Genomic DNA, 139,002 nt, shown 5'->3' with positions numbered 1-139,002 from the left:
GTCCAGAGGGGCTGGGTACCACAGCTCAGGCGGGAGCGGGAGGGGAGTACGGTGGGGGGTTACGGTGGGGGGGGGGGTAGAGAGGGGCACTGAGGGGAGGGGGTAACGGGAGGAGGGGAACGGAAGTCTTCAGTGGAAGCAAGTCTATAGAAACTTCAGAGATAAAAAGGGGGCAAGAAACCAGGGAAGGGAAAGGAGACGAAGACACCCCACTCCCCACCCCACCCCCCCGCACCCCTGCGCCCCCCCTCCCCCATCACCAAACCTGCTCCAAACTCCTGGACGCTGGGCAGCTTCAGTGCCGACTGAGTGGATAGTCCCGCAGGGTCAGGGAGGTGGGGTGCGTGGTGGGGTCGGTCTTGGCTATTGGCTGGCCCAGGACACTGCCCAGTTACAAATTAAGGATGATTGATCGCCGCTGTGAGTTCCCGTAAATGGGGATGGGACGGACCACTCGGTCGGGCTTCGTGGGGCCGGGCCAGATTTCAGCCCCAAGCCCCTTGGGAGCCCGGGGTGGAGAAGCTTGGGTGCAAGTTCTCAGCCCTACACACCCAAAGTTCCTCTTCCGTCTTCATGGGTCCTGATGAAACTGCATAGACCCAGAATATACTCCATAGTTTACAAGCAACCGGCTTTTGGGGAATTGCTCAGCTCTGCTAATCCTCAAAGTAACCCTTTGGAAATCGGTCTCATTGTGCCCGTTTGGTAGTTTAAAAACCTGAGCCTTGGAGCAGTTAAATGTCTGGCCTGTGATCACCCGCACTTGGAAAATAGCCTGGACTCTGACCTAAATCCCCTCAAGTCCTGAGCTCGGCCCTGTTCTCCCGTGTGCTGTGCGGGTGTCGTGCTTCGCCGCTGGAGACCTGGAATGAGTGGTTCTTCGCTTGTAGAACAGGCGAGGGATTCTCGAGGCCGCCAGCCCAGCAAGCATTCATTCCCCTTATGCCTGGGCAGATGGTTGGGTGTGAGGCCAGTGGCCTGGGAACCAGCAGACCTGGCGGTGAGGCCTGGCTTGCTGTGTGACCCCCCAAGTTGTTTCCCCCTAGCACCAAGCCCTCCTCTCTGGGTTGCCAGATAAAATACAGGAAGCCCTGTTACATTTGAATTTCAGATAAACAACCAAAAAAAAAAAAAAATTCTTAGGAAGTATGTTCCAGGCAATATTGGGAAATACTTAAATTTTTTTTTTCCTCCTGGGGCGCCTGCATGGCTCATTTAAGTGTCCAACTGCGGCACAGGGCATGATCTCACAGTTCGTGAGTTCGAGCCCCACATTGGGCTCTCTCCTGTCAATGCAGAGCCTGCTTTCCATCCTCTGTCTCCCTCTCTCTGTGCCCCTCCCCTGCTCACTCTCTCTCTCTCTCTCTCTCTCAAAAAATAAATAAATAAATAAATAAACATTAAAGAGTAATAATAATATTTTTTGGTCCCTTATCTGAAATTCAAAATTAACTGGGCATTCTGTATTTTATTTGCTAATTCTGGCAACCCTTCCCTCTTTGCCCAACAAGGTCTCTGATATGGCTGTAAAGTTCTATGATCATCTCACTGCTGGGCCAGTCCTGTTTAGAACAGTCAGGAAAGTTAGCTGCTAGCTTCAGAACTGCTATCCTAAGGGACTGCCCAAGGACGGGACGAGAGAATATGTGTGCGTCTCCTTGGAGGTCATTGGAAAAGACCCATAAAGACTGTGCTTTGCTGGTGGTCCACTTCCTATGGCCACTTGGGAACCCCCTCAGCCATGGGGGAGTTCCTTCACCACAAGGGCACAGAGGATGCCACTTCCCCATCCCCAGGCCCAAGCTGGGGGCCTGGGACACACACTGAGCTTGTGGATTCTGGGAAATTGGGTCAGCCAAACAAAAAGAAGGTGGTGGAAAGCAACCTCATTCATCCTTGTTAATTTTCATGACACCTATGAAGTGGGTGCTCTTATTAATCTCATCTTAAATTTAAAAAAAGAGAGGGGCGAGGAGCCTGGGTGGCTCAGTCAGTTAAGCCGGCAACTCTTGATTTTGGTTTAGCTCATGATCTCACCAACGGTGAGATCTTAAGACCCGCCTCTCTGTGTTAACAGCACTCAGCCTGCTTGGAATTCTCTCTCCTTCTCTTTCTTCCCCTCCCTCGAAATAAATAAACATTAAAAAAAAAAAAAAAGAGGACATGTCCTGGAGTGCCTGGGTGGCTCGGTCGGTTAAACGGTTAAGCGTCTGACTTTGGCTCAGGTCATGATCTTGCTGTTCATGAGTTCAAGCCCTGCCTTGGGCTCTGTGCTGACAGGTCAGAGTCTGGAGCCTGCTTCACATTCTGTGTCTCCCTCTCTCTCTGCCCTTCCCCTGCTCATGCTCTGCCTCTCTCTCTCTTTCTCAAAAATGAATAAACATTAAAAAAAATAAATAAAATTACAAAGAGAGAGAGAGTGGCCCTTGGAGGGCTCAGTCAGTTGAGCATCTGACTTTTGATTCTGGCTCAGGTCGTAACCCCAGGGTCTTGGGATAGAGTCCGCATCATGCTCCGTGCTGAGTGTGGAGCCTGCTTAAGATTCTCTCTCCTTCTGCCCGTCTCCCCTGCTCATGCTCTCTCTTCTAAAATTAAAACAAAAAAAACAATTTTTTTTTTTAAGAAGAGAGAGACTCATAGAAATTAATCGATCCATTCAACATCACATAGCAAGTAAGTGACGAGCCAGGATATGGAACAAGTCTGTCTGAACCACAAATCCTGATGAATCCTTGTAAAGAAGAGGTAGACACCAGGGGTTAACCTGAAGCAGGCACCAGAGTGAATATCTCCCGTCCGGCAGCCAGAGGGTGGTGGTCTGTGGACCAGTCTCTGGGAGGAGAAGGCCCGGTGGAGACGTTTGCCCAGTCTGTGGGTCTACCTCCTCAGCCATCTCAGCTCTCTGGCCACTCTGGACATTCAGAGGGTGTCTTTGCTTTGTGGAGATTCTCCTGTCCCATGAGGTTGATATTAAAGCTGAAGATCTTCCCTGGCTGAGGACATTAGCATTTTTCCCCAAGACGAATGGCCTGCGGTTGACTTAATTAGGACATTTGCAGAATTTCTCACTAGTATGGGTGTTCAGATAGCCAATCAGCTCAGGGTTGTGAACTCAGACCAACCCTGGGGGGCAGGTCTAGGGTTTCTCTGCCTCGAGAACCTTCCCTTCTGGTGGGGACCTCTTCCCCCATATTGATATGCACATGGCTTCTCCCCACTTGGGTATCCTGGGTGAGGTTCAAGTTCTCATTAAAGCCCTTTCTCTAGAGAGAATTTTATCACGTTGGGCATTTTATCAGGTTTTGAATATTTTTCTTCCAGTTGGTCCTCAGATAGTAGAAGTACAAGTTACGTGGATGAACTCTTGCTCAAAATCTATGCACCTAGTTTCTCCTCTGGAGAAAAAAGAACCAAAATTTGGACCCGGGGCAGAGGAATCAGGGTCATCTTATTCTCAGAACACAGAGACTTGTTCAAGTGACTGTTTTCTCCCATGGACAGTACACAACTGATACCACCTTAGATGCAGAGAGAAGTGTGTTGATTACATATGAAGAAGGCCTTGGGGGGCTCCTGGGTGGCTCAGTTGGTCGAGTGTCCGACTTCGGCTCAGGTCATGATCTCACCACTCCTGAGTTCAAGCCCCACGTCTGGCTCTGCGCTGACAGCTCAGAGCCTGGAGCCTGTTTCAGATTCTGTGTCTCCCTCTCTGTCTCTGCCCTTCCCCCTCTGTTTCTGCCCCTCCCCCACTCGTACACTGTCTCTCTGAAAAATAAATAAACATTAAAATAACTAAGGGGAAAAAAAAAAAGGAATGCCTTGGGCATTAGGGCACCAACCTCTCTTCAGAACCTGGCTGAGGAATACCATTCTAGGGGAAGAAAAATTTGCTTTGACTTCTTATTTACTATGGATCAGGGTCCAGAATCTTTCATGTGGGATATTGACCTGCCAAAATGGGTAAGATGCAAATGCTTTTCTCTGGTATTTTTTTTCAGTTAAAAAAAAATGTTTATTTATTTTTGAGACAGAGTGCAAGTGGGGGAGGGGCAGAGAGAGAGGGCGACACAGAATCTGAAACAGGCTCTGAGCTGTCAGCACAGAGCCCGATGCGGGGCTCGAACCCACGAGCCGTGAGATCATGACCTGAGCCCAAGTCGGACGTTCAACCGACTGAGCCACCCAGGCGCCCCGCTTTTCTCTGGTATCGAAGAAGGTAAAATAGAAACATTTGGAAGAGACAGTAATGATAACCCCAAAGATTGTGGTCTTCTCGCATGGTAAGGCAGTAGCCACTTCCATCGTCGACTTAGACAGGTTCTTCGTCCAGAATTCTCTTTTTCATTGAGAGTGTGCGTGTGAGCTCGTGCATGTGCACACGCGCACGGACACGTAGTTTTTTGCATCCTTCTTTGAACCCGCTTTGTCATCCTGATGTTTGTCTCCTTAATATTCTCACTGTGTATCTGTGTGAGAACGATGGTGATGTTGCTACCATCTTGAAATGTGGGTGGTGGCTTCCCCTTTTGTGAAGCTATTGTTGCTCTGTAATTGAAGGTGGACCACTGATGGGCCCTTGTCTCGTATTTCCTGCAAACACAGTCCTCTCTGGGGGAAGGCACAGGTGTGGCAGCCATGAGTGAGGAGAGGTTCCTGCTGCCGGTGCTCCCCTGACATCTTCCCTCATTCCCTTTCTCAGTCAGCCCCACGCGGGCTCTTTCCTGCTCACCCTTCCAGAGACTGAGCCACCCTGGGAACCCCTCATTCACAGGACCTTTCTCCAAAAGACCCTCTTCTCAGATATTAGCACTCCTGTGATCACGGCAGCACTATTCGCAATAGCTAAGATGTGGGAACAACCTAAAATGTCCATCAACAGATGGCTGGATAAAGAAAATGGGATATGTACATGCAACCGATTACTATTCAGCCTTAAAAAAGAAGGGAATCTTGGGGCGCCTGGGTGGCTCAGTCAGTTAAGCGTCCGACTTGGGCTCAGGTCACGATCTCAAGGTTTGTGACTTTGAGCCCCGCATCGGGCTCTGTGCTGAGAGCTCGGAGCCTGGAGCCTGCTTTGGATTCTGTGCCTCCCTCTCTCTCTGCCCCTCCCCTGCTCATGCTCTGTCTCTCTCTGTCTCTCAAAAATAAATAAATGTTTTTTGTTTTTGTTTTTAAAAGAAGGGAATTCTGCTATTTGCCACAACACGGATGGGCCTTGGGGACATTATGCTGAGTGATAGAAGTCAAACAGAGAGGGACAAGTACCACATGATTCCACTTCTTTTTTTATTTTTTTTAAATTTTATTTAAATTCGTTAGTTAGCATACAGTGTAGTATTGGTTTCAGGAGTAGAATTTAGTGAATCATCATTTACATACAACACCCAGTGCTCTTAGTCACAAGTGCCCTCCTTAATGCCCATCACCCATTTAGCCCACCCCCCCTCCCCTCCAGCAACCCTGTTTGTTCTCTGTATTTGAGAGTCTCTTATGGTTTGCTTCCCTCTCTGTCTTTTATTATTTTTTTTATGTTTATTTATTTTTGAGAGAGAGAGAGAGAGCGCGCAGGGGAGGGGCAGAGAGAGTGGGAGACACAGAATTCAAAGCAGGTTCCAGGTTCTGAGCTGTCAGCACAGAGCCTGACGCGGGGCTCAAACCCACGAACCGCGAGATCGTGAACTGTGTGAAAGTCAGACACCCAACTGACTGAGCCACGCAGGTGCCCCTGTTTTTATCTTATTTTAGTTTTCCTTCCCCTCCCCTATGTTCATGTGCTGTGTTTCTTGGTTTCCACATGTGAGTGAAATCATATGATATTTGTCTTTCTCTGATATATATATATCAGAGATATATGTATATATATACATACATATATACACATACATATATATGTGTGTGTGTGTGTGTGTGTGTGTGTGTGTGTGTGTGTGTATATATCCCACATCTTCTTTATCCATTCATCAGTTGATTGACATTTGGGCTCTTCCTAAAATTTGGCTATTGTTGATAGCGTTGCTATAAACATTGGGGTGCATGTGCCCCTTTGAATGAACATTTTTGCATCCTTTGGATAAATACCTAATACTACTTGCGGCACCTAGGTACTTCGGCTCAGGTCATGATCTTGTGGCCCATGGGTTTCAGCCCCGCATCAGGCTCTGTGCTGACAGCTGGGAGACTGAAGCCTGCCTCGGAATCTGTGACTCCTCTCTCTCTGCCCCTCCTTTGCTCATGCTCTGTCTCTCTCTGTCTCTCAAAAAATGAATAAACATTAAAATACATACATACATACATACATACATAGATAGTACAATTGCTGTGTTATAGGGTAGTACTGTTTTTAATTTTTTGACGAACCTCCATACTGTTTTCCAGAGTGATCTTTCTTTAAAAGAATGGAATTTATTTATTTGTTTATTAAGTGTTTATTTATTTTTGAGAGAGAGAGAGAGAGAGCACGCGAGTGCACCCAAGTGGGGGAGGGGCAGAGAGAGAGGGGGACCAAGGATCCCAAGGCAGCTCGGTGCTGACAGCAGGAAGCCTGATGCAGGGCTCAAACCCCTGAACCCTGAGATCATGACCTGAGCTGAAGTCCAGTGCTCAACCACTGAACCCCGCAGGTGCCCCTAAGATTTTATTTTGAACGGGTCAGCCTGGGTGGCTCAGTAGGTTGAGAGTCTGGCTCTTGATTTAGACTCCGGTCATGATCTTGCAGTGCATGGGGTCAAGCCCCACATCAGGCTCTGTGCTGACACTGCGGAGCCTGCTTGGGATTCTGTCTTTCCCTCTGTCTCTGCCTCTCCCCTACTTGTGCTATAAACAAACAAACTAACAAACATTTTTTTTAATTAAAAAGAAAGACTTTATTTTTAAGTAATCTCTACACCCAGTGTGGGGCTTGAACATACAATCCAGAGATCAAGAGTCACATGCTCTACCCACTGAGAGAGCCAGGCTCCCTTGGATGATTCCACTTTATGAGATATCTAAAAAAGATGAATTCAAAAAATCAGAATTTAAAATGGTAGTTACCAGGGTTTGGGGGTTGGGGAATTGTTAGGAGGCATACAGGTTCAGTTAAGTAAGATAAGTTAGCTCTAGAGACCTACTGTACAATATTGTACTTATAGTCCAAAATAATGTGCACTTAACATTTATTAAGAGGATAGGTCTCATGTTAAGTGTTCTTACCACACACAAAAAATAATAATAAGTGAATAAAGAGCCTCTTTTCTTCACCTTCCCTTCAGACTTGTATAGGAGGCAGGTGGAAATGAGAAACAAACACAGGAATTAGATCCAAACTGTTCAGACACAAATATCCCCAACCCCAGACCCCAGACCCACAACCTATTTGAAGCTCCTGGAAGGCCAAGGAATACAAAGCTTTTCCAGGTGGAACGGAAACATTTGAGGACTCCATGTGGGTGTTCTATATGGGCTAATTTCTTTCTTTCTAAGGACCTTTTATATTATTCTTTCAGTTATTACTGAATGTCATATATGTGCTTTGTAAAAATTTTCAAACAATCCAGACATGTATAAATGAAAAGTTGTTCCAGAAACCACTGCTGGTAATAGTTCCAAATGTGTAATTCCAGACTCTCCTCTCTAAAAAATACTATATATATTGGGGTGCCTGGGTGGCTCAGTCAGTTAAGTGTCTGACTTCACCTCAGGTCATAATCTCACAATTCACGAGTTTGAGCCCTGCACCAGGTTCTGTGTAGACCGCTCAGAGCCTGGAGGCTGCTTTGGATTCTGTGTCTCCCTCTCTCTCTGTCCCTCCTCTGCTTGTGCTCTGTCTCTCTCTCTCTCTCTCTCTAAAAGAAATACAACATAAAAAATTTTTAAAAAATACTACATCTAGTATATATATATATATATATATATATATATATAATTTTATATAATATATAGTATATGTCTGATGCACATAATGATTACTTCTCCATGATTTCTTACTCAGTTAAATGTCATGGGCTTTGTTCCATACTTTATAGGCACCTCTAACGGCTGCGTGGTATTTCATTGTATGGATATATCACACGCTATTTTTTGGATCTCACACTGAGACACAAATGGGTTGATTCCCATGTTGGTTCCAGAAAGCTCTCTCTTGCCTGCCCACATTTACACTTGTTACTCAGCAGCTTAACTAGTCTCTCTGCCAAATTTCTGTCTCTAACCTTTGACTCTAGCTCAAGGTTTGGACGATCTGCTCAGCTATGATTCTGGTCCCCTTCCAATTGGGATTTCTCGTTTTGACCTGCTGCTTCTACTTTCACGCACTGCTCCCAAGTGCGCCCCCAGTCCCAGGGAAGCCAACCAGCCTTACCCAGCCCTCATGTGTTTATGTGTGGCAGAGGCTAGGAGCCGACACTCTAGCCCTGTCTAAGTTGAACACGGAGCCCATCACTTACCTAGGTAAAAACTGTTCTGGGGGGCGCGCCTGGGTGGCTCAGTCGGTTAAGCATCTGACTCTTGATTTCGGCTCAGGTCATGATCTCTCAATCTGTGAGATTGAGCCCCGTGTTGGGCTCAGCACAGAGTGCAGAGCCTGCTTGGGATTCTCTCTCTCTGCCTCTGACCCACTCACATTCTCTCTCTTTTTCAAAATAAATAAACATTAAAAAAAAAACTGTTCTGGATGGGGTGCCTGGGTGGCTCAGTCAGTTGAGCATCTGACCCTTGATTTCCACTCAGGTCATGATCCCAGGGCCGTGGGATCGAGCCTTGCATCAGGCTCCACACTGAGCATGGATCCTGTTTAAGATTCTCTCTCTCTCTCTCTCTCTCTCTCTCTCCCTCCCTCCCTCCCTCTGCACCTCCCTGTTTATGCTCTCTCTCTCTTAAAATAATAAAATAAAATAAAATAAAATAAAATAAAATAAAATAAAATAAACAAAAAAATGTTCTGGGGCGTCTGGCTGACTCAGTAGAGCATGCCAATCTTGATCTCAGGGTTGTGAGTGCAAGCCCCACATTGGGTGTAAAGCTTACTTAAAAATAAACATACAAAGAAACAAACAAATAAAAACTGTCCTTTGCTTCAGCCTCTACAATGCAATTACCATTGCCCTACCAGCCACGTAAATATCTCATCGTCCAAATTTGTATCTGCCACGAATGGTAACTTTTTTCAGATAGAAGAGTGTCATGTGTGATGAGATGCAGTGCAGAGAGGGGGAAGGGCCATGTGCTACTGAGTCACAAAGACTTGGATTTAAGTCCTGCTGCTCTAGTCACTAACTATCCAAGGGAACTTAATAGTTCCAAACCTTACATGGGAGTGGTACTATCTCTTCCACAGGGTCTTTTTTTTTTTTTAATGTTTATTCATTTTTGAGAGAGAGACCGTAGGAGAGAGGCAGAGAGAGAGGGGGACAGAGGATCTGAGGCAGGTTCCTCACTGACAGCAGAGAGCCTGATGTCGGGCCTGAACTCATGAATTTCGGAGCTGAAGTCGGATGCTTAACTGACTGAGCCACCCAGGTGCCCCCAGAGGGTCATTTGAGGATGAAGTAAGACAGGTTTGAAAAGCATCTCAAAGGTGTTTGAAATAGCCGTTGTGATTAGATCCTTACTAACAGCTTTTGAGTGGGGATGATTGATTTTCCATAATTCTCCAGACAAAGCACTGTTTTTCTTTCCCATTAGAATGGTCATAAACTGGTTGGTCATGGATGGAATTTTACATGAAGGGTGGGTTTGTTTCTTGAACAGACGATGCCTGTGGATATCAAATTGTGAGTTTATAAGTTTTGTTATTTGGTAGACCACATCCCTCGACTTTTCTCTTTTTCAAAAATGTCTTTGTTCTTGATTCATGCCTTTTTTTAAAGAGTGTGTAAGTGGAGGAGAGAGGCAGGGAGAGAGAGAGAGTCCCAAGCAGGCTCCAGGCTCAGTGTGGAGCTCAACTCAGGGCTTGATCTCATGACCCTGGGATCATGACCTGAGCCAAAATCAAGAGTTGGACGCTCAAACGTCAAGCTGTATTACACAGCTGTAATCATCAAGACAGTATGGTACTGGCACAAGAACAGACACTCAGATCAATGGAACAGAATAGAGAACCCAGAAATGGACCTACAAACATATGGCCAACTAATCTTTGATAAAGCAGGAAGCCCATGATACTTAACTGAGTAAGAAATCATGGAGAAGTAATCATCATGTGTGTGGGATATATACTATATAATACATAAAATAATACATATATTATTATCCCTCTGGTTTTGTATATACATATATATGTATATATAATTATAATATGTATATATATAATATAATATGTATAAAATGTGTGTGTATGTATGTGTGTGTATATATATATATATATATATATATATATATATATCCTTGAGGAGAAAGCAGGCAAAAACCTCTTTGATCTTGGCCGCAGCAACTTCTTACTAAACACGTCTCTGGAGGCAAGGGAAACAAAAGCAAAAATGAACTACTGGGACCTCATCAAAATATAAACCTTCTGCACAGCGAAGGAAACAATCAGCAAAACTAAAAGGCAACCGACAGAATGGGAGAAGATATTTGCAAATGACATATCAGATAAAGGGTTAGTATCCAAAATCTATAAAGAACATATCAAACTCAACACCCAAAAAACAAAGAATCCAGTGAAGAAATGGCCAAAAGACATGAATAGACACTTCTCCAAAGAAGACATCCAGATGGCCAACTGACACATGAAAAAGTGCTCCACATCACTCATCATCAGGGAAATACAAATCAAAACCACCATGAGATACCACCTTACAGCTGTCAGAATGGCTAACATGAACAACTCAGGCAACAACAGATGTTGGTGAGGATTCAGAGAAAGAGGATCTCTTTTGCATTGTTGGAGGGAATGCAAGCTGGTGCAGCTACTCTGGAAAACAGGATGGAGGTTCCTCAAAAAACTAAAAATAGAACTACCCTACAACCCAGCCATTGCACTACTAGGTATTTATCCACGGGATACAGGTGTGCTGTTTCGAAGGGACACATGCACCCTAATGTTTATAGCAGCACTAACAACAATAGCCAAAGTATGGAAAGAGCCCAAGTGTCCATCGATGGATGAATGGATAAAGAAGATGTGGTATACACACACACACACACACACACACACACACACACACACACAATGGAGTATTACTCGGCAATCAAAAAGAATGAAATCTTGCCATTTGCAACTACATGGATGCAACTAGAGGGTGTTATGCTAAGTGAAATCAGTCAGAGAAAGACAAATATATGACTTCACTCATATGAGGACCTTAAGACACAGAACAGATGAACACAAGGGAGGGGAAGCAAAAATAATATAAAAACAGGGAGGGGGACAAAACATAAGAGACTCCTAAATATGGAGAACAAACAGAGGATTACTGGAGGGGTTGTGGGAGGGGGGATGGGCTAAATGGGTAAAGGGGCATTAAGGAATCTACTCCCGAAATCACTGTTGCACTATATGCTAACTTGGATGTAAAGTAAAAAAATAAAATTTAAAAAAAAGAGTTGGACAGTCAACTGACTGAGCCACCCAGGTGCCCCTGATTCCTGCATTTCAATATATATTTTGGAATCAACTTGTCCGTTTCCACAAAATAAAACAAACAAAAAAACCTGTAGGGATTTTGACCAGTCAATACTTCTGTAGATTATTTGTGGGGCAGAATTGACAACTCTTCCAATTACTCAATATATTTCCAGTCATTTGTGTCTTTGTTTACATCTCTCAGTACAGTTTATAGTTTTGTCTGTAGATGTATCCCACCTGTCTTTGCTCGTTTTCTTCCTAACTACAGGATAAAATTTTTTAATGTTTTTATTTATTTCTGAGACAGAGAGAGACAGAGCATGAGCAGGGGAGGGGCCGAGAGGGGGGAGACACCGAATCCGAAGTGGGCTCCAGGCTCTGTTGGCACAGAGCCCACCACAGGGCTCGAACTCACGGACGCGAGATCATGACCTGAGCTTAACCGACTGAGCCACCCAGGCGCCCCAACTACTGGATACATTTTATGCTGTTAAAACACAGTTTATATTTTAGTTCAATCTGTTCCATTAAAAATAATTTTTGTGCCAGGGTGCCTGGTAGCTCAGTTGGTTAAGCACCTGACTTTGGCTCGGGTCATGATCTCACGAGTTGAGTTTGAGCCCCACGTGAGGTGTAGAGTTTAATTAAAAATAAAATTAAAAAAAAAAAGGCTTTCTTTCCACACTTTCAATAAAATCTAAACTCTTTAGTCTGCCTGACTTATGAGACTGGTCCAAGCAGACCCTGCCTTCTTTAACATTTTTTTAATGTTTATTTATTTTTGAGAGAGAGAGAGAGAGAGACAGAGAGAGAGGGAGACACAGGATCATAAGCAGGCCCCAGGCTCTGAGCTGTCAGCACAGAGCCCGATGCGGGGCTCGAACCCACAGACCGCAAGTTCATGACCTGAGCCCAAGTCGGACGCTCAACCAACTGAGCCACCCAGGCGCCCCGAGAGAGGCCTTTCTGACCACACTATGGTCCCTCTGGTTTCTGTCTCTACCGCTGTGCCCCTCTCTCTGGTTTTCGTCATCACATTTACCACAACAGGGACAATCATTCTGTTTGCTCATTGCTCACTTGATGATTGGTCTTCCCCACCAGACTGTGAACCACGTGAGGGCAGGAACCCTGCACATCTTGTTCACCGTGTGTTCCCGGCCCATCATTCTGCGCTCACCATGGGGAGACACGTAATAAATGGTTGTTGAATAAATGGATCCATCTTGCCTAAGCTAAAGGTCAGTAGTTCCGAAGGCAGAGACTCCCCACAGGGGCTGGATGAACCACGGAGAGTCTCAAGTGATTGCATGTGACATCTAGTGACAAAATTGTGTGTGCCTGGGAGAGAAGATGGGTGAATCACATGGAAATGAACTCAACGCAAGCTCTTCACCCAGTCAGAGGTAGTATGGGATTCCCATCTGTTGGTCCCTAACAATTGCTTCTTTCTGACCCCTCTCCATCCTTCGTCTGGGTAAGTGAAAAGAAAAGACGACCCACAGACAGGAAGAGCGGGTGTGGAGAGAAGCATACCAATTACACACCAGTGTCTCCTGCGGAGGCCGGGGGCTCATGCGGGGGGCGCTCATGGAGGTGTCCTTGTGGTTTGAAATCCTCGCCTGCCTTGTGAAAGGCTCAGATTCCATTTCTGGCCCACGCAGCTTTCTCTCAGCCCACCAGTTGCCACACAGCAGACACTCGATAGATAACCGTGGAATGATTGAATGACCAAGGTCCTTTGATATTGGCCATCAAGGACACAGATTAAATTGTCCCCCCTTGCCTTCTAGCAGCTATTTTCTCCTGCACACCCATCCCAACCATCACTTCTGGCAGCTGCGACCAGGAGACTGGTGGTGCCTGTTACCTCCTCTAAAGAACTGATAAGACTAAGAGAGGAGAGACACAGAGACAGCACATGGGGATGGGGAGGAGGGGAGAGCAAACCCTCCCCCAAATTCTAGAGAAACAGCTGCAGCCAGGAGTCCATTAACAATTCAAGGTCAAGGCATTTTCTTTATCTCCCCCCCCACCCCAATATATTCCAGTCCTGTTTTCCTTATGAATGCTAGCCCTGGGTTACTCTCATTTCTGTACTAAAAACACCACTTGATTAAATAGATGGACATTTAAACATTAAAGTTAGTCGCGGACATTTACCTGTGGGATACACAAAAATGGTCTTTTGGTTAAAATTGCAAAATATCACAAATAGAGGGGGCACCTGGCTGGCTCAGTCAATAGCACATGTGACTCTTGGTCTCAGGGTTAAAAGTTCGAGCCCTATGTTAGGTGTAGAGATTACTTAAAAAAATCTTGGGGCACCTGGGTGGCTCAGTCGGTTGAACGTCCGACTTTGGCTCGGGTCATGATCTCAAGGTTTAAGAGTTCGAGCCCCGCATTGGGCTGTGTGCTGACAGGTCAGAGCCCTTCTGATTCTGAGTCTCCCTCTCTCTCTCCCCCTCCCCGACTCACTCTCTCTCTCTCTCTCTCTCTCTCTCTCTTTCAAAAATAACTAAAAATGTAAAACAAATTTTTTAAATAAAAATAAAAATAAAATCTTAAGGGGCGCCTGGGTGGCTCAGTCAGTTGAGCATCCAACTTCAGTTCAGGTCATGATCTCACGGTTCATGGGTTCAAGCCCCTGTCAGGCTCTGTGCTGACAGTGCAGAGTCTGCTTGGGATTTTCTCTCTCTCTCTCTCTGCCCCTCCCCTTCTCTCTTTCTCTCTCAAAATAAATAACTTAAAAATAAAAATAAAATAAAATCTTAAAAAAGAAAATTTCTTTAAAAATATAAAATGTTACAAATAGGGCCGTACGGTCGCTTTCTATCCAAACCAACCATATTCTACCATTGCTTAATTTCATCCCTGGGTCTACCTGCTCGATTTAGGATTCATTTGGTATTCAAACCCAGCCCAGGCTTTTCATTTACTCAGAAGCTCCCTAGGGGCCTTTCCGGGCCGAGCTTCCCGCTCACACAAGTAGCAAAAGCTCCCAGCTCCCAGATCTCTATCCCTGTCCGCATTTTCAAAAACTACACTTTCATCTCCCACGGCCGTCCAGAGAGCTGACCCAGAAAGCAGACCCATTGGTAGAGTTGGCTCTCCTGCTAGGCCTCCGGCCTTTCCCCTCAGCCTCTAGTCCAGGAGGCTAAAATGGACGTAAGAGGACAAGACCCTGGGGGAGGGGCGGCCAGGGTCCCTCCTCTCTGTCTCCGAGGCGTCCTCTGATGGGGATGTGGTTACCTGGGTGACAGGAGTCCGGTCCTCAGGCCTTGGCAGGAGCCTCCTAGTCAGAATGCTAATTTACTCTTCTTCAAAGCTCCTGCAATTCTTTATTATTATTATTTTTAACAAGGCGCTGCTGCCTGGATTTCAAGGGACTCTGTCCTTTGTTGGCCTTTCTGAATGGTTTTTAAACAGTGTTCTGATGGAGACGGAACCCTGATCTGAAGATCTGGAGTAGTTTCCTCACAGTCCTCTGGGAAGCCGACTCCCCAGGCCGTGGGCTTGGCCAGAGCAGGCTGTGGGGTTAGTCCTGCTGGAGAAGGCCTGCGGCCCGAAGGGTCTTCCCAATCTCGGGAGTGATCTGGAGGAACCCAGCTGCCTCATCATGAAGTGTCCTGAAGGACCCAGAAGGCTTAGGAATTCCAGTCCTGGCTCTGTGAGGCTTTGTTTTTCTAGACCCCCGTCTTCTTATCTCTAAAATGAAGACCTTCCGGGGTGCCTTGGTGGCTCAGTCACTTAAGCGTCAGACTTCGGCTCAGATCATTATCTCACGGTTTGTGAGTTCGAGCCCCGCGTCGGGCTCTGTGCTGACAGCTCAGAGCCTGGAACCTGCTTCCAGATTCTGTGTCTCCCTCTCTCTCTGCCCCTCACCTGCTTGTGCTGTCTCTCTTTCTCTCTCTCTCCCTCAAAAAATAAACATTAAAAAATTTTTGAAAATTAAAATGAAGAGCTTTTATTTTTGCCACATTCTTACACATCTGTGTACTTTCACATCAGCTCTGAACTGAACTGGGTCCCCCTGCCCCCCACAAGGTTCCTGTGTCGAAGTCCTTACCTCTAATGTGACCGTATCCATAGATGGAGTCTTTAGACTGGTAAAGTTAACGAGGTCACAAGGGTGGGACGTGAATCTAACATGACGGGAGCCTTCTAAGAAGGGGAAGAAAGACACACGTGCACCCCCTCGTCGTGAGGACAAGAAGTCTGTCCGCAGGCCAGGGGGAGGGCTCTCTCCAGAGGTCTACTCTGCCAGCATGAACTCAGACCTGCAGCCTCTAGAACTGACAGAAAATACATCCCAATTGTTTAAGCCACCCGGTCTGCGGTATTTTGTTACGGCCGCCAGAACCGACTAACACGATATTGTTTAAGACTCATTTGTTTACTTGAATACACTTAAATAAAAAGGAAACTTGACATCTCCTTTGTAATTAGAAAATTGGTAGCACTCACCATAAATAAAATCAATCAGGGCCAACCAGGCACAGAGCCTTGAGCCCAGGATACTTTTAGGGGTCTAGAAAATGCTTTAATGTAAATTTCTTTTAACATCAGAAGGAAAAGGGGCTCCTGGGTGGCTCAGCCAGTTGAGGTCAGGTCATGATCTCACAGTTGGTGGGATTGAACCCTGAGTCATTCTCCAGGCAGATAGCACTGAGCCTGCTTGGGATTCTCTCTCTCCCTCTGTCTCTGCCCCTCTCCCCACTCTCTCCAAACAAACAAACAAACAAACAAACAAACAAACAAACTTTAAAATCAGAAAAGGCAATAATGAATCCAGCCTGGATTATATTCTTGTTTATACCAATGCAGTCATAAAATATAATTTTTAAACTCTACCTTCCCTCACTCCCTCCTTTCTTTTCTCTTCCTTCCTTCCTCCCTCCCTCCCCCTTCTTTCCTTTCTTCCTTCCTTCCTTTCTTTCTTTCTTTCTTTCTTTCTTTCTTTCTTTCTTTCTTTTCTTTCTCTCTCTCTCTCTCTCTCTTTTTCATTTAACGTTAGAAGGTCCCACCAGGGCAAAAGTGCCTAGGGCCCATGAAAGAGTACAACCCTGGAATGAATGTACCTATAAAAGAAACACAATGAAAACAGAATCAAGTTACTAACTTCCAGCTGATTCTGCCTGCTGAAATTTTCTATACCTCCTTTATGTGCTTCCTTAGACCTTGTTTTGTTTTGTTTTGTTTTTAAGTTTATTTATTTTTCAGAGAGAGAGAGTGCATAAGCGGGGGAGGGCCAGAGAGAAAGAGAGGGAGACACAGAATCTGAAGCAGGCTCCAGGCTCTGAGCTGTCAGCACAGAGACTGACACAGGGCTTGAATCCATGAACCGTGAGATCATGACCTGAGCTGAAATTGGATGCTTAGCCAACTGAGCCACTTAGGTGCCCTGCTTTTCCACTTTTTTTAAAATTTCTTTATTTATTTTGTGAGAGAGAGAGAGAGAGAGAGAGAGAGAGAGAGAGAGAGAGAGAACGAGTGGGGGAGGGGCAGAAAGAGAGGGAAAGACAGAAAATCCCAAGCAGTCTCTGCACTGCCGGTACAGAGCCTGAAGTGGGGCTCGAACTCAGGACCCGCGCGATCATGACCTGAGCCCAAACCAAGAATCAGACCCTTAACCGACTCAGCCACCCAAGTGCCCCCCACCCAAGTCCTTCTCTAAAAAGGAGATTAACATGTGTTAGGTCTTTAAAGACCTACTGGCACCAAATTGATACTTTGTCCTGGAGAAATCAGGAAGGATCAGAAGAAATTGAAAAGGAAAAGCTTCCTCGGTCTGTGATTTTTTGTTAGCTTGTACACCTAAAATTGCTTGACACCCCTCCCGTGGGTTCATCCCGTACTGCGGAGACACTGGATTTGATGATGACAATGATGAAGATGGTGATATTGGTTGTTAGATTCCTGTGGTCCAGGTTTGGTTTGAGTGCTTACTGGATTTCTGGCCCTGGGCTAGAAATTTTCATATTCAAATCTCACATAATCCTCACCAGGACATTGGGAACACGGTATTAATATTTCCATCTATAGATAACTAAAGCTTAGGGAGGGTGAGTGACTTGCCCAGAATCACTTAGGAAATATCAGAGCTTTAAATCCAGGTCTGATTGGCTCTGAATTCCATGCTCTTAATCCCCAGGTTACACTTCCTATTTTTGTCTCCCCCTTTTCCACTGATTTTCTTTACAAACCACATTGTATGGGGTACCTGGGTGGCTCAGTAGGTTAAGCCTTTGACTCTTGATTTCAGCTCAGGTCGTGATCTCACGGTTTGAGTTTGAGCCCCGAGTCTGTCTCCATCTGTCAATGGCTGCTTGAGATTCTCTCTCCTCTCTGCTTCTCCCCCACTTGTGCTCTCCCCAAAATACATAAATAAAAATAATAAATTAATTAAAAATAAAATAAAAACCATATTATATTTATTTATTGTTTTGAATGGATAGTTATTCACATATGAAAAATTTTAAATACCGAACAGTGAAAAATAAGTCTCCTTCCCACTCCAAGATACCCAATTTCCCTCGTGAAACTGATAACCCACTCATCAGTTTCTTTCTTTTCTATTTTTTTTTTTTTATTTGAGAGAAAGCATGAGCAGGGGAGGGGCAGAGGGAGAGAGAGAATCCCAAGTAGGTTCTGTGCTGTCAGTGTGGAGCCCAACATGGGGCTCAATCCCATGACCCTGGGATCATGACCTGAGCAAAATCAAGAGTTGATGCTCAACCCATTAAGCCACCCATGCTCCCATCATCAGTTTCTTAAGCATCCTTCCAGCTTAATCTAGAACTATTTATATATTTTTTAATTTTTTAAATGTTTTTATTTATTTTTGAGAGAGAGAGAGAGACAGAGCATGAGTGGGGGAGGGGCAGGGAGCGAGAGGGAGACACAGAATCCAAAGCAGGCTCCAGGCCCTGAGCTGTCAGCACAGAACTCAACACGGGGTTTGAACTCATGAGCTGTGAGATCATGACCTGAGCCGAAGTCAGATGCTTAACCGACTGAGCCACCTAGGCGCCCCTGTTTACATTTTTTTTAATGTTTATTTATTTTTGAGAGAGAGCAAGAGAGAGCAGGGGAGGGGCAGAGAGAGAGGGAGACACTGAATCCAAAGCAGACTCCAGGCTCTGAGCTGTCAGCACAGAGCCCAACGTCAGGCTCAAACTCAGGAACTGTGAGATCATGACCTGAGCTGAAGTCGGATGCTTAACCAAGTGAGCCACCCAGGCGCCCCTATCTATAACTGTTTAAAGGTAGTTTCTAGAAAAAGGCAAAATCATGACTCATAGAGATATAAAATGGACACATGTTAAAGATTTCATTCTTCTCATTAATAAACGAGGGAACCAGGCAGATATTAGAATCACAGAATCTGAAAACAGACATGTTTATAGATCAAGAGTATTAAATGAATATATAAATAAAGACAAAACTGGTTTTTCCATGGGGTGGGGGAAAGGAAGACAATTAAACCTCTATTGGACAGAAAGAATTTGCAGGCCTCTAAAAATATTTTGCATGCTATCAGCTACTACAACTTATAGAGTTGTATAATAACTCAAAGACTATGAAAGGCGGATAGCTTGGAAAGGGTTTGCTGACTGTAGACACATTTTTCCCCCTCCCAAACTGGTAACTACTCTATTAGGTTCTTAAGTATCCTTTCTGGTTACTCTCTAACAAGCAACCATAAATGTATACTCCGTAGTCTTTAAATTACACAGGTTCGACCCCACACTGCCCACGGTGTCTGAAAAGTAATTTTTCCCAACTCCTTTTCAGGTGATCTCCTACACCCCCATCAATGACGGAGCTGTCACAAAGGAAGATTCTGCTTATCGAAGGGTGGAAGGCGACAGTTCTCCACCCTGAAGACCCTGGAAGCATCCTGAGCCGGGCTGGGTACCATGCCATCTATGTACACATCTGGCTTTGCAAAGACCACAGCTATCAGGAAGCAAGAAAAACCCTGATGCTGGGGGAGAAAGAAGAGCTTGCAGATAGGAATATAGTACTGGGGAGGAGAAAATTTTATTTCACCTTTCAGGATTCTTCTAGTTGGTCATGAGACAGGGGCGCCCGGGTGGCTTAGTCTGCTAAGCATCTGACTCTTGATTTTGGCTCAGGTCATGATCTTTCAGTGTGTGGGATCGAGTCTCGTGTCGGGCAATGCACTGACAGCACGGAGCCTGCTTGGGATTCTCTGTCTCTGCCCCTCCCCTGCTCACTCTCTTTCTCTCTCAAAACAAATAAATATATTTAAAAAAAATCAATATGCCACATTTGGGTATCAAATGTGCTCCCGGCAGTAATAAGTACAAAGGGACTCCACAGTAGGGGTTCCAAGAAAGAATATTTTAAAGATTTTATTTTTAACTAATCTCTACACACAAGGAGAGGCTCAAACTCACAACCCCTGAGATCAAGAGTCACATGCTCCACTGACTGAGCCAGCCAGGTGCCCCTAAGGACAGAATATTTTAAAATCTAAATGTTATTCATTTTTGAAGAGGTTGGTGGGAGAAAAACTCTCTAAAGGCCTGATATACAAGGGAAACCATTTTAGATTTCTAAGTCCACGTGACTGTATTTAAACTTTGTTCAAGCCAAAAGACTTATGGCCCATCACACATGCATTGTACATCTGCTTTGTGAATAAGCACCCTAAAGGAAAACCACCTTGTCCTTGAGATATCGCTCAGTGCTCCTGTCTCCTGCCTTCCTTTAGGACAAAACTCGTGATTCCTGCCTCTACGCTAATTCTATCATCTTTTGAGCCTTTACAAGATGTAAAACATTTGTAACCCTGTAAAATCTATTCGTTCTCCAGAATGTTTTCTTCCCTGTGAAGAGCATGTTTCCCCAGGCAGCTGTCCTAACTTTGGCTCCACTAAAACTTTCTTTTCTGCTTTTAGAGATTCTAAAAGGTTGGTTCATTTGCATCGACAAGTAGTTCATTCGCGTTGTTCAAACATTTTAAAGGAAATGAGGTTTATGGCGAAAAGGTTTCCGCCTCCTCCACACCCAGTTACTTCGTGACCTTCGCTGGAGATAAGCACAGTATTGTGCACGTATGGAGGCAAATATTATTTTTCCTTTACCTACACAGATTATAACATACTTTTCACGTTGTACCATATTCCGCTTTCTTCCCTTAAAATTTATCTTTAAGAGCCTTCTCTATCAATACACAAACAACTGCCCCATTCTTTTTCTTTGAATTATTTTTCTTTTCTTTGGGGGGGGGTGCAAGTGGGGGAGAGGGGCAGAAGGAGGGAGAGAGTGGAAATCAAGAGTCAACAGACTGAGCCACCCAGGGGCCCTGCGATTTTATTTTTTAAAGTGATCTCCACATCCAATGTGGGGCTCAAACCCACATCCCTGAGACCCAGAGTTGCATGCTCACTGATTCAGCCAGCCAGCGCCCCTCACATGTTTAAGAACAATTTCTACATCCTTTTCATTGAATTATCTTTTCCCATCTCTTTCCATTTTCTACTAGAATCGTTGAATTTTTATTCATTCATAGGTACTCTTATTTTATTTATTTATTTATTTATTTATTTATTTTTTTGGGACAGAGAGAAACAGAGCATGAACGGGGGAGGGGCAGAGAGAGAGGGAGACACAGCATCGGAAACAGGCTCCAGCCTCCGAGCCATCAGCCCAGAGCCTGACGCGGGGCTCGAACTCACAGACCGCGAGATCGTGACCTGGCTGAAGTCGGACGCTTAACCGACTGCGCCACCCAGGCGTCCCTCATAGGTACTCTTTATACAGGAGGGGAACTAACTCTTTGTCTGGAATAAATTGCAAATGAGTTTCCTAGTGTGGCACTTAGATCTTTCATTTCAAAAATGTTGCCTCATTAGAGGCGCCTGGATGGCTCACTCGGTTAAACGTCCGACTTTGGCTCAGGTCATGATCTGACACTTGGTGAGTTTGAGCCCCGCATCAGGCTCTGTGCTGACAGCTCAGACCCTGGAGCCTGCTTCAGATTCTGTGCCTCCCTCTGTCTCTGCCCCTGCCCCACCCCCCCCCCCCCATCTCTCTCTCTCAAAAATAAACTAAAAAAATTTCTTAAAGAATAAAATAAAAAAAATAAAAATGTCGTATCATATTGAAAAAACAGGTACAAGCCACACAGAACACATCTGCCAAATTGATTGTTTCTGAGCCACCAGTCTGCCACTTCTATTTTTAGTCATAAGAAAATAGATGAGCAAACAAAGGGAGGGAGGCTGTAAATGGCACTGACCACAGTCCAGCAGCGATGAGCATGGAACCTGCCATACCCCAGTTCCGGACCAGGGGATGATTCCTGAATACCAGTTACCCCTGATGGCAAAACATCAGTGAAGGGTGATCCATTTGTTGCTATCAAATGGCCCAATTCAGAAAAAATCATGCATGAGGCTGAGGCAATCGGAGGAAGCCTGAAAGCCTAGACCAGGCATAGGAATATCTAGGTTCTAATCCATGACCTGAACAAGCCATTTCCCTTGTCTGGGCCTGTTTTCTTATCCACACGGCGGGATGTGGCACAGAGTGAGGTGGTTAGACAACCCTAGATGACTGCAAGGCTCCCTTCCAGCTCTGGTATCCGGGGGACCTGGGGCTAATTTGAATACCCTGGGACAGCTAAACTCTGGAGGCTGTTCCTTGTTAAGAATAAGAACTTATACATGCACATCACTTTGTAAGAATCAAGGCCCTTTGGGGCGCCTGGGTGGCTCAGTCAGTTGGGCGGCCGACTTCGGCTCAGGTCATGATCTCGCGGTCCGTGAGTTCGAGCCCCGCGTCGGGCTCTGTGCTGACAGCTCAGAGCCTGGAGCCTGTTTCAGATTCTGTGTCTCCCTCTCGCTGACCCTCCCCTGTTCATGCTCTGTCTCTCTCTGTCTCAAAAATAAATAAAACGTTAAAAAAAAAAATTTAAAAAAAAATAAAAAAAAAAGAATCAAGGCCCTTTAAGTTAAACCACATGAAGCAGACATGGCAAAATTTCTCTTCATCATCTTTAACAGGAGGAAATGGGGCCTAAGTAGATATGCAGATAAGAAGCAGGAAATCAGCAGTCTGGGGTTAAGTTCCAGCTTGGGGACCACCTGGCTAGCTCAACTGGTGGAGCAGGTGACTCTTAGTCTCAGGGTCATGAGTTCGAGCCCCATGTTGGGTGTAGAGATTACTTAAAAAAAAAAAAAAAGAAAAGAAAAGAAAAGTTGCAACATAGAGACTGAATAGACGTGTGGCCTTTGGACAGTGACCTAGCTTCAGTTTCCTTACCTATAAAATGGAACAGATCAGGGGCACCTGGCTGGCTGAGTGTGTAGAGTATCCACTCTTGATCTTAAGGTCATGTGTTCAAGTCCCACACTGGGCATAGAGTCTACTTAAAAATAAACAGGGGAGCCTGGTTGGCTCAGTTGGTTAAGCATCAGATTCTTGATTTTGGTTCAGGTCATGGTCTCATGGTTCTTGAGTTTGAGGCCCAGGTTGGGCACTGTGCTGATAGCACAGATTCTCTGTTTCCCCCCTGCCCCCCCACCCTCAAATAAATAAACATTTAAAAATAAATAAATAAATGGAACAGATCAATTATGATAGTGCATGTCAAGCACTTAGCACAATGGCCGTGTTATAAAATGAATGATTATGTCTCCTTTGAATTCCTATGTTGAAGCCTTAACCCTTCTACGTGGCTGTATTTGGAGATGGGGCCTTCAAGGAAGTATTAAGATTTAATGAGATCATAAATGTGGGGCCCTGGTTGGATTAGGGTCCTTATAAAAAGAGACACCAGAGACCTAGCGCCCTCTGCTCTCCCTGAGCACACACACCAAGAAAAGGCCATATGAGGACTGAGAAGGCAGTTGTCTTGCAAGCCAGGAAGAGAGCTCTCACCAGAAATCAAATCCACTGGAACCTTGACCTTGGCCTTCTAGTCTCCAGAATTGTGAGAAAATAGGTTTCTTTTCTTTTTTTTTAAATGTTTTATTTTTGAGAGAGAGAGAGAGATAGAGAGACAGAGAGACAGAGAGAGAGGGAGACACGGAATCTGAAGCAGGCTCCAGGCTCCGAGCTGTCAGCACAGAGCCTGATGCGGGGCTTGAACCCATGAACTATGAGGCCATGACCTGAGCTGAAGTCAGACGCTTAACCGACTGAGTCACCCAGGCACCCCAGAAAATAAAAGTTTCTGTTGTTTAAACCACCCAGCCTGTGGTATTTGTTGTGGCAGCCCGAGCTGGCCAAGACAGCCTGGTACATTCAATATACTTCAGTTATTATCGTTGTCATTGTCATCACTATTACCTCTCTTGCTCAGAGTCTCCCTACCAGTGAGTGAGTGGGTGGCTGAGCCAGGCTGAGGAAGCAGGTTCCTTGGCTTGCAGACTGTCTCCTTGCTCTTGGGCAGGACCCCTCCAGCTCCTCTCCTGGGGCTCTTGCCTTCATGGCTGCCTCTACCCCGTGCCCTCCACCTCACCCACAAAGGCAGGACTCACTGGGGTGCAGCCTGGGAGAGAGGGGTGTGTGTGTGTGTGTGTGTGTGTGTGTGTGCGCGCACGTGTGCATGATTCACCCAGGAGAAGGAGGTGTGTGAGGTGATGGGAAGCGGGAATCTCCTCCTCCATCAAAACCGGGGCACCTGGGTGGCTCATTCGATTGAGTGTCCGACTCTGGATTTCAGCTCACATGCTTCCAGGGTTGTGGGATCGAGTCCCCCGAGTTGGGCTCTGTGCTGACAGCATGGAGCCTGCTTATGATTCTCTATCTCTCTCTCTCTCTCTCTCTCTCTCCCTCCCTTCCCCCACTTCCTCTGTCCCTCCCCCAGCTTGTGTGTTCTAGCATGTGCACATGCATGCACTCTCTCCCTCTCACTCTCTCTCAAAAAAAAAAAAGCAGGAAATTCTCTTCTGACTTTGGTCCCCTGAGAACTCCTCTGGGCTGGAGGGAAGGCTAGGGGAGTTTCAGATTAACCCTCCCTGCCCCAGACCAGAACCAGCCCAGGCAGGGGGCCTAGAGGAAAACATCTGCTCCTTCCTAACCCACTCCTCCCCTCATAGATGCCCTGAAGGCTCAAAGAGGCTTCTGAACAACCTGAACCTTGCAATAGGAACAGATAAAGTGTGTTAGTACCTACAAGGTACCCGTCACCTAACAGTCTCACTTTGTTTCTCAACACACAGGCAAGTCTTACAGTTGGCAAAGTTGAGTCTTGAAAAGTCAGGCCTAGAGGCCCTTCTCCTGCAATCTTTTGCCATCCACACAGACGTGTGTCTCTTCTACTGATGGTAAGGACAGAGTCGGCCTCACCCTGCCCCCATCTCATAGTGCCCAACCCAGGGCCTTGCATGGTACATGCTCAATACATTTTGTAGAATGGAGGAATAAATGCCAATGATTAGATCAAAGAAAAGTAAAAAGGGTTCTCCTATTTGGGAAGATGGTGTGACCATTGCTCTAACAAACCCAAACATCTCTGTTCTTCCAACCCAGCACATTTGCTCCTGGGAAGGCACCCGACACCGTTTTAATATTTATTAGCATTATTTTTACTACTATTAACATTGGTTTATTTATTTATTTATTTATTTAATTTAGTTTAAGTAATCTCTACACCCCACGTGGGGCTCAAACTCATGACCCGAGATCAAGAGTTGCATGCTCTTCTAGCTGAGCCAGCCAGGCGCCCCATACTATCAGCATTGTTATTTAATTATTACTTATTGTCCAAATATCAACTCATTACTTTTTAAAAACATTTTTTAATGTTTACTTTTGAGAGAGAGAGAGAGAGAGAGACAAAGTGCGAGTGGGGGAAGGGCAGAGAGAGAGGGAGACATAGAATCCGAAACAGGCTCCAGGCTCTGAGTTGTCAGCACAGAGCCCAACGTGGGGCTCGAACTCATGAACTGCGAGATCATGACCTGAGCCGAAGGTGGTTGCTTAACTGACTAAGACACCCAGGTGCCCCTCATTACTCTCTTTTTAAGCTCATTTCTCTTCACATCCACTCTTATTAGCCCTATTTTATAGATGAGGAAATGGAGGCACAAACAGGGTCAGTAGTTAGCTGAAGCGGGGATTCAAACGTGATTGTTTATATCAGATTGTAATTGTCAAAGTTCTTCACTTCCGTGAACTCAGCCTCACAGTGATCCTGGGAAGCAGGTGCGGGTTTCTATGGCTCATCCAAAGCCATAGGGCACAACCCCAGGATCAAGATGTGGAACTAGAACCCAGGTCTCCTTGGGACTGGTTCTGACACACAAAGGCTTGCACTGTGTGAGGATGTGAAGCCCATGCACCATGTGGGTCTTTCTGCTGTTGGGGGTTTAGGCTCCATTCCTGAACAGGGAGCCTGGGCTAACTCATGACTGAATTCACCTGGAGGGTGCAGAAATGCTGTAACAGAGAGGAAGAACCAGTGGACAGAAACTTTCATTCCAGAATATGGGACTGTTTCCTATTGCCCAATGCACTGCCTCTGCCCCTTTGCTCATGCTGGTCCCTCTCCTTGGTACACCCTCATCCCACATTCTCGCTCTAGCTAATGCCTCATACTTTGCAATTTACCTGGATATTTATATCTTCCAGGAAACCCCTGCCCCTCTCTGAAGCTGGATCAAAGGACAGTCCTCCAGGCTCCCACAGCACCTGATGATTCCTTACATCTTTATGCTTTCCACTGTGTATTAAAAGGGGCTGCATTCTTCCATGCTCCTGGAGAGGAAGAAAAAATATTGTTAAAATGTTGATACTACCCAAAGCAATCTACATATTCAATGCAATCCTTATCAAAATGACACCAGCATTCTTCACAGAGCTAGAACAAATAATCCTAAAATTTGTATGGAACCAGAAAAGACCCCAAATAGCCAAAGCAAGCTTGAAAAAGAAAACCAAAGCAGGAGGCATCACAATCCCAGACTTCAAGCTATACTACAAAGCTGTAATCATCAAGACAGTATGGTACTGGCACAAGAACAGACACTCAGATCAATGGAACAGAATAGAGAACCCAGAAATGGATCCACAAATGTATGGCCAACTAATAATCTTTGACAAAGCAGAACAGAATATCCAATGGAATAAAGACAGTCTCTTCAGCAAGGGGTGCTGGGAAAACTGGACAGCGACATGCAGAAGAATGAACCTGGACCAGTTTCTTACACCATATACAAAAATAAACTCAAAATGGATAAAAGACCTAAATGTAAGGTAGGAAGCTATCAAAATCCTCGAGGAGAAAGCAGGCAAAAACCTCTTTGATTTTGGCCGCAGCAACTTCTTACTAAACACGTCTCTGGAGGCAAGGGAAACAAAAGCAAAAATGAACTACTGGGACCTCATCAAAATATAAACCTTCTGCACAGCGAAGGGAACAATCAGCAAAACTAAAAGGCAACCGACAGAATGGGAGAAGATATTTGCAAATGACATATCAGATAAAGGGTTAGTATCCAAAATCTATAAAGAACGTATCAAACTCAACACCCAAAAAACAAAGAATCCAGTGAAGAAATGGCCAAAAGACATGAATAGACACTTCTCCAAGGAAGACATCCAGGTGGCCAACTGACACATGAAAAAATGCTCAACTTCGCTCATCATCAGGGAAAGACAAGTCAAAACCACCATGAGATACCACCTCACACCTTTCAGAATGGCTAACATGAACAACTCAGGCAACAACAGATGTTGGTGAGGATGTGGAGAAAGAGGATCTCTTTTGCATTGTTGGTGGGAATGCAAGCTGGTGCAGCTACTCTGGAAAACAGGATGGAGGTTCCTCAAAAAACTAAAAATAGAACTACCCTATGACCCAGCAATTGCACTACTAGGTATTTATCCACGGGATACAGGTGTGCTGTTTCGAAGGGACACATGCACCCCCATGTTTATAGCAGAACTATCAACAACAGCCAAAGTATGGAAAGAGCCCAAGTGTCCATCAATGGATGAATGGATAAAGAAGATGTGGTACACACACACACACACACACACACACACACACACAATGGAGTATTCCTCGGCAATCAAAAAGAATGAAATCTTGCCATTTGCAACTACATGGATGGAACTGGAGGGTATTATGCTAAGTGAAATTAGTCAGAGAAAGACAAAAATCATATGACTTCACCCATATGAGGACTTTAAGAGACAAAACAGATGAACAGAAGGGAAGGGAAACAAAAATAATATAAAAATAGGGGCGCCTGGGTGGCTCAGTTGGTTGAGCGTCCGACTTCAGCTCAGGTCACGATCTCGCGGTCCGTGAGTTCAAGCCCCGCGTCAGGCTCTGGGCTGATGGCTCAGAGCCTGGAGCCTGCTTCCGATTCTGTGTCTCCCTCTCTCTCTGCCCCTCCCCCATTCATGCTCTATCTCTCTCTGTCTCAAAAACAAATGTTAAAAAAAAATTTAATTAAAAAATAATATAAAAACAGGGAGGGGGACAAAACAGAAGAGACTCTTAAATATGAAGAACAAACAGAAGGTTACTAGAGGGATTTTGGGAGGGGGGATGGACTAAATGGGTAAGGGGCACTAAGGAATCTACTCCTGAAATCATTGTTGCACTATATACTAATTTGGATGTACATTTTTTTTTAATTTTTTATTTGACGCTTATTTATTTTTGAGACATAGAGAGACAGAGCATGAATGGGGGAGGGTCAGAGAGAGAGGGAGACACAGAATCTGAAACAGGCTCCAAGCTGTCAGCACAGAGCCCGATGCGGGGCTCGAACTCACAGAGTGTGAGATCATGACCTGAGCCGAAGTCGGTCGCCCAACCGACTGAGCCACCCAGGTGCCCCGGATGTAAATTTTAAAAAATAAAAAACAAAATTAGAATAAATAAAAATAAATAAATAAATAAATAAATAAATAAATAAATAAAAGGGGCTGCATTCTTTCTCTCTAAATAGCCTGAGAGCTCCTCAAGGGCAGGAACCCCACTTTTTGAAGATTTTATTTATATTTATTTTATTTTAGAGGGAGAGCAGAGGAGAGGGGCAGAGGGAGAGAATCTTAAGCATGCTCCACGCTCAACATGGAGAACGATACGGGGCAGGATCCCATGACCCTGGGATCCTCACTTGAGCTAAAATCAAGAGTGGGAGCTCAACTGACTGAGCCACCCAGGCGCCCCTTAAGATTTTGTTTCTAAGTAATCTCTATACCCAACATGGGGCTTGAACTCACAACTCCAGGATCAAGAGTCACATGCTTCATGGGCAGAGCCAGCCAGGCGGCCCAAGGACCTCACTTTCTCATCAGGGTATCTCCTGAAGGCTGTGCCTGGCACTCAGTAGTAAATGCTTATTAACAAAGATGAATGACCAGGGGTGGGTTCAAATACTTTTGTATTTGGAGGAAACTGAAACATCTTCCAGTTTCCTATTCATTTCTGGCACATAGAAGATGCCCGGTTAGTTTCTTGAATTGAATTAAACAGAATTAATCATTCTGCAAATACATCCCGCGTCTGAGCGGAGAAGTTACTTGGTGCTAACAGATTTGGATAAAAACCATGTGGGATACAGACCTCAGAACTCGAAATATGTGCTCAAAATACGCCGATTTCCTTCCTCATTTGGACTTTTGAAAAAAGTCGGTGGGCGTGAGGAATAGGTCCTCCTCCCAAGCAGTCCAAATTTACTAGGTGATTCTTCCCCAGATGCTGCTCCGTGCTTGAGGGCTGCTATTTCACGGTGGCCTCAGCCTCCGGCTAAGGGAAGGGTGTCTGCCCTGGCACCGAGGGGTGGAGACCCCAGGAGGAAGTGGGGGGAGGGCCCGTTTGTCACGGACCGGTGGTAGTATAGGGAGGCCGAGCGGCCTCCTACTGGAGGCTCGCTCTTGAAGTCCATCTTAGGGCTCCCTCCACCGAACTGTTCCCCAAATCAGCACAGAGTAGGCCCTCACTAAACATTAAACCTAATCAAGGGCCAAACGAATTGTGAACGGAACCCCAACAGCGCGAGGACTGGGTCCGCCAGCGCCCCCTTGCGGTGCTCTGCACCAAGCCGCCACCTGGGAGAAGCGTCCCCGCGGTCCCATCGGCGAACGCTGGACACCACAAAGGACCCGAGCTGCCAGGGAAGGGGGCCCCTGGAGGGGATGTCGTCCGCGCCACCCCCCACCCATTTTTAGAGACGGACACTGGGCCCAGGGCGGGGAAGTAGCTCGTCCAGAAGGCCCCGGGAATGCACTCCAGCGGCTCAGGGCGGCGGTCTGACGGCGGAGGCCTCGGGCGACCTGCGACCGGGCTGCGCTGGCACCTCAAGCAGTCCGTGCTGACTCACGGAAAGGGTGTCCCGGCGGCGGCATGGAAACGCCGGTGAGGATGCCGGGCCACGCGCGACCTCCGGCGGCGGAGCTACATCTAGAACCCGGATGGACGCACCGGCGCCGCGCCCCCGGGGGCTCGCCGCCCGGTACACGGCGCCCCCCAGCGGGCGCGAGGGACAAGCAACGCCGCGCGCTCCCGGGCCCGCCGCGCCCCCGGTCGCGCGCGCGCGCGCGCGCGGGTCCCGGGAGCCCAGCCCTCCGCGCGGGCAGGCAGGAACCCGAGTCCTCTGCGCCGCGGGGGCGTGGCTGGGGGCGTGGCTGGGGGCGTGGCTGGGGGCGTGGCTGGGGGCGGTGCGCTCCGAGTCCGCTAGCCGGCCGAGGTCTTATTGCTGCGCTCGGAAGCCCCCGCGCCCGGAAGCCCCCACGCTCGGTCCCGAGATGTCTGCCAGCAAGCGGGTGGCGAAGGTAAGGAGGTCGGGCGACCCCTCTCTCACGGCTCCTCTCGCCTCCCGTGACCTGCTCCTTGCATCCCTCCCCCGGCTTTCCGAGCGCGGTTATTTGTCCCTATTACCGCCGCTTGGCCCGGAGGAGGAGCAGGTCTTCGAGAGGGGCAGGAGATGGAGTCTGAGGAAGCGGGGGCGTATGGAGCGGAGCTGTCCCTGGCGCCCTGGGCTGCGCTGGGGATGCGGATGGTTCCTTCCGAATTGGTTTCGGTTTCTTTTCTCCTACAAGAAACTTGTGATAATAATTGCTTGCTTGTCACTGAGGTGCTGGAAAGGTTCCAGGAGCCAGGCGCTCTGCTGGAGTGGAGGGGTTTAGGGACAGAGATAACCAGAACAAGGTCTTTGCCTTGGTGTAGCTCATGCCCCGCCCTTAATTGGGTACCTGTGTTTCTAGAGTCCTGACCAGTATGGGGTGTTGAGTAGGAATCGGGAACAAAGTTCCCTGGGTATTCTCGGGGGGAAAAGATGCCAAGGCGCAGCTGGCAGGTGTCCCGGAGTAGGTGGTGCGCACTCATTCCTTCTACAAATGTTGTCGAATGCCTGTTATGTGCTGGCTCCTGTTCTAGGAAGTAGGGAAGCAGAGATGAGCAAAAATCCCCCCTCCCTTTGAGCTTTCTTTCCAGTTAGGGACACAATTTGAAATGAGGTCTGGAAGGATGGGAAGGGTCAAATTCCCCAGGATATGGGAAAACCCAGGGTGTTTGAAGGGGTGTAGCCGGGAGGTGGGCACAGGTGGGGAAGGAAGAGAGGTCAGGTGTAATGGGTCTGACATGCCCCAGACTTTGACTCTCTTGGAAGTGCCCTTCCAGTATGCAGAGTGGGAGCAGGGTTAAGGGGGTGAAGAGGGCTGCCTTCTCCTCTCCGCCTTTGAGAGTTAGAGAGTCTCAGGTTGGAACACAGAGCAGGCTCAATCCAGAAGAACTGAAATCCGGAGGTTGGCAACAAAGTGGGGCAAAGGGTCTTTCTAGCCAAGTGGGAAAGAACTAGGAGCCGGTATTTATCACACTGGCACCACTAAGTGCCTGGCCATTTACATTAGCTCATCAGATTCTCACAGCAACCCTGTGAGAGAAGCCGTATACCCCCATTTACAGATGAGGAAGTGGAGGCTCAGAGAGAATAACTCGATTGTCCAGGGTCACCCAGTAAGGAGTGATGGGCCTGGGATAGGAGTCCAGGTTGGTAGGGCTCCAACCTGCACACCCTTCCAGTGGCCTCTTTACTTTTATTTTCTATTTCTCTGAGTCAGGTGATTTCCTAATAGGCCTCAAGAAAGAGCTGAGTGTCCTAGGTTGGGTTTCACATCCTCAGGCTTGCAGAATCTTTTGGCAGAACTCATTTATAACAGAAAAGTCCCAAGGGGCACCTGGGTGGCTCAATTGGTCGAGCATCCAACTTTGGCTCAGGTCATGATCTCGCGGTTCGTGAGTTTGAGCCTGATATCAAGCTCTGTGCTGACAGCTCAGAGCCTGGAGCCTGCTTCAGAGTCTGTATCTCCCTCTCTCTCTGCCCCTTCCCCTGCTTGCACTCTGTCTCACTCTCAAAAATAAGTAAACATTAAAAAAATTTTTTAATACAATAAATGAGGGGTCAGAGCCTGTGCAGAAGGCACAAGAAGCAGTTTTTTGTTATGAATAGAGAGTATGGGCTAGCTAAGAGATAGGAGATGGGGCCAGGGTTGTGTTTCTATGTTGGGGGTTCAGAGAAAGTTCACGTGGTCCACAGTATGAAAAGCCCCTCCCAAACTGTGAACTGGTTTTGAGCCACCTTTGTTTATACCACAGTTTCCCAGCCTCATTACTGTTGACATCTGGGGCTGGCTAATTCTTTGTAAGATGTTTGTCGGCCTCCCTGGCCTCAACCCACTAGATGCTGGCATCACTCCCCCAATGTGTGACAACCAGAAATGTTCTACGGGTGCCTGGTGGCTCAGTCGGTTAAGCATTCCGACTCTTGATCTCAGCTCAGGTCTTTTTTTTTTTTTTTTAATTTATTTTTAAGAGAGAGAGAGCACAAGTGCACATGTGCATGAGCGTGGGAGGGGCAGGAGAGGGGGAGAGAGAATCCCAAGCAGGCTCCGTGATGCCAACACAGAGCCTGACCAGGGGCTCCATCCCATGAACCATCAGATCATGGCCCCAACCAAAATCAAGAGTCAGGTGCTTAACTGACTGAGCCACCCAGGTGCCCCATCAGCTCAGGTCTTGAGCTCAGAGTCATGAGTTCAAGCCCTGCATTGGGCTCTGCACTGGCTGTGAAGCCTCCTTAAAAAAAAAAAAAAAGGCCTAGGCATTGCCTAGTGTCTGCTGGGGGTGTGGGGTCAAACTGCCCCCAGTTGACAACCAATGGTTTATACCCATTTGCTGTTCCAGAGGCATATGACCTTGCCCTTGAATGTCTTCTTATCTGTTATTGTTATTGTTATTGTTTTGTTTTCAAAGAAAAAAAAAAGTCTGTTGACCCCCGAAGAGGAGACAGGTTCCTTGGTCGATGTGTTTGAGAAGTTCTGCATGCTGTGGGTGCACAACTTGGAGATTTGTGATGCACAATAGCACATTGAAGGCTCTGGGAAGTCATGCAGTAAAGGAATCTGTTTAGCTTTGTGCTTTCCGATGTACTTGACCGTGGATCCCTTTTCCATCAATAACTATTGAGCTTGCATGGAACACACTGTATCTTTGCTCTGACCCGGCCTCTGCCTTGGTGCCTGTCCCCTTCCCTGCATGGCCTGGCACAGTGGCACCCTCTGCGAAACCTTCCCGCTCCCCTGTCCTCTTCCCTATTATGTGTCCGTACCCGTTATTCACATAGTCACATTCACCTTTCTGCCATCACTCCAGCAAAGTTCTTGAGGGCTGGGCCCTTCTTACTCAAGTGTCGCTAGAGGATGCTCCGTAAAGGGCTGTAGGGAGAATCCGCTGATGTCCGGGTATCTGGGCTACCTCTCTAGGGGACGGGGTGAGTCACTCCTTGTCCCCTTGTTTCTCTGCGTGATGTGTTTCTCTGCTGCAGTCTGTCTGAACCGTCTTCCTTCCCCAGGCCTGGTCTGGAGGACTTTGTCTTTGCTGTCCACTCTGAGCACTGTAAGGGCCTGTCGTCATGCCAGACACGCAGTGCATGCTGTGAGGAGGGAGGGAGGGAGGGAGAGAGTTAGGACCTTTCCGGAAGACAGCAAGATGACAGAGGTCAGGTGGTATCTTGGTTTCAGGAGGAAAGGCTCTGAAGAGAGTTTACTCCCAAGTGGTAACATCTGGAAGCAGCGATCTGCACCTTCCTCCCACCCAGTACCTCCAGAGCTTGGTGAGCCTGAAGTCGGATAAGTCACTTAAAGCACATAGTGCTGTGCCTGACACATTCTGAGAACTCAGTAGTTGAGGGCTCTGACTTCGCCGGCTTCTGCCCCTGAAGGTGTCCTTTTTGAAACTTGGGACAGCTCGCTGCTGGGACAGGGAGGTGGGGGGCTGAAGTAGGGGAGACCGGCAAGCTGCTCACTGATGCATCCCCTGCAGGAGCTGGAGAGTCTCCAGGCAAAGCTTCCCCGGTACCTACGGAACCTGTTCAGCCATGATGCCGATGTCCTGGTGTGGCACGCCCTCCTGCTACCTGTGAGTGTCGCCGGGGATCATGGCCTTTGATTAGGGTGACAGGCCAAAGCCGTGAGCAGGGAGGCTGAGGACTGGGTGAGAACTTCCCCTGTCATGGAGTCCTTTTTGTAACTGGAGGTTAGTCGTTGGTAGAGGAGGTCTCTGGACTGATTGCTTCTGAGGTCAGAGCAGACCGATGAAGAGGTTAACAGATTTTTGGATCTGGTAGGAGAGCCTGTCCTCAAACCCGTAGGACAAGCCCACCTGGTGACAACCCGTCACCGACCCCACCAAGAAGCTACAACAGACAAACAGCATCAAAAGAAGAAAGAAAAGATCTCTTGGACCTTTGTCGGAGGCTGGGGATAAAGTTCCTGTTCGTAGTTGGTAGAATTTGCTCCTTCAAACCCAAAATGTATTTTGTTTTCTTTTAAAGGTCATATTCCTGGGGTGCCGGGGTGGCTCAGTTGGTTGTGTCCGACTCTTGATTTCGGCTCAGGACATGATCTCACAGTTTGTGGGTTTGAGCCTCACACTCTCTGCTGACAGTGCGGAGCCTGCTTGGGCTTCTCTATCTCTCCCTCTCTCTCTGCCCTTCCTCTACGCACACTCTCTACCTCCAAATAAATAAGTAAATTAAAAAAAAATTAATGTTTTTTTTTAAATTGATAGTCTTTTTAAAAAATTTTGTTTAATGTGTATTTATTTTTGAGAGAGGGAGAGAGAGCATGAGTGGGGGAGGAGGAGAGAGAGACGGAGACACAGAATCCGAAGCAGCCTCCAGGCTCTGAGCTTCAGCGCGGAGCCCGACGCAGGGCTCGAACTCACAAACCACGAGATCATGACCTGAGCCAAAGTTGGATGCTTAACCAACTGAGCCATCCAGGCGTCCCCCAGAAATAAATTTAAAGATCATATTTCAGACAACTATTTCTTTTTTATTCTAGCATAGTTAACCTACAGTGGTATATTAGTTCCAGGTGTACAATAATATAATGATAGGACAACTGTTGTTACATATGGCGACGTAGATAACTTATCTTTACCATTCTGATTTGTCTCCATTTATTAGATCTCTCTCAGTAAAATCTCCCCCTGAAAATAATATTCTAGTGGACCAATCTGAGTGCAGGATTTCTCTTTTATTATTAATAGACTGAAGATCTTTTCTATGGGAGAGTCATCTATACACCTTAATTACATGGACATAAAAATTAAAACAGTGAAACTTGTCATTAGCTCTTTGGAAGATAAAAAGAACCATTCATTTGATTATTTAGGATTTGGTCTTTTTACTGACAATGCAATGGCCTGGATTGTGCCCTCTTCTCTTTCAACCGGCCTGGTAGTCCTGAAAAATAGGGAAAGGCTTGACTCGGGGCAACATACGAACCTCGGTCATGTCCAGTGGGCTGCTAGATTGAAGCAATCCGTTTACCTGGCTTGGAGTGAGGACAGCTGCTCTGGGCCTCAGGGGCCAGAGGAAGAAGGTGCTAGAAGGTGCTCCAGGGACTGATTAGATGCCCCAGGGAGGCTAGCTCTGAGGTGGATGAGAGTAAAGGTGGAGGAGCAGGTGAGAAGGCAGAAGGTGGGCGACAGGGACACCTGGGGGACGTCACATTTCAGAGAATACTGTGAAATCACAGTTGGCAAGACCAAGGTGGGGCGTCTTCTGGTCTGAGCACAATTCCAGCGTGTGGAGGGGTGTCTCTGCCCCACCTCCAAGCAATTCTTAGGACACCAGCTGGGTGTCCTACTATTAAAAACAATATTTTTAGAATTTTTAAAATGTTTTATTTATTTTTGAGAGAGAGAGAGACAGATTATGAGCAGGGGAGGGGCAGAGAGAGAGGGAGACAGAAGCACGGAGCCCGATACGGGGCTTGAACCTGTGAACCACGAGATCATGACCTGAGCCGAAGTTGGACGCTTCACCAACTGAGCCACCCAGGCGCCCTCCCAAAATCATGTTTTAATGCTTATTTATTTAGAGAGAGGCAGAGAGTGCGAACAGGGGAGGAGCAGAGAGAGAAGGAGAGAGAGAATCCCAAGCAAGTCCCGCACTGCAAGCACAGAGCCCAACTTGGAGCTTGAACCCACCAACCATGAGATCATAACCTGAGCTGAAATCAAGAGTCGGATGCTTAACCAGCTGAGCCACCCAGGCGCCCCTGGATGTCCTGTGTCCTACTATTTAACTCACTTCTGACTCCATCTACCCTGGAGATAGCATCGGATCCCACAGATTAAAGGCTGGGTTCCACATGACTGTCCCTTTTACACACCCTCCCCCTCCTCCCCTCAGATGTCAGTCCCAAGTCCCGGTTGCTTCTGACTGAATGGTTATAAATCAGAGGCTCCCATGACCCCTTCTTCAGGTTCACTTAATTTGCTAGGGCGGCTCACAGAACTCAGAAGCATTTTACTTGCTAGATTGCCAGTGCAAGATGGGGGAAGGGCGCGGGGCTTCCGTGCCCTCTCTGGACACGCCATCTCCCCAAGCCAACACGCGTTCACCAGCCCAGAAGCTCTCTGAACCCTGCCCTTCTGGGTTTTCACAGAGGCTTTATTACGTAAGCATGATTGATTAAATCTTTGGCCTTTGGTGACTGAACTCTAGCCCTTCTCCCCTTCAGCCCTCTAACCCCCTGGTTGGTTCCCCCTGACTATAGCCCCCCTCCTTAGGTGCTTCCAAAGCTGCCTCATTAACATAACAAAAGACATTTTCGTCACTCTCAACACTTGGGATTGGGGGACCAAAGGCTGATGCAGAACAGCCAGCTAAGGGGGCCCAGAAGTGCCTGATGAAGCCGTAAAGGAGGAATGGTTGGAGGGCAGGGGAAGGAGAACCCAGACAGGTCTGTGGGATGAGCTGACAGATTGTCCCTTAAAAGCTCAGTCTCCGTATACATGCTCACCAAGATGGCCCCACGTGTCACCTCTTATCACGGAAGCTGACAGCGGGATGAGCTTTTGAAAGCTAATAGTAAGAGTTGCCATTCATTACCCACTGTGGACCGAGCCCTGTTTCCAGGGCATTGCCTGAGCAGTCGTACTGAGCCCTCTCAACCGCTCCGTGAGGAAGACTGACATCTTTTTAGGGTTGGGGAAATGGAGGCTGAGGCGGTTGAGTAACTTGTCACACAGAAGGTCACACAGAATAAGGTGGCAGGATACTGACTTTCCTACGATTTACTAATGGCTAAAATAGGATCACTTTTGAGGTTGGAAAAAAAAATTCTAGGGCTCTTAGGATATTGACGCAGAACAAAATATGATTAGCTTCCAATTATCAGTGCTGCCAAAATGACATAATAATAGTAGTATAATATAATAGTATTAATATAATATAATATATAATATAATAATATAATTATAATATAATATATAATATAATAATATAATTATAATATAATATAATACAATATAATATAGTATAGTATAATATAATATAATAGTAGATGCTGATAGTGGTGAGCTTTCATAATACTTTTATCCAATGGCAGTTTTGTTGGGACTAAAGTTCAATTCTCCACAGCTTCAGCAAAGAAGCCCCCTTCCAGTGAGACAGTTGGCCAACACCTATAAAACACCAACTCTTCGGGGCGCCTGGGTGGCGCAGTCGGTTAAGCGTCCGACTTCAGCCAGGTCACGATCTCGTGGTCCGGGAGTTCGAGCCCCGTGTCGGGCTCTGGGCTGATGGCTCAGAGCCTGGAGCCGGTTTCCGATTCTGTGTCTCCCTCTCTCTCTGCCCCTCCCCCGTTTATGCTCTGTCTCTCTCTGTCCCAAAAATAAATAAACGTTGAAAAGAAAAAATTTAAAACACCAACTCTTCTCTAAGCACTTAGCAATGAATTTTTTTTGTAAAAAAAATAAAATAAAAAAAATAAGGTGGCAGAGCTGGAAGAATAGCCAAGTGCTTTTTTTAAGCCCCAAACTCAGGGGCACCTGGGTGGCTCAGTTGGCTAAGCACCTGACTCTTGATCTCGGCTTGGGTCATGATCCCACAGTTGGTGAGATCGAGCCTCACATGGGGGTCTGCGCTGACAGTGGGGAGCCTGCTTGGGATTCTCTCTCTCCTCTCTCTCTGACTTTCGCTCTCTCTCTCTCTCAAATAAAGTAAACTTAAAAAAAAAATAATGAAAAATAAACCGAAAGCTTAGAAGGAAATCAGACTTTCTCAGCTGACCCTAAGGTAGAGTATGAAAGCCCTCGGGGTGGCCCAGCTTCTTCATTTTACAGATGAGGATCCCGATTCCTGGAGGAGCTCAAAGCCACATGGTGGGCTTGAGGCAGAGCTGGGGTGGGCTCCCAGGGCCTTCAAGTCCAAGGCTCCTCTGTTAAGACCCAGGAAGCCCAGCATGCAACCCTGCAGACAGGACACATGGACATTCTCCCGTCCTTTTCTGAGGCCTCATGCTCGGCTCTGTCTCCACTGCACAGGCCTTGGTCTCTTATCATCAAGAATGAAAAGCTGAGCCATTTTCCTTACCTGCCCTATACAGTTGCCCCATCTCTTATCTCAGACACACCCAAGACCCCTATGGCTCCCCTTTGCCCTCCGCTAACTAAGAGGAGTTCTCTTAAGACTTTGACTGTGGGCTTACATCCATATGTCCTTGTCCTGTCTTCTCAGTAACGAAGGCTCTGAAAGGATCTGGAGCTTTGGAAGCAGCCAGAAGCCCCTGGACTCTGTGCTGGGGTCACCCGAGTTCTGGGGCTCCCCCCTTCTAGGGGTGTAGACTAGTGCTCACATGTGGAGACATAGAGTTGGCAATTCTGGGTTCCCCTCCAGCACTCCACTGGGGCCCTGGGCAAGTTACAAGAATTGAGCTTGAGCTTCCTCATCTGAAAATGTAGATGCTAATAGTGGTGAGTTTTCATAATACCTACTGTATTACCTACTGACACACAGATAGTGTTTTCCATGTGCTGTTCTAAGCCCTTAACATAAATTAACTCATTTAGTTCTCACATAAGCTGTATGAAGAAGCCTATTATTGTCATAGGGAAGCACAGAGGTTAAGTTACTTGCCTAAGGTCACACAGCTAGAGTGGCAGAGCCAATATTCATACCGTGGCTCCAAAGTCCATGGAACCCCTGCCCTCTGCTGCATGGACTAATGTTTGTCAAGCTCTTAACACAAGGTGGCACAGAATAGGCACCCAGGAAAGTTTTTCAGTTTGCTCGAAGTCTGGAGGGTCTTCTACTGGCCCCTGGCTACCCCTAACCCCCAGTCACTCCAGCCCCCGAGTTCTTTCTCTCTGTAAAATTTTTTTATTATGGTAAAGTACACAATAACAATATTTACCCTTTTTATGTTTACAGTTCAGGGGCACTAACCCCATTGCATTGTTGTGCAACTGTCCCCATCACCCACCTCCAGAACGTTTTCATCTTCCCCTTCCGAAACTCTGTACCCATGAAACACTGACTCCCCATTCCCTCTCCCCCTGCCCCGCCCCATCACCTGGCATCTCATTTTCTATTTTATGGCTGTGAATCTGACTATTCTGGGTACCTCACGTAAGTGGAGTCATACAGTATTTGTTCTTTTTTCTCTAGCTTGTTTCACTTAGCATAATGTCTTCAAAGTTCATCCATGTTGGGGCACACGTCAGAATTTCATTCCTTTTTAAGGGTGAATAATATTCCATTGTACATGTATGCCACATTTTGTTTCTGCATTCATCCATCAGTGAGTATTTGGGTTGTTAGCATGGATCCCGTGCTAATTCTGTGTTTGGATTTTTTTTTAAATTTTTTAATCCATTTGAGAGAGAAAGACAGAGCATGAGGAGGGGAGGGACAGAGAGAGAGGGAGACACAGGATCCGAAGCAGGCTGCAGGCTCTGAGCTGTCAACAGAGCCCGACTCGGGGCTCGAACCCACGAACCATGAGATCATGACCTGAGCCAAAGTCGGATGCTTAACCGACTGAGCCACCCAGGCGCCCCCTCTATGTTTAGATTTTTGAGGAATTGCCATACGTTTTTCCACAGTGGCTGCACCATTTTACATTCCCAAGCCCCTGACTTCTTATGATCCCCTCATTTTCTCCATTCCGCCCCCCCCAGTAATGATTTCTCCCATGCTTCATTCTTCTATTGCATTCTTCTTTTGCAACATGAAGACGTTGAAGCCGAGATGGCCATTTGTGGCGTCATGGACGGACCTTGAAGGCATTATGCTAAGTGAAATGAGTCAGGCAGAGAAAGACAAATTCTCTATGAACTCATCTATAGATGGAATTTTTAAAAGTTTATTTGTTTATTTTTTTTAACGTTTATTAATTTTTGAGACGGAGAGAGGCAGAGCATGAACAGGGGAGGGGCAGAGAGAGAGGGAGACACAGAATCCGAAACAGGCTCCAGGTTCCGAGCTGTCAGCACAGAGCCCGATGCGGGGCTCGAACTCACGGACCGTGAGATCATGACCTGAGCCGAAGTCGGACGCTTAACCGACTGAGCCACCCAGGCGTCCCTGTTTGTTTGTTTAGAGAGCAGGGGAAGGGCAGAGAGAGAGGGAGAGAGGGAGAGAGGGAGAGAGAGAGAGAGAGAGAGAGAGAGAGAGAGAATCCCAAGCAGGCTCTGCACTGTCAGCACAGAGCAGGATGCGGGGCTCAAACTCATGAACCATGCAGTCATGACCTGAGGCGAAACCAAGAGTTGGATGCTTAACCGACTGAGCCACCCGGGCGCCCCATCTTTTCTTTTTAATTGTATCTGTGTGAGAAGACGGACGTTCGCTGAGCCCATGGTGGTAGTCATTTTACCATCCACTTACACCATCGTGTTTGTCGATTCTTTTTCAATAGAAATGGACAGAAATTAATTATCCATTGAAAAAAAAAAGAGCTGAGATAGTCCTAGTCAAATGTGACCCCGTTTTCGAACGAGGAAGCTGAGGCCCAAAGGTGGGAGGTGGCTGGCCCACAGTTGTTGCACAGAAAGAGCCAGGGTGGGACTTTTGTGACTCCCAGGCCAGTGTTCTTTTGTGACTCCACTAATCCGCGGCTCAGTTGCCCAGTGAGTACAGGAGCCACCCGTGTCCGTTCATGGTCCCACCTGGGCGTGCCACAGAGGACTCCTCGGAGTCCAGGGGCGAGGCCAGGAGAGGGGCCGCCAGACCAAGGCCCCGGGAGGAAAACAGGCTTTTCAGAGCAGACGTGTGCTGGAACAGAGCTTCACCCCTTCTCTTGCGCAGGAGAAGCCACCCTACAACCTCAAGGCTTTCCACCTGCGCATCAACTTCCCTGAGGACTATCCGTTCAAGCCCCCTACGGTGACATTCACCACCAGGATCTACCACCCCAACGTGGGCCACAATGGAGAGGTTTGCCTGCCCATCACCAGCAAGGAGAACTGGAGTCCTTACACCAAGACCTGCCAAGGTGGGGCTGGGCCTCGCCTAACGGGAGGGTCTGATCCTGGAGGAGAGGTGATGGGACTGATTTTGAATCAGAAAACGCCCCAAAGAGGGGAGATAAAAATGGCGGGTCTCAGCTGAGCCTGTCTTCAGATAGAAGGGATGCGTCCTGAGATCCTGGGCCTGCTGACCTGGTCCTGCCTCGGCTTTCTACCTGGGCAGGTGGGACAGAGCAGCGTGGCCACGGGTCTGGGAGGGACCTGCTCTGTTGCTCTGTCTGCGGACCTTGCTGAGGTCTGCTCCTTCGCAGGCTCAGAGCCCTAAATGACAGCTGAGGGGATTGGCCCAGTAATGGCAGTACGTGTGGATTAAATGCTTTCTGCCCTGTGCTAGGAGCTTCACACACCACCTTCATCCAGTCCCCCAGCAGCCCCATACGGAGTGCTCGCATTGCCCGTTGCATAGATGAGCACAGTGAGGCCTGTGGTAAGTGAAGCACTGGCCTGTGGTCGTCCCACTGTCAGGTGGCAGAGCTGGGACTCACAGCCGGGCTTGGCTGACTCTAGACCAGCACTACCCTGCAGAACTTTCTATAGTGATGGAAATGATCCATAGCTGCCCTGTCCACTTCCCTAGCCTCTGTGACAGGTGGCGATGGAGCACCTGAAGTGTGGTCCTGCGACTGACCTGAATTCCTGATTGCAGTTCATTTTAATTCCTTTCAGTTTAGAGATCTGCATGTGGCTAGTGGCTACCATATTGGACAGTGCATTTCTATAGAGTCCGTGAACGTCATCGGTGTGTGAACCAACTCAGGATTTTGTTTTTTTTTAGTGTTTATTTAATTTTTTTTTTAACATTTATTCATTTTTGAGAGACAGAAACAGAACATGAGTGGGGGAGGGGCAGAGAGAGAGGGAGACACAGAATCTGAAGCAGGCTCCAGGCTCTGAGCTGTCAGCACAGAGCCCGACGTGGGGCTCGAACCCACGAACCGTGAGATCACAACCAGAGCCGAAGTTGGACGGTTAACCAACTGAGCCACTCAGGTGCTCCTGGACCAGCTCAGGAGTTCTTAGCCTTAGAAACAAGGTCCCGGGGTGCGGGGGGTGGGGGAAGGGGAGGAGGAGTGGTCCTTGGGTGAGCTTCAGGGGGTCTGTGCAGCACTCTTAACTTAGAACTTCATGTTGGCGTGTATTCACACGTGCATGTGCCTCGAGAGATGGCCCACCGCCTTCTCCTGGTTCCCAGAGCCATCCGTGAAAGGTTAGGAGCCACGGGGCAATAGCACTTTATAGTCTGGAGCCTCAGAACCCCTTTTCCCAAATAAAAGTTGATTTATTTGGAATCCTTTTAAAAAATTTTTTTTTAATTTCATTTATTTTGAGAGAGAAAGAGAGCAAGCAGAGGAGAGGCAGAGAGAGAGGGAGAGAGAGAATCCCAAGCGGGCGACATACTGTCAGCGTGGAGCCCGACTTAGGGCTATTTGGAATCTTAATATCAAACAGAAAAACAGGGCGGCTCTTGTTGGAAACAGAAACCCCATTTATCTCATTGACCCCCACGATGAGACGTTTCTGTGAAGCCATGGAACATGGTTTGAAAAGCACTGACATAGCCAGACAGACGGCTTTGGGCACCGTCAGTGAGGAATGAGGGGCTTTTAACTTGGTTGTAATGTCATCATCCTAAGAAATCGACCTCCTTGGGGTCCCCCACGGACTGAGCGTGCAGGTGCCGGGGGATCTGAGAGGGGGCTGCCATCGCCTCCTTCCCTGGATTTTTCTCTCCGTCCTGATGTCCTGACCTGGCTTCTCTCCCCAGTCTTGGAGGCCCTCAACGTGCTGGTGAACAGACCAGACCTGGGGCAGCCGGTCCGGTTGGAGCTCGCAGACCTACTGAAGCAAGATCCGGAGCTGTTCCACAGGGAGGCCAGGGAGTTCACCCTCAAGTATGGAGTCGACCGGCCCTCCTAACCGGTTCTGACCCCTGTCTTTGCCGGATCCTCTCTGTGTGACGGGCGGACATTTCGTGGAAGCTGTGGGGGGCCGGGAGGGGGGGGGTGCGGCTGGAGCCTCCTCTCATTTGTTCCATGTTTTCCTTCTTAAGTAGCTAGTCATTAGCCTGTGTGTGTGTGTGTGTGTGTGTGTGTGTGTGTGTGTGTGTGTGGCATGGACCCATTCCCACGTTCACCTGGCCACAGTGTGCTTTTCCTGCGCTTTCTCTGCCCCAGAGGCAGACGAGTTCACGTTTGTGCAATTACAGGCCAGCTCTCCAGGGCTCCGTGGTCTCACAGACACAGGTCGCCTTCAGGCCAGCTGGCAGGAAATGAGCCCAGGAGCCGCCTCGCATCCCCCTAGGGCCCAGGCAGAGGGGCAGAGGGGCAGAGGGGATGTGAGGAGTATGGAGGGGGGGCCGGGCACTTGGAGAGAATCGTATTTACACTTGAGTGATTTGTTTATTGAGTATTTGAAGTCAGCCAGACTGCTAATAGGTACTTCATGTCTAGATTTATGCGCGAAACCTTTCCTTTTCCCCTGATGAATCATGAAGTGAAGAATCTAATCTCTATCCAGAAATCTGACTATGTGGTTTTTTTTATAGTGTGATATTTTTTAATGTTTACTTTTGAGAGGCGGGGAGGGGCAGAGGGAGAAGGTGACAGAGATCTGAGGCTCTGTGCTGACAGCAGAGAGCCCGAAGTGGGGCTTTGAACTCACAAACTGTGACATCGTGAGCTGGCCCGAAGTCAGGCGCTTAACTGACTGAGCCGCCCAGGCGTCCCTCAGGCGTCCCTGACTATATGGTTTGTGTTTTTAAAATTTCTTTAATTTGAGACAGAGAGAGGGTGAGAGAGAGAATGGAGGAGGTGCAGAGAGAGAGAGAGAGGGACAGAGGATCTGAAGCGGGCTCTGCACGGACAGCAGAGAGCCCGATGCAGGGCTTGAACTCACGAACTGCAAGATCACGACCTGAACCAAAGTCGGATGCTCAGCCGACTGAGCCACTCAGGCGCCCCACATGCAATCCCATTAGGTTAGCAGTTTCTGGGGGCCAGGCTTGAGCCTGGGAGGAAGCCCTCCAGCTTCCAGTCCGGGATGACCACAGAGACCATCTGCTTGTCCAGCCATTAAAGTCACAGATGAATTTGGAGACCGGCTGAGTGTTTATTGAGAGGGTGGTGTGGTTTCCTCAGGAGAAGGTGAGGCGGAGGGTTAGCTCCATCTACACAAAGGTGTGGCCCTGTTCCCCAGAACTGGTGGCTCTCTGGGCTTCGAGCTTCACGTAACCCCAAACACTGTGGGCAAAGCTGGCCATGAGGGACTAGGCTGTCAACATGCCCCCACTTTACAGATGAGGCAACTGAGGCCCAGAGTGCTTCAGTGGGTCCCCGGGTCCGCTCTGCCAATCAGGGCAGAGTCCACACCTCCTGCCGCAGTGCCAAACCGGCTGGATTTCGTTTGTGTTTTTCACGAGCTGTTCTCATCCACACACAAAGCTCCAAAAGACTGACAGGGCCAGACAGGATTGTCAGCAGGAAATTATAAGCAGCTCAGGGGGTGCATCTCTAATGAGCAACAGAAAAAACAAAGCCAAGCCAAAACTTCAGCCCAAGCCCAAGGGATTAACTTAACCCGGAGGAAGGACTTTCAGGGGCCAGTGGTTCTAGGCTGCGGGAAAACCACCACTTTAGACACAAATGTAGGGTATCTTTGAGTTGAGGGAATCACCCCAGGCCCCACTAACCTAGTTTGAGATTTCTAGAGAATCTTCTAGCACCTGTTCTGGAATTCCCTAATTTGGGAGAAGTATGGAAAGAGGGAAGAGAATCGGGAAAAACACCACCGATGGCTCAAAACATAAGAATGCATTTACTTTCGGCCTCACTTATTGAACACTTGATGTGATAGGCACCGGGCAAAGCTTTCCGTTCATTTCATCGTCTCGTTTAACCCTCCCAACAGGTCCACGAGGTGTGACTGTTCAGATGGTAAACTGAGGCTCAGAAAGGTTAACTCACTGGTCCGAGGTCACACAGCTGCTTAGTGGTGGGACCCAGGCCCTCGTACTTTCCCGAACGGTGTCGTGGTTGTTGTGAAGATCGTGTCCGGTGAGGAAGCCCGGCGGCCGGGCTTCATTACCCCAGAGTGAGCGAGGTTCCTGGGCAGGGGGTGTAGGGTGCACCGAAGGGCCAGACAGGATTTTACAAAAGTACCTTTAATGCGTTTAAGACTGGTGCCACCTGCCCTCGCTCGAGCCCCAGCTCTGGCGGCCTCGGGGGGGCCGTGGCCGGTCAGCCGGGCGTCCCGCCCCCCTCCGCCTGCAGCGCCGGTCACCTCCTCATTTCTTCTTGGTCTTCACCAGTCCCTTCTGCACCAGGCTGCGGTACAGCTCCTGGATGTAGGTGTAGACGCACTTGGAGTCGGGCACCGCCAGCCGCACCATGTCGTCCACCTCCAGCAGCTGGGCACAGTCGGCCAGTTTCCTGAGGGGCAGGGGTGGGGGGTGGTGAGGAGCAGAGCCAAAGCTGAAGGATGTGGGGGGCAGGGGAAAAGGGGGGCAGCCCAGCAAGGATGAAACCCACAGAACTGTGTGTGTTGGAGCGGGGAGGTCATCTCGGCGAGCCGTCCTATTGTACAGACGAGCTCACCGAGGCCCTCGTGGTCCACACTCAAACGCAGCTTGGCCTGATTCCAAAGCCCCTGGTTTCAGTGCACCATGCATGCTCGTGTGGGAGGACCCCCGGTTTCCAGTTCTGCCTTAACCCGCCCCTTCCACGTGCTGGCACACCTGTCGTCTGGGAGGCCAGGCCCCTCGGTAAGAGTTTAGAGCATGGAACCCCAGCCCTAGCCAGAGCGCGGCTCGCATCATCTGCACCATCGCAGTCTCCATATTCATGCAGTCTCTACGTGTTTCCTGAGGACCTGCTATGTGCCGGGCACTCGCGTGGGGAATTCAGCACCGTGCAAAACCCAGACTCCCTCACTCGTGTCACTCACTGACAGTCTTGTGGCAGAAGACAGGCAGTAATCAAACATGCCACAGACAGCGCGTCAGGTGGTGAGAGGTGCTACGGAGAAATAAGGCAGGGAAGGGAGATAGGGTATATCCCTATGTTAGGGGGTGTTTTTTTTAATAGGGTGCTCAGGGAAGGCTTCTTAGAGTAAATCATGGGCGTGTCTGAGGGAAGAGGATTCCAGGCAGAGGAAACAGCATGTGCAAAGGCCCTGAGGCAGGAGTGCTTCGAGTGTTTGAGGGACTGCGTGGAGTTTAGCAGCAAGTCCTCTTTTTCTAACTTCCCGGCTGCTCTTCGGGGCCACGTGCTGCTGGCTTTGCTGAAGCCGATAATCGGAGCAAACCACTGTTGGGGCCTTGGTACCACATGCCACGTACTTTATCGGGGCTTCCCCGGGAGTGGTCTCATGTACTCCCCGCCTCCATCCCCAACCAGCAGAAGAGGAGCTGGAGGCTCAGAGCATTTGGGGGATTTCCTCAAGGTCACAGTGATGCGGCTGGAATTCAACCCTAAGCCTGTCCCTGGGACCCTTGCCCTGCAGCTGGGTGGGGGTCCCAGCCTGCCAACCTGCCATGGGTGCCGACCGTAGGCGAATCTGGGGGCCCGGCAGAAATCCTCTCTTGGGGCTCACGATGGCTGGTCTGAAACCCAAGCTGGACTGGCCTGAGAGTCAGGAGGGAGGCACAGACCGGAAGATTTCCTGGAATGGGCTGTGCTCCCTGCCGCCCAATGCGGTCGTGTCAGCTCTGGGGTGGGGGTCAGGGTGCTGGTCCCCTACACGGGAGAAGCTTCATTCCCGCAGGGCCTGGGGGGTGGGGCCGGGCTCCTCAGGCAGCACAGCTGATGGAGCCCTCTGGGGGCCGGGGCACTGCTGTTCCCCCTCATGCCAGGATTCCGTGGTGATCAGGTGAGTTCTCGAACGGGGCAGTGGGAGGCGATGGCTGTGGCAGGGGCCCCCTTTGCACGCCTCATCACACCAAACCCAAAGAAAATCGAAGTCAGCCGCCCAGAGTCACAGCGCTGAGAAGGAGGGGGCAGGATTCGAGCTCGGCAGGTCGCCTCTGCATCCTCCAGCCGTGCGCATCCCCACCAACATCCTTCCCTTTTTGCTCCTGCCCGATGCTTCTTGGCAGCTCGGCATCATCACCTGATGGTTCAGTTTGCCTGCCTGCAGCTCTGGCTTGGAACCGTGGCCAGGCAGCGGCAGGAGGAGGACAATGACCTGTGTCCTGCAGGCCGGGGACACGTGGTTCCTGATGTTCACTCAGAGCTCTCAGTCTCGACTGGGGGGGTTCACTCCCATGTCACGGCCCTGCCACTGCCCTCCTGTATGAACTAGGATGTCGAGGGACCCCACTACTGCTACCCACGCTGTAAGACTGCTGACAGGATAGAATGAGAGGGGACCCAAGGAAAGCGCTCAGCATGACACCCAGCACCTAGCCACCCTCAAGTCGTGGGGCTTCTCGTCATCATGACAGGTGCATCTGAGCCCAGAGCAGGACGGGGTGCTCCTGACCTCCTCGGCTTCCCACCCCGGGGCACTCACTCCATCCCTTGGCAGGAAAACGTGAACCTGAAAGGGATCTTCTGGAATATCGAGGCTGATGGTTTTCCAATTGCATCCTTGGTGCCCGAGGGCCCCATACATATGCCTCAGGGAGCATCCTGGGAAGGGTGTTGGGTGCTGAGCTGGTGTGCTCCAGGAGCCCCTCCCGACCTAGAAAGGTCCCCCCTTGAGTGACAACATTGATAGACCATGAAATTGAAGACATAAGCAAGCTGATAGAGAGTGGAAAATGGTGAGGTTAATGGATTAGAAGTCCCCACGGGGCAAAAAATGTCTTGCAGTGATGGTGTTAAACCAAGTGAGTTAGAAGGGCGAGGGGTGGGGGCAGGTAGAGAGCGGAATGTCTGAGAGCAAGATTTTGCACGTGGTATAGTTATTGGCAGAAACTCATAACCATGAGCAGGTGGCTGAGGAGAAGAGGGACGAGCTCAAATAACCAAGAAGCCAGAGGGTTCTAATGATTCATGTTAACGGGTCACGTGGTCCAATGTCATCCAGGCTGTGGACAACTATCGTTTGGGTTAGGACATGTCTTGGGCCTTCTGTGCCCATTTGATTACGTACGCGTTACAGCCGTGAGCGTCAAGCTCTATGAATGAGATTGTGTTTGAAGCAATATCTAAATTTCATAAGGAAAGTGTTATTTAGTTAAAGGAAAGTTTAAAAAAATAAAAAGTCCCCATTTAATCCGTTTTATATGTTGGGCATTCACTTAATATTTTGTGTGAGGAACCTGCTGGAAAAGAAAGACCCCATTTGAAAAGCACAGCTCAGGGGCGCCCGGATGGCTCAGTTGTTTAAGTGTCCAACTCTTGATCTCGGCTCTGGCCATGAACTCACGGCTCATGAGATAGAGCCCCACGTAGGGCTGTGTGCTGACAGCGCAGAGCCTGCTTGGGATTCTCTCTCTCCCCCTCTCTCTGTCCCTCCCCTGCTTGCGTTCTTTCTCTCTCTCTCAAAATAAATAGGGGCGCCTGGGTGGCTCAGTCGGTTAAGCGTCCGACTTCGGCTCAGGTCACGATCTCATGGTTCGTGGGGTTCGAGCCCCGTGTTGGGCTCTGTGCTGACAGCTCAGAGCCTGGAGCCTGCTTCAGATTCTGTGTCTCCCTCTCTCTGACCCTCCCCTGTTCACTCTCTGTCTCTGTCTCAAAAATAAATAAATGTTAAAAAAAATTAAAAATAAAAATAAACAAATAAATAAACTTTAAAAATATATTGAAAGAAAGAAAGAAAGAAAGAAAGAAAGAAAGAAAGAAAGAAAGAAAGAAAGAAAAAAGTATGGTTCAGCCTCACTCTTCCCGTTTTGCCCACAGGGGACACACAGGCCCAGAGTTGGGAACGTTGCTGCCTTAGGGCTTCCCGGCAGGTTGGTGGCCAGGTCTGGACTCGATGAGAGGGCTCAGCGTTCCAGACCAAGGTGTTTGCTAATGTCCCTTGTGACCTATTTCCTGTCCCAGGGCTTTGGGGGTGCCCTCGTGTCTACTCCGGGGCCTCAGAGTTGCCCTCACTGGCGACATCCTCTGCAGAGTCTATTGCCACCAGGTGGCTCCGAATCATAATCATCATAAAAAGTGTGATGTCATTCATCACAATAGAGGAACGACAGCTAAGATTTTTTTTTCGCAGCGTTTGCCGTGGGTGAGGCACGGTTATACTTTACTTATTTACCCAGTTCTCACCGTAATCCTGCAATGGAGGAAATGCCGTGCCCATTTTAAAGATCAGAATGTGAAGGCTCAGAGAGGTACAGGAGCCTGTCCAAGGTCACACAGCTAACAAATGGCAGAGTCAGACCGTGGCCCCAAATCTCAGCCACCAACCTGTCGAAAACAGCAGGCCGGCTTCTCCTCTCTTTCTTACCCTGCCTGCATTTTCTTTCAGGCACCTACCCCCGCCCCCCGGCATTACATTTCACACGGGGTGTGTGTTTATGATCCATCCCTCCCTTTAGGATGTAGGCCCTGGCAAACAGGGATTTTGCCGAGTTCATCTACTGCTACGCCCTGAAACAGTTCCTGGCCGTCACAAAGTGTCTGCTGGGTTCACGAGCGTGTGGCCATGGCCTCCCTCTGACCACCCCACTCCCCAACCCGGGTGAATGCAGCACGCGCCTCAGCGGCTCCTGGGCTCCCCCCCCCCGCACTGCCACGCGTGGCCGCGGCTTACTCAGCGGTAGAGAAGGCCAGGGTGAGGTTGTGTCGGCGCTGTGAGGGCTCCAGGGCAGCGTAGTCGAAGGCATCGGGGAAGAACTTGTGGATGAGGGCGCAGAAGGCCATGCCGCTGCTCCAGCTGGAGGAGAAGTTCTGGATGTCCACGTGCTGCAGGGGAGGGAGCCCAGAGCAGGCCTCTGTGAGCCTGGACGTTGCCTTGGGGCTTGGCCCCGCTCAGACCTGCCACCCCGGGGAAGGGTCCCCTGCCCCACATCACCCCTGCTCCGTGCCCACCTCGTAGTTTCTGGTCATGGCCCGGCACCACTCCAAGAGCATGTTCTTGACACTGCCAATGGCTGCCCCCGCTGCCTTCGTGTTTCGAAACAGGGCCGTGGGGCCCGAGGCTGCCCTGCAGGGAGGGGGTAGGATGGAGAAGGCCAGGCCAAAGACGTGAGACCTCACAGGAGGTCCCATCAGGGAGGAGCCCCGGACCCAGACATCAGTGCCCCCACCTCGGCCAGGCCTCCCCTCCGCGGTTCCCCGGGGAAAGCCCAGTGCAGCCCGCACCCTACCCTCCGAACTTGTCCACGATGGCTTTGCGGTTCTGTGCGCGGGGCCCCCGGGGCCGGGCAGGGGCTGACACCCTGCGCTCCGGTGCCTTCTCTTTCTTCTTCTCCTGTGAGGGAGGGGGCTCCGTGGGAGTCTGGGGCGCATCGCTGGGTGAAGACTCACTGTGGGGAAGGTTCAGAGAAGTGTGAGAGGGGCTGGGAGCCGCCACTATAGGGTACAGGGTGGGGGGGGGGCAGGGGGCTGGCCAGGGTGGGAGCTCCCTGCAGTCACAAGAGGCCTAGGAAGCTGAGGTCCCCACTCCCTGAACACATATTCTCTGTGCCCAGCACTGGGAGGCGGGTCAAGACGGGATGATGAAGTTCGGTGTAACTTTGGGAGCATGTGGTCTGGTGAGATGTGTGGGCAGAACTAAGATAAGTGTGACGTCTGACGGGAGTTTGAATCCTGGCTTTGCCTCTTATTTGATCTTGAGACTATCCTGTCATTTCTCTGAGTCTCAGCATCCTCGTCTGTAAACTGGGGACGAGAAGAACTACCTACCAAGGGGGCTCTACGGCTTGAGAGCGAGGGGGAGTGGAGAACACCCAGCTCTGCCCGTCGCGTAACCGTCCGAGTGCTCAGAGAACACTGACCCATTACCTTTCCCTACAAAAGCGACGCGGAGGTGAATTTCAGGTCAAAATAAAGGAAGCTTCTTCTAATGGGTTAAGTTACGCGATGGCAAGAAAGCTCTCACTTTATCCAGCACCTGCTGTGTGCCAGGCACTGTGCTAAGGGCTTTATACGTTTTATTTTTATTTTTTGAAGTTGATTTATTTATTTTGAGAGAGATGGAGACAGGGCCAGAGGGGGAGCGCAGAGCCTGACGCGGGGCTCGAATTCACGAAACTGCGAGACCATGACCTGAGCCGAAACCACAAGTCGGTGCCCCACCAACTGAGCCACCCAGGCGCCCCTATACATTTTTTTCAAGTAATCTCTCAGCCCAGCATGGGGCTCGAGCTCATGACCCCGAGATCAAGAGTTGTATGCTCTACCGACGGAGCCAGCTGGGTGCCCCAAGTGCTCTGTACATTTTATGTCACTTAAGCCCCACAGTAATCCTCCGAGGTGGGCACGGTCACGGTGCCCACTTGGCAGAGGAGGAGAAAAGTGACAAAACCAAGGTCACACAGTTGGTAAGTGGCAGAGTCATGGTCTGAACTCAGGCTTTCTGCTCGTGTTCTGTGGGTCATGCTGACGTTAGGGGATGTGCCGAGCCACACGACGACAAGGAGCCCCGTGAAGATCTGTCAAGGACGCCGAGAACGAGGAGGCTTTAGCAGGGGAGTGGGAGCGAGTGGACGAGGCACGCTCCCCTCTCCTTTGCTCCCATTCTCCGGCTCCTTTGGTTTCGTGGGCTCTGCCCTGGGACAGGGGACCGAAAGCCAGGAATCCTGGAGCATCTCAAGTTCAGGCACCAGAGAGACCCAGGCTCAGGGGTAGACTTTGAAAGGAGCGTGTGGTAGAGGGAGTTGGAGCTGGGGCCAGACCTTGACATTACCTGGCCGAAGGACTGGTCTCTCCTGAAGCTGCTGCGGTGTCTGGACCCAACCCACCTGGAGGGAGGGAAAGGTGGGGAGAGAAGCTGGAGGGAGGGAAAGGTGGGGAGAGAAGCTGGAGCTCCTCTGTCGTGTTGTCTGCGCCCCCCTCAGGGGAGCTCCCTGGACTCACTCACCTGGGCTGAGGCCACTGCCCTCCTCCGTGGGGCTCTCGAGCCACTCCTCGGGGGAGCTGGGAATCACTCCTGCTCCTTCCTCCGACTCTCTCTCCACACCCTGGTCCTGCTCTTCCTGGGGACCACCTGACTCCTGGAACGAACACGATCTGTGCGGGCTCATGGGCACACAAGCGCCTGCCCAAGGCTTCGTGAGGACTGCAGAAAGATCTAGAAGGCAGCCTGGGGCCACGGGCCCCACCCCAGGCTCTGGATGTCAGTGGGAAGACTGGACTTTCTCAAAGGAACAACGCAGGGCGGGGGCTTGCTTCCTGGGCTGCCGGGGACTCCAGAACACTGTGGGGGCCTCCTGCCTCCCCTCCTTTGCCTGACTCACCGCCTCCTTCACGTCAGCCTCCTGAGGCTCAGCCTCGGCCTCCTCCTCTGCCACGGCAGCCTTCGTCTCCGAGTCCGACCCGGCGTCTGGGACACCCGCTTTCCCTTGAGCTTCCGCTGCAGGTCCCTCCGGCTTGTCGCTCTCCTCCTGAGAGGCCGCTGTGTCCCCCTCCTTCCCATCAGCCTCCTCGGCCCCAGTCTCGGCCTCCCGCTCCCCAGTGGCCTGCCTGGGCTCAGCCTTGGCCTCCTCACTCACGTGGGCTTCCTCCCTAGATTCAGGCTCGGCCTGCTTCTCGTCAGCCTGCTGCTTCTCGGAGGCCGGCGTGGTCTGCTGCCCTTCCTTGGCCTCCTTGGGGTCAAGCTGGGTCTCTTCCTTCCCATCAGCGGTCTCCTGAGGAGTCGCCGTGATCTCTTCCTTCCCGCCACCCTCCTTGTGAAGTTCTGCCTCCCCTTTGGCTTCCACCTTGACCTCATCCCACCCGTTTGCTTCCCCTTGAAATTCAGCTGACGTGCTGGCCTCGGCCAGTGCTCTTTCCGGAGGCCCCTCTTTGAGGATCTTCTTCTCTGTGGCTTTGGCCTCCTTTTCTGCAGAGGCTCCACCTCCCTGCGTCACCGGGGCCTCTGTGGCTGGGGAGACAGTGGTCCCGTCCTTGGAGGGCTCCCCTTCCTTCTGCTCCATCTCTGGAAAGTGGAGACAAGCAGACCTGGTCGTGCCCCATAGCCGTGTGAGGTGAAGGCCCCACGCGCGGAAAGCGCTGGCCCCAGAGTCTGGAGGCCTGCCGGGTCCCCCAATGCCTGGGCTTGTGACTTGAGCAAGACATGAAGTTTTCTCACTGTGATAAAGTAAAGGGGTACAGGGCCACGGCGACTTGACATTGGATGGCGCCCCCCCTAACAGCCCTCTGCGGGCTGTGGCTTGGGCTCTAGAGAACATTAGATCCTATGATTCCTCTTCAATGAGTTTGCCTCTTTCTGAAGAAGCCAACGAGATGGTTACAATGTGTACAATGTGGTGCAGCGTTGGGGAACACCTGTGGGACAGAGGCTACTCTCCCGTTTTTATGGAGCCCAAAGCAGGCGGGAGTATATAGATAGAATGTGATAGGGCTGTTCTGTTTCCACTGTACTTATGTTTACAGTTCCTTTCTCTTCCTGGCCGGTGATATTGAGTGTCCATTTCCACTAGGGAGATAAGGTTTCTTTTGAAAATACATTTATTGAATTTAAAAGTAAGTTAATGCAAAGGAAGGCATTCAGGAAAGGATACAGGTGGTACAGATGTGGCTTAATTCTGGGGGTGGTGTAAAAATGCCCGAAATCTGGGAAAACCTGGGCCAGCTGGTGTCTGGGTCTCTCCCAGCTGCCCTAGCTTTGGCACAGTCCACCTGTGGTTCTCAGAAAAGCCGGGCCTGGACACGGAAGAGTTTGTTTCGGTGAAGAATAGAAACGTACTCTCCCTAACCTCTGCCAAAGACATCTGAGCCTCCGACTGCCAGGGACGAGTCGGGGGAGAGGGACATTATGATACCTCAACGTGAGGTTCCCTATCCAAGTACTGTACCTACTGTAGGATGTACAAAAACAGGTGGGGTGGGGGGGACAGGGCCACCTCCTTCATCCCCCTGCCCTTCTTGGGTGTCTGTTTACAAAGAAAACAATCCTCAAATAGTGTTCAGGGCATGACTCAGACAGTAAGAGAAGTAGGCACTCCTGTCACTGGCTAAAAATACCTCCTGCCCTCTGCGATGCCACCATTCTGGGCAACGGTACCCAGGGCACCCGGGCAGTTGGGACAGGGGCAGGAAGACAGGCGGACTGGTGACAAGGCTCTGTTCCTGCCACCCACTCTGGTCTTACTGCCTCCAGTCCGGATCCCTGGGGTCCCTGGATTTGGTGCCCCCACCGCTTCTGAGGAAGCCGGCTAGAATTTGCAAAGATGCTCGCACCCCTCCCGCTAGAGCCCCTTCATGGTTGAGCGGCTCCAGCAATGGATTAACTGGAAACTAACCAGCAGGATGGAATGCACATCAGCAGGGAGCCAGGAGGCCGAGAGCTGGCTTGGCCCCCCATCTCCTGGTCGCTCCCTCTGAGACCTGAACAGACCCTTTCCTTCTCAAGTGCTCAGTTTTCACTGACAAACATAGGATTCATCTAGATCAGGTTTTCCAAACTGTTCTGCGGAAAACGAGGGCCTCCTGAGACATTAATAGGGGCTGGGATTTGGGGGATGTAGTCTCTGGCTGAGGTTATTCCAGAAATGGCCTACTCTTTACCCTTTTAGAGAGACACAACTTCTTTAGCGCATAAGTGGATTCTAGATACCCCATAGTAAGGGAAATCTTAACTTTGGCGTGCCTGGGTGACTCAGTCCGTTAGTCATCCGATTTTCTTTTCTTTTTTTTTAAGTAGGCTCCACGCCCAAGGTGGGCCTTGAACTCACAACCCTGAGATCAAGGGTCACGTGCTCTACCGACTGAGCCAGCCGGGTAGGTGCCCAGAAGGGAGCGCTCGGCCCACATCAGCTCGTGATGTCCTGACCCAGCCATGAGGGCATTTAGTTGGTGAGACAAGGCAGAGAGAACGGAAGGCCAGTAAGATGTCCACAAGCCCCTTTTACACCTCGAAGCACGGTGGTGCTTGGCGGAGACATAGGGGAGGGCTGCAGCCATCTTTCCCTTTGTCTACATGCCTCACACTGTGGGGGAGGTGGCGGTGGGGAAGGACGGGCAGGTGCACGCGCACACACACACACACACACACACACACACCTCCGCCGTCCTGCGTGTTCATCACCTCAGCTTTCCGCCCCGCAGGCTCGTCATAAATAGATAAGGAGTGAAGAGACTCAGGAGGTGAGAAGCCAGGATAGCACCATCCCACCCCAACACTAACGATTCTACAGGAGGTTGACAGCTTACGGTGTGGTGCCCTGTTCCACCTCACTCATTCCTCGCTCTCGCCCTTTGGAAGTAGGCGTTACTGGCCCCATTTTACAGATCGGGCACTTGAGGCTCGCGGAGTTGGAGTCCCTTGAGTAAAGTCACAGGATAATTGAATGGTTCAGCCATATCTAGAATCCAGGTCTCCTGACAACCAGCCTGGCGCTTCCGCCCACAGGGATGCGGCTCCCACCAGCTCCCCAGCCAGGGGCCCAGAGTGAGGGCCACCCCGCTGGCAGGCGAGGACGGTTGGTTGTGGCTGACGACTGCAGCTCTCTCTCTACCATGCATGGCGGGCGCCGTCCTCCCTCCCTTCCTCCCTCTCCTCTTCCCTTCCTCCTTCCTCCCCAGGAAGCCTACATTTTGTATCCCTTTCCCTCTCTGGGTTTCTCTCGGCTGACTGGGAGAAAAAGAACCCAGGAGCTTGGCGTCCCAAGCTCCAAATGCTGTAGACGACGCTTTATGGTTCTGTTCATGAGACCCCGAACCCCTGCCTCCCACCCCGTCTTCTGGTGGTCCTGAGGCTGCCACCATCCCCCACGCCAGCCAGTGACCCTCCCTTGGAGAAACCAGTCTCAACTGCTTAGAGAGTCTGCCTCCCACCCCAGCTGGCCTGGACTCCCAAGACCCTCTCTGCCCCTGTCTGGTCTTCCCTGTGAATGGCCACCTGTGGGCTGATCTCTAGTTGCCCAACACCTTAGGGCTGGGTCCCTGACCTCTGGCATCTAAAGAGAGCTGACAAAGAGGTGGAGAGGGTTAGCGAAGAGCCTGGATTTCTCCGACTCTGGGGCTCTGCGTAGAGGCTCCAGGCCTTGGAAGGTGGGAGAGGGGTTGGGCAGCTGGAGGGGCCACTTAGAAACGGCTGGGGCTTCTCCTACCTGCGTGGCCTCTGCCTGGGGGCTTGGAGCTGTCTCCTTCCTCCAGCTGAGCGGCCTCACTCCCCGGCTGCCTTTAGCCCCAGCCAGTGGCCTCCAGCCCCCAGCTCCTGGGTCTGCCCGCCTCCCCCTCCTCCTCCCCCCTCGCACCCCACCCCCACCTCAAGAGCCTTGGGTCCAAGGAGAGCATTGTTTACTGCCCTGTTGGTACAACACTTTCCCTTGGCCTAGGAGGCTCAGATTTCCCGTGAAGATTTGACAGGTGGCACCTTTCAATCACAGCGCGTCTTTCCTGCCCTGACCCCGGGGGCATCCATCCTGTGGCCACCTTTCTTCCCACTGTACTTGCCTGGCCCTGGTCACCCCGCAGACCATCCGCGGGCCCATGTGGAATATGGTCACCAGCCCTCTGGCCTCGCTGGCCCGTCCACAACCCAGGCTGGGACTCCCCTGTTCCCTCTGCCCCCGCACCCCTACCCCATGTTCCTTTAAATAGTCTTTTACTCTTCTACAGATGGAAACAGCTGCTGAGGGGTGGGCTGCAAGGGGCCTAACGGGACAGCTGCCCACAGTGGGGGTGTCTCAGGGGCTCACACTGCACAGAAGGATGTGGGGGTGGGGGGGAGGGGCGAACAGGTGAGGAGGGATGGCCCAAGCTGATGGATCGCTGGGCTTAGAGTCTAGAAAATACAGGACTGAATTCTGTTTTAAGCTGAAGGGACGGGTACACAGGAGGCTCTGAACACATTTTTGTACTGAGTTGGGATTTTTGCTCAGAAGAACAGATCGTGCCTTCTCTAACGTGTCCTGTGATGTAAGAGAGGTATACTCTGGGAGAATGTGTGCAGGGCACGCCCCTGTCGCTGCTGAAGCCTGGGATCCCCGCCACCGCCTCCCCCAGCCCCTTCCACTCTGGCCTCTTTTCTGTCCCTCAAATAGGTTCATTCCTTTCCACACTCACGGCTGTCACCTTTTGGCTTCTGCCCTTTGCGAGACTGTTCATCCTTCTCAGGCTGCTCTCACCTCAAATTCTGTTCCCTCGGAGACCCTCCATGGCTTCAGTTCCTCTCCATCACTTCAGCCTGTTTTATTTTCTTCATAATATTTATTGATATCCAAAACTGGGTTATTTGTTTCCTTATTATCTGACTCTCACTGGACTGTAGGCTCCATGAAGGCAGGGACTTTATCTCCCATGCTCATGACTGTGTGCCCAGGGTCTAGCAAACTGCCTGGTTCGTATGAGGTGCTCAATAAACATATATTGAATAAATAAATAGGTTAATAGAAGGTCATGGGAGGGAGAGGGGGCAATCCCGTGGGGCTTAGAGGTCACTGTAAGGATGTTGGCTTCTGCTCTGTGGTTGGGAGCCAGTGGACCCTTTCAGGTGGCGAAGGACATGATCTAACTTTAGTTGTTGACAAGATGACTCTGGTTGCTGTTTTGAGAATAGACGGAGTTGGGGGGGGCGGCGGGGGGCATGAGCGGAGATGGGGAAAGCAGTCAGGACATTACTGCAGTAACCCAGGTGCAAGATGGTGGTGGCTTGGACAGGATGGTCAGCGCTGAAGTTGAGGGGAAGTGATGAGGAATGGTGACAGAGGATAACAGCGATCAAGACTGTGCCTGCTTTGTCTCCAAGCTCATAGAACGGCCATTCTGTTCAAGCCATGGACGGTCTAACTCTCTCGTCTCCTGCTCATCTCAAAGGAGTCCACCTGGGCTGTCTTTGTATTCTGTACACCTCTCATGAGTGGTCAGGGCCCATGTAAGATTCTGGGTGACAAGCCAGCATCCCTTCCTTTGGGGTTGAGGTCTCAACCAAGAGGACAATACTGTTCCACGGTGAGTCACAAATACACAAGTCCCTTCTGGGGGGCTGGGGGGCTCGGAAGGGGTGGAACACGGTAGAGCGAGAGGCCAGAGGTTCAGCGTGGTGCTGACAGAGGTCACCAACTGTAGATGATGTGTCTGGATTCCAAAGATGGTGTATCTGGATTCTGGAAGGTTAGGGCTGTGTAAACTATTTGTTTACATTTATTTATTTTGAGAGGGGAGCATGTGTTGGGGAGGGGGGTGACAGAGAGAGAGGGAGACACAAAATCTCAAGCAGGCTCCACAATGTCAGCATAGAGCCTGATGTGGGGCTTGAACTCACAAAACATGAGATCATGATTTGAGCTGAAATCGAGAGTCGGATGCTTAACCAACAGAGCTACCCAAGTGCCCCAATAATACGGAGGGAGTACTCAAGGTTAAGTCTTACATAACCATCTGCAATATCAAAGCCAGGAAATGGACACTGGAACAATGGTTTGTATAGTTTTATGACATCTTATATGCTTAGATTTGTATAAACACCTCCGCAGTCAGGATGCATAGCCACTCCATCAACACAAAGCTCTCCCTGTGCTACCCCTTTATAGGCACCCCCCACACACACACATACCAACTCTACCCTGTAACCATTTATCTCTTTGTCTCTACAATTTTGTCACTTTGAGAATATTATTTAAATGGAATCATACAGTATGTAACCTTTTGTAACACCTAATAAAAATCCCATCAAGGAAGCAGATAACTCTTGTAAGAACCCATTCCTTTTCCCATGCACTTTCTTTTTTTTTTAAAATTTTTTTTTCAACGTTTATTTATTTTTGGGACAGAGAGAGACAGAGCATGAACGGGGGAGGGGCAGAGAGAGAAGGAGACACAGAATCGGAAACAGGCTCCAGGCTCTGAGCCATCAGCCCAGAGCCTGACGCAGGGCTCGAACTCACAGACCGCGAGATCGTGACCTGGCTGAAGTCGGACGCTCAACCGACTGCGCCACCCAGGCGCCCCTCCCATGCACTTTCTTAATATTCCATAATATGTTGGCTATAATATCAAAAGCAAAAACCAGCACAACGTGTGTCCACTAAAATATGTGTGCAATATTCACGGAAGCATTGTCATAATAGCCCCAAACTGGAAACAACCCCAAGGTCTATCAACAGGTGAATGGATAGATGAATTGTAGCTTATTCATACAAGCACTAGACAGCATTAAAAAAAAGAATAAAAGATAGACACAACATCGAGCTAAAGAAGCCGGGCACAAAGCAGAAAATAATGTATAACTCCATTCACATGAAGTTCAAGAGTGGGCAACAGAAGTCAGAATAGGGCATCCGGGTGGCTCAGTTGGTTAAGTGTCCGACTCTTGGTTTCAGCTTGGGTCACACTGTCACGATTTGTGGGATCGTGCCCCATGTCTGTCTATGCTGACAGTGCGGAGCCTGCTTGGGATTCCCTCTCTCACTCTCTCTCTGCCCCTCCCTCCCTCTCTCTGTCTTTCAAGATAAATAAATAAAACATTAAAAAAAAGATAGTGAGAGAGAGAGAGAGAGAGAGAGAGAGAGAGAACACATTTGGGAGAGGGGCAGAAGGAGAGAGAGAAAGAATCCCAGGCAGGTTCCATGCCCAGCCCAGAGCCCCACATGGGGCTCTTTCATGACCATAAGATCATGACCTGAGCTGAAATTAGAAGTGGAATGCTTAATTGACTAAGCCACCCAGGTGCCCCCATAAGATAACTTTTGAAGGTGTTGGAAATATACTGTATTTTGATTTGAGTGGTGGTCTTAAGAATGACTATGTACGAGGTGCCTGAGTGGCTCAGTGGGTTGAGCAGCCGGCACTTGGTCTCGCCTCAGGTTATGATCTCACAGTTTGAGTTTGTGCCTGGCGCTGGGCTCTGTACTGACTCATAGAGCTTCCTTGGGATTCTCTCCCTTCTCTGCCCCTGCCCTGCTCACATGCTCTCTCTCTCTCTCTCTCTCAAAATAAATAAACAAAATAAATTTTTAAAAAGTTAAAAAATCAAGTTTGTTTCATGTATTTGTCATTTTACTGTATAAATGTTATACTTTAGTTTTATTAAAAAAAATTTTTTTTAAGTAAGAGCTACACCCAACATGGAGCTCTAATTCACCACGGGGTGGAGATGTAAGGAGCTGCATGCTCTACTAACTGAACCAGCCCAGAGCCCGTGTCATACCTTAATTTTAAAGTATGGGGGCACAGGGTTTGAGAAAGATGAGTCCTTACAGCAGAAAGGAGGGCCAGTGTTTAAAAATCTTGACTCTCCCGGGGAACCAGGGAAGCAAACAGTGACCAATCATATAGTGTCTAGCCCATCTTCTCCAACGGGCAGTGTATGCTTGCACCATTCATTTGCATCTCTAAATTTCGTTTACTGGGAAATCCCTTGAAAAATCAAAGGATTAGGGTGGGTTTTTGTTGTGCCGGGGTGCAGATCGAGGAACACATGGAACCTGGAAAGATGAGTTCACAAGTACCTTCCTCCTCCCTCGCTCAAATACACTAGGTTAGCTCTGGTGGCAGCCAAAATTGCTCCTATTCACCTCTTCATGGCCCAGGGCGTCTAACAGAAGTTGCATAAAACAGACCGTACACATGTCTCATCTTTCTGTGAGCAGGAACCGTGCCTCGCTTCTCTGTGCAATCCCAGAGAAATCTTAGCACCTACATGCAGCGGTATTCCCAGTGTCTTGGAGCGTTGGTTCTCAACTTTGGCTGAACAGAGAGCCCTGGAGGATTTGAAACATTTATCAATGCCTACAGCCTATTCCCGGGAGTTCTGATTTAACTGGTATGAAGTGAGGCATGGGCTTCGGGGTCTTTTAAAGCGTTCCAGGTGACCTTGATGTGCAGCACAAACAGAACTGCTTTTGGGGGGCGGCTTTCCTACCCCGCGCCTACTTTGCTGCCGTGGCGTCAACTCTCCGGGGGGTGCGGGCGAGGCTTACCGGGCTCGGCCCCGCGACCCTTCCTCCGGAACAGTTAAATTCAGACCTCCCCGCGATCACCCAAGGGACTTGACAGCCAGGCTGCAGGCGCTCTGCACTCCACCCAAGCCTCTATGGTGTTTTGGGGTCCTCTCTAGCATTTGCAAGGCGTCTTCGCCTCCAGCCGCGGCTGGCGGCTCCCTCTCTATGGTACCGGATTTCCCAGCGCACCTCGTTGGTACTTCATTCCGGAAGCGGGTCCGACCAAAGAGGCGGGACTTCCCTCCCGGAAGTGACCCACGTGCTTCCGCCTTAGCCTACCTGGTTTTACGGTGAGTTCCTGGTATCTGCCCTAAGTTTGGGTCACTGCGGGCGTTGAGACCGGCTCCAGGCCGTGGTAAGTGAACTCTCGACTCAAGGTGACCCTGATAATGTCGCCGCCATTTCAGAGGTGCAGCCTCTGGACCGGGACCTAGGCGCCCTCGCTCCGCGTGTGATCGAATTCCCAGCGCCCTAGAGGTTCAGGCCCGCGGTTTAGTGTTTCTTTCCGGGCTCCCCATCTTCTCCTGGATAGCAGTGGCCACGAGGGACTGAGCGTCAGGGCTCCCGGGCTCGATTTCTAGGCCCTCCATTGATGCGCTGTGTGACCTTGGGCTAGGCAGTGTTCCTTTTCTGGGCCTCAGTTTCCCCATCTGTGAGATGGGGTGGTTAAACTCACTGAGGTCAGTGGCTCCTGCCCGCCCGGTGTCCTATGATTCCTCCACATCCCCCATCCCCTGGGATGGGAAACTGAACGGGAGGGGTGGATGCTGACGGTGATGTCTGCTCCCAGGTCGAGGAGGCCACAAGGAGATCCCTTCCACGGTGCAGGGCTGAGATGGATCCGCTCAGGGCCCAGCAGCTGGCCGCAGAGCTGGAGGTGGAGATGATGGCTGATATGTACAACAGGTAAGAGCCAACCGCACGTTACCTTGTCTTCGAGAATGAGCCTAGGTCACCCTTTCTCAGAGTACCTTTCTGAGGGTACCCACCCCCACCTGCGACCCTCATGGTGGAGGGCTAATGCAAAGGCAGTATGGGGTCACTAGAATGAGATCGGGATGCTGATGGCGAGGAAGGAGGTGAGCAGGAAGGGCAGTTAAAGCTCTGATTAGGTTCCAGGAGCAGTTGAGCATCTGCCTTTTGACAAACAGTACGTAGCCCACTTAGCAGTGGACGTTTCTTAAACTCGTACTCCACCTCAGGCACGTGCTGAGCATTTTACACACCTTAATCTTTTAAAAAAATCTTCAAAGTGACCCACTGGGCTAACTTTAGTTGTCCCATTGTACGGTGAAGACATGGAGGCTTCTGGAGGTTCAAGAACTTTCTCGGGGTTCACAGTGGGTGAATAGCAATGTCAGGACCAGTACATCAGTCTGACTCCAGACTAGTGGCCACAGCCATATGGCAAATTTGGGAACAAATTGACTCCATCAATCACCGCTCTTACGGCCTTGGGCAAGTCACTTGGATTGTTGGACTGGTGGTTCTCCCGTAAAATGGAGATAATAACAGTACCTACCTCCTGGAGACATTGTTAATGTTAAACGAAGAAATGTATGAGAAGCTCTAAGTATCGAGCCCAAAACGTAGAAGGCAATCCACACGTGTTTGCTGTTTTTATCGGCTTAAGCTTCCTGGTATTTTCTCTTGGTGGTTTATCTGGGAAGCTGTATGTTCGAATACTTTTCAAATATTTTAAATAATTTTAAGATGTAGGCTGTGAGGTCAGGGTCCATGGGTTCATAGCTAAGCTTTAAGGGATCCTGAGGCTCTCCATGCTTTAATTTCCTTATCTGTAAAATGGGGATAGTGATAGCGCCTCTACCTCAGAGGATTATCGTGGGGACTGCATAACAGTCTGTGTCAAGCACTTAGCATGATGCCTGGAACCTAGCCAGTGCTCAACTAACGGTTCCTATATAATCAGTCATAAACGTGGGCTCAGATGACGTGAGCACTGTTAAGGACATTCCAAGATGGTTGAGATGCAAACTGAGGATTTAGACCGCCTTCTTGGGAGGTGAAATCAGTGTAACAGGGCAGGAATGATGGTGAGTTCCTGGTATGCCTCAGGATGCTGCCGACCTGACCTTGCCCTTGCTTCCCCCCAGAATGACCAGTGCCTGCCACCGGAAGTGCGTGCCTCCCCACTACAAGGAAGCAGAACTGTCCAAGGGCGAGTCTGTGTGCCTGGACCGCTGTGTCTCCAAGTACCTGGACATCCATGAGCGGATGGGCAAAAAGTTGACAGAGTTGTCTATGCAGGATGAAGAGGTGATAAAGAGGGTGCAGCAGAGCTCTGGGCCCGTGTGAGGCCCCAGCCGGTATACATCCCGAGGTGCGCCCTGTCTCTTCCCACTTGTCTAACAAAAGTGCCCCCATTGGGTGTCATCTGTGAAGACGGCCAGGCCTAGGCTCCTTGTGGAGAGGCTCCAGGAGCCCAGAGTATGATAGAGCTGTCTCCCGGTTGAAGAAGGGGTGTTTGTCCCCCTGGGATGTGACTGTGCATGTACGTGTATGTGTGTGTGTATATATACATATATATTAAAACGGATTTGTCGACACTTCCCACATGCAGAGCAGTGTGGCCGGCACTTGGGGTAGAGGCAGCAGACACAGGCTCTACCAGCAGAGGGGGGTCCAGCATGGTGTTTGAAAGCACAGACTGGTCCGAAGGTTTAGGTTCCTGCCACAGGTCGGCCACTTGTCCTGTGACCCTGAACTTGTCCCTTCCCTGTGCTGTAGCTTCCTCATCTGTCAAATGGGGACAGTCATAGGGCTGTTGGGAAGATTAAATGATGTACCATGTGCACAGCTTTTAGAATAATGACTAGGGCACAGGCAGTGCCCAGTAAGTATTAACCATATACATGTGTTGAAATAACAGCTTAAAATTTAAGTGGAGTCAGGCAGGCATTTTTCCAGATCTCAAGGAAATACTTAGAGGAGCGAGTGAACAGGAGATGGGATTTGAGAAGGAAGCAGCCAACCCCTTGGTTCCAAATGGCAATATCGAAACATGTGAAGGGCCCAGCCTCGGGTGTGACGTGAGTGATCAGGGAGGGGACTGAGTGAAACCCACTGCCATTAGCTGCTCACCTGACTCAGAAACTGCACTCCTCACTCTTCACATGATGTCCGAGGTAGCTCTTTCCACCATCTTTCTGTGCTGCCGTAATGGTGCACGTGAATGTCCTGGCCGACACCCTCAAGAGCATTAACAACGCTGAAAGAGGCAGGCGCCAGGTTCTTACTAGGTCATGCTCCAGGGTCATCGTCCGGTTCCTCATTGTGATGAAGCATAGTCACGTTGGCAAAGTTGAAATCGTTGATGATCCCAGAGCTGGGAAAATTGCTTGTGAGCCTCGCGGGCAGGTTAAACACGTGTGGAGTGATCGGCCCCAGATCTGAGATACAACTCAGAGATCTGGAAAAGTGGCAGAATAATCTGCTCCTGTCCCACCAGTTTGGTGCCGTTGCACTGACCGCCTCAGCCGGCGTCACGGGGACCATGAAGAAGCAAGACAAAAACACACAGAAGGGAAAATCCTGGGATTCTCTTTCTAGGGATGGAATACGTGCATGCAAATAAAATGTCTCGATGGTAACAAAACATCTGACCTAATCCACTCACCTGGGCTAAGGGGTCCTATAGGGGAGTGGGGACCCAGAGAGGTGGTTGCTGGCCGGAGGCCTCATGAGAGGAGCGGTCACATGGAGGCCAGGACTGACTGCTACACTTTGCCACCTCACTGAGGAGACCAGTGCCTCGACTTCCTGTCCTTCCTGTCCTGAGTGCCTCAGAGAACTGCAGCTTGCAGAACGTGTGGGTCACTCCAGGTGGGGTTTTGGTTGACACCAATGCCACTGGAAGGAGTGCCTTCACGGTAGAAGGTGCGTACCTGGGATGGAACCTCACCGGATCTCTAGGCATCGAGCAAAGGAAGCGATAGAAGCAGTGAGTTTGGGGCTTAAAAGTGCAGGCCGTCTGGGGTGAAATTTTCTAGCTGCGTGATCATGGGTGAGGCATTTACCTGCTGTGTGCCTCAATTATTCCCTCCATAAAATGCTAATGGTACCTACCTCACTGAGTGTTATGAAAATGAATCGTGTTAATAACTAAAACACTTAGGAAAGTGTCTGCCTCTGTCACATTAAGGACTTGATGTTAGCTTTTTTGTTTGTCTGTTGCGGATAGACCCCGGGAAAACCTCAAAACCATGTCCCTTGACCTTAGTGGCGAACGGAAGTTGAAGGCTTCTCCCTAGGTACTGAAGTGCAAGCTTGGGCCAACAGGTGGCGCTGTCTGCCCGCAGGATCAGCACGGCTGTGGACAATTCCACAAATGCCTATTCTTAGCCTCTTCTGTGCTCGCCTTGTGCTAGGGAGAGGGGAGCCCGGAGAAAGATCTTGTGCTTGCCCTCAGGTTTAGCAAGGAACATCGCAAATTCCGATAGTGCATAGCGGGAACATCACAGAGGTGGTAGGAGTGGAGAGAAGAGGTTCCAGCTGGAGGGAATGGTACTTACAAAGGCTTTGCAGTGGCAGAAAGTGTGGAGCGTTCCAGAGACTGCTTCAGCAGGCCTGGGACGCTGAGTGTGAAGGGAGGTAGTGGTGAGAGATGAGACGGGGGGGGGGGGGGGCGCAGCGCTGGACAGGCACAGCGCTGTAAGAGCCTGAGAAGCTGTGTTAAGGACTTTGGATTTTCTCCTACTAAGGGCATAAGCAAACTGTTGAAAGATGTAAACCCTGGCAGTGAAAGTGACAGATTGGCATTTCAGAGGCTCTCTCCAGCTGCCAGCTGGGTGGGAAATGCAAGATGATGGTAGATAATGGATTAAGGGGAGAGGTACCAGGGAGCCAGTAAGGATAGCTCGTGAGTGGCAGTGGTGTATTAATAAGTCTACTGTTTCAGTTAATCCTTATAACAACTCAGAAGCAGGTACAGTTCTCACTTTATTGCTTTTCTTTTTTAGAATGTTTGTTTTTGAGAGAGAGAGCATGAGCAGGAGAGGGGCAGATTGAGAGAGAAAATCAGAAGTAGGCTCCAGGCTCTGAGCTGTCAGCACAGAGCCTGAGACGGGGCTTGAACCCATGAGCTGTGAGCATGAGCTGAGCTGAAGTCCAACGCTCAGCTGACTGAGCCACCCAGGTGTCCCCGTTATTCTCACTTTCTAGATGAAGAAGTTGAAGTCTGAAGAGTTAGTAACTTGCTGAAGGTCATAAAACAAGCAAGTGACAGAGCCAGGATCCCAGCTTATTCAGATAACAGAGCCCACTTTTAACCACCCCTCTAGGATTGGGGTGGCGGGGGGGACACTCCTTAAAGAGATACAGGTCAGCAATTTCTAATTTCATTCAACAATATTGACTGTTGCTGCGACATGCAAAGAGCTATAGGAAGGGTCCAAAGTGAATTTGCTTGGACCCTGCCCTCGCAAATGGTGGGGGAGGCGGGATGGGGGCAGGAGGGTGGGGACAAGAGAGAGGTAACAAACATACAAAGGGTGGGGGGATGGGTTAGGCTCTTTCTGCCATAGAGAAAAGTCAGGAACTCCTAATCCTCATGTATTTTTGCTAGATTATCACAGTTTTACAATCAGGAAACGTCTCATCAAAGTCTGGGCTTTGCCTTCTTTTGAAAGTTCAGAAGCTCTCACAAGTCAGCCTACATCCATGCTTGGTGGCAATCTGCTGGAAGATGGTCAGCAAAATTCCCACTAATTTTCTTCCCTTCTCATCTGCTTGACCCATAGGCGTTGGTCTGTGCCTTCTTCTGGGTTTTCAGATGAGCCGGCTGCTAAAACACGGAAATGTCCTGGAATAGGCAGGCCGGCCGATGGTCTTGCCTGTTGCTACTCATTCCTGGTACAGTCTGCTTCCCTTGAGTGTGCACCAGACCTACATACTTGCTTCTAACAGAGCACAGCACAGGTGACAGGATGCCATTTCAGAGGTCAAGGTACAAAAGATTGTAGTGGCCTTCTTATTCTCTCTCTCTCTTGCTTACTGTGGTGAAGCAAGCTTCATCTTGTAACTGCCCCCGTGGAGACCCATGTGGTAAGGAACAGAGGGCACCCTCCGGCTGGAGAGGAACTGAATCCTGCTGACAACCACACAAGTGAGCTCAGAAGCAGACGTTCCTCCAGTCGAGCTTTCAGATGACCACAGCCCTGGCTGATCCTTCACAGCTTTGTGAGAGACTCTGAAGCAGAGGACCCCTCTAAGCTGCACCCTGACTCCTGACCTGGAGAAACCAAGATACTAAATGTTTTAAGCCATTAAGTTTTGGGGTAATTTGTTATGTAGCAATAGCTAACCAATACATGTACAGTTCTCACAACTATTACAATTTGTCTCAGACTATGGTCTTTCTACACCTATACCTGGCATGGGCCAGGCAACATTCCAGCATTTGGGACACATCAGTGAACCAAACAGATAAAGATCCTTGCCCTCTTGGAACCTGTATCCGAGTGGGGATGGCTTTGCATACTAGAAGTCTCCTTCAAACCAGTGCTGTTTTGAAGGAGAGAGTCTTCAGCTCCTGGGGACAGTTCTTTTTTTCTTTTTTTATGTTTATGTTTTGATAGAGCCAAGGAGGGACAGAGAGAGAGGGAGAGAGAATCCCAAGCAGGCTTCACACTGTCAATGCAGAGCCCAATGTAGGGCATGATCTCTCAAACCCTGAGCTCATGACCTGAGCTGAAATCAAGAATTGGACACTTAACCGGCTGAGCCACATAAGCACCCCTCCCACGGGAAGGTTCTTAACTTCTTTCAGGTTTTGGACCCCCATGAAACTCCAACACATTATTGGAGCCATTATTCTTTAGAAAAATGTACATGCACATAGAATTTTGCATACAATTGTAGGGATCATCATAAAAATTTTTGTGGGCTGACCTGAAGGGAGTGTTGTGACGAGTACTGTTTTAACTGCTGGGGCAAAGAGAAAGACAAAAAATTTAACGGGAAGGTGTGGTAAAACCAGTTGCTTTTGCAGCTGTGATAAGTGCGAGGCTGTGGGCCTATGTAAAGGAATGTGCCCCCAAGTCTGGGTGCTCAGAGAAGGCTGTCTCCCAGAACATGGTGGGTAAGTGAGATCTGAAGGATGAGTAGGAAATTGCCAGGCAGGGAGCGTGTACGCAGTGGGTTCCGTGCTAAGTGGCAGGAGGGTAGTGGTGAGGAAGGTGGGCACGGATCCCTGCCCTCTGGCACATACAGTCCATCAGACAAAACAGACACAACTTGATGAGTTTCATCAAAAGGAAGCTCAGTTATCACATAGATCACATAGCAAGGGAATTTATCGCTGGAATCACGCAAAGGGTGCCATCCCCAAGGAAGTGACCGTGACATCATAATCTGAAGAATTAGATAGCCAGAGCAGGGGAATGTTCCAGGCCCAGGAGGAACTGGAGGTGGGAGAACATGGGGGTACTCGTGGGCATGAAGAGGTCACCATGGTGAAAGCATAAGAAGAGAGAGGCCAGAGGGAGGTTGGGGCCCAGATGGACTTGAGGGTGTTGATGGGAGTTTGTGTATTTGTCCAGGGGTCATGGGAAACTTGGCAAGGGGAGAGGTCTGCTCAAATGTTTTTGTTTTTTTTTTTAATGTTTATTTACTTTTGATGGGGCGGGGGGGGGGGGTGCGGGGGGGACAAAGAGACAGAGACACAGAATCCAAAGGAGGTTCCAGGCTCCGGAGCTGTCAGCACAGAGCCCAACGCGGGACTTGAACTCAGGAGCCGTGAGTTCCTGACACAAAGTTGGACACTTAACTGACTGAGCCACCCAGTGCTCCCAAATCTGCGTTTCCAGTAGATCGTTCTGATTGGATGGTGGGGTCACGTGCACAGGTGGACTCAGAAAGGCCAGGTTGAGAGGGACGCCTGGCTGGCTCAGTCGGTGGGGCCTGCAACTCTCCATCTGGACGCTGTGAGTTTGAGCCCCACCTTGGGTGTAGAGATTACTTAAAATCTTAAAGAAGAGAGAGAAAGAAAGCCCAGGTTGAAAGGGCTGCTGGTGGCAGCTGCTGATGACCTGGGCTTTGGGATGGCAGTGGATGGAGACCAGAGGTCTTTAGAGGTAGGACCCACAGGCTCTCTAGACGGGTTGGATGCAGAAGGTGAGGCTGGGAGCAAAGTCGGGTAACTCCAGTTCTGTGGCTTAAGCAACCAGGTGGAGGGTAGCGCTTTTACCCACACAGGCAGCAATGGAGCAGGAGCAAGTTAGGGAAGAGGAAGGTCATTTATGGTCATTATCGAGCACTTATTATTTTATTCTTTAAGTAATCTCTACACCCAATGGGGCTCAAACTTAAAATCTCAAGATCAAGAGTCACATGCTCCACCAACTGAGCCAGCCAGGCGCCCTTTTTATTAAGATTAAAAAAATTTTGTTTCCATTTTTTTTTTTTTTAACGTTCATTCATTTTTGAGAGACAGAGAGCACGAGTGGGGGAGGAGCAGAGAGAGGGGGAGACACAGAATCCGAAGCAGGCTCCAGGCTCCGGGCTGTCAACACAGAGCCCGATGCGGGGCTCGAACTCACGAACCGCGAGCTCATGACTTGAACCGAAGTCGGACGCTTAACCAACTGAGCCACCCAGGCGCCTCCCAAAAGTTTTTAAAGTAATCTTAAAAATAAGTTATTTTAAAGCGTAACATTCAGTGGAGCCCAGTACACTGACAAAATTGTACAACCGTCTCTACTATCTAATTGCACATTTTCATTGCCCCAAGAAGACTCATACTCGTTAGCAATCACTTCCCACCTTTCTCTCCCCCAGCTCCTGGCAACCACACGGATCTACTTCTGTCTCAGTGGTTCTGCCTAATCTGGGCATTTCATATAAGTGCAGTCATACAGTATGTGGCCTTCTGTGTCTGGCTTCTCTCACCCAGCATGCTTACAAGGTTCTTCCCTGTGGTAGCAGCACCAACTGGTACTTCATTCCTTGTGACCGAATATGACCACATTGCATATTAGTATACACACATTTTGTTTTATCCTTCAATTGACGGACCACTGAGTTGTTTGCACTTTCTGGCGATCCTGAATGATGCTGTTATGAACATTTGTGTCCAGATTTCTGTGTCTGTGGATGTTCTCGGTTCTCTCGGGTATATTCCTAAAAGTGGAGTTGCTGGTCACGTGGTAACTCCATGTTAATGATGCCAGAAGCTGCCAAACTGTTTTTCCAAAGCAGCTGCACCATTTTATTTACATTCCTCGTGCAAAAGTTTATAATAACTACTTATTAGAAGAAATCATGTCTTACATACTGAACTGGATACTGTCATTTCCAGCACTTACCGGACTAGGAGAGGGGGGCTCAGGAGCATGCGTGCCTTGGGCAAAATTGCTCAGCTCGTCTGCTGCAAAGCCAGGATCAGGACCCCAGCCTGTGTGCCTCCGAAGCTGGTACTCTGGTCCGCTCAGCTGTGAAGCAGGCTGCGGCTGGCAGCCAGCAGGAGAGCCCATGTGACATGGGTAGTGTCAGGGAAACGGAGTCTAGGAAGGGATTCCTTTTGGGGGACAGGAAGGGGGCTGATAAATCCTATCAATTCTGATATGGAAGTGTGTCTTAGATCTGTTCCCTTCTATTTAAAAAAAAAAAAATCTAAACTATTAGAGTCGCTTTAAGACCTCTCAACTGTTCTAGGTTCTCTCTCCTTTCCAGTATATCCTCCATTCATTAGGCACACAAACTCGACCACATCTAATCGCCATCCTTAAAGAAAAGAAAAGAAAAGAAGACAAGAAAATGCAATCCCAGAGTTCCTGTCGCCCATCTCACGACACTGAAAGTCCTTGGCCTCACAGAGGTCATTCCAGACTGACCCCAGCTTACTTTTTCAGCTTCATTTCCCACCCACCCCCCTTTCGTTTATCCAGCACATTTAACCAGGGGCTCGTTTACCTGCCGGGTGCTGGGATAGGTGGCAGGCACATACCTACCACGTGGCACCTGCCCTCAAGAAATTTATAGCTTGTGGGGGGAGGAGGCAGACAGCTACACCAATGAGTCTAGGTCAGTGTGAGGGCTTCAGCAGAGGTTAGACTAGTGTTTTGGGGGAATACATGGGCAGGGCCCCCCGCGCCCCCCCCCCCCCCGCCCTGGCTGAGCAGACCAGACGGCTTCCAGAAAAGGGTAAAACGTGAGGTGAGTTGTGAAGGATGAGTACGTTGGAAATGAAGAAGGGAATCTGTCATGCCCGCAAGAAGGAGAAGCAGGTGCAAAGGCAAGGAGGTATGAAACCAGCTGGCCTCACACTTCCCTCCACAGGTGCTTGCTGAGTGCCTCTTAGGTGCAGGTGCTGTTCTAGGTGCTGGGGATACAGCAGTGAGCACAGCCGGCCAGGCCCTCCCCCTCTCGGAGCTGAGAGTCCATGAGGGGAAAACATGGACCGGTGTCAGGGATCAAGAAGGGCAAGCTTTAAAGTCGTGGGGGCCCATGGACCCCTAACGCCCACGGAAGGGGTCCATAAAGCCCTGAAGTTTGAATGTGTGTATGTGTCCCTGGTCACACATGCATTTTCACAGGGAGTGCGCTCAAAACATTGCATATTGCATTCTCAAAGGGATCTGTGACTGTCTCAGGTTAGAACCCTTATTCTAGGCTAAGCTAAGGTGTTTGACCTTGATCGGGAAGTTCTGCGAGTCACTAATGAATTTTAAAAGGTGAAACCATCAAGAGCCTGACACCCCGCTCCTGCCAGAGAGAACTCCTTGTGCCCTTTTCACTGCTAAGCCTTTGCTCTTGCTGTTGCTTCTGGCCTAGAGGGATGGAAAGGGCCACACTTAAAAGCCCGAAGATCTGACTTCACATCTTGCCTCCACCTACCTTGTTCCAGCCGCCAGCCTTCTCCCAACCCCTGTGGGGTTGAAATGAGACCATGATGTTTTGAGGGTTTAATGGTTTTTGTTTGGAAAGCGCCCAGAGTTTAGTAGCCACTCAGCAAATGTGAGTTCCCTCTCTTGGCTTGGTGGCTTGGCCATTAAGGGATCCCCTGGTCTTGAGGTCTTCGTGGCCAGTCGCTCACATGGCTCCGGAGCTTTGTGGATATCACCACTACCACTCTCAACACGCTGTACTAAGTTCACATCAGTATTGACTGGCCTTTGCTTCACCTCATTAACCCACACCTCCCCTCTATTTCACAGATGAGGAAACTGAGGCCCAGGGAGGTGGGGAGATTTTCCAGGAATCAGTAAGTGTCTGGAAGCATCCTATTCCCAGGTCTTCTGAAATAATAATAGCGATAGCAGTAACAACAATCAACACTTGTTGCACGTACCCCACGCTGAGCGCCGGGCTCAGCATTTGACTTGCATCATAACCCTTAACTCTGTCGTCCTTCACCGCCCCCCGCCCCCCTTATCCTAATTTACAAAGAAGGAAACCGAGGCTCAGGGAGTTTAAACAACTTGCCCAAGTTAAGCCAGGCCAGTCACTTTCAAAGTCCAGATGCAGACCTCCAGCTGACTAACTCTAAGGAAACCCATGTCATTCTGCTTCTCAGAAAACACTACTCCCAACTGCACAGTTCAAAACCCCACCCAAGCCGGCCCTGCATCGGGGCCAGTCGGCTCCAGCTGAGTCGTTCTCTGTTTTGACCAAGGATACAGAGGGCGCTGCCCAATTCGTCTGGGGGGCCCGAGGGAGAGGGCGGGGGTGGGGGTGGGAATTCTTTGTGCTGGGGCGTGTGCTGCGGGGGAGTATCTGGGGACCAGAGGGCGAGTCACGTGCGCGTGAAACTAGACCTAGGGGGAGGGGAAGGGAAGGGAGCCCCCGCCCCCACCTCGGGGCGCAGCCCGGGACGGGTGTAAATACAAGTAATAACTCCGTGGATCCGCTCCGCCTATGCCCCGTCTCGCGGATCGGGGGTGCCCGGCGGGTTCCCCGCTCCCCGACTTCTTCCGAGGGGGCAGAGGAGGCAAGAACACCAGACTGCGGCGCTGAGTCCCCGAGGCGGCCCGGCCCCGGCGCGCAGAGAAGTCCGATAGCCCGTGCGGTTCGCAGCTGGGCCCGCGCGACCACGGCCGCAGAGCGTGGACGCGCCGCGAAGGCGCTGCGCTCCCGGAGGCGTCCGCGGCCGCGGGAGGCGCGCTCCCCCCCACCAGAGGTGAGCGGCGGGTGTGGTTAGGGGGTCCCCGGCTGCGGGTCCGCCGAGAGCCCCACGGGCCGGCTCCCACCGACACTCCCAGGCTCCCCAAGAAAAAACCCGCTCCCTCCCCCGAGCCCGTGGGGTCTCCCGCGGCTCGCTGTCGCGTCTCTCCAAGCGCGTCCCTCCCTCCCTTTCCTCCGGCCCCTCGGGTACTCCTCTTCCTCTCGGCCCCCTCGGCTGCACTTCCTCAGTTTGGAGCAACACTCTTGTCGGAGTTTGAACCGACCTGCGGGCGCGCCGGAACCCAGAGCCCCATTTCACAGATGAGGGTACTGAGGCCCCGGGAGCCGCGGCTGGTGCCTTCCGCCCCTCCCTCGCGCCCTTCCCCCCTTTGCCCTTCCCCGTCCCTCTCCTCTCCGCGGCATCCGTCTCCCCCCTGCCGCTCCCCACCCCCGCGCCGCCCGTGTCCCGTCCCCTCCCACGGTGGTGGCGGCGGCCGCGGCCGCGGCGGGGGGAGCTCGGGCTCCTTCCCTCCCTCTGGTAAACACACCCGCCCGCCGCCCGCCCGCGGGGAGCTCGGCCCTTATAAAGTCTGCGGCCGCGGGACTTCCTGCCGGAGCGCGAGCCCCCTTCCCCGACCCGAGAGCGCGGGCTGGCTCGGATGCGCGCCGCGTGGTGGCCCGCGCCCTGCCGAGTGAGTGAGGGGCGCCGGGGCCGCCGGAGGGCCCGCCCCGGGTCTCCTTCCACGTGGCAGCTGTCTGCCTGGATCTAGGGACGCTGGGGACACCGGGCGCCTGGTGCGGAGGGCGGAGGGCCAGCGGGGGCCGGGCCCCAGAGGAGAGGAGTGGTCTTACTGGGGCAGCAGGAATGGGGGGGGGTGTCTCAGGCTAGTCCCAGACTTCCCCTTCCTCCTCCTGCTTGCTTCTGGGGGTCCTTCCTGGCGCGGGCGGCCGGATGCTGGCCAGCAGTGGCTTCAGAGCGCGCCCTGCCCCTTGCTGACCTTTGGGGACTTGGGGAAGTGCGGGTTTGGGCCCGGGGAGCCGCGCTCTGAGCGTTCTGGCCTGGCTGGAAGAGCCCGGCAGCGCGCCAGGAATCTGTTGCGCTCAGACAGGACCTTCCTTGTTTCCGATAGTGGCCCGGCGGGGAGCGCAGCGCCGCGTGAGCCCCTGGCACTGCCAGTGCGCCCAGAGCCAGGTCGGAGGCACCCGCCGGGAAGCCCAGGGCCCTGGGACCTTCGCGGGCAGGCTCGAGGGGGTCTCAGGAGCCACCGGGATGCGAGACCCTTCCCCGGGGCCGCCGGGGGTCCGTTTGCTCAGCGCGGTGTTCCTGTGCAGGCTCGCGGCCAGCATGGCCCCCACGCTGCAGCAGGCGTACCGGAGGCGCTGGTGGATGGCGTGCACCGCGATGCTGGAGAACCTCTTCTTCTCTGCCGTGCTCCTCGGTTGGGGCTCCCTGCTGATCATGCTCCAGAAGGAGGGCTTCTACTCCATCCTGTGCTCAGGTACGCCCGAGGAAGGGCACGTCGGGCTGGGGCAGGGCAGCAGAAGGGGAAGGTGGAAGCTGGAAAAGAACGCGAGGCTGAGCGGTCGGGACGCGGGGCTGCCTAAGACAAGCACTGCGCAGGCGTTGGGACAGCCCCACTTCTTGACCAATTCAAACTTCTTCTAGAGAGTGGGTGGGTTTGCCCCCTCCACCTCGTGTATCTAATCTAGGCTTCGCTGAATGCCAGGCATCGTGCTGGGTAGTCAGACCCTTTGGCAGCTTCAGGTCTAGATCAAGATGGAGACCCCTAGAAGGAGAACAGGCACCCAGCTGGGTGAGGCATGTTTTACCAGGACTCCTATAAGGCTAAGTAAGACAAAGGAGAGCCTACAAAGTGCACTTGAATGTTAACAGGCCGGTGCCCCTCCTTTTCCAAGACTTTGAGCCCGGGGTCTTCAAATCACCATCTGCACAAAGTCTAGAAGCCTCATTTCCTCCAGGCCAGGCACTGTGGAGGGACCCTGCTTTCCATTTCAATTCCTTTGGCTTCCCTTGTGGTGTCTAATGAGGAAGTAGGAATTCTAATGCTCCTGAGGGGAGGGGAGGAGTCCAGGTCCCCTCTGAATTGTTTTCCCTGGCAACTGGAGAGGACCTGCCCTTTGTCATGTAATGGTCTTGATTCCTGCACTGCTCCTTCCGGCCTTCTCCACCCGTTTGTTTTTTAAATCAACTTTATTGAAAATTAATTTACAACACATTAAAACAATTTTTTTCTAAAAAAATTTTTTTTCTAACGTTTTATTTTATCTTTTGAGAGAGAGAGACAGAGCAAGAGCAGGGGAGGGGCAGAGAGAGAGGGAGACACAGAATCTGAAGCAGGCTCCAGGCTGTGAGCTGTCAGCACAGAGCCCGATGTGGAACTTGAACCCATGAACTCGAGATCATGACCTGAGCCGAAGTCGGCCGCTCAACCGACTGAACCGCCCAGGCGCCCCTACGTCACACATTTTGATCAGGCTTGACAAATGTGTACCCCGGGAACCATCACCACCATAATCGGTATTTAGAATATTTCCATCACCCCCAGACTCCTGCTTCCCTTTTGTTTCCTACCCCTGTACCCGTGCTTTTTAAAAATACATGTGAGAGCTTTATTAAGATATAAGTCACATACCTTATGATTCACCCATTTAAAGTATACAATTCAATAAGTTGTGCAACTGTCAACATAATCAATTTTAGAACATTTCCTTTACCCCAAAAAGTAACCCTGTACCCATTAGCAGAATCCTAGGTTTATGTGGGACAAAAATAGATTTTTTTTTTTTTTTTTTGGAAAAGCACTTGTTACCTTTTAGTAGACCTCCCTCCATGGGGCTTCAAGCTGCCAGGACACAGCCATTCCTACCCCTTGATCTTCTCTTCAGCTCTTCTGTTGAAGAATTTGGCCTTCACAATGACAGGCTGCTTGGGGGAGTCCTCTCCTGTCCAATACTTTGTAATAGCCTGATGGTACCACATCACTGATAGGAGCTGTTCTGTATATTTTAAATAAATGGTGTCTTCTAATATGTGGGCTTTCGTTATAGGCTTTTTTCACTTAGCATGATGTTTTCAGGGTTGTAGTGTAATAGGTCGACTTATAAGATATCAGAAAGCTTACTGTATATAAGTCTGGCTTAAACTCACCTTTCATGAATAATTGAGATAAAAGCTTATGCAGTTCTCTATTAGGGTTATCGGAAATTACTAACCACCCTATCTCGCTTCCGTAACTTCGCCTGCTTGCTAAATAGATAACTTAGGTTGCAAAACGCTCCCCACCCCTTCTACCAAGATCTGGCCTAGGCAAGACCGACATGTAGAAAGTCATGAACTCACTGTCCCACGGTATCTTAGGTGTCTAACTATGATTGGTGATTTTAAACCCTCTTAGAACAAAGAACTTTAAATTGATAGGTTCCCGCCAAAACTAATGGTCTGTGTGTCACAATGTAATTGGCTACCGTGAAATGCTGTAAATTGTAATTGGTTAACTAAATAATGACGTACTCTGACTTGCTAAAATCCATGTAAGCTCACTGCTACCTTTGTGTGGGGCCATTCTCTGCACTTTTCTCCTTAAGATCAGGAGATCAGGTTTGGCCCAGCCGTGAATAAAATCTTGCCTCGCTTCTATTCGGCGTCTGGTGTTTCATTTGGAGGTCCCACCGAGATTCTATGACCGCCCGAAATTCGGAGGCTGAAGCGGAACAGCTAGGGGAGAGCTCCCGAGAGACGTTCCTCGGCCCCGGCCTTCCGTTCTCAGACCTGGCTTAAGCAAGGTACGCGAGGCGGCACCTATTTTCTATTTTCTGTTCTCTGTTTTCTGTTACTGGACAGATCTGATTCTAGGAGGGAAGGCTGGACGCAGCTTAACTTTCCCCTAGCTGGTATCTGGTGGAGACGTCCCCAGCACCATCTGGGTCTCCGGACCGTCTGGGTCTCCAGACCCTCTGGGTCTTCGGACCCTCTGGGTCGGGCTTGATCACCCCAACCATTTGTTCTACGTTCAGTGCTCTGTGTGCCCTGTTAAACGTTTCCTGTTAACCTATCATTATCTCTGGTGTGACCCACTGTTTAACCTCCGCCATGGGTCAGTCTTCGTCCAAGCCTTGCCCGCCCCCCCCCCCCCCCTTAAATGGATCCTAAATAACTTCTCTGGTTTCAGAAAAAGAGGAAAGAACTATGGCTTTAACCTAAAGCCATCGTGGCTGCGGACATATTGCCAACTGGACTGGCCAACATTCTCTGGGGTTGACTGGCCCCCTGCAGAGGGCTCCTATAATCTTAACCTTGCTTATGCTGTCCGCAGGATTTGTCATGATGTTCATCCCAACCAGGAGCCATATGTTGTGACTTGGGTCGACCTAGAAGACCCACCTTCCTGGCTGAGAGAGTGCCAGAAACAGGGCCAAAAGCTGTCATCTGGCATCTCCCTTTCCCACTCCCCTTCTTCTTCTCCTCCAAACTCCAAACCCTTGCTTCCCATCACTCAGCCTTCAAAGAGGCTTTACCCAGTGCTTCAGGAGATAACCTGAAGGAAGGGACTTGTTATCCGATCCTCAGAGACCACCTCCTTCTCCCCAGACTCCACTAGCTCCCCAGGAACCCAAAGCCGCAGGAGACCCTTTGACTAGTCCCCCACATACCAGATCAGGAGCCCTCTACAGAGGAGAACACCAGTCCTCTGATGCCCCAGTTCCCATCCTTCCTCTTAGGCAAATGGCTCTGGCTCCCGGTACAGACAGGTGGCCAACACGCCTGATGGTTGTCTACACTCCTTTCTCCACCACGGACCTCTACAACTGGAAAACTCAGAACCCGCCTTTCTCTGAAAACCCCCAGGGCCTAATTGACTTATTGAGCTCTATTTTCACCACCCACTTACCTACTTGGGAAGATTGTCACCAACTCTTGCAGGTCTTAACTGACTTCAAGGAAAGGGCCGGAGTGCCTCGGGAAGCCACGAGAGCAGTCCTCGGCCCAGATGGAATGCCTACCACAGACCTTCACAGAATTGAGCACGTTTTCCATTCCGCGCCGCCCCAGTGGGACCCTAACGCGGATAACGGTAGGGAGCGTCTACTCCAGTATCGCCAGATTCTGTTACAGGGGCTTCGTGCAGCGGCACGAAAGCCCACCGATCTGACAAAAATTCATGACACGGTCCAGGGACCGAATGAATGTCCTAGAAAGGCTTTACCAGGCTTACCGCTTATACTCTCCTATTGACCCCGAGGCAATAGAGAACCAAAAAAACCATTAATATGGCTTTCGTTTCTCAGTCGGCCCCAGACCTCCATAAAAAGCTCCAAAAATTAGAAGGATTCGAAGGAAAGCTAATTTCAGAGTTGGTAGAAATAGCCCAGCAAGTTTTTCAGAGCAGGGACAGCTCTGCCGTTATGCAAGGGAAGGAAATAGGGAAAGTCCTCGTAGAGCCTGGGAAAAACCCCCGGGCAACAGCAAAGGACAGGGAAGGCCTCAACCCCGAGGCCAGAAAAGACCCTGAGCAACATTGGAAAAAAAATCAATGTGCTTATTGTAAGAAAGAAGGACATTGGAAAGATAAATGCCCCAACAAAAAGCCTCCCATCCTGGTCGCTCAGCAACAATGACACCACCACAGCTCCCCTCTTTCCCTGAATCCCCAGGAGCCTGTGGTTACCCTCAACATAGAAGGGAAAGAAACCAGATTCCTGGTTGACACTGGGTCTTAAAGAACCCTTAGGACCTGTGATTAAAGAAAAGGTATACATTCCGGGAGCCACAGGACAAACGCAAGGCTACCTGCAGACTCGTGCCCGAATCACTGACCTAGCTGAAGGGACTGTTACTCATTCCTTTGTGCTCATACCTGATTGCCCATATTCCCTTCTGGGGAGAGATCTGTTGCACAAGCTTAAAGCCCAAATTTCCTTTACCGGAAATTCTATAGACTTGAACCTACCACCACCTGCCATTCTAGTTACCTGCCCTATATCAGAGTTATATCTACTCTTAGAAAAACCAGAGCGGAAAGCGTCTCCATTAATAGAAAAGTGGAAAGAGACAATTCCTACAGTTTGGGCTGAAACCAACCCCCCTGGACTAGCCATTCAACAAGCGCCGCTAGTGATCCAGCTAAGCTAGCTGCCACAGCCACCCCAGTCCGGGTGAGGCAATATCCCATCAGCCAGCAAGCGAGGGAGGGAATTGCCAAACACATCAACCGCTTGCGAGAAGCTGGGATCTTAATGCCATGCCATTCCGCCATGCCATACTCCCTTGCTTCCTGTCCCAAAACCTGGGACTTCAGAATATAGGCCGGTACAAGACCTCAGAGAAGTCAACAAAAGGGTGGAGACAATTCATCCTACAGTCCCCAACCCCTGCACTCTCCTGAGTGAACTCTCACCAAATTACTGCCTTTACTCCGTCCTGGACTGAAAGGATGCATTCTTTGCTTTGCCGATTGCAAAGGTCAGTCAGCCTATTTTTGCCTTTGAATGGACAGACCCAGATGGAACTTACAATGGACAGTTAACCTGGACTCGACTGCCCCAAGGGTTTAAAAACTCCCCCCACTCTTTGATGAGGCTCTCCGAAGGGATTTGGTCCCCTACCGGGAGAGCCACCCAGATGTTGCACTGTTGCAATATGTAGATGACTTGCTCCTAGCTGCTGACTCCTTAGAGAACTGCACAAAGGCTACAGAGGACCTGCTAAGGGAATTAGATGTCCTGGGATATAAAGTTTCCGCAAAGAAGGCGCAAATTTGCTTGCACTCTGTCATATACTTGGGCTACCAACTGCATGCAGGCAAGCGATCACTGGGGCCAGAAAGATTCCAAGCTATCCTCAACGTTCCTAAACCCACAACTAAAAGGCAGATCAGGGAGTTCCTAGGAGCTGCTGGGTATTGCCGCCTCTGGATACTGGGTTTCGCTGAAATGGCAAAACCCCTGTACTCCGCCACTGGGGGTGAAGGAACTGAGATGGTCTGGGGAGAACAAGAAGACAGCGCTTTTGAGCAGATCAAGAGCGCCCTCACCCAAGCCCCAGCGCTAGCTTTACGTGGTATTACCAAACCCTTCCAACTATTTGTGCATGAGATCCGGGGAATTGCTAAAGGGGTCCTTACTCAAACTTTGGGCCCCTGGAAACGACCTGTAGCCTTCTTGTCCAAGCGGCTGGACTCTGTTGCCACCGGGTGGCCCAGTTGCCTCAGAGCTGTCGCCGCCACTGGTTAAAGAAGCTTCCAAACTAACGCTTGGGCAAGACCTTCAGATCATAGGACCTCACGCAGTAGCATCCCTGCTGCACTCCCCACGAGACCAATGGATCAACGCACGAATCATCCAGGATCAGATATTGCTACTAGACCCTCCATGCATCACTTTCCTGAAGGCAGAGGCTTTAAATCCAGCCACGTTGCTGCCTGATGACGACTCAGAGGCCCCACACCACGATTGCTTGGAAACTGTGAGTACTCTTACGGGACTGAGGGGGGGACTTAAGAGATCAACCTCTGTCAAAGGTGGATTTCGAGCTGTTCTCTGATGGCAGCAGTTTTGTCAAAGATGGGATCAGATACGCAGGTGCAGCTGTAGTGACTCAGGACCAGGTTATCTGGGCCCAAGCCCTTGAGCACGACACTTCTGCCCAAAGAGCAGAGCTGATGGCTCTAGCCCAGGCCCTCAGATGGGCAAAGGGAAAAACGGTGAACATTTTCACGGATAGCAGGTATGCATTCGCCACCGCCCATGTTCATGGAGCTCTATATAAGGAAAGAGGACCGTTAACATTAGGAGGGAAGGAAATTAAAAAAGAAATCCTGGCCCTACTGGAAGGAAGCCTTATGGCTTCCTAAAAAGGTGGCCATTATACACTGCAAGAGCCACCAAAAGGCAGACTCGCCCCGAGCGAAAGGAAACGCCTTTGCTGACGCAACGGCAAAGGCCACAGCAGAAAGAGATGTTCTCCCGATTAAAATTTTGCCTCTGCTGCCTCCACGCTTTCTCCCCACGGAACCGTTTTAGACCAAAGAGGAGCTACGCCTGATAAAAACCTTGAGGGCAGAAAGAGATGACCAGCATTGGTATCACCTCGAGGATGGACGCATCTTCATACCTGAAGCTATAGGACGGACCTGGCTCCACGCATCTAGGGGCAACCAAGTTGTCTGAACTGGCCCAAAGAGACTATTTTATTCCAAACCTTAATAAAATTGTACAAAGCCTAGGAGACTGATGCAAAGCCTGTGCTGAGACTAACCCATCTCCCAAGTTTAATTTTTCAGGACAGCGACTACGCATACAGATACCCAGAGAAATATGGGAACTTGACTTCACTGAGATGAAACATGGACCCTGTGGCTATCATTATCTCCTCGTACTAGTGGACACCTCTGGATGGTTAGAGGCTTTCTCCACTAGAACAGAGTCAGCTCAGATAGCGGCTAAGAAATTACTTCAATGAATTGGTTCCCCGATTTGGCATTATTGTTGGTTTGGGGTCAGATAATGGCCCGGCTTTCATAGCCCAGATATCTAAAATGTTGGCCAAAAGCTGACAAATAAATTGGAAATTACATTGTGCCTACCGCCCCCAAAGTCCAGGGCAGGTAGAAAGAATGAATAGAACTCTAAAAGAAACCTTGACTAAATTAATTCCAGAAACTGGCGAAAACTGGGTAGGCCTCCTTCCTCTTGCCCTCCTCAGAGTACGCTGTATACCTTACGTAAGAGGCATTCCCCCCTTTGAAATCCTATTTGGAAGACCACCTCCCTTGCTTCCAAAACTGGGAGATGAACAATGGGCGGAAATCTCAAACCAACATCTCCTTAAGTCCTTGCAGGCTCTACAAAGTACATTTCCAGCCATCCGTAACCTAGTAAAAGAAAGCCGGAAGGAACCGCCCTCTGCAGTCGAACCATCAGACCAAGGACTCGGACCTGGAGGTTGGATCTGGATGCAACATCACACCTCCCCAAATTGAGAGGCACGCTGGGTTGGGCCCTATCCGATCATCCTGTCCACCCCGTCCGCTGTGAAAGTTGCCGGCCGGGGCCACTGGATCCATCGCTCTCAAATTAAAGCGGCACACCCCGACCACATTCCTCTACAGTGGACTGTCAAACGGACCGAAAATCCTTTGAAGGTCCGGCTGGTAAAAGAATCCGCTGGGTAATTTTGTTCTTAATAATTTCCTTGGTCGGAGAAACATGTTCTGACCACGCCCCTGTCCAGTACCGTGGGATAGTTAGCAAAACCACTACGGGACAGGTTTTAGCAAATTCTACCTCTTACGCTTCCCCTGCCTTGACCTTTAATCTGTGTCTTCTGTTCCCCATTGAGTGGAAACAACAACCATGATATCAAGGTGCTACCGGAGTTTTGCCTTACCAGAGAACCCCAGACTGCCCAAGTTTCAAAGGAGTACAGCTTTATGCTTGTCCCTCTGATGGGCCCCCTGGCTGTCAAGGACGAGGCCAGTTTCACTGTGCCTCATGGGGTTGTGGAACCATAGCTGACTGGGTTACTGAAAAGGATCAGTTTATACGGTCTATAAGAGCAATGTCTATGACCGAGAGTCAACACCTAGTCACTATCATCATCAAAAATGGTTTAGATCCCTGGGGCGCCTGGGTGGCACAGTCGGTTAAGCGTCCGACTTCAGCCAGGTCACGATCTCGCGGTCCGTGAGTTCGAGCCCCGCGTCAGGCTCTGGGCTGATGGCTCGGAGCCTGGAGCCTGTTTCCGATTCTGTGTCTCCCTCTCTCTCTGCCCCTCCCCCATTCATGCTCTGTCTCTCTCTGTCCCCAAAATAAATAAAAAACGTCGAAAAAAAAATTAAAAAAAAAAAATGGTTTAGATCCCTGATGGAATACAGGGAAAACATGGGGATTGAGATGATACGTTTCTGGTCTTGATCCCGGCACTGAGTTCACCATTCAGAAATTTGAAGTTAGAATCACCCCTAGAGCGCCCATTGGGCCCAATCCTGTAATTAACCCTCTCCCTGACCCTGAAAAACTGCCCCCCAGGCCTCTAGCCCAGTCATCAGCTAAGTTTACGGCCCATTCGCCCACCACTGCTGCCCTTGTGTTGACTCCTTCCCCCGCTAGGAACAAACCTGAAGTAAGGGAGACCGATACCTTTAAAGTCTTGTACTATACCTTTAAGTTTTTAAATGCCACCAACCCTAACATCACTTGGGATTGTTGGCTGTGTTTGGATCCTAGGTCCCCTACTACATAGGAATAGGTGCTCCGGTCCCTTTGGGAGCAAGAGAAGACCAAGTCAGGAATTTGAGCCATGGCCAGATAGAGGGTCATTGTACCCGGGGGCAGAACCCAAGTCTCACCTTAGGAGATCTAGAAGGAACGGGGACTTGTTTCTATGCTGGAAATTAACAGATGAAACAGTCCGGGTATTTGACTTATTGTAACAGCACCATCTACTTGCCAAATAATACTCATGTGGGGGGTACCCTTTACTTCCTTGTACCGCCCTCTGGGACGTGGTTCGCTTGCTCCTTGGGTTTAACCCCTTGTTTAAACCTCCATGTTATAATCAAGAGGTCTGATTTCTGCATTCTAGTCCACCTCCTACCCCAGGTCTTCTACTTTTCAGGTGAAGGAGGAAGAGAACACCTAGGTTTCATTCCCCAGTCTCGATTTCCGAGGGAACCCATCTCTACTATTCTAGTGCCCCTCTTTGTAGGACTGGGGGTTGCAGGATCCTTTGGCGTAAGTACTGCCGCTTTCATCACAGGGAATCAGAACTTCAAATTACTAAGCAAACAAATTGATCAGGATATATCAGAATTAGAAAGGAATATCGGTAAACCATCTGAATCTGTAAACTCTTTAGCTGGGGTGGTACTTCAGAGTCGGAGGGGCTTAGACCTGTTATTTTTATAACAAGGAGGGCTTTTATGGCCCTTGGGGAACAGTGCTGTTTTTATGTCAATAATTCAATAATTCAATAATTTTTATGTCAATAATTCTGACCCAGCAGAGCTTGAGTCAGGTCAGACAACGACTAGAGGAAAGAGAAAGTCAAAGACAAATTAATCAAAATTGGTATGAGTCTATATTTTCCTGGTCCCCTTGGCTAACAACTCTCCTAAGTGCCCTTGCGGGACCCCCTATCTTTCTCTTTCTAGCTATAACTATAGGACCCTGTTTGATAAAACTACTACTCCAGTTCATAAATCAAAAAATAGGATCTATAAAGCTTATGGTATTACGTAGCCCATATGTCCCACTAGCCCAAATGCCAGAATAAGGTTATTCAAAGGTTTGAATAACTGACGAACAGGAGTGGGGAATGTAATAGGTCGACTTATAAGATATCAGAAAGCTTACTGTATATAAGTTCGGCTTAAACTCACCTTCCATGAATAATTGAGATAAAAGCTTATGCAGTTCCCTATTAGGGTTATCGGAAATTACTAACCACCCTATCTCGCTTCTGTAACTTCGCCTGCTTGCTAAGTAGGGAATTTAGGTTGCAAAACGCTCCCCCACCCCTTCTGCCAAGATCTGGCCTAGGCAAGACCAACATGTAAAAAGTCACGAACTCACTGCCCCACAGTATCTTAGGTATCTATGATTGGTCATTTTAAACCCTCTTAGAACAAAGAACTTTAAATTGATAGGTTCCCACCAAAACTAACGGTCTGTGTGTCACAATATAATTGGCTACCGTGAAATGCTGTAAATTGTAATTGGTTAACTAAATAATGACATACTCTGACTTGCTAAAATCCATGTAAGCTCACTGCAACCTTTGTGCGGGGCCATTCTCTGCACTTTTCTCCTTAAGATCAGGAGATCAGGTTTGGCCCGGCCGTGAATAAAATCTTGCCTCTCTTCTATTCCGCGTCTGGTGTTTCAGTAGCAGGTGTCAGGACTTGGTGTCTTCCCATTGCTGAGTAAGACTCCACGGTATGGATCTACCACATTGTATTTATGCGTACATCAGTTGATAGGCATTTGTTTCCACTCTTTGGCTATTATGAATACTCCTGTGAATACTTAGGTATAAGTGTTTGTGTGGACATATCCTTTTCTTTCTCTTAGGTATTTATCGAGGAATGGAATTGCTAGGTCATATAGTAACTATGGTTAACACTTTGAGAAAATGCCAGACTGTTTTCCACGGTGGCTGCACCTTTTTTTTTTTTAATATCTATTTATTTTTGAGAGAGAGAGAGATGGAGAGCAAGTGGGGAAGGGGCAGAGAGAGAGGGAGACACAGAAGCTGAAGCAGACTCTAGGCTCCGAGCTGTCAGCACAGAGCCCGACGCGGGGCTTGAACTCATGAACTGTGAGATCATGACCTGAGCGGAATTCAGATGCTTAGTGGACTGAGCCACCCAGGTGCACTGTGGTTGCCCCATTTTACATTCCCACCAGCGGTGTATGGAGTTCCAGTTTCTCCATATCCTCACCAACACTAATGATTGCTATAGCCATTCTAGTGGATACAATATTCTCTTTTTATGGTTTTGATTTGCAATTCCCTAATGGCTGATGATGATTAGCATCTTTCCATGTGCTTCTTGGCTCTTGGTATATCTTGTTTGGAAAAATGTCTTTTCAGATGCTTTGGCCATTTTTAAGGTGGGTTATTTGCTTTTTTATTATTGAGTTGTAAGAGTTCTTTATATTCTGGGGCGCCTGGATGGCTCAGTCGGTTAAGCGGCCGACATCGGCTCAGGTCATGATCTCGCGGTCGTTGAGTTTGAGCCCCGAATCAGGCTCTGTGCCGACAGCTCAGAGCCTGGAGCCTGCTTCAGATTCTGTGTCTCCCTCTCTCTCTCACCCTCCCCCGTTCATGCTCTGTCTCTGTCTCAGAAAGAAACGTTAAAAAACAATTAAAAAAAAAAGAGTTCTTTATATTCTAAGTGCAAGTCCCTTATGAGAGACATGATTTGCAAGATTTTTCTCCTCCCTGTGGGTTGTCTTTTCACTTTCTTCATGGTGTCCTTTGGAGCATGAAAGGTTTTTTAATATTGAGGAAGTCCAGTCTATCTTTTCCTTTGCCATTTGTGTCTTGCTTCATGTTCAAGAAATCATTGCTTAATCTAGGATCACAAAGATTTATGCCTAGGTTTTCTTCTAAGAGTTTTTATACTTACAGCTCTTACATTTAGATCTAGGGTCCCTTTGGGGCGCCTTGGTGGCTCAGTCGGTTAGGCATCCGACTTTGGCTCAGGTCATGATCTCGCGGTTTGTGAGTTCGAGCCCCACGTGGGGCTCTGCGCTGACGGCTCAGAGCCTGGAGCCTGCTTCGGATTCTGTGTCTTTGTCTCCCTCTGCCCCTCCCCTTCTCACACTCTGTCTTTTTCTCAAAAATAAATCAACATGAGATCTTGGGGCCCTTTGTGGGTAATTTCTGTCTGTGGTATGAAGTTTCCATTTGGTGTTTTGAGTTGACCAGAGGCTGAATATGTGTCTGACCCCAGTTGTCTGGGATACCTAGAGGTGACCAAAGCGAACCTCCTACTTTCTCTGAACTTATTTGTCTGTTGTTGGAAAGCAAGACACAAGGTGTCCCTCCTCCCCCTCAGGTGACTCCAGCCTAAATCTAAATCGTCAGCCATTGGGCTGATGGGGGGAGGGTGCTGTATCCTCTTTGCCTCAGTTACGCTGCCCTATCGAAAGTGCTTACTTTCCGCTTCTTGAAGCCTCATTGTGGACCCAGCCTCCCTCCTCAGGGTTGCAAGAACAATCAAACCAGGAATGTGTGTCCTCACGGTGTGTGGAAAGAACCAGGCAGCATGGCTTCCAGTTCTGTGTGTTGCTAGACCTATTTCAGATATTTACTTCACTTTCTTAATGTCTCAGTTATCCCATCTGTAAAATGGGACCAATACTCCTTACCCCCTGGGACCGCTGTGAAAATGAAATGAGAGCAAACACGTGGACTACAGGTGGAGGTCATAATTATGTGCCGGACCCAGCTTTGCTGTCATTTGCTGTGTGACCTTAAGCCAGTCACCCATCCTCTCTGGATCTCCACTTCTAAGTCTGTAAAACGGAGCGGATCCCCCTCATCCTCCTTGCCACAGAGCAACGATGTGAGCACCAAATGCTGTCATTTAACAAATGTGGAGTTCATGGTCAAGGTGTTCACTAGGGTCGGCTTTGGGCTCCCTGGCTACACCCTCTGTCTTCTCAGTGTTTTTTGTTCTCTCTGGAGGGACACCCTGGGGTGAGTGGTTGAACCACCTGTAGGGGTGTCACGGTTGAAGAGGGCTCTGTTGTTCAGAATTTAGACAGGGGCAAATAAACTTGACACATAACTTCTCTTTATCCAGCAAAAGTGCCCAAACAATAAAACAATGGCTAAAGCTCATCAAGCCTTTGCTGTTTGCTAGATAGATCTTCAGTCCTCCTAGCAGGTCTGTGATATAGGTATGACTATTAACCATGTTTTGTAGAAGAGACAGCTGACGCTCAGAGAAATTAAGCCACTTGCCTGAGGTCACACAGCTAATGAGCAGAGCAAGGATTCAACCCCAGATCTGACTCCAGGACCTGTCTCCTAGTCCTCGTAGGAACAGTGTAGCCACTTCCAACCTCCTTCAGCTTAGAGTTCTCCTGGAGCAGTCCTGCCATAGGCAGGACAACCAGTTAGAGACCAATCCCACAGATGTTTTGGTGAACCTGACTGTCAGCTGCAGGAAAGTGAAACCTCAGGCCTTGAGGAGGGGCTCCCCATCCCTAGAGACTCAGAGAATGAGATCATTTTGTGAGTGTGTGTGTGTGCACACGCGCGGCAATCCTCGGAGCCAGCCAGCCTCTCGGGGTTGCAGCTGACCACCATCCCATTTCACAGATGGGATAACAGAGTCTCGGAGTTTCAGCAGCATGGCTAGTGAAGCCGGAGTTTGAATGTGCTCTGTGTGGCTCCAGGGGTGAATGTTTGCCCGTGGTCCTGCTTTCCAGGGCTTCACAGATCTTGTCACTTGTAGTTCAGCCTCATGATTTTACCTTTCCTCTGTCCTAGGAACTATTGACTTAATGCTTCCTTTTACATCAACCCACTTAAAAAAATTGGCCTGAGGGGTGCCTGGGTGGCTCAGTCGGTTGAGCATCCGACTTCAGCTCAGGTCACGATCTTGCGGTCCGTGAGTTTGAGCCCCGCGTCGGGCTCTGGGCTGATGGCCCAGAGGCTGGAGCCTGCTTCCTATTCTGTGTCTCCCTCTCTCTCTGCCCCTCCCCCGTTCATGCTCTGTCTCTCTCTGTCTCAAAAATAAATAAATGTTAAAAAAAAAAAATTAAAAAAAAAATTGGCCTGAGTTTAAAGCGTAATATCCTCGGAATGTTGGGTTTGATTGTACTTACACATACATCATACATATGTGTCTAATACACACACACACACACACACACACACACACACACACATGTCTCCAACATACATACATATATATGCGTGTTTTTCCAATACATTCGCATATGTATTTATATGTGTATGTGTTTCAGATACACATTGAAATGACTAATAACTGTGAAACATCAAACTCCATTCCCTGCATCTCCTAACTCATCCGGAGTGCCCCAGTTATGCATACCACAATTAGGGAAACATGGTTTTTTTCTAAGGCTTCAGCTCTATCAGTAACCCAGCACATTTTCCCTGTCCCACCCTGTCACGTTACTTGCCTATAAAAGCGGGGCAGTTGGATTTCAAAGACCTCTTCTGTTGTAATTGGCGTGGATAGAGTTCTAAGTGCATGTTGGGCTGGCTTTATCCGAGGAGTCCGGCTTTATCCAACCACGCAGAGTGGTGGGGCCTCAGGAGCCAGCTCGTGTTGGTCAAACTCACAAGAGGCTGATGGATAAACCAGACCAACGGATGCGTTGACTGACTTTGAGCTGCTAGCAGGCCCCTGGGCTGTCCCGCTCCATGAGTGGAGGAACACGTCTCCTCGCCAGCACCAGCACAGGCACGGGAAGCGTCCTGAGCCGCCATGTTCAGGACAGAGGGGCCCTGGGGTGGACGGAATCGGGCTGGCCCTTGGAGACGGTCTTGAGTTTGAGTGTAAGCCCTTCTGTAAGAATCTGTGTGGCTATGAATTGCTGTGCTTCTCAGAGCCTCGCCATCTATACGATGGGGGTCATTGGACTCACTTGGTAGGGAGGCTGTGAGGATGGAAACAGATACCGTATGAAAAAGCCTGGCACAAAGTAGGTGTTAATTAATCGAGAGCTAGTAGGACTTGTGTGAGGGAAGGTGCCATTTGATGATGAAAGACTGAGGGGTAGAATCAGTGTCTAATTCAGGGGCTGCAAACCCAGATGCCAACTGGGCCAGGCAGTTCATAATAATCAATTAATAATAATAATAATAATAAAGTACGGCAGGTGTAAGGTGGCAAATGTCTGGGGGGTAAAAGAGAGGTGACGACTTGGGTGGCTTAAAGGGGGCAAGACCTGGCAGAAAGGGGTGACCTCCACTCAGCTCCAGCAATGGCCAGATTTTCCGACTTCTTAAAGAGAAGCCAGATTTTTACGGGATAACTCCTTTTTTTAATGTTTATTTCTTTTGAGAGAGAGAGAAAGCATGAGAGCACATGAGTGGGGAGGGGCAGAGAGAGGGGGAGAGAGAATCCCCAAGCAGGCTCTGCACTGTCAGCACAGAGCCCAACGTGGGGCTTGAACTCACGAACCACGAGATCATGACCTGAGCTGAAATCAAGAGTCTGATTGATCAGTTGGTTAACTGAGCCACCCAGGTGCCGCGTTTATGGGATAACTTCCGATTTTGAACCGCACCCAATTAAAATTCGCACGCCAAGCAAAACACAGGTGCGGGCCACTGCCAGTCGCCTGTTTGCAGCCTGTGGCCTAAATGATCTTTGCATTCCTTCCCGCTTTGCCCACTGTCCCAACACAGTGCCTGGCACACAGCAGATATCCGGTGCAGGCAGACCTGGTGGAGAACTGAACCGTGCTGGTGACAATCACTGAATGATGGGGCTAGCCTGAACCCTACAGGCTTCTTCCACGGGCCTGGACACTCTCCCCAGCTTCCCTGGCAGCTCCCCATCGCCCAAGGTGTTTCCTGCCCTGGTTGGCCAGCACTCAGGATCTGAGACTTCTTCCTCGTGTTCTTCCGTATGTTAACACACAGGTCACGTCACGCCTCTGCTGCCTGTGTGTGCTCCTGATATCTGAAGTCAGGAGTCATTGTCACCATGGAGGGTGGGTGCTTCCTCTCCTAGCACTCAGGCACCGTCACAATCTCCTGTTTTGTTCTCTTCATTGCACCTGTCACTTTTCACTTTTTTTTTTTAACGGAAGCACTGCCCAATGTGGGGTTTGAACTCATGAGCCTGAGATCAAGAGTCTTGACTCTTTTTTTTTTTTTAACATTTATTTATTTTTGAGAGAGAACGAGAGTGCAGGGGAGTTGCAGAAAGAGAGAGAGAGAGAGAGAGAGAGAGAGAGAGAGAGAGAGAGAGAGGCAGACACAGACTCTTCATGGACATCAGAGAGCCCGATGTGGGGCTTGAACTCATGAACCATGAGATCATGACGTGAGCTGAAGTTGGAAGCTTAACCGGCTGAGCCATCTCAGCGCCTCCCCCCCCCCCCCCCCCGAGGAATCTTCTAAGGAACTTATGGCTTAGGCATCTTCTGCTCCCTTTTACAGACTAAGGGCCTGTGGCTCAGAGAGAGGGAGTTACTTGTCCAAGGTTGCCCAGTTGGTACGGGTGGTGGCAATTTCGACCCTGGTCTGTCTGCCTCTGGTGCGCCCTGAGTGTGCCCTTGGCAGTGATGCTTAGGTAACAGAGAGGGGGCAGGGGAGCAACCACCTCGTGATTCAGTGAGCACTAAGTGAATCACCCTCCTTCCCTCACCGTTAACCATTTTTATTAACTTGTCACGACTCCAAGTGGGCAGTTTACCTTGAGGACGAGTCCTCACCGGAGTAGATGTGACTCTAGGCCATCCTCAAAGTCGCCTGGTTGGCAGTGAGCCCTAAGCGTGGGACTTGAGCTCAGGCCCCCGGACCCCGGGCCCTTGTCTCCTGTGCCCGGCTGCTCCCGACTGTCACGTGCTGAGCCCTCCCTTGCCTCCCCAGCTGAGAACGCCACCAACACCACCCAGGATGAGCAGCGGGAGTGGCTGAGCTGTGACCGCCAGGAAGAGATGCTCAACCTGGGCTTCACCATCGGCTCCTTCGTGCTCAGCGCCACGACCCTGCCGCTGGGGATCCTCATGGACCGCTTTGGCCCCCGGCCCACGCGGCTGGTTGGCAGGTGAGGGGGGGGCAGGAAGGCAAGGCTGGTGCTGCAGGGGGGAGGGGAGGCTCAGGGTGTTCGCGGGCAACCCCTTCTCCTTCCCTGGGTCTCCACAGTGCCAGCTTCGCCGCGTCCTGCGCCCTCATGGCCCTGGCCTCTCGGGACACCAGAGGTGAGTCGTTTGACCTCTCGCCGCCCACAGGAAAAGAATGGGTGGGATGAAGGCAGATCGCCTGCCATCCCGGCTCCTGCCCTTGGCCTCCCACAGCCCCCCAAATGCCCTGACCCATCGCTCTCCCCTTCCCAGTTCTGTCTCCGTTGATATTCCTGGCGCTGTCCCTGAATGGCTTTGGTGGCATCTGCTTAACGTTCTCTTCACTCACGGTGAGTGTGACAGGCCCCGCTTGGCAGGAGGGCACCCTGGCGTGGGGGTGGGAGTAGAGGAGAATGAGGGGGACCGCGGGCGAGGGAGGAGCCAGTGGACCCAGAGCAGAGGCGTGTGCAGGCTGCCGCTGAGGGTGGATGTGAGGCTGTGTCCGTGGGGATGTGACGCCGTGTGGGAGTGTGGGTGTTGGGGCGTGCGTGTGTCCCCAGCACACCATGTCTGCTGGCCTCGGTTCTAGGCGCTGGGGGGACAGCACACACAGAACTGCCGACTTCCTCACCTTTCTGGAACTTCCGTTCCGGGGTTGGGCGAAGAGGCAGCCTTCTCCAAACAAGTAAACTAATAAATTCTGTTAGTAGTCGGAAGTGCTGGAAAGAAAAGAAAGCTGGGCAGTGTGGCAGATAGTGACACGGTAGGAGCCCCGTGTGCGTGTGTGTGTGATGCTCTAGATGGGCAAGGGCGTGCGCAGGTGAATGTGTTCGTGGGGGTATTAGGTTAAGCCACGTCAAATTGCCGACACTTGACCGTGCTGGACCTACAGAAACAGCTTTTTCCACATGACTCAGCCTCCTGCAAATGTGTGTGGCTTTGTGTGTGTGTTGCTCTAAGTGTGTGTGTCTCTGTATGTGAGTGTAAGGGTTAAAGGCCGATGAGTGTGTGGTGGGGGAGGGGTTCCTGGCTGGGCCAGCCTCGGGGCTGTTTATCTCGGATGAGGGCCGCCCTGACCCGTCCTGACCGCCAAACTGGGTGTTTTTGGCTGAATTTCACCTCACCCAGCAGCCGCCTTTAATTCCAGCCCGGGACGTTTCACAACTGTCCAAGGAAGCGGATCCCTTCCTCCCCGCCCCCGCCACCCGCGAAGCCCCTTCTCCACGCTGTGCAGCTTGGCTGGGGCCCTATATCCCTTCTCTCCTCTGTGCCCTGCCCCGCACTGCGCGGTGCGCAACCTCGGACCCTGCCCCTGCCCCTGCCGGCCTAGGCTCTGCGCCCGCCCGCCGCTCCTCCCCCTGCCCCGCAGCCAATAATCTCCAGCCAATGGCAGGGCCCGGCGCCTGCCCCGCCCCCGCCCCGGGCCTCTGCCCTCGCCCGCCAAGACAGACCCGAGCCAGGACCTCCAGTGCTGCCCAGCCCCTCGCCCCCCGTTAGCCCGGCCGGCCTCGCGCCCTCCCCCCCACCCCGGCGCCGCCCTGCTGGGCCGAGACAAGCGCCCCGAGACCCTGGGGCGGGGGCGCCAGGGGTCCGGGCAGCTCTCCCTGGCACTTTCCCTGGTGTCCTTGGCAGCGTGCCTTGCAGATACCAGGTGCCTGGGAAACCTCTACCCCAGCGGGGGTCAGCCTGGTCCCACCCCCTTTTCACAACCGCTTGGAAGTTGGTGGAGGACTCAGCTCTCTGCGGGTTTTCTCCTCTGTGGAGAGGGTTGAAGTGTTGCCTGGCATCTAAGGCCTTTCCCAGCTATGGGCTCTGTTGACCTGGGGGGGGGGGGAGGGGATGGTGGGGCCAGAGGGGGATGTACACAAAGGGCAGCATGACTTTGCTTTCTCCTCCCCGGAGGGCCTGGCTCAGGCCAGAGAGCAGAACATATGATCAGTTCTCTACTGGTGACGATTCTTGGCCTGCTGTGCGCGTCAGAGCCACTTCTCCTGGTCACCTGGCCTGCCCCTGCCCCCTCCTTTACATCCACCCTTCCCTCCCTGGCACCTCCCGTGACTTGTGCCTTTGGGGCCTTTGGGGCCACCCAGGAGGGCTCATTACAGAGCCAGCCATGGTCACAGCCTTGGGGTCTGGGATAGAGCCGGGGTTGCCAGAACAGGGGAGAAAGTCATTAAGGAGCTCTGTGAACTTGAGTACATTTCTTTCCCTCATTGGGCCTCAGTTTTCTTATCTGTCAAATGAGTTGCACTAGATCAGTTTTTCTTAAACACCCATTCCGTGGGTTATTAAGAGGCGTCACAAAATAGAAGGGCTCCACGAACAACTAACTTGGGGAACCCTGGGCTCGAGCGGAATTGACAAAAGTGTTCTTTGAGGGCACTTCTGGGGACCGTTGAGATGCTCAAGTGCATTGGGAGTCTGTGGGAGGGAGGGTGTTAGCCAGTTTCCCGTGATTTTGCCTTTGAGCTTTTCTGTTGCCTCTCCTGAGGCTGGTGTTCCTGGAGCTCACTTTGAGGGCTGCGGGGTGGGGTGCATTGAGGCTTAGTCCCATTGACTGGGCCAGGGCTACCCTGGGCAGTGTCAGTGTCCTTCAGCTTACCGGTACTGCTTCCCGCCCTCAGCTGCCCAACATGTTTGGGAACCTGCGATCTACGTTCATGGCCCTCATGATCGGCTCCTACGCCTCTTCTGCCATCACGTTCCCGGGAATCAAGGTATTGGACCTGTTTGGGGCGGGGGACCAGTGAGGTCACCTGGGCTTTCTTTTTGCCTAGAGAAACTAGGTGGGGCTGGGTGAGTGGCTGGCATGCCTGGGAACCGTTGTTCCTGCCAGGCAGAGGTCAGTCCCCACCACCGTGGGGCAAGCACTGAAGTGTCATGGGAGGGGCCCAGGCATTGCCGCTGGCCGATGGGTCTCCCTGCTTGCCTCCTTTCCTTTCCTGCCATCCTAGGCCAGGCCTTCGTCCTCTCTTCTGGGCTAGCTCAAGCCTTCCCAGCTGGTCTCCCTGCCTCGGACCTTTCCCCTCTCTGGTCTGTCCTTCACGTGACTTCCAGAATGATTTTAGTTGGAGGCCTGGCTCACACACCTGCCCTGCTTCACTGACAGAATCAAGTCCCTCCATCCTCTTTACAGACATTCGGTGCCCTTGATCTCTCTGGGCTCAACCACTTTTCCAGTCACATTTCCTTCACCTGCCCTGGAGAGGCTTGTTGCCTTCGTCCAAGGTCATGAAGTTAGTCCATATCAGGCTACAGCCTGAACAAATCAGCCTGGCAGAATTAGAACCGGAAGGCCTGAGTTCTAGCTTGGGGGCAAGCTTGGGGCCTCATGCCTTCCTCTGATATCAAATGATAACAAAGCGTGCTTTCAACTGGGCCATAGGATGCCCTTCAGATTCCACAATGAGCAGTGAAGTTTGTTTAGGAGGCACTTGCTGGGTGCCCCCAAAGGAGTTTGAGAGTGCATGGGTGGGAGTGGCCATCGGTTGTTCAGGTAGCAGCAGGCATGGAGGGTGGGAGGGGTTTGAGGAGGCAGATCTTAACACCCACTCACTTGGAGATGTGGTTCTTTGAAGCTCTGTCCTGTCCCTCAGAGAAGAAGAGAGCCTCAAGGCCCAAGGCTGAGGAGGAGCAGAAATTTTCCCAGGCAGCACTGGAGCTCTGGGCAGGAGCCTGAGGAGGGGGCAGATGTCAGTCGTCCCAGGCAGGGAGGACAAGAGCAGGGACACCATCTCTAGGTACCTGGCTTCCCCAGTAGAGGGCTGACGCACTGGCACAGAATCCCAGTCAGTTCCCAGCCCACTTGGGTTGGAAGGCCTTGGGCAGCGCTCTTTGCACACATGCGCACACGCCCACGCTCCCAGTTATCCTCCCTGGGAACACCTGTGAAAGGTGAGATAAGGCTTCTGGGTCGGGTTTGTCTTTCCCTCAGGGAACGTGCCAGGAAGAGGCAAGATACACACAGGCCTGGTAAACCTAGAGCATTACTTTTTCTCTTTTGTACATAAAATGCAATGGCATTTTTGTGTGGAAGCCAACATGTGCGTGGAGTCACAGGCAGGCTTGTGTGTCCTTTTCCGATAATAATTGACATTCCAAAGACCTTCAGCACCCGGGGGTGGGTGGGTGGGATTACTTCACATCTCGTTAGGGGGCTGGGGTGAAAAGGGGAGAGGATGGTGGTCTCCTGGGTCTCTTAACTTCCGGCCTCCACTTCCCATCTGCAAATCAGGTGCAAGGAATGGGGTAGAAGAGACCTTGTCTAGGGTCTCTGAGGCCTGGGCTCTGCCTTGGGCTGGGAGAGGTGAGGCCAGGTGGCCCATGGGCCTGCCCCTCCTTCCACAGCTGATCTATGACGCTGGCGTGTCCTTCATGGTCATCATGTTCACGTGGTCGGGCCTGGCCTGCCTCATCTTTCTGAACTGTGCCCTCAACTGGCCCAGCGAAGCCTTTCCTGCTCCCGAGGAAGTCAACTATACGTGAGTGGCTGTGGAGGGCTGTGTGACGAGGGGGACTCCCCTCCCTGTGGAGGGAGGGGTGGGTGGGGAGTGGGGGGCGGTAATACAATGGACAGAATCAGCTTTAGCCTCTGCTTTCTCATCTGTACAATGGGCGTGATCCTCCCCACCGACAAGCGTTTGAGTAGAAGTGGCACATAACGGGCGGTCAAAACACCGCCACTGTTATTCTTTCTGAGTTTGGAGGATGGGAACAGAGTAGGAGGGACCCCAGCAACAGTGCCATGTGTCATATGGTCCCAGGAGGGGGATACAAAGACTCAAATACCCCACCCTTTGTAGGACAGCCTGAATGCTGACTTTTCTCCACCCCCTATCAGTTCAGAGGGGTCAGGGGAGATGTTCCACAAGGAAGCCTGTCAAAAAGCTGATATTTGAGTGTCTGCTGCGGGCCAGGCCTTGTGCTTAGCATTCCTACCACCCTCCACAGTCCTGTTAGTGGGTTCTTTTATTAACTCCATTCATAACAAAAGTTCAGGGAACAAAGTGACTTTCCTCAAGTCCAACCACTGAAGGGGGCAAATTAAAGATTGGACCCAGGCTCTCTGACTCCAGAGTCTGAATTCTTTGGTTTTTTGTTTGTTTGTTTGTTTGTTTGTTTGTTTGTTTTTATTAAAAAAGTTTTTTGGGGGCGCCTGGGTGGCTCAGTCAGTTGAGCGTCCGACTTCAGCTCAGGTCATGATCTCACGGCTTGAGTTCGAGCCCCGAGTCGGGCTCTGTGCTGACAGCTCAGAGCCTGGAGCCTCTTCAGATTCTGTGTCTTTCTCTCTCTCTCTGCCCCTCCCCCGCTCACACTCTGTCTCTCTCTGTCTCTCAAAAATAAATAAGCATTAATAAAAAAAAGTTTTTTTAATGCTTATTTATTTTTGAGAGAGAGAGGGAGGGACGGAGTGGGGGAGGGGCAGGGAGAGAGGGAGACACAGAATCTGAGCTGTCAGCACACAGCTCAACGTGGGGCTCAAACTCAAAAACCGTGAGATCATGACCTGAGCCGAAGTTGAATGCTTAACCAACAGAGCCATCCAGGCGCCCCTCCAGAGTCTGAATTCTTTTTTTTTTTTTTTTTAATTTTTTAACATTTATTCAATTTTGAGAGACCCAGACAGAGTGCAGGCAGGGGTGGGGCAGAGAGAGGGAGACAGAGAATCCAAAGCAGGCTCCAGGCTCCGAGCTGTCAGCACAAAGCCCGACACGGGGCTCGAACTCACCAACGGTGAGATCGTGACCTCAGCCAAAGTGGAATGCTTAACCAACTGAGCCACCCAGGCTCCCCTCCAGAGTCTGAATTCTTATTGCTGCCTCCATGGCAACAGCCCAAGTGAAAAAGGACTCGCCCACCCTTCACTTACTGGGTGCTAAAGCTGGCCCCTGGCCCAGGCTCCGAGTGACAGATGCGAGCCTGCACTAGGCAGCTTGTCAGTGGGCATGTCAGCCAGCGCCAGGTAAAGGGTTGCGCAGCACCCCTAGGGCAGACTGGGATGGACCCCTTGGGCAGGCTGTCGAGGGTGAGCTCTGCGTGGCTGGTTCCCACATTCCCTGGCCCGGCTGCTGGCAGGAAGAAGATCAAGCTCAGCGGACTGGCCCTTGATCACAAGGTGACAGGTGACCGCTTCTACACCCATGTGACCATTGTGGGCCAGCGACTGAGCCAGAAGGCCCCCAGCCTGGAGGACGGGGCTGAAGTCTTCATCTCATCCCAGGATGTTCGTGGCATCTCAGAAAGCCCTCCTGAGAGTGAGTGTCTGGTCAAGGGGCCAGCCTTGGGTGACAGGTGGGGTGGGTCCTCATGCTTATTAGTGAGCACTCGTTCTCTCCCCTTCTGCTCTATACCCAACCCCCCATGATGTAAATAGGTGAGGTTTGATCCCCATTTACAGAATGAGGGGAAATCAGGCCTCAGAATGAGGCCCTCCAGCGCCCGGCTGGCTGGCTCCCCCTGCTGGCTGGAAGAGGATCTGCAGCCACCTGCCTGAGCCGCTTCCCAAGGTGTCAGCTCCCAGATGATCGGCAGGTGCACCTGCCCTGGAGTCAGGAGATGGGGAGTCCGGCTCCCCAGTTGCAGGCCGTGTGACTTGGGCAGATCACTTAAGCCTGTTCTGGCTTTCCTTATCTCTGAAACTAGCAGTCATCATGCGCACTGGAGGGGGAAGTTAGCTGTGAGGCTTAAACGGAGCCGTGGATATGGCAGCTCTGTAAATGGCACAAGGCTGTGCAGTCGTGAGGGTATGACCCCCCCCACCCCCACCCCCGCGGAGCCTCCCGTGGCAGAGTGGTGGCAGCCATGAGCTGAGTCCAGCCGACCTGCAGCTTCCAGCCCTGTGAGCTTGAGCAAGTCACTGGGTCAATTTCCTCATCTGCAGAACGTGCTGAGGACAGGGTTGTTGTTCACTTTTGGTAAATGGGAAGGTGCTTAATAAATAGTAGCTAGAGTTATTACCACACCAAGGTATACACCCAGCGGGCAGCTGAAAATGTTCTGTTGAGATCAGTATTAAACTGGGCAAGAACTTGGAGGCCAGTGAATCTGAGCCCTCGTTTCTGAAGGAACCAATCCCCTGAGAGTCACACAGTGAGTGGTTGAGCCCCTCTAGAACTGCATCAGCTGGGACCGTTGGAGGGAAATGGAAGATCTGGGGCTCAGGGGCGCCCTCTGCTGTCTCGCCAGAGTCTGTCCCCTTCCGCCAGAGCCTCTGTTCCCCCATTTTCCTGTGGAGCCTTCTCACCATGGGCATGACCCAGCTGAGGGTCATCTTCTACATGGCCGCCATGAACAAGATGCTGGAGTACCTCGTGACTGGTGGTCAGGAGCATGGTGAGGTGCTGCTGAGCCCACTGGGGGCTGGGGGCACAGGAGGGTCACCCTGGCGGGCTCCTCTCACTCTGGCTTCTCTCCCCACCTCCCAACAGAGACGGACATCCTGAGAAAACGGGCGGCAGAGACAGGTAGGGGGGTAGAAGTTGGGGGCCTGGCCCACACCCGCCCCACTGGTGCCCACTCCACAGGGAGCCTGGGCCCAGCCTTGTAACTCTGGGCATTTGGGGCATCTGAGAATCTGGGGGTCAGAGGGGGGCTATTCTGACACTGCTTCTCCTACACCGGAAGTGGGTGACAGTGCCCACCGGGCTGCTGGCATTGCTCGTGCCAGCTCCTGACTCCACTTCTCTTCCCGTCCTGCCCAGTTGGGTTCTACTCCTCCATCTTTGGGGCCATGCAGCTGTTGTGCCTTCTCACCTGCCCCCTCATTGGCTACATCATGGACTGGCGGATCAAGGACTGTGTGGACGTCCCCACTGAGGGCAGTGCCCTCGGAAACGCCAGGTGACCTGTATAGGGATGGTGACAGCTTTTTGTTTTTCATGTGCTTTCACACCCGGCTTCTCATTTCCTTCTCCCGAGAGCCCTGGGAGAGCAGGAATATCTCCCCATTTTACAGGTGAGGAAACTAAGGCTAAGGTGGGCATAGCTCATTTGATCATAAGGATAGCTGAGGTCAAGTGCTGACTGTGCACTAGGCACCTTGCATTGTCTTACGGAGTCCTCCAACAGCTCTCTGAGGGAGATATGTTATCCTCACTTCACAAAGCTGACACGCAGAAAGGTTAAGCAACTTACCCAAGATCGCACAGCTCGTAGTAGCATGTTCCGGAACCTATGTTGTAAAGGGTATACTCAAAAGCCTTCTTATGGCTAGAAAGCGAGAGAGTTGGAATATCAGACATCTATTGCTGTATCACAGATTAGCCCCAAAGCTGGGCATCTTTAAACAGCTAACGTTTCTTGTCTCGTATAGTTTCTGAGTCAGGAATCTGGGAATGACTTAGCTGGGTGTTCTGGCTCAGGGTCTGTCTGTCTGAGTCTGTTTGGGCTGGTGTAACAAAATACCACACACTGGGTGGCTTAAAAACAATAGACACTTACTTATTACCGTTCTGGAGCCTGGAAGCCTCAGATCAGGGAGCCAGTGGTTGACCGAGGACCTTCTTCTGGGCGGCTATCTTCTTGCTGTGTCCTCACATGGCCTAAGGAATAGGGAGCTCCGTGGGGCCTCCTTTATAAAGGCACGAATCCCATGATGAGGGCTTTCCCCTCGTGATTTAATCACCCGCCAAGACCCCCACTGCCCAATACTGCCATGTTGGGCATGAGGATTTTAGCATGTGAATTTCGGGGGGACACAGTCATTCAGACCACCGCAGGCTCTCTAGCTGTCGGCCAGGCCTACAGATATCTGAGATATTGACCGAGGTCAGAGAATCTGTTCCTGAGCTCACTCAGGTGGCTCTTGGCAGGAGGTTTGGCCCCTCTCCACCTGGGTCTGTCCCGAGGGCTGCTCACCACAGAACAGCTTCCCCCAGCAAGGGGTCTAAGGGAGGGAGACAAAGACAGAAGCTTCTGTGTCCTTCACAGCGAAATCTCACCAGTGACATTCCATTGTTTCTGTCGTATTCTGTGGGTCGTCCAGAGTAACTGGTACAGTGTAGGACGGGACTACACAGGACATGGGTAGCAGGAGGTGGGGCCAATGAGGCCCATCTTGTTGGGGGGAGACCACAATTGGGTCTTGAACCCGGGTCTTCTGGGTTCTTTCTGTGTTAATCCAAATAGTTCCTGTTTGTCCTGAGAGGACAGGAGAGAAGGCAGCTAAGGAACAATCTCGTGGCTCCCCTCCCCAGCATCGGTACTCCAGCCCGGGCACCCTGCCCATGGCCCCTGATGGCAGGGTCATCTGTCTAGGATAGATGAGCATCTCGGCCTGCTGGCCTCTCCCCTGGAGTGTGCCAGAGAGGGGCCTGCTGGATAGTCCGGGGCCAATCTGCTGTCCCCAGAGTGGCATCTACTTTTGTCCAGGCTGATGGGCAGAGATGCTTCCGTAGAGGCGTCCGATTGGAGACGGCGTGAGAGCTTCCGGTTCGCCACCTTCCTTCCTATCCTTGATTCTCAGGCTTCAGTGTGCGCGAGATGTGCCTGGGCTGTTTGTCAGAATGCAGCTTCCTGGGCCCAGCCTCTGAGATTCTGGGGTGGGAGCCTGGAATCTGCATTTTATTTATTTATTTATTTATTTTTTTAATTTTTTTTTTCAACGTTTATTTATTTTTGGGACAGAGAGAGACAGAGCATGAACGGGGGAGGGGCAGAGAGAGAGGGAGACACAGAATCGGAAACAGGCTCCAGGCTCTGAGCCATCAGCCCAGAGCCTGACGCGGGGCTCGAACTCACAGACCGCGAGATCGTGACCTGGCTGAAGTCGGACGCTTAACCGACTGCGCCACCCAGGCGCCCCTGGAATCTGCATTTTAAAGAAAGCCCCGAGGTGATGCTGGGGTAAAAGGTGGGGGAGCCACGCTTTGAGGAACACGGGGCTGGGGAAGTGGTTTGCTGCCTTTGTCGCCCCTGCGGTAGAGGCCCGGGAGAAGAGGGGAAGGCCAGGCGGGGAACCAGGCAGCTGCTGGGGACGTGGAGGCACCAGCCGGTGACATCCTGTTCTCCTCAGGGATGGGGTCGCCACCAAGTCGGCCAGACCGCGCTACCGCAAGATCCAGAAGATCACCAATGCCATCAACGCCTTCACCCTGACCAACTTCCTGCTGGTGGGGTTTGGCGTCACCTGCCTCATCAATAGCTTACACCTCCAGGTACCCACCTCTGTCCTCCCCCGTCTCCCCGCCTCCCAGGACCCCTCCGAAGGGCCATTTCGCCCCATGCCTGCCTTCCAGGAAGCCAGGTTCTTGTCCTCTGGGTCTGTCTTCTGGGTCTCTGGGTCCCCCCGGGGGGGTGGTATTCCGGGGATTGGGTGGGCAAGGGCTCCGCGCGGCTTCGTGTCGCCCGCCACCCTCCCCATCCTGCCTCCGGCCTCCACACCTGCTCTCACCTCTTCCCTCTCTCTTCTTGGTTTCAGTACGTGACCTTTATCCTGCACACCGTGGTTCGAGGTTTCTTCCACTCAGCCTGTGGGAGCCTCTACGCTGCAGTGTGAGTCAGCCGCTTCCTCCCCCAAACCCGAAGAATCCCCGAGCAGAGTCGAAATGGCCCCGCCCACCCCATCATGCCCCTCTTCCCAGGAGTGCTGCCTCCCAGGAGTGCTGACCTCTTGGAGTTGGTGGGGAGCTGGGAGGCCGCCTGGTGGGCTGGTGGTGGGGCTGCCCTCTCCCGGCATCGGCATCTCATCTCGGGTGGTGGGGTCCCTGCCTCTTCAAAGGTAGCCTGGTGCCAGGGGGTCCTCCCTTAGAGGAAGCCAGGATTCTTCTTCTTCTTCTTCTTCTTCTTCTTCTTCTTCTTCTCCTCCTCCTTCTCCTCCTTCTCCTCCTTCTCCTCCTTCTCCTCTTTCTCCTTCTTCTTCTCTTTTTTTTTTTTTTAAGTTTATTTATTTTGAGAAAGAGAGAAAGAGAGAACAAGCTGGGGAGGGGCAGAAAGAGAAGGAGACAGAGGATCCGAAACCGGCTCCATGCTGACAGCAGAGAGCCCAACGCAGCGCTCGATCTCAGGAACCGTGAGATCATGACCCGAGCCGAAGTCGGACGCTTAACCAACTGAGCCCACCCCCCCATGTGTGCCTTGGTCCTATGTCTGCTCTCCTCTCTCCCCCGTCAGCCCTGTAGAAATTTCCAGATTGCAGCCTGCCTTATGACTCTCCTGCTCCATCTGGAGTAGCCCCCGGTTCCCTCTCCCCTCACCCTTCTGGTTTCCACTGCCAGTGCTGCTGAGGGACTCCCCGGGGTGTGTAATGAGCAACGGCAGTGACACTTGTCACTGTTACCAGGGACTTCTTCAATGGCAGGCGTGGTGCAGGACACCTGGCCAGGGTCAGCAGAGGGCAGCCCGTCTCCTTCACCTGCTCAAGCCGGAGCCTTGGAGTGAGCCTTGGCTCTTCCCTTCCTCACACTCCATGTCTAGTCCTCCGCGGTCCCGCTGTCCACAGACCCCGAATGCGACCCTCTCCTTGTCTCCACCGCCACCCCCCTGCCCTGGCTGGGCGCAGCAGCTCCTGGCCGGGTCCCTGCATCTGCTCTCGCCTCCCTCGGTCTATTTAAGTTTATTTATTTATTTTGAGAGAGACAGAGCCGGCAGGGGAGGGGCAGAGAGAGTGGGAGAGAGAGAATCCCAAGCAGGCTCTGTGCTGTGAGCACGGGGCCTGATGCGGGGCTCAGACTCACAAACCATGAAATCATGACCTGAGCTGAAACCAAGAGTCTGATGCTTAACCGACAGAGCCACCCAGGTGCCCCCTCCCTTGGTCTATTTTTAACACAGGGGCTGGAGACACCTGCTGGGACATAAGTCTTTTTCTGTCACTCCATGGCTTCCTGCCTTGTTTCTGAGAAGAAGCCAGAGGCTTTGTTATGGCTTAACAGGCCCTACAAGGTCTAGCTGCCCCCTCCCCCACCCCGGGTCCTGTCTGCTCTCTTCACCCCCCTTCCCCCTTCTCTCACTCTGCTGCGGCCTCTTCATTTCTCAGAAACCCCAAGTGTGTCCCCTACTTAGGCCATTTGCACTTCCTGTTCCCTCTTTCTAGAACAGTCTCCCTCCAGATAGCTGCAGGGCCCACAGTTACCTCACCTTCTCCAGGTCCGTACCCAGGGTCCCCTTGTCAGTGAGGCCTCTGCTGGCCATCCTGTCCACGGTGGCAGCCCCCTGGACGCCCCCACCTGCTTTCTCCACCCTACGTCTCTCCTTGGCTCTCGTCACCAGCCAACAATCTATGTGTGTATCTTGCTCGTTGTCCGACTGACACCGGCCCCACCAGAAAGCCACCTCTACGAGGGTTCGGTTCAGTGCTGAATGTGCATGCGCCTTAGAATGGCACCTGGCACGTGGGAACTCAGTGAATCCTTGTCGAAAGAATAAATGAACCGCCCAGCGAGGTCAGTGCTATCTCGGTTATTAGTGGAGGAAGTGGGTCTCCGAGAGATTTAATAACTTGCTGTTATCACACAGATAGTAGTTGGCAGAAGCCAGCTTAGTGGCCCCGAAGCCGCAGCACACAGCTTTGAGGCCAGAGTCCAGAAAGCACAGGCAAAGAGGCTTTTTTTTTTAATTAATTAAAGTTTATTTATTTATTTATTTGAAGACAGGGAGGGAGAGAGAGTGGGCGTGTATGCGCACAAGTGGGGGAGGGGCAGAGAGCAAGTGAGAGAGAGAGAGAATCCCAAGTAGGCTCCACACTGTCTGCACAGAGCCCGATGTGGGGCTCGAACTCACAAACTGTGAGATCGCGACCTGAGCCGAAATCAGGAGTCGGATGCTTAATTGACTGAGCCACCCAGGTGCCCTGCAAAGAGGCTCTCAAGTTCCACCCTGCCCGCCTAACCTGGGGGCGGGGGGGAGTCTGGCACAGGGGGCTGGACTGGAGAGGGCCACGTGCCCGTCCTAGCTGGCCTACCTCTTCTTGACAGGTTCCCGTCCAACCACTTTGGGACGCTGACGGGTCTGCAGTCCCTCATCAGTGCTGTGTTTGCCCTGCTCCAGCAGCCGCTTTTCATGGCCATGGTGGGACCCTTGAAAGGAGAGCCCTTCTGGGTGAGAACTGCGGGTGGCGTGGGGGTGGAGAGCAGGAGCCCCTTTCCAGGGGGCTGAGGGGGAGGGGCTTCGAGGTGACAGAATCCCTCACTCATCTCTCAGACTGAAGGTCTCTGATCTGGGGGCTCCCCAGCTGGCTGCCCATCACAACCCGTCACAGCGCGTTAAAAATACAGAGTCCCCAGCCAGCTGCATCAGCATCCCTCACCCTGGGCCCAGGAGTACCTTTGTGCTAAGCCTCCGGGTGCCTTGTGAAGTGGCCTAGCTCTGATGCAGTCCAGTTTCACCCAGTGCATGGATCCTTTCTCCAGCACCTCTGGAAAGGGGTTCCAACAAACCCTCTCAACACCCTCAGTGACGGGGCAGCAGCCATTGGTATGGTCAGAAGGGCTTTTCCTTACCCAGAACCGACATTTGCTTCCCTAAAGCTGACCTTCTGTCTGCCCCGTGGGGCCACCTGTCCCGTAACCTTTCTCCCACAAGAATGATGGGGAAAGCGTAGCCACCCTTTAGTGAATGCTCACCAGGTACTGACAGCCCTGAGGAGGGACTTAGAGTCATGGCGATTTGCCCAAAGTCACACAGCGAGAAAGGCAGAGCCGGGTGTGGACCGAGGCCCAGTGCACGTGAGGGCCACTGCCCTGGGCCTCCTGTCCTCCGGCTGCGTGCCTTGGCTCCTTTAACTGCCTTCGAGTCTCTTCTCAGCACCCGCAATGGGATCCCCTTGTCAGCATCCTCAGAGGTCGTGGTTCCCAGCCCAGAAGCTTCCATGTCAGAAAGTAGCCCAGACTGCCTCAGTAGCTCCCCAGAGGGCGCCAGCTGGTGTGGGCACCAGCCTCAGCCAGGGTTCCAACTAGGCTAAGAAACTTTACGAGCTCGTTGAACATTAAATGAGATATTGGTGGAACAGTGACTGAACACTGGAAGCACTGGCTATATTTATCATTGTGGCCCAGGACCTGAGTACAAATGGCTGCCTTCTCCTCTCTGCTGAAGGTTAAATGGGAGGGCCCTTGAGGGTGATGGGGGGGGAAGCCAGTACCTGTTTGACTCTTGTCTTTCTCCTTGCCCTAAAGGTGAATCTGGGCCTCCTGTTATTCTCACTCCTGGGATTCCTGCTGCCTTCTTACCTCTTCTACTACCGTGCCCAGCTCCAGAGGGAGTACGCCACCGACTGGGAGGGCCCAAAGAAGGTGCTTGGAAGCTCCGAGGTGACTGCCTAGACCTCTGCAGCCAAGGGACCCGGATGACAGGCCAAGGCCTGAGCTACCAAAGGGAATGCCTTGCCGGAGTCCGGCTCCAGCGGGCCCAGGGGTTCCCGAAGGATGAACGGCGTCGGCGAAAAAGTGAAAATAAAACAAAACTAGAATAAAAAACTAAAATAAAAACGGACACAGACAACAGCAGTGGGTTGAACTGGCCGATTTATTGTAGCAAACGTGGCATGATATGTGCTAGTGATTTCCTTGGAGCATACATCATCTATGTGTTTCTAACATCGCCTAATTTTAAAAATGTTCCTACGTGTAGTCAACCTTTAAGAAATAACATGGCGATTTTCTCGTAAAGTTCCCGCATACCCTTTGATTGTTGATTAATTTCTTACCTTATTCCATTATGCATCTGCGTTTATCTATAATCTACAAAGCATTTGCTTTGCTGTTCTTGTGAAAGGCCCTCCATTTCTCGACGCCTCAAATGGAACAGTTACAGGGACATGACCTCCTAACCACAAGAGGCCAGAAGAACAATGTGTTTGCCTCGGTCCGAGGTGCCGGGAAGGGGCCGATAGGGCCTTAGAAACCCATGCCTCACACATTCTCAGAGAGACAATGCACCTAGGAACTAAGGAACCATTCTGTACCTGAACCGACTAGGTTCAGTCACCATCTGGAATGCCTCCGGGGGCCAGGTGGGCCTAGGGGTTGAAATCACCTGTGCCCAGAGATACACTCCTTAGTTGCCCGAGTGGGGCAAATCCATATCCATATGTCTCAAATCCATATGTCTCTCCTTCACAGGCCCTCTTTGCTGGCAAATGCATGAGGCCATCCTTCCTGCAAGTGGAGGAGTCTCCACAGGGGACGGCAAGGGCTAAATGTAAAGCCGCTCAATTTCTTGCAGAACCTTATTTTCTTCCCTAATGGTTCTTTTCCCAGAGGGCCTGTCGAGGGCAATTCCCCAACAGACAACACCCCAGGTACTTTTAAGGCCAAATTACCTAAAAGCGGGAGGACAAGAAGCTTCACTGTCGGCGGACCGCCCTGCAGTCACCAGTCCGTCCACAGCCCGGGCCCCGCCACTCAGGCTGGGATAACTCGGCTTCCAGCAATGCCTCATATGGCTTTTCTACCTGTAACATACGCACAGAGCTGGGCCGTGGATTTATAAATACCAAGAGAAGTTCTATTTTTGTAGGGACTTGCTAAAAGGAAAAAAAAAAAAAGAACTAAAAAAAATTTTCCCCAAAGCAATAATGCTCCATTGACTGAAGACAGCCCTGTGCTAGAAGGATGGGGCCTTCTTTCTCCTCAGGTTGGAGGAGACCAGGATGCGGGCTGTCTTGCCTCTGGGCCTTCATCCTAGGGGCCCACCTCCTGGTGCTTCCTGGCGGCTTGTGGGATCAACAAACAGGTTACCCCTAGGGTTCTAGCTATGCGATGCCCAGAGATCGGGCATGCGTACACATGCACGTGTACGTGTTTGTGTGCACGTGAGTGTGAATGTATGTGTGTGTGGACGAAACAACCTTCCCCTCGAGGAAAGGGGCCTGAGGTGGTGGCTGTGTCCTGGATGGGGTATTGGGGGGATGGGTAAGCCCCTTCAGGGCCGGAGGGCAGGTTCACTCTCTGGTACTGCCTTTTGTAGGTCTTAGAGGAAATAAAAAGGGAAGTGAGAGACTGGCTGATGTGTGCCTGTATCTTTGTTGGGGGGGGGTGTTTTCCCACACTCCCATCCCTCTCCCCCACCCAAGCTTGGCTGGGCATTAAGTAGGACACCTGAAGTGCCAGCCTGTCCACCTCTGGCTGTCTGCCTCACCTCCCTCTGCTTAACCATCCCTGCCCTTAGTGTCTGGAGGGAGCCCACATCCTGCCCTCTGCTCCTGCTCCCCCATTTCCCATGGTTTGAGGTACAGCCAGGAGGTTGCTTTTGTCTGTACAGGGGGATCGGGACAGGATGCTTTAGAAATAATCCCTTAGAATGCTGGAGGTTTGTTGAAATTTACACTTTTTTATAGTCTCCTGTTTTATCTTAAAACTTATGCAAATTTTGAGCTCCACTTTCTACTATATTTATACTTATTTTTAACATCGAAATGAGGCTTTAAAATCACAAAGGTAAAGACACCATCTTTGAGAATGAGGGACCCTCCAGGAACTTCCACCTTTTTTATTCCAGGCCGACACCTCTTTATGTCCCTGGGACAGCAGCCTTAGAGGCTAGAGCAAGTCACAGAATGGAGCGGGGGTGGAGGGGGGGGTGCAGGGAGGGGCGCTGACATTTGTTGAGAATCTGCCTGTACTTCACAGGTTATCTCATTTCGTCCTAACTATAGCCCAAGAGGTTAGTGTCTTCACACTGTTTTTGTAGGTTGAGGAAAGCCCAGACAGGTTAAAGCACAAGACCAAGGGCACACGGTTGGTAGGTGTGGAACTGAGCTTGAAACTTGGACACTCTGACTGCTGAGTCCTAACCACAGGCCTGCCAGGGCGGTTAGGGACAGAAAGGAGGTCCCAAGCTTCTCAGCCCAGCCCAGCTGTCCTCACAGGGCTGAGAGTGACCTCAAAAGCCTTGCTCATCTCCCCCACCCCAATCCACCCGCGGGTGTGTGTGTGTGTGTGTGTGTGTGTGTGTGTGTGTAACTTTGGAGGACCCTCAAATGTTAGTGCTGAAGACAGTATCACAGATGAACTGCCTCTTTGTCCCAAATTATCTTTAGAAGTTAATGGAACAGACTAATCCACCCATTTCATAGATGAGAAAACACGTCCAGAGGGGTCTGGAGACTTGACAAAGTCACATAGCAGATCCCTGGCTGCTGTAGCCCAGACTCCTGGCTTCTAACACAGTTCCCTTTTTGCAACATTCTAAACCAGAATTGGACAGCACCCACCAACGGGTTGGGCGGGTTCCCGGAGGGCCTACCTGGGTCTCACTGCTCACCATCCCGCGCCTCGACTTTCCAAGTAATCTGGTGGAGGGCGATCGCGCGCGATCGCGAGCGATGGATCCCACCCGCCCCGGGTGCTGGCTGGAAGAGGAAGCAAGGTATGTGGGCCGGGGGATGGGTGTGCCCAGCAGGCGGCGCTGCGGGGCTGTGTCCGGGATGCGATGGAAGGGGTGGGAGGGGGCGGCGAGCCTGGAAGGGAGCCCCCCACACCCCTCCCCACACACAGCCTCCCCACGGGTGGGTCCTTCCCGGGCCTCGACCCCCAGACTCCTACCCTGGCTTGCACTGCCCTCCTTTGAGATCTCATGCCTTCCCTATCCCCACCCTTGCAAGCGTTATCTGCACCCCCACAGATGCCCAGACGGAAGGAGTGGGTCCAGACGTCGGCCGAAGCCCAGCTGGGGCTTCGGACGGGGTGGGCGTTGCCGGCAGAAATCCCGGCCTCCCGGGGGAGGGGTGGAGAGCTTGGGGAGGGGGCTGGGCAGGGGCGGAAGCGAGCTGGAGCCGTGTTTGTCGCGGCGCTGCCGAGTGGAACAGATGGCTGGGGAGGGGAGAGGGTACGTGGCGGGGGGTGGGGGGGGGGGGGGAAGGAGGGGTGCGGGGGCCGGAGGATGAGGAACGAGGAATTTCGACGCCCTGAGTCTCCCAGGAGAAGCCCCCCTCCCCATCTCTTCCCAGGAAGAGGGGGGTAGCGCCGGCCTTTTCCCGGAGAGCCTGGCCTCTGGCCTGCGGCGGCCCCGGGCTGCGCCGCCCGCCGCCCCAGGGCGCGCCCCTTATCCCTGGCCCCCCTCTGGCACGGGCCCGGCCGGCGGGGTCAAGGCCGCCTCGAGCCGCCCGGGGCGCTAGGGTTACGGGGGCCGCACTCCGAGGGGCGAGGGGGCGGCGGGAAGCCAGCTCCAGAGCTGGGAGCGAGTTCAGGGATCGTAAATAGCTGAGGGAAAACGTGTTAATTGGAACTTTATGCAGATGAGCTGGGACCCGGGGCTGGGGGGGTGGAGGGAGGGAGAAGGTCAGGCGGGTGCGGGACCCGAGCCCAGTTCCGAGGGGAGGGGAGGGGAGGGGAGGGCTCTGGCTCGGGACTGATGGGTGAGTATCCTCACGTCTGTGTGGTGGCTTCCCGGGAGGGCCGCGCGTCCCTGCAGGCGAGGCTTCCTGCCTGAGCCCCCACCCCAGAAACCGAGAAGACTCTTCCGGCGTGTCCACATCCCACGTCCAGAGGTCCGGGGTCTCAAATCGCCACGAGGGTGGGGAACACCTTGCAAGTGTCTGTTTCCGCTTGTGGCTGCTTACCTTGGGTCTCACTGCTGCAGTGTCCCCACCCCTGTGGGTCTCCGGGTCTCACTGCTGCAGTGTCCCCTCCCCTGTGGGTCTCTGCGACCTCCCTCTGACTCCTCCATCCTTTATTCCCCATCCCTGGCAACAGCCTCTTCCCCTCTGGAGTGTTGTCTGTTATTTCCACCAAGTGTGTCTGGGGTGGGGGGCGGGGTATCTAACTTTTCTCCCTTTGCTTCCTTTCCCCTGTCTGCGGCCTCTCCCCTGCCCCTCCCCCCACCTTTCAGGTGTTTCTCAACCCTTAGGATGCTTGGTGACCCCCCCTCGCATACACACACACAGTTCTAGGGTCCCCCCCCGCCCCCCAGTAATCCGATTCAGCAGGTCTGGGGGGCTCCGGAATCTGCACTTTAGCAACTTCCCACCTAGATCAGATGGAAAAGACCCTCGTTTTTAGAAACACTGGCAGGGAGTTGGTGTGCTGGAAAGACTGGGCCAGCTTCCTTCAACAGCCCCCCACTTCCAACCCTGTCTCCATGCTCCTGACCTCACCTCTGCTCAGAATGGCCATTCTGGCTTCTGGTGTGACCCGACCAGCCGTGGAGAAGGTGCCAGAAGGAGGGAAGGAAGGAAGGAAGGAGAAAGGGAGAGAAAGAAAGAAAGGAGCCTGCACCTGGCTCTTCTCTCTCTGAGTAGGGTCTTCTGCTTCCTGTCGGCCCCTTCCCCTCAGCTGGACCATCTTCCTCTCTTACTCCACCAGCCTGGCCTCTCCTTCTCACTTCCTTTCCTTTTTGCCACTTCATCTGAAGTTTCTAGGAAGGCCAAAGGGTCACTGGGGGAGAGTGGCAGGCCCAGCCAGAGTCCCCACCTCCAAAAGAAAGGGGCAAGAGGCACCTCTGGTGTTGGAAGGAAACGGAGGAGGGAAGCCGGACTTGAGGAAAGGGGACAACAGCAACCATGTAGGTCACCTTTCCAGGGGGGTATTGTACTTATTCCCCACAACAGCTCAATTTAAGCAGGCGGTACTGCCCCCAGATCACAAACGAAAGACAAAAAACACAACGGACATTCAGAGAGGTTAAGTAAGTTGTTGCAGGTCACACAGTAAGTGGGAGAATAACTAGGTCATTCGCCTTCCACTTCCCCTGAATCATTTCTCCAGACGCCACTGGTACACGTCCCTGGCCTGTCCTCCCTGCCCCCCACCCCAGGGGCAACGGGGATGGGGAAGGGCATCATGTACAGGAACGAAAAGAGATGCTCAGGTTTCGGAACATCTGACAGGTCTGGCTGGACGTATTAAAAATTCATGTAGAAACCTGACCCCAGCCGGACCTTGGGTCTGCCACCTGGACTGTACCCGGCCTTGTGGCCTCTCAGAGGCTGGTGGGCAAACTTCCCTTCCGCAGTGTCCTGCAAATCTTTGTATTTCAGAGGAGAGGGGTTCTCTCGTGGATCAGGGATCTAAAGTCAGGAGCCAGCAGCTCAGAGAGCAGGGCTGAGAACCCTTCCCCCTACTGAGTGTAAGAACCTTAGAGGCTTAAGGGCTTATAAAGGCCGTCATCTGGCGTCCTTCTCCTGTTCCTCTCCCCAGGCGGCTGGCTGCTCACGTTCAGTTCACGTTGACAGAAGCCTGTTTGTGATTCCCAAGGTGGCCAGTGGGGGGCAGCCGTCTGCTTCGAGGTAGCCTGAGCCCGAGCCTCTCTGCTGCAGCTTTGAAGGACAGTCAAAGAACTCCCACTGAGAAGGTCAGAGAGGTGCAGACTGGGCCTTGGAGAAGGGGTCTGGCTGGAGTCTGGAATCTGAGGAGCGGGGGAGAAGCGTCCTACTTTGGGGGAGATTGAGGAACTTTGAGCTTTGTGGGTTTCAAGTGCATGATCCAATCATTCTAGCTTTTTTAGAGTGAGGATTTGGGGTGAGGCCATGAGAGAAAAGGCTAGAAAGGCAGTTGGCACCAGACTCTGAAGGGTCTTTGATGCTCTGCTAAGGCATTTTATCTGTAACCTGTAGGCAGTAACGACGCATTGTAGGTTTCTGAGTGACATAAGGACATAATGCAAATTTTGGTCAGATGAATCTGGCCACCATGGGCAGGCTGGGTGGGAGGGAGAGACTGGATGTAGGAAAACCAGAGAGGAGGTTATGGCTATTTTCTTCTGTATTCTAGGCATGAGGTAATGAGGAGATGAAGCAGGGAGGTGGTGGGGGGATGGAAAGGAAGGGGTGGGTTGAGACAGAACTGGGTAAATGAGCAGACACAGGACATTAGAGAGAGGAGTTAAGCACAGCCAGCCGGGGGGCCTGGCAGACAATGCAGAATGTGGGTAGAGGTGAACGATGCTTTGTTTCCTTCCAGGGTGGGGAGTCTTGGACAAATCCCTTCCCCTCTCTGGGCCTCAGTTTCCCCATCAGAGCACCGGCGGTTGGACTCGACGGTCTTAACAGCCCCTCCTGTTTCAGGGTGTGGGGTTCAAGGCTGTGACTCTGAGTTGTTTGGAGACGCTGGGGGTCTGTGCCAGTGAGTTCTCTGGAGGTGGTCGGTGCACGGAGTCCTGTTTTGGTGGCCGTGCGGCTATGCGTGCACGCCGGTATTTGGGGTACATCTGCCTGTCTGTGGGACCCGTGGGTGTCAGCCTGCCTGCACGTGCTCCGTAGCTCTGCGTTGTGTGAGTGTGTGTGAGAGAGCGTGTGAGCGTGGGTGTGCACGTGATGGGCGTCCGTGGGTCTGTCTGGGCTGGTGGGGGTGGGGTGGTGGAAAGAGGCTTTGCTGTAGGTTTCTTCCTGAGGCTCACACACTCCTCTTGCTTTCACTGTTCTGAAATAGAATCTGGACCGAAGGCCCATGAATATTTCACAACGATAATTCTGTGACCTGGACGGCCTGCATCTGATTTCCCAGCACCCTCCCTTGCCCTGCCCAGCCCCCAGCAGCTCGTCCTCCATCAGAGCTCTTGGCCCCCTGGTCCTCAAAGTCAGCCTGACACAGGCACCTGGGAGACCCCCGACCCAGAGCTCCCCAGGTTCCTGACTAGCTAGCCGCTTTCGCTATCTCCCCACCCACCCCACACACTATCCAAAGTCGGCCTGCCTCAGGCCTTCAGTGTCCACTCCTTCCTGTTTCTGCCTCCTCTCCTGGCCAGCCTTCTGACTTGCCCGGCCAGAGTCACAGAACCTCAGCACCCCTCCCGTCTGAGCGCTGGCATCTGGGTCCCCTCTCTTGCCACTCCCACCCCCCAAGGTAGCTTCTTAATCCTAAATGTAAACCATCCACCTTCTCCCCAGGTTGCTCTGGTGAGACTCACTCCTAGGCTCCATCCCAAGTCCTTCTTAGTCGAGCTTTTTCCTTCCCCTCAGTCTCCCCTTCACACACTGGAAAGATGAAGCTTCTGGTCATACCTCAAGCCAGCAGGACACCCCAACTTGGGACTCTTGTCCCTCTGGTCACCCTAGGACCTCAGTCTCTCTTCTAACCTGCTTGCAGAACTGCTTCTCCGACCTGGTCCATCCCACCTTGCAGGAGCCAAGGGAAAGAGAACATTGACCTGTAGGGTTAGGCTGTACACTGCACAAAGGCACTCAGCCAACAGGGCCAGCGTGAGCTGAAATTCAGCCTTAGGCTCCGCTTGCTAAGGTGTTTGCTGTGCTGTGGGGCTGGGTTCCCCCGAGGAAGCCATGTTTGGGCTGGCTGTGACCGTGGATGTCTGTTATTTCTCCTTGCAGGGTGAGGTGAGAAATGCTCTTCCCTCCTGAAGGAACAGGGCCTGCGAGGGAGCTGTTAACCAGGCTGCAGGCCTTCCCCAGGGTTAGCTCCTCAGGGGCCAGACAACCCAGGGTGGGCTGTAGCTGCCTCTCTGGGACAAATGGGGAGGTGAGGTGATGTCAGCCCCTACTCCTGGCTGTCAGATTTCACCTGGCCTGCCTGAGGCTCCGCAAACACCCCTCTTCCTCAGTCTTGAGCTTCTCATCGTCGGGGAGCAGCATACACACGGGCTCCAGCCAGCAAGAAGCGCTTTGATGGCATGGGATGGATCCCCTCTCTCTAACCCTCCTGGCCCTGAAATCCCGATGGTGCTAAGCCCTCTTCCCTCTTTTGAGGTCCTGAGCCAACAAATCTTACAGAAGAAGGTAAAATAATAGAATTTTTTAATAAATTTTTTTTTTTTTTTCCCCAAACAACTTATGTTGATCTTCACCACACGGGGGCCACGGTGGAGAGGAAAGTTCTCTCCGGGCACCCTAAAAAATGTCCCGGGTAGACTTAGGAGAAAAGTATTCCTCCCGTGTCGGGAGGTTGAGGGGGGCTAGGATAAGCAGGGGCCTCGGGTTAGCCTGGCCCCAAGTGAGGCATCCCTCCAAAGGGCTCCTGGGTGGGGCTCCCTTCCCGGGAGCTTCCGAAGGCTCTGCTGGTGGAAGATGCTCTGCGGACGAAAGCCCCTCTCGTCCACGGTGGGCACTGGGAGAAGGGGACAGCGGCTGCCTGGGGTGTCCCACCCCAGCCTTGGGGTGGGAAAGAGTTAATGGCCGGAGTTGGGGAGAACAGGGCTGAGCCACCAGACGCGTCCTGACTTCCGGGGCTGCCCTGAGCCAACAGCCCAGGAGGCAGGGAGAGGCCTGGCCAGGCCGGGTCCCCTGGGAAGAGAGGAGAGGGGAGGGGACAGGAAGGCAGCAAGGCCGGGGGCGGGGCTGGGCGGGGGGGGGGAGGGGCCTCTTCAGTCTCAGCACCGCAGTCAGAGGTGGTGGGGCGCCAGGAGCAGGAGGCAAAGCAGAGGGGTGGGCAGCCCGGCCGAGAGCGCGGGGCCGCGGGAGTCCGCGGGCGCCTGGCAGGCAGCGCCCGGGCACGTCTGCTCCCCCCGCTGGTCCTCGCCCCCGTAGCCCCCCCAGTAGTCGTCCTCTGTGGGCGCGTCCCCGCCCTGGCGCCCCCGCGGGTCTTCGGCGGGCAGGTCTCGGTAGAGGGTGGAGGGGTCGGCGGGGGGCGCCCCGGCCTCGGCCACCCCGTACAGGTGGTTGGACGAGCTGTTGCCGCGGGCGCGGCTGCCGGGCCGCGTGGGCGCGGCGGGCGGGCAGGCCTGGAAGTCGGCGTCGCGGAGGGCGCGCAGGTCGCGGCCCTGGCGCTCCGGGGGGGTGGCGCAGGTCACGTCGGAGCTGGACACGCGCGCGCGCTGGAACCAGGCCCAGAGCGGCCGCGCGCGGCAGTCGCACGCCCAGGGGTTGGCGTTGAGCCGCAGGAACTCGAGCGCGGGCAGGTCGGCGAGCGCCTCGCCGGGCAGCGAGGCCAGGCTGTTGTTGAACAGGTAGAGGATGGTGAGGCGGCTGAGGCCGCGGAAGGCCGCGCGGTGCACGCCCTGCAGCCGGTTCCCGTGCAGCAGCAGCCGGTCCAGGCTGCCCAGGCCGCGGAACACGTGCTCCGTGAGCAGCCGCAGGCGGTTCCCGTGCAGGAAGAGGTGGCTCAGGTTGGCCAGGTCTGCGAACAGGTCATCCTGGGGGAGGGGAGGGGGGGGGACGGGGAGGAGGGAGAGAAGAGAGCGGTCCTTAGAGGCGGGTGGAGAGGAGGGAGGGGAGGGGGAGCGCTGCGGTAGACCGGAAAGGGTTTGACCTTTTGATTCGGAGTCCTGGGTTTGAATCCTGCCTCCCCTCACCCGCGGAGAGGGTAAGGTGGGGAACGCGATACGGTTGAGGGCAGTGGTTCTTAGACCGCTAGTGCTTTGAATCTCCTGCAGGGGCCTGCGTGCTGCCCCCTGGGTTCCTGATTCAGCAGGTCTGGGGTGCGGCCTGAGGCTCTGTTCCCGGGTGGTGCTGATGCTGCTGGTCCGAGGACCACACTTGGAGGAGGAGAACCCCGGGTTTGCTTAAGTATGCAGACGGGGCAGCCGGACTGCCTGACTTCAAGCCCTGGATCCAGCAGTCCTGACTGTGCCACTTGGGGCGAGTCTCAGGATCTCTGACTCAGTTTCTTCACCTGTGAGATGTGGAGATTAGATAAGCAACATACACTCAGTTCCTTAGAACAGGATTTCCACAGGGGTAGGCATTCTGTGGGTTGGCCATGATTGCTGATTTGGCCGTGCCAGTAATCTCTCTAAGCCTGTTTCCGCATCTATAAAATGGGGATGAGTGTGCCTCCTCCCGGGTTTGTTCTGAGGATTAAAGAAGACGATGCACACAAAGAGCAGATGGGTGAAGTGCTGGGCACAGTGCCTGGCACATTGGGATTCGGTCCAGTGAAGCCCACAGGCTCTGGAGTGACAGCCCAGGGCTTCGGATCCAGCTTGCCCTCTTTCCAGCTGCGTTACATCGGGCACGTTCTTTAGCCTCATCTAGCCTCAGTTTCCTCAGCATGTATAACCCAGAGAACAACCTGAGGGTTAGGTGAGATCATGCTGGAAGGATACAGTACCCACTGGGCACACAGACCACCACCAATAAACGGTGGTTATTACGACAGTAGGGTCTCAGTTACAATTAGGTCCATCCCTTTTCCTCTAACAGAGAGGAGCTTCGTGGGGCCCAAAAATTCTGCTATTCTACTTGGCTGGGAAATTAATGGCACCAAGCATCAGCCCCCCTCCCCCCACCCCCGGAGGCAGCAGGGAAGGGGAAGGAAACCTGCTGTCTGATGCCCTGCATCACTGGTCCCCTTCGAGGGGCTGCCCCGCCTGCCTGCCTGCCTGCCTGGGGCTGGGGGGGGGGTCCCAGAATCAGGCCAAGTTAGTGCTGGAAGGATCTTGAGCTCTGATTCAGAATTAATGGGGGTGAGGGAATAGGTCTAGGTATGCTGCACAGGGGAGGGTGGGTAGGAGGCAGGGGGGTGGATTCTGCATTTTATCCAGCTCACCAGCTTGGTGATGGCCAGCCAGACTTGGGAGTCAGTGCTCTGGGGTCCACCGGCCCAGCCACTCTTTATGGAGGAAAGCACAAAGACCCAGAGAGATGAAGGGCCCAGGACCCCAGCACTGAGATCCACCCCTCTGTGCGGGACATCGCTGTGGTCAGCAGGCCCAGGAAGTCTAGTTCCCAGCGATAAGAGCATACGCTGTGCTCAAGGCAGCTCACCCCTGGGTCCTGTTTCCAGGCTGTGGTTCCCACCGGTTCCTGCCGGGGGGATGATCCCGCCCATCCCACTCAGGAGCCCGGTCGCTGGCTCTCAGGTGGGGGGAGGGCGTTGACTCCTAGCCCACACCCACAGCCTCCAACTTCCTGAGCTCCCGCATTTGCTCGCCCCCTCCCATCTGCCTTCCGCCCTCTCTGCTACAGGAACTGAGCCTGCCAAGAACCCTCTTCTTGGCCACATTGAGATCCGTCCCCTCAACCTTCTTGGCTGTCTCTGACACCAGCGTTCTCTGCCCCCTGCTGCCACCACCCCGTGTGTCCAGCTCAGGTCTCCAGTGGGCTCTCTGCACAGCTGTGGCCTCAGCCTGTCCCTGTCTGGCCTTCCTTGTCCTTGTCTTCCTGGCCGCCCCCCCCCCCCCAAGGAGTGGGCTCTGAAACCCTTCCACTGAGACACCTAGTTAGGGTTTCTGTTTTTTTTATGGAGTGTTAGCAATAGTGGGCCCCACCCAGAGATCCCTGGTCAGGATCAGTATGGGGCGGGAGTAGAAGCAGAGGTAATCGGCACTTTGGGGACTTCCAGAGGTCAGGAAGGGAGCACCAGAGGTTCAGACAACCCAGAAATTCAGGCGCCTTTGACCCACAGTCCCAACTTGGGGGCTATAGAATGCCTTAATTCCCGCCTCTTCTCCTTGCCCCCTTTTCCCTCTTGCAAAAGTCCTGGCCTTCCCCTTGCTGAGCCTCCGTCTGGGGGTCCGCACCCCTCCCCTCATCCAAGCTGTTGCCAAATCCCACAGCCACTTCCTGGGCTGCAGCTCTCAAATCCGGGCCTTCCTCTCTCCCTGTTCAGACGTTCTCTGTGCATTAATAAGCTCTTGACTTTCACAGCCCTCACCCTCACCACCACCCCACCCCCCCACATCACCCCCTCCCTCAGGGCTGAGAGCGGTTGCTAAAGTCATCCACATCCATCTCGGAAAACCACATTTCCCTCACCTCCCCCCAGGTCAGTTCACAGCTCCCTGCATCCATTTGGAATCGCAAGGCAGCATCCCTGCCCTGCCTCCCCCCCCCCCCCCACCCGGCATTCTGCTCTTCACTTTGCCTTCCACCCTCCCAGCTCCAGTCTCTGGCGTGCTAGCCGCTGGGCTGTGTGACCTTGGGCAGCTCCACGAACCTTTCTGGGCCTCAGGTGTTTTCATCGTGAAACAAGGGACTGGAGATGGTTGATCATTAAGATCCAACCTCATCTGATATTTATGAGTAAGTGAGTCCTGGAATGTACCTCATTCATTCAACAAAACTGTATTGAGTGTCTACTCTGTGCCAGGCACCCCCACTCACAATGCTCACCAGTCTGTGCCAGGTGTCACCGTCATCGTCTGCGTCAGCATCGTCAAGCAGCTGACTTGCTGAGCTCTCACTGTGTGCCAAGCTCTGTGCTGCCCAGTCCCATGTAGCAACTCCATCATCGCGACCCCACGAGGCCGATAACATTATTATGTCCCTTCCAGAGAACAGGAGAGTGGGGCTCCCCGAAGGCAAGCCACTTGGCTAGGGTCCACCAGCCGTGTATGGTGGAATGTGGATGTGGACTCTGGGGTCAGGCGGACGGGGGCCAATGCTAGGCTACGCTCCTCAGCAGTTGGGTGACCTTGGACTGGTGCCTGAGCTTTGCTGAGGGTCAGCATCCTCAGCTGCTAAATAGGGGGAATGACGCCTACCCTGAGCCGCCCATCGTGCGGAGCCTTTTGCAAGCAGCGTGTGCTTTCGCCCCCACAACAAACCTGTGAGGCGCAGGTCATGTTCTCCACCTTACAGATGGGCCCGGTGAGGCTCAGAGTGGTCAAGTAACTTGCCCAGAGCCACACAGCAAATCAGAAGTGGACCTGGGATTCCAATTCAGATCTGCCAGAGTGCAGAGACTGCCCTTGCGTACCGTGCAGGCTGTAACGATTAGAGGAGAGACCTGGTGTCTCTATCATCTGGTTCTCCTCAAGTAGGACATCGGCTCCAGGAGAGCAGGGACACTGTTTCTGCTCGCCGCCAGAATCCCTCGCATATAGCAGGTGCTCTGTAAATATCCACTGATGAGCGAACCCCCCTGGTGCAGTGCCTGGCCTACAACAGACGGTCCATGAGAAACTCCACCCTATCCCACCTCCACCTTCCTCTTCCTGAAAGGCTGTGGCCCTCTCACCGCCTCCGAAGCTCCCCTCTCTGGGCAGGCGCCATCTTGGGTCACACCTGCACTCTGTGGATCTCACCCCCGCCCGCGTGTCTCCTCACCTGCCTATGGCATCTCCCAGGCAGAGGCTGGCTCTTTCTCCTCTATGAAGGGCCAGGTGCGAAGACACTTCCTTCCCATGATCCCCAGCACCGTTCACACCAAGGGGTGCCTGACACACATGTCCTGTTTCAGGGGACCCCCCGCCCTCACCGTGTCCACTCAAGGCCCCCTTTGCCTAGGCCTTTCCTGACCTCAGGCTCTGGCTGCCATTCGTGGCCTGAGGGTCGATGGAGGGTCATGTCATCATGACATGATTTATTCTGCACTGAACTATGTGCTTTATATACACAAATGCATTTGCTTTTTACAGCCGTTCTTTGTGGCAGGTATTACTTTTATCCCCCCCCCCTTTTAAAGATGAGGAAACTGAGGTTCGGGGGGGGCACCTTGCCTAAAGTTCAGTAAGTCGGAAAATAGAGCAGGGGGATTCAAACTCGGGCCCTCGGGCCCCAAAGTCGTCATTCTGAACCAACTGATCTATATTGCTAAGGAGGTCAGGGGCTCCGTAGGAGTAGTTGTTGAACTACTGGCTGTAATAGGATAATGATGATAGCACCCGCATTGAGTGTGGCTCGGGGCTAAGTGTTCCACCTTACAAAATGTCCCAGATAAATGTTAAGTACCATCACGATTGCCATTTTAGAGACGAGGAAATGGAAGGCCAGGAGGTTGAGTAATTTGTCCTAAGTCCTACGGGAGCCAGGATTTGAACCTCGGTTTAGCAGACTCCAAGGCGCGTGCTCTCAAAGGGGAGCCCACACTGCTGTACTTCCTGTGCCCGGACAGAGCCCGGTGGAGAAGTCTGAGTGGACGCAGGCTCGAATGCCACCCGCCCTTCCTGGTTGAGTGGCCTCAGGAGCTTCTATCCCGTGTCCCTATTGCCGGGTTCCCGTGAGGCTCAGCGAGATGGTGGGACACGCTAGCCCCCTGTCACGTGGACTCTGTGCAGTGGTTTAAGAGACTTCGCGGGAAGAGTCCTTATATCTACAAAGTCTTTGGGACTCTCGGCCTCCACTTCCTCATCTATGGAGGAAGCAGCCTCCAACGGGGCTACGGAAATGAGGTGAAGTGGCCGAATAGACTTCATACACCCTGAGATCCGAGGCGAATTTAGGCAGGCAGGAAAAGGGAGGGAGTATTCTGGGACCCACTCATGGCCTCAGGATAATCCATGAGGTTGACCCAAATCTCCAGGATTGGGTCCAAGATGGGCCATTTCACCAAGACCAATGTTAAATGAGGTTTGTTTCTCTTTTTAAAATAGTGTTTTAACAAGCATTTATATAGTGCTTACCGTATGCCAAGCACTATTCTAAGTGCCTTACAAATTATTCATGCACTGAATGCTTATAAAATCCCTGGGAGATGGGGGCTGTTGCTGCCCCCGTTTTACAGATGGGCAAACTGGGGTTCAGGACGGTCAAAATTTGTCACACGCCTGTAAACGACACCAGAGTCGATGCCTGTCGATGCCTGTGCCAGACGCACAGTGTGCCCACTGAGCAGTAGTGGATGCTACTGTTATCATTATTTTTGCAGTGATAATAGCCATGACAAGATTTCCAGCATCCTCTGCATTTTTCTTCTTGTCTGTCTCCCCCCACTAGAATGCTATCTCTGAAGGCAGGGAGCTTGGTCTGTTTTGTTCCCTGCTGAGTTCTCGGCACCCAGCCCATAATGGGTGCTGGACGCAGGTTTGTTAGGGTATTGTCATTAACTCTGTCCACGTCAACACTGACCTGATGTTCAAATTGGCACACTGGTGAGACCAGGCAGGCACCGACCTGGGGAGGAGCAAGAGCCTTCCAGGCTTATGTGGGGAGAGGGGAGAATTTGGATGTCCTTGCCCCCTTTCCAGCCAGAGGCTATGTAGCCAAGGGAGGAATTTCTTCCAGAGTGGTTTGGAGGGTGTGTGATTGCTTCCTGGGGAAATAGAACGGGAGGATCTGGCTGTCAAACAGTCAGCATAACAACAACAATAAACAATATTTAGATCAATGACAATAACAATAAATAGCAATTACTGTTATTCCTTCCGTTTCCAGAGCATCCATTTTCCAGCTACTTAACAGCCCTTTACCCTTTTGTTCTCCTTCTTTCCTTGCACTGGGATGCCAGGTCTGGGGGACAGGAATCCAGAAAGGGGAGGACTTGCCCTCGTCCCATTACCCAGTGAGCTGGAGGGAGGCAGAGCCTCCCATGGGGCATAATGGTAGGGGCACTGCCCTCTTGCTGTTCCTCCCCGGGACGTGGGAGGGTGTGGGGGCAGGTGAGAAAATCAGCCACAAAGGCCTTCGGGCTGGGTGCCCGGTGAAAGGCAGAGCCCCCCGAAGGCAGCCAAGGGGGAAAGGAGGGATCACAGAAAGAGACACACACATACACCCAGACAGACATGGGGGAGTGTGTGGGGTGGGCGTGTGAAGGGAGACAGACAGAAGAGGCAGAAGAAGACAGATGGGGGAGGCAAGTTGGTGAGAGAGGCAGAGAGGGACAGAAAAGGATAGACAGACAGACAGCTGGGCAGAGGGAGACAGATGGGGGGTTGGAGAGTTAGTGAGAGAGGCAGCAAGGGACCCAAACAGGCACAGACAGGAAGACAGAGGAGAGAAAACAAAAGAGAACCCCGCCTGGAGAGAGTGAGAGGGACACGGAAACTTAGAGAAGGGGCAGGGAAATAGAGATGCTTTGGCAGGAAGGGTGTCCCCATGGGCACCTGGACGGAGCAGCCCGGGGTCCTGGGAGAGCTCTGCGCATGCGCGCGCGCCCCGGGCGGGGCCGGCTCACCTGTAGGTGGAGCAGGCTGTTCTCCTGGAGGTAGAGGTACTGCAGGCTGACCAGGCCGCGGAAGATGTTGCCGGGCAGGCTGCTGAGCTGGCAGCGGTACAGATGCAGCGACTGCAGCCGCTCCAGGCCCTGGAAGGTGTCGGGCTCCAGAGAGCGCAGGTGCCGGTTGTCGCCGAGGTCCAGCTCCTCCAGGGCCTGCAGGTGGCGGAAGGTGCCCGGGTAGATGGTGGAGAGGTTGTTGGAGAAGAGCCACAGGGTGAGCAGGCTGGGCCCGAAGGTGCCGGGCCGCAGCGTGCGGATGAGGTTGTTCTGCAGGAAGAGTCGCTGCGTGCTGGGCGGCAGGGACAGCGGCACCGAGGAGAAGTTGTTGGCCTGGCAGCTCACGGTGGGCGGGGACGAGTAGCAGGTGCAGAGCATGGGGCAGCTGGGGGCCGCTGGGGGCAGGGCCAGGAGCATCAGCAGGAGGCCGGCCGAGGCGGGACCTGCGGGGAGAGGGAGGCGGGTCTGGGTGGGCTGCGGGCCAGCGCGGGGTGCGGGGGACACCTCACCGCAGGGCTTCTCGGGGAGGGGTTCTGGGTGCATCCCTAGAGTCGCGAGAAGCCCCAGCCACTTCTGATTTTTGAGGCTCCTGGTGTGTTAAAAAATAAAGAGATGCCAAGAGGGCACCGTAGACAGCGAGGTTTAACGTCGTTTGACGAGTGGTGGTCTTTTCTCAACTGGTTCCACCGTGGTAGGTCTGGCCATGTGGACTGCCAGGGCTCCCTCCCCCCGCCCCGCCTCGGTGTGGTGCGCCTGATGGTTCTTTGCTGCCGGGGGCAGTCCTATATGATGTCCTATTTCGGGTATTCCTCTACCCGCTAGATGCCAGTCACACCTGCCCCCTGGTTATGATAACCAAAATGTCTCCAGACATTGCCAGATGTCCCTTGGGGAGTGAGTCGCCCCCATTTGAGATCGGCTGGAACTAAATTGAGAGCCTTGGTGAATCTAAGGCCCGTGCATGGTGGCCCTCTCTGGCTGACCTGGGGTCTGGCCCTGCAGCCCCCTCCCTCACCTGCCGGCAGCTTTCACCTTTCACCTTGGAAGAACCAGGGCCTCTCCAAGCTGGAAGGGCCCTTAGGGACCAGGGGCAAGTGCGTTTCTATCTGGGGCCAGCGGCCGCCTGCAACAGAATCAGCCGGGTGGTCCTGGAAAGATTGCAGCATCGGAATTCCTGGGGGGCAGCCTGGGAATCTGCATGTTTATACCACACGCTGTTCTCATTCGAAGTCACTTAAAGATGCATATACGTATATTTATTTTCAAGCAACTTGAATCCTGGAAATAGCTCAGCCTTCTTATGATACGGATGGAGAAGCAGGCCTAAGGGCCTGGGGCTAAAGAGCCGAGTCTAGGCCCCCTGTATCCCTGTGCAGGACCCCCTCATCCATCCCTGTCCCCTGGTCTTCTTGCCCTCCCTGCAGCTCGTAAGCTTGTGGACTGGACCTAGCTTGACCTCTGCCCTTTACCATGACTTCCAGATGACTCCTGGGATTTTCTGCTGGCACGTTGGCCTGGGGTGAAGGGGAGCCTTCACCCCACAACCCGGACACTGATTCCCTGGGCACACATAGACTGAGAGCCTTCTGCTTCAAGCAATGTACTAGGCCCATGAAGGCCGAGGGGAGGAAGATGGGTGCTTGGACCCAGGACCCGAGGTTTTCTGGGCTTTCTGGGCCTCAGAGACTCCAGGGAAGAGACCGAGGGTCTGTGAGTTTAAGTGGTGCCTTGTGCTCTAGAGGTTGCCGTGTGGCGTGTGTGTGTGTGTGTGTGTGTGTGTGTGTGTGTGTGATGGTAGGCAAGGGGTGTGGCATGGGTATCTGGACCCTCTGCCACGCCTCCTCGCCTGGGGGGACACACAGGTGCGGGGGCGGGAGACCCCATGCCTGATGTGTGCGGTGTTCCTGTTCCCCCACCTCGGGCGCCACCCCAACTCTGACCGGGCCCCTCCTGGCGCTGTGCGGTGCGAGCGTGCGAGCGTGTGCCGGCTGCACTCCGCGTGTGTGTGAGTGCGGCCCCGTGCGTGTGTAGGCTGGGTGTGATGTAATACTCAGTGACACAGCGGCTGCTGTTCCGTTCCTTCACACCACCTCCGCGTTTCTCGGCCCTTCTCACCCCTCCCCCGTGCGGCGTTTCACGATTACTTTCTCCTCCTGAGTTTTTCAGAGCCACGTGGGGTGGAGGGGCGTGTCTCTCACCCCTCATCTGAACCAGGCGGGGGGAAGGGAGCGCAGCAGGGAACCCTGGGTGGGTTTCACGAGGACTGAGGTTTGGGGCTTAGAACAGGAGATCTCAGAGCTGGAAAGGTCCTCCAGGCTCATCGGGTTCAAGTTCTTATTCTATGGAGGGCACATTGGGGCTCAGAGAGGGCAAGGAACTTGCCCAAGGTCACACAGTAAAGTGGTTGACGGGGCAAGGACCAAAAAGGAGTCTCCTGATGCCTGGCCAGGACACTTCTCTTCTTAGCAGTCCCCCTCTGAGCTTGCTTCCCCAAGGACTTGACACCAGGGGAAGTCAAATCCTTTTTCTGATCCTTAATCCCACCCCTTATCCACAAGCTCAAAAGAGAGTGTGAGCTCTGAAGGCCACAGCCCTCCAGAGAATTAGGGAGCTCTTCCCTCAGCCTCCAGGGCTGCCCGGTACCCCAGGAGAGACAGGGGAAGGATGTGCAATCCCACCGCTCTCCAGAGTCAGGGGCCACTCACTGGCCCCAGGGTCTCCTCCAGCCTAGAGGCCAAGGGTGCAGGGGCTGACTCACAACTCCCTGGCCCCCTGCTTGCCCACATCAGGGGCCTCCTCTCTTCTTTCCCCATGCCCCCTCCACCTGCCCCTGTATCCGCCCCTCCATCACGGCCCACTGCCCCAAGTTGGAGCTGGTGTCCCCTGCAGGGTCTTTGAGGAGGGGCCCTGAGCAGGGGGCCCCTCTGTGACAGCTGCTGCGTAACAGTGACTCTGTTACCATTTCTGGCCCTCTCTGCCGTGCAAAGCAGCTGTAACCCAAGGAGCCTCATCCATAATTCAGGCTGCGGCTCTCACTGGAGGCAAGGAGGAGGGGAAGGTGGGGGGCGCTGGGTTTCTCTGCCCCCCACCCCTGGCCCTTGCTGGAGCGCTCCTGGGCAGAGGCAGTGGGGGCTGGCGGGCTGCACCTCTCTCCCTCCTCCGCCCTCGGTCTGTGCCCGTGGTGTGAGCCCTTTTTCTTCTCGCCACACGGCCCCTTCCCCACCCCCTGCTTCCCACGGCTCCTCACCATTACTCCTTCCCTCCAGGCCTTGTCTCCTTTCCCTCCCTGAGGACCACATGTCTGCTCCCAGCTCCCATTTTGTGACTCCCTAGCAAAGGCCAGGGCAAGATACAGAGCGTCGGGGCTGGAAGGGGGAGTGGGTACGTCAGTGGCCAAAACCCTTATTTCACAGGCAGTGCCACTGAGGGCCGGAAAGGGGAAGGGTCAGTTTCTGAGTGAGCAGCTCAGGCCTCCTGACATGAATGTCTGATAGTCTGCCTTCGATATCTTTCTTGAAGCCTTCAGTTCACTGAAGCCCTCACTACTTATAAGGGACAGAGGAAAGCTGGTGGTGACAGCCTCCCCCACCTCTTGGCTCACCCCGTCCTCTCTCTTTCCTCCTCTTCCTTTTTTCTAAAGTCAGCAGGTGATGGCTAGAGCCGCAGGGGAGCGCAGAGCAGGGGTGGGCAGAAGCCATCTGTCATTAAGCACCTACTGTGCTCCAGGCACAGTATTTCTACGTAGAGAAATGGTGTCTTTATGCATACAGTATAATGTAACATAGCCCCGTGAGGTCAATATTATTGCCCCCAATTTTCAGGCGAGGGGAGGGAGGCTCAGGCACAGAAAATGAGTTGCCCCAGGTCCTGCAGCTGGAGACCCCATATCATCCACAGAACCCACACCTGAGTGTGACAGTCACTGCCCTTAAGGTAAAGGGAGACAGAAACTGCACCCAGGTGCACGGGGCTGGGCCAGCCATGATGCCGTTCCGGGTGAGAGCAAAGAAGGGACCCAGGCTCTCTGCAGATTTCCTCTTCTGGGCTCCAGCTTGTGGCTACTTTAAGGGACGGCCCATTTTGGAGTCAAAAAGGAATGACTAGTGTCCAGGAGATAGGGCGAGGATTGACCTGCCGGGGGAGCGGAGAGAGGCCAGTACATGGTATCGATCCCGGAAGGCTGAGGGGCCCGGAGCCAAAAAGTATCCATTCACCGAGAGACCATTGTCAAGGACTCTGGGCTATCACCCTGGAGTACCAAGGCTCAGGAACAAGGTTCTCACCCCAAGAGCCACCTTTTAGTCCCGAGGCTCTGGTGAGAGAAGGAGCTTGAGGAGGAGGAGGTGGATGGACTCTGGGTTGGGGGGCAGATGCCAGGGTGCTAACCCAGCGGGCAGAGTGGCCCCGGGAAAAGATGCCCCCTGGAAGGGGCATCCAGGGCTCTGGCTCTGCGGGAAGGGCACAGGGTCCCAGATGAACAACAAACGGTTCCAGACCCAGAAGGCTGGGAAAGGGCTGCGGCCTGGCAGGCAGATGCTGAGGGGGGTAGGGGCTGAGGAGGTGGGGGCGCAGAGAAGGATGGAGGTGGCAGTGATGCCTGTGACGCAGGGGCCTGGGGAAGCACTGATGCGGGTGACGGAGGGTTAGAGCTGCTGCAAACAGCTTCTCACTCTGCCAGAATGTGACACCCCAAAATAAGCAGCCGCCAGGGTGGCGGTGGCAGGATCCGACGGCGGGGCCCAGAGATATAAATGGCAGCACGCAGCCAGCCAAGGTGCCCACCTCTGGAGGCTGCCACCCCACTCGAATGTCCTCACCCTTGCCCCCTCACAGCCACCCCCAAGGCCCCGAGCTCAGAGCTCCCCAGGCTGGCCCACCGACCACTGCCTGGGAGAAGGGACGTGCCAGGCAGGTGCTTTGGGAATGGAGGGCTTCCCACGTGGAAGTGGTTACCAGAAGCCTCTTTGTCTCATCCCTAGGCAGCCCCCTCTGGTACCTCTCTCCCTGCTAGTCCCCTTCCTCCTCTTCCTTCCCTCCTTCCTTCCCAGCCCCAGCCCCAGCCCCAGCCCCTCTCCCATTTATGGTTCCCTATCCGTGATCCTGGTGTTCATCCTGGACCCTCTTCCTGGCTCCTGACACCCCATCTCCATCCACCACCCCTTTCTGGTTTCTAGGTTCCCCGTCTTCCCACTCCCCTTTCCTTCCTGGTCCCTAGGGTCCCAGCCTACCTCCCTCTTTCCCATTACGCATCCTCCTTTCCCGATTCTGGGTCCCATTCCCTCGTTTTCTCTCCATCTCTCTCCGAACGAAACGTGGTCTCCCCTTTCCTTCTCTCTTCCTGGGCCTCACCTGGGTCCCACTTCCCTCCAGGTTTTTCCCGTCTAACCTTTATTCCTCCTCCTCTTTCTCCGTCTCTCCCCTAAACCACTTTCTCCATCACCGACTGCCTCTTGCTCTCCCCCTCTCTCTGACCCCTTCCCCACCCCACCCCCAATCTCCGGTCCACACCCTAGTTTGTCACTCAGTCCGTGAAACTCCCCCCCCCCCTTTCTAGCGCCCTCCATCTGTCTTACCAGGCAGGGCCTTTTGGGTTTCCCTCCGAGCCTCCCATCCTCCCAGACAGCCCCCCTACCCACACCCCCAGTCTTCCCAGGTGACTGGAAAGTGCTGAGGCACGGGGCACGAGGAGTTGCTGAGTCGGCGCTTCCCCAGCCGGCCAGAGTCCTCAGCGTCCCCCGGAGCAGGTGGAGCCCGGACCGGGTCCGCCTGCCCCTGCGTCCCCCCTCGGTCACGAGCTACCCGCACCTCCCAGCAGGCTCGAGCCGGGTGCGCTCCTCCAGCCGGCCACCCTGGGCGCGGGGGCGGGGCCCCCAGCTAAGCTCTCCCCCCCATCCCCAGGCTCCTTCCCACCCCCACGACTGCCCCACCCTCACGCCCGGGGGGGAGGGGGCACCCGGCTCCCCTCCCCGGGTTGCCCTCGGCCGGCCGGCGGGCTGAGGTCCCTACCTTGCAGCAGGCGCCCGAGCCCGGGCAGCATCTTGTCTCGACGCTCGGGGGAGGGGGCGGCGGGGGGAGGGCGCTCCCACTCGCTCCCTGAGCCCGCCGGACGGACGGCGGGGACTCCGCGGGGCTCCGGGAGGGCCCGGGAGTCCCCGGGCTGTGTGGCCGGGCCGCGAGGCTCTACCCTGCGCCCCCCGGGTTGCGGGCCTCGGGAGGAGCCATCGGCCCCGACGGGACGGGGCGGGGCGCGACGGGGCTGGGAGGGCTGGAGCTGGCCGTCGACGCCCGGTGCCAGCGCCCCCCAGCAGCGCGAGCGGCGCGCGAGTCCGTCAGTCCGTCGGTCCGTGCGCCCCGGCTGCTCGCCGAGGGAGAGTGGGGACAGCGAGGATGCACTTCCCAACCACCCCCACTCCTTCCCGCACTCGCTGGCTCCTCCCTCGCTTCCTAGCCAGCCGACTTAACCCTCTCCTGGCCACTAGGAGGCGGGCGCGGCTCTCCAGCCCCCTCCATCCCGACCCCCTCCCCCCCTGGGGGAACCCGGAGGACGGTGTTCGATCGCCTTCGCGAAGCCTTGCTTCGAGAGAAATCCTTTCCTGGGGGAGGGGGGCGGCGGCGGTGCAGTAGTGTGAGGGAACCCTGTGGACTTGTCCAGTCCCCCCTCCCAACTTTCCCGGAGGAGATGGGCTCCTGGGTCACCTCTCCTTCCTGCCGCGTCCCCAGCGCCAAAGTCCAGGCCTCCACATTTCTCTTTCCTGGGAGAGCTCCTAGATTCCACTTTCCCTTCCGTTCGCAGACCCCAGGCCCGGAGTGTGTGCGACTAGAAGAATAGCATATGCAAGAGTTTGCGTGTGCAAGATGGAGAGTATATGAGCGTGCACGCGCGCACAAGGACACTTGTGAAGGTGTGACTCTGGAGTGTTTGCGCGCGACCTTCTAAACGGGCCCGGGGAAGAGGGGGGCACGTGAGTGTGCGGATGGGTGAGCCGCGGAGTGCCCACCAGCGTGCGGGGCTGCACTGGTGGGAAACGTGAGGAGTGCTAGAGTTTGGCGCGAGTGAACTTGGGATGGCTGGCAGGGGGATAGGGCCTGGGTGTGTGTGCCCTTAATGCGTTTGCGAGCGGGTGCAAGTTTGGGTGCGCGTGCGAGTGTGTGCATTTTTATGTGTGAGTGTGATGTGACCTAAAGGGAATATCTCATCTCCTGCGTGGGGAAGAGACCACTGATTTTACACGAGCTGCTTCTTCCTCTAAAAGAGGATTGCGTTCTGATCCCGACGGAGCCCCTCGCGCCTCGTGTGGCCGCGTTCGAGGCTATACCATCCGATCCGTGACCTAAGCGTCTCCTTACAAAGACAACGAGGACAATGACCCCGGCCTCGACCCCGCCCCGGGCGCCCAGCATCCGGCCCTAGGAGCCGCCCCGGCTCCGGACAGGCGCGCCGGCCATGGGGGAAGGCGCTTCGGGGACGGTGGCCTTGCGGAACCCGAGGGGTAGGCGCTGCGGGAGCGGCGCGTGCCGCCCGGGCCAGGGCCATCTGCGCGCAGCCCCACCCGAGGAAGCGCGAGAGCCCCGGGCGGCCGCTCCCGGGAGCACAGAAAAAGAACCCCTCGCCCCCGCTGCCTCCTCTCTGGCTCCTCCTCTCCTGTCGGTGCCAGAGTCCAACGCAGCCCCTGGCATACAGTCGGCGCTTTATAAATGCCGGTTTCTTTTCCCCATTCATTCCCCGCTCCACCCATAGTCTCTCATTCTTCCCTGGCTCTCATTCGACTTCTCTCACTTTCTTCCCCCACCCTTATTCATATTTTGTAGTCTCTGTCTCTCTGTTCCACCCCCCCCCCATTCCTTCCTCTCTCCCTCCTGCTTCTCTCCCTGTCATTTCCTATCTTTATGCATCTGCCTCTATCACTAACTTCTCTGTCTCTCTCACCGTCTCTCCGTGTCTCTGTAGCCTCCCTTCTGTCCCATGGCCCTCTGCCTCTCTGCCTCTACATCTCTGTGTCTCTTGTCTGTTTCTCGGTGTCTGCCTCCGTCTCCCCACCCCCATTTCATTGGCAGGCTCTCGGCAGTCTTGCACCTGGACGCTCGGGCGCCCCCTGCCGGTTTGTCGCCTGCCCTTCCGGGGCTCTCTCCTCACCTAATGTCCTTTGCCGCGCCTCTCTGGTTCAGGAGAGGCAGGAGCGGAAAGGAGCGTCTCTGGGGCTCCAACCCCCCTCCCATCTCTAGAAGGCAGGAATAGGCCCCGGCGTTTCCTGGGACCCACCCTGCCGAGGCCCCGCGCCTGGGAGGAGGGCCTGGAGGGGGCGGCGGGGAGGGAGTGTTGGGGGTAGCAGGGTGGGATTTGGCGTCCTTCCCCGGAATGAGCCGCGGCACAATCTGTCGCTGGGTTTGTTTGCCGAGCTGCCTCCGGAGCGCAGTGGGGCTGGCTCCCGGGGAGCGAAATATCACAAGATGCGGAGACAGACGCTGAGGGGCGGGTGGGCGGCGGGCTGACTCAGGTGTGCTGTCATCGGCTCCCTGGGCCCGCGCTCTTCTGAGAGGGGTGGGAGGACCCCTGGCCCCCAACACAGGCCAGCACGCGAAGCTGGGAGGGGAGCCCCCATCCCGGGGTGAGATGCAGTTGGAAAGGGGTGCTCCCGCCCATAATCCTTGGCTCCGTGCCTCTCCTTCAGGGCTTGGGAGCCCCAGAGACACCTTCCACTTGGCTGCCCCTCCGAGGGTCGCAGACCCTCTGCTCACATCCCATTGTACAGCTGTGCAGTTTCTTATAATTATCTGCTGACTCACCACTTTCCCGCATTAGACTGCCAGCTTTTTGAGGGCAGGAAACTCCTCTCATTCGTCTTTGTGTCCCCAGCAAATGCTCAATAAACCCTTCTGGATGGATGGATGGATGGATGGATGGAGGGTGGGTGGGTGGGTGGATGGTTGCTTTACAGGAAGTACCACAATGCATGTGGCCTTCCCTGTAGAGCGTTCTGACCCTTTGTTCCTCTCCCTGTCCACACCTGCATCCCCCTGCCCCCCCCCCCCGCTCCCACCCCCCCAATCCCACCTCCAGATGGTCAGGGAATTGGAAACCACTCTCCCTCCAGTCTGAAGACCAGCGTTCTCTAGGTGACCCTAAGTAAGTTACTCCTTTTTCTGGTCCTTCAGTTTCCTCATCTGTACAGTGGGAACATACTCATAAGGCTTCAGTACATCTCTAACCACTCAAAATATGAGAAAGTGCTTAGTAAAATGAAATTCTGACCCGTGTCTGTGGTGATAACCAATTGTCCTTACTGTTTTGGTGGTGGTTCTTAAGATCTTTGTCTCAGTGGAATCAGGCACCACGTGTGAACATGAGTTGGCTTCTACAGTTAGATGTTTTGACATCCGAGGGACTAAGCTGATGGCAAGATACAAAGGATGGTTGTGTCATAGGGCATCTGGGTCCATCCCTTCCTGGCTGGACACTTACTTGGCCAGTCTCTGGGGGTACTGGGTCCTCAGGACTCGCCACAGAGCTGGCCTGCCCTCTGGTGGCTGTATGTGGATCTGCAGCCCCAAGGGAAACCCAAGGAGCTTCAGGAATGGACTGATGGGATGGATGGATTTTCCCGGAGAAGGGGGAGGGTCCCTTGTGTGGAAAACGGTGGGCTTGGGAAAGGAGGTCAGGTACAGGAAACAAGACACTGGCACACATTAGGCGAGTCTCGACTTCCTCTACGAGTGCCCACTCACTAACAGCACTCCTACTCTCGCTGTGACCCCCAGGGCTCCTGTTTCCTCTGGGGGAACCCATCTCGTGAGTCCACAGCACGTCCCTGGCTCTTTCTGACACCTGATTTGGCAACTTCATTGTGTAGGACACTTGGCGGGCGGCGGCCGAAGTGGGGGTGGCTCAGGGGTCCAGGGCAGGTTCCTGCCGCGGCTCCGCTGCTGACTTAGCTCCAGGACGCTGGGCAGCGTATTTACCTGTTCTAAGCCCCAGTTTTCTCAGCCAGAAAATGGAAGGGGGGCAGTACTAGTTCCCAGGGCACGCGGTTGTCTGAGGATTAAATGAGATAAAACATGAAAGAACCTAACAGAGTACCTGACCCTGTGCTCAACAAACTCTAATAAAATTACTATTAATTGTCTTTTTCAGCCTCACAACAGCCTGCAGAAATAGATATTGCCGTCTAGTGGCAGAGGGTAGGGTGGGGACCCGAGGTCACAGCTGATTCTGGGAGTCGGTGTTGAGTTACAACCTGTTTTTTTTTTTTTTTTAAGTTTATTTATTTTTGAGAAGGGGGAAGGGGCAGAGAGAGGGAGACAGAGAAACCCAGGCAGGCTCCATGCCAGCTGCCATCAGCGCAGAGCCCAACACGGGGCTCAAACCCACAAACTGTGAGATCATGACCTGAGCCGAAATCAAGAGTCGGACACTTAACCAACTGAGCCACCCGGGCGCCGCTGAGTTAGAACCTCCTACCCCGTGTGTGTGTCTGGCCTCCACATCTCTCCCTCCCTCTGGCACGGACCAGCACTGCCTGGTGTGATGAACACAATCCAGGCCCGAGCTCCAAGTCCGGTTCTAGCCTGGAGCCAGCCTCCAAATGGCTGTGTATCCTGGGACAGACCTCTCTCCTCTCTGGGCGTCAGGCTCCCCATCATTGAAAGGAGCAGTGTGGACACTGGAAGGGTCCCCAGAGCCATGCCTTTGTGACATCCTCATTTCTCCCTCCGGAATCAGAAGCTACTGGAAGGCAGCCTCCCAGCTAGATCCTTTTCCATGCTGCCCTACCCTCTGCCCTACCCACACCCTTCCCAGCTCTGGGGGTGTGATGAGGGACCCACGGGCAGGTCAGAACTTCTAGGGACTGTCTGAGGCCCCTGAGCCTTTCAGTGACTGCGTGCTGGGGCGGGGGCAGGGCCTGCACTTTTCACCCAGAACCCTCCCCCCTCCCACCCAAAGTCCTACTCTGCCCGCCTAATGGGGACAGGGCTGCTTTCCAAAATCAGGAAAAAAACATAAAGCGAAGTAGTTTAAAGGGCAAGGGTGTTACAACATGTTTTCTCCTTCCCTGTTTGGTTTCTAGGGTCTCTGTCCGTTTATATTATTTATAACAGTTACTGGCATTTATTAACCACTTCATGTCATGAACTATGTGCACTGGCTCATTTAACATTCAGAGCAGCTCTATGGGGCAGGGTCTATTAACATCCCCTGTTTACCGATAGAGATTCCTCAGAGAGGTAGTATTACTCTTAGATCCGTCTTACCCAGGGGGCGCCTGGGTGGCTCAGTCGGTTAAGTGTCTGACTCTTGATCTCGGCTCAGGTCACGATGTCACGGTTCATCAGTTCAAGCCCCATGTGGGGCTCTGCACTGACAGCTGGAGCCTGCTTGAGATTCTGTCTTTCCTTCTTTTCTGCCCCTCCCCTGCGCATGCTTGTGCTTGCTCTCAAAGTAAATAAATAAACTTAAAAAAACGAAAGATCCTTCTTGCCCTGGGTCCCATGCTTTAAAGGGTTTTGTTCGGGTCCTCCTCTAGCCAGCATCCCTTCATGGGGCGTGAAGTCCCTGCAACCAAGGGGATATGCCCTCTGGGAGCCTGTATTCCCCTTCTAGACCATACTGTGGGTATCCAGAATTCTGGAATCTTTTGCTCAAATGGCCCAAATCTACTTCCAGGGCTTATGGGAGTGTCTTTTCCCGTTGGGGAGCTGTTTGCGGGGAGTAGCTGGAGCTTGGACATGTGGGTAGGATATTCCTACATAGGATGTATGTAAGGCCCTTGTTTGGGATGGAGCTATGTTTGGGAAGACAAGAGGAGGTGGCTGAGTTTGTGTGTAGAACTCCATGGAGTTAGATCATTCTATGTTTGAACCTAGTTTTCCAATGTCAGATTCCCTTGAAGAATGCAAAGGAACAAGGTTGGTGTGGGTAAGAGGCTAGGGGTACTTGTGGGCAGGGGTTGCCTGGCATGAACTGGTGGGGTGAGGAGAAACCTCCCAGCCTATGGTACCTACGTTCCATCTGCAGTGTTAAGCCTGCAAATGTTAGGGGCAGCCATGCTGAGATGTCATGTGACTTCATCAGAGCTGACATGACTAGGAATTTGTGGACCAAGCTCTGAATCCAGGTCTGTGTGAATCTTTCCTTGTTTCATGAAGCTCCATGCCAGTCTTGACCAAAAGTCAGAATTTTGGTTCCCTGAAGGTCTGTTGGTTAGAAATTTGGGTCCCATTGTGTCTGCTGGAGTTCCCTTCCTGCTGAAGAGAGCCTTCCTTTCTTACTAGAGTGTGAACTTGCCAAGCACAGGGTCCATGTTTTCTTTGACTTTATTTCATGCGCTGGGCACAGCCTTGGCACAGAGTAGGCACTCGGCAAACAGCGCTGACCTCCTGGACGCATGGTCTAGTAAATAATCATGGTGCAAGGTGCTGCTGGTTGCATTGACGTCCAGCAGAGAGGGCAAGTCTGGGATGGAAAGTGGGCTTTGGGAAGTATTGGGAAGGCCTGCCTGGGGGGCCGGGGGGCTATTAGATGAGCTGCTTTAGATTCTGTTAGACTGGGAACCCACATTATGTGTTGAAAGACTCTGATGATGCCCCCTTCCTGTTGCACCAATTCTCCAACCCCTCCCCTACCTCCAGGAGACCCCGGAGAAGGAAGGTGCTTATGGAACCCCTTTCCTGTGTGATTCCCTGTGGGCAGTGCTTTTTCTCATTTCTGTAGTGAATGGACAGGATAATTCCTTTCCCCTTAAATTCTGTGGGCTGAAGCCACTGAATTTGCGAGAGAGTGCATATGTGTGAAGGGCATTGTGGGAGACAGGGCAGAGAGCCACAAGCTCTCGTATGGGGGACACGGACCCGCCTACCCATTCCCACCACCCCTGCGCAGTTCACGCTCCTGCTATGGCATCAAGCACAGTAGCCACTGGCAGATTTCTCTGTCTCTCAACCCACTTACCTCAGTTAATCTCAAGGTTAATCCCCCAAAATGTAGTTGTAATCTGATGACCTCCTGCTCAGAAGCCTCCCATGGCCAAATCTGGCCAGCAAATGATTAATATCTATGAACTCTAAAGCGCTCAAATTAATAAGGAAAACCTTAAGACTTCAACAGACAAACAGGTGAAGGATATGGGCAACGATTTCACCCAAGAGGATAAGCAGAGAGTAAACAAATACTTGGAAAATAGTTCAACCTGTTTGTGATCAAAGAGATGGAAATGAAGGCAGTCTCAGGATAGCGTTTCCTACTTATTAAATTAGCAGAATTCATAAACACCATCACCCAGCGCTGGCAACGTTGGATGAAGTCTGTGTTCCTACATCTCTGGAAGCAGCATGCAAAACTCTGCAAAACAATCTAGTAAAATGTAACAGGAGCCTCAAAAACATTATTACCTTTTGACCCATTAATCTCACTTCGGGGAATTGATCTTAAGAACATAATTCAGTAGATGAAAAAAGGTCATGGAATGCCACTGGCATTATCCTTCTACATTTTTCCAGGCAGCGAGATGGTTAAGAAAACCAAGGCTCATCCAGTCAATGCAATATTAGGCAGCCACAAACAGATAATTATAAAGAATATGCAGAAGCATGGAAAATGTTTATAACATCATGTTTGTTGAGAAAAGGCAGGATATGAAATTTGCATGAACACTGTGATTGCAGTTATGAACAGTAAGTATTCATGTTGACAAAGTCTGGAAGAGAATATGCAAAATTGAAAATTATTTAAGGTTGGGAGAATGAGTGCTTTTCCTTTTTGTTTAAGAATCTTCTTTGTCGGGGCGCCTGGATGGACTAGTGGGTTAAGTATCTGATTCTTGGCTTAGATTCAGGTCGTGATCTCAGCGGTTCCTGGGTTCAAGCTCTGAGTCGGGCTCTGAGCTCGTGGTGTGGAGCCTGCTTGGGATTCTCTCTCTCTGCCCCTCCCCCTCTCCCCTGCCTCAACACACTCTCAAAAGTGAATAAATAAACACTAAAAAAGAATCTTCTATGTTAATGTTGCAGTATTATTTTCAGGGGGGCCTGAGTGGCTCAGTCGGTTGAGGGTCTGACTTGGGCTCAGGTCATGATCTCACAGTTTGTCAGTTTGAGCCCCACGTCCAGCTTTTCACTGACAGCCGAGCCTGGAGCTTCAGAGTCTCTGTCTCCCTCTCTCTCTGCCCCACCCCCACTCATGCTCTCTCTCTCTCTCTCAAAAATAAATGTGAAAAATAGAAATATTATTTTCACAACAGAATTAATGCTATACGAACAAAACCACAATTATTGGTAATAAAAGCAAAACTCTTTAGCCTAGACTCACTCTAATAATTATAGTGATCGTGTTTGTTAGGGGCTTACTCCATTCCAGACAGGGACGTGAGTCACGTATGTGATTTCATTGAATCTGCATGACAACCCTGTGAACAAAAACTAATATTATGCCCATTCTACAGATCAGGAATCTGAGATCCACGTGCCCACAGGGTAAATTGCAGAGCTGGGCTTGATCTTCATGCTGTCTGCTTCCAGAACTTGCACTAAATTCTATCGCTGGCTTTGTGCATCAGTGTTTAAAGAACTTCAGTCATTAATGTATTGCCATCATGCTTTGGGGGATAACTGTGGCTCACACATCATGTACTATGATTTACTGAATCTTTAAATTTAAATCAACTCACTTTTTAAACATTCAAACGCCTACTCTAGCATTATCCTAAGTAAGAGCCCCTTGGAATCATCTGTTAAATGTGTTGGTTATATTTTTCAGTGTACAATAAAAAATTTTAGAAAAATTAATAGTATAAAAAAATCACTAAAGATCATCTTGTACACACAACCCCCTTTAGGAAAAACTGAACTATCTTATGCCACAGTCTAACTCGACTTCCCGTTCCATTTTACTTCCTCCACACCATCTGCCCTATCGGCTACCATCATTCCCACGGCCTGAACCGGTCCCAGCCAGATCACCTCTCTGGAGTCCACCAGCCCCTCCCAGCCTGGGGCCCTGAGACCCACCCTGTGCCCCCTCCCTGCTCCTGTGCTCAGTGCTTGTCCAGGGCTTGCTTGAGCCAAATCCAGATCAAAGCCATTAACGGACAAAGAGGACACTCAGATTCAGAAGGCTGCTGACTACAAAAATTAATTCTCAGATATTAAGCTCCCACTGTGTGCCAGGCACTATACTAGAAGCTTTATGTATACATAATCTCTGTTGGCTCTTTTTTTCCCCATCTTGGGGTCAAAGTATATCCATTAACGAATTCTTTTTTTTTTAAATATATTTTTGAAGTCTTTATTTTTTTTTTTTAAATTTTTTTTTTTCAACGTTTATTTATTTTTGGGACAGAGAGAGACAGAGCATGAACGGGGGAGGGGCAGAGAGAGAGGGAGACACAGAATCGGAAACAGGCTCCAGGCTCTGAGCCATCAGCCCAGAGCCCGACGTGGGGCTCGAACTCCCGGACCGCGAGATCGTGACCTGGCTGAAGTCGGACGCTTAACCGACTGCGCCACCCAGGCGCCCCTCTTAACGGATTTTTAAGGGTGCAGCTAAGTATTATTATCTCTAGGCCCTGTGTTGTACAGATCTCCAGAACTAATTTACCTTGCGTAACTACCACTTTATTACTGGCTCTTTATAATGACCCTGTGAAATGCATATGATTTTGAATTTCTACTTTACACGTTGGGAAGCTGTGGTCCACAGGTTAAGACATTTACTTGAGGCACATAGCAGGTAAGTAACAGGGCCCAGACTCAAGTCTTGTACTGTTTGACCCCAAAGTCCTTCCTCTTACCATTCTGGTCCTTGATCTTATTAATGACGAGGGGAATGTGACAGGCCGACGCTCCCTCCTCCATGCCCTGCATAGTGGGCCCATGAATTTCTTGTCTTTCCATGGTAGGAGCAAGAGGTATTCATTCGTTATGGGAGGGAGTATTATTTGTCTGACCACTTTGCAAGACAGTTTGACAGCAGCTATTATGTTGAAAACGAATATAATATCCTTGTTGACTCCAAAATGGACTCTTTAAGACATTATCCTTCGGTAATTCTTAAAATGTACACAAAAGCATCTGTAGATTGATAGTCAATGCTGCCTTGTTTGTGGTAGCATCTGATGTAACACACATAACCTAAATTCATCAAAAGGGATTGGCTACATACATTTTAGTACATCCATATACAGTCATCAAAAAGGATGAAGGGCCACCTGGCCAGCTCAGTCGGTAGAGCATGGGACTCTTGATCTCAGGGTTGAGAGTTCAAGCCCTACTTTGGGCATGGAGCCTACTTTAAAAAAAAAAAGAAAAAGAAAAAGAAAAGAAGAAACGAATGAAGGAAGTTTCTATGTTCTTATATGGAACAAAAGCAGAGATTCGAAGTTACAGCAAGGCGCAGAACAATGCGGTGGTGTATTATCACCTGTTTCAAACCCTGCGGGATGGAATATATGTAATTACACACACACACACTGATGCATGCACCGGCTACCTCTGGAAAGACATAGACAAAGCAAGTAACAGAAGCTGCCCAGAATTTTGTCTTGGAAGGACTCTGCTTGAGAGTCCTTGAGAGGGAAGTGCTGGGTTTGCAGTGGTGTCT

At 52.0% G+C, this 139,002-nt stretch overlaps 5 protein-coding genes across 22 annotated transcripts; 3 read left to right on the top strand and 2 right to left on the bottom strand.

The window, feature by feature from the left end:
• Positions 1 to 30,203: 30,203 nt before the first annotated feature.
• On the top strand, positions 30,204 to 43,889 carry UBE2L6 (ubiquitin conjugating enzyme E2 L6). Of its 2 annotated transcripts, none has more exons than XM_047071613.1 (4): positions 30,204 to 30,319; positions 33,867 to 33,962; positions 41,149 to 41,335; positions 41,704 to 42,189. In XM_047071613.1, the coding sequence occupies exons 1-4, from the start codon at positions 30,293 to 30,295 to the stop codon at positions 41,802 to 41,804; spliced, it is 411 nt and encodes a 136-aa protein (XP_046927569.1). In that variant the 5' UTR covers positions 30,204 to 30,292; the 3' UTR covers positions 41,805 to 42,189. The 2 variants fall into 2 exon arrangements, with proteins under 2 accessions (XP_046927569.1, XP_046927568.1); XM_047071612.1 differs by lacking the exon at positions 41,704 to 42,189 and adding an exon at positions 43,135 to 43,889 and having other exon boundaries at positions 30,206 to 30,319.
• Positions 43,890 to 45,651: 1,762 nt separating this feature from the next.
• SMTNL1 (smoothelin like 1) lies at positions 45,652 to 53,388 on the bottom strand. Its single transcript, XM_047070127.1, has 7 exons — positions 52,639 to 53,388; positions 52,335 to 52,467; positions 52,161 to 52,215; positions 50,620 to 50,778; positions 50,342 to 50,456; positions 50,064 to 50,215; positions 45,652 to 45,796 (listed from the first exon to the last, which is right to left on the bottom strand). The coding sequence occupies exons 1-7, from the start codon at positions 53,386 to 53,388 to the stop codon at positions 45,652 to 45,654; spliced, it is 1,509 nt and encodes a 502-aa protein (XP_046926083.1).
• Positions 53,389 to 61,632: 8,244 nt separating this feature from the next.
• On the top strand, positions 61,633 to 67,695 carry TIMM10 (translocase of inner mitochondrial membrane 10). Of its 2 annotated transcripts, XM_047072243.1 has the most exons (4): positions 61,633 to 61,714; positions 62,150 to 62,265; positions 63,474 to 63,700; positions 67,119 to 67,695. In XM_047072243.1, exons 2-3 carry the CDS (start codon positions 62,195 to 62,197, stop codon positions 63,673 to 63,675), a joined length of 273 nt encoding a protein of 90 aa, XP_046928199.1. In that variant the 5' UTR covers positions 61,633 to 61,714; positions 62,150 to 62,194; the 3' UTR covers positions 63,676 to 63,700; positions 67,119 to 67,695. The 2 variants fall into 2 exon arrangements, with proteins under 2 accessions (XP_046928199.1, XP_046928198.1); XM_047072242.1 differs by lacking the exon at positions 67,119 to 67,695 and having other exon boundaries at positions 63,474 to 64,975.
• A 5,491-nt stretch (positions 67,696 to 73,186) lies between these two features.
• SLC43A1 (solute carrier family 43 member 1) lies at positions 73,187 to 106,170 on the top strand. 16 transcript variants are annotated; one of them, XM_047070238.1, is made up of 16 exons: positions 74,895 to 74,978; positions 77,164 to 77,283; positions 78,422 to 78,572; positions 91,589 to 91,766; positions 91,865 to 91,920; positions 92,056 to 92,132; positions 94,407 to 94,499; positions 96,130 to 96,263; positions 97,858 to 98,036; positions 98,968 to 99,114; positions 99,210 to 99,245; positions 99,483 to 99,621; positions 101,795 to 101,936; positions 102,200 to 102,273; positions 104,694 to 104,817; positions 105,894 to 106,170. In XM_047070238.1, the coding sequence occupies exons 3-16, from the start codon at positions 78,494 to 78,496 to the stop codon at positions 106,038 to 106,040; spliced, it is 1,605 nt and encodes a 534-aa protein (XP_046926194.1). In that variant the 5' UTR covers positions 74,895 to 74,978; positions 77,164 to 77,283; positions 78,422 to 78,493; the 3' UTR covers positions 106,041 to 106,170. The 16 variants fall into 16 exon arrangements, 15 of the variants coding, with proteins under 15 accessions (XP_046926190.1, XP_046926204.1, XP_046926203.1 ...); XM_047070237.1 differs by lacking the exon at positions 74,895 to 74,978 and adding an exon at positions 75,883 to 76,018; XM_047070243.1 differs by lacking the exons at positions 74,895 to 74,978; positions 78,422 to 78,572 and adding exons at positions 75,883 to 76,018; positions 82,338 to 82,666 and having other exon boundaries at positions 77,086 to 77,283.
• Positions 106,171 to 114,987: 8,817 nt separating this feature from the next.
• RTN4RL2 (reticulon 4 receptor like 2) lies at positions 114,988 to 128,530 on the bottom strand. The gene is made up of 3 exons (XM_047070015.1): positions 128,424 to 128,530; positions 122,379 to 122,860; positions 114,988 to 115,737 (listed from the first exon to the last, which is right to left on the bottom strand). The coding sequence occupies exons 1-3, from the start codon at positions 128,452 to 128,454 to the stop codon at positions 114,988 to 114,990; spliced, it is 1,263 nt and encodes a 420-aa protein (XP_046925971.1). The 5' UTR covers positions 128,455 to 128,530.
• Between the last annotated feature and the right edge of the window lie 10,472 nt (positions 128,531 to 139,002).

The sequence above is a fragment of the Lynx rufus genome, unplaced genomic scaffold (genome assembly GCF_022079265.1).
Source record: "Lynx rufus isolate CCGP_SWC_20201006 ecotype Redwood Valley unplaced genomic scaffold, mLynRuf1.p SCAF_9, whole genome shotgun sequence".
In the NCBI taxonomy this organism is placed as follows: Eukaryota; Metazoa; Chordata; class Mammalia; order Carnivora; family Felidae; genus Lynx; species Lynx rufus.
Note: the sequence above shows the minus strand (reverse complement) of the source record. Positions and strands in the feature narration are given on the sequence as shown.

Coding starts and splice junctions, on each gene's coding strand:
- UBE2L6 (XM_047071612.1), top strand. CDS start 30,293: ATGTCTGCCAGCAAGCGGGTGGCGAAG. Junction 30,320..33,866: donor CCAGCAAGCGGGTGGCGAAG/GTAAGGAGGTCG, acceptor CATCCCCTGCAG/GAGCTGGAGAGTCTCCAGGC. Junction 33,963..41,148: donor GGCACGCCCTCCTGCTACCT/GTGAGTGTCGCC, acceptor TCTCTTGCGCAG/GAGAAGCCACCCTACAACCT.
- SMTNL1 (XM_047070127.1), bottom strand. CDS start 53,388: ATGGAGCAGAAGGAAGGGGAGCCCTCCAAGGACGGGACCACTGTCTCC. Junction 52,468..52,638: donor CCCGGCAGCCCAGGAAGCAA/GCCCCCGCCCTG, acceptor TGTTCGTTCCAG/GAGTCAGGTGGTCCCCAGGA. Junction 50,457..50,619: donor ATCGTGGACAAGTTCGGAGG/GTAGGGTGCGGG, acceptor CCCTCCCTGCAG/GGCAGCCTCGGGCCCCACGG.
- TIMM10 (XM_047072243.1), top strand. CDS start 62,195: ATGGATCCGCTCAGGGCCCAGCAGCTGGCCGCAGAGCTGGAGGTGGAG. Junction 62,266..63,473: donor ATGGCTGATATGTACAACAG/GTAAGAGCCAAC, acceptor GCTTCCCCCCAG/AATGACCAGTGCCTGCCACC.
- SLC43A1 (XM_047070234.1), top strand. CDS start 74,825: ATGGCCCCCACGCTGCAGCAGGCGTACCGGAGGCGCTGGTGGATGGCG. Junction 92,133..94,406: donor TAACGTTCTCTTCACTCACG/GTGAGTGTGACA, acceptor TCCCGCCCTCAG/CTGCCCAACATGTTTGGGAA. Junction 94,500..96,129: donor TCACGTTCCCGGGAATCAAG/GTATTGGACCTG, acceptor CTCCTTCCACAG/CTGATCTATGACGCTGGCGT.
- RTN4RL2 (XM_047070015.1), bottom strand. CDS start 128,454: ATGCTGCCCGGGCTCGGGCGCCTGCTGCAAG. Junction 122,861..128,423: donor GCTCGGGCGCCTGCTGCAAG/GTAGGGACCTCA, acceptor CTCTCCCCGCAG/GTCCCGCCTCGGCCGGCCTC. Junction 115,738..122,378: donor ACAGCCTGCTCCACCTACAG/GTGAGCCGGCCC, acceptor CCCCTCCCCCAG/GATGACCTGTTCGCAGACCT.